We start from the raw sequence: 144,179 nt of genomic DNA, 5'->3' as shown, positions 1-144,179 counted from the left end.
AAAAGTAGTAATTGAACATTCCAGGGTAAAAAAAACAAATACAAAAAACCTTTTATTTAAAGCCCTTTGAAAGAACTTAAACATAGACTCTCCCTTCAGAGCTGAACGTCTGGGTTTTTTGGGCATTTTAGTTAAGATACAGCATTGTCATAGCAAAAAAAATACCCTCTTCTTAGGTCACCAAATATATAGTGTCCAAACACAAACACTGTAATTTTGCAATGTGTAATTAAAACATAAACTCCAACCGTGCCAAATGTGAGTGCCTCTATTTATATCAGAAATAGATAGTGAAATGTACTTAGGAGGGTTAAAGCCAAAGTAATTGAGAGATTCACCTGAATCCTACCATTGCTTATCAAATATTGTTCCCAGGTTAGCACTGAACATCCAGAGCCAACTTGCAAGATTTATTTATTTTTCCTTCTTAACTATTCCTGCTTCTATCCGTGAATACAATGATCTCCAGTGCTGGTGATGAGATCTAGCACACTGAATTCAGAGGCTTACCTGACCCACAATACTTGAGCTCTTTAGCGTCTGTAGGACAGGTTGGTATCATGTTTCTAGTATGCTAATGAGATAATGTACTGCCAGTGTGGATGAGACTATTTTAATGCATATGTAAACCTTCAAGCATGCCCACTGGAAAATAAGGGACACATTTTTACAGGTATTTAGATGTTTAAATATGCCTATAGAAATCGATGGGAATTAGGCACCTAAGTGATTTTGAAAACCCCACTATGTGCCTATTTGTATCTTTAGGTGCCTAAAAACCTTTAAAAATCTGGCCCTAGATATTAACAGAAGCTTAAGCAGCTTCCAACTGAGCTGAAAGCTCATGCAATTAATAAAAATTCGGTACCCTCTCTCCTGCCCAACCTGATCCCTAAGTGTTTATGAAACATTACAAATTCATGGCTAACTGATGCAGTGGCACTTAAGGATTTGGAGCCATCAGATTAACATGTAAATACCTGTTTGACATCAAACATTGCAAAAAGCATTTGTTGTTTGTTTTCCTCAAGCAGGAAAGTACGTTAGTGCCTAGCAATCTGCTGCACTTCAAATATTAAAAAGGCATATTCCATTATTTTAAGAAAACCCACACCCCTCAAGCCACAAATTGGAAAAGAAGCCTATAAAATAGAAGTGCATCATATCTCTGCGTATTTTCAAAATCTGGCCAAACTAAACTATGAATAACCATCTGGTTTCACAAAGTCTGCAAAGTATTCAACTACTAACACACTCTAGCAAGAATGTAGTGCCAATCAAAATACATAACGATTAGGAGTTCTCAATAAAATCTGTAAGACAAATGACCTACAGCTTGTACTTCATGATTAGAGTATTTGGTTATGTCGAGAAATACACATATTACCTTGCTTAAACAGGGAGGCCTGTCAAGTGTCACTCTGGCAAAAATATTCTAAATTCCATGTAGTGCTTATCAAATCAGTACAAAGTCAGGGACCAACCATGCAATTCTTCACTCAAGCAAGCGGTCCTGACTCATGTGATGGTCCCATAGTTATAGTGAGGCTACTTACTAGCATGAGTTGATACTACTCACATGAGTAAGAGTTTGCAGTATTGGGCCCATAATTTGTCTCCTTTGCTGATGTCACTTTCAGATTTTTCTGTAGGAGAAAAATGAGTGATTCTCTTTTTGCACAAAAATGTCTAAGAGTGTGGTGGAAAGCTACCAAGAGTCAGCCCTGAGGAAGGATCTAGGCAATTATCCTATTCTATGGCTTACAATAGAAGTGAATAGCATGCTTTTTAAAAAATCAACCATAGGAATACAAGGGAAGTGCTTTCTCACTGCATAATACAAATATGTGTGAGTTGACTTTATTTTTAAAAGTGTAAAATCAAAACAAAACAGTTAAGTCACAGAATTTCTAATGAATTAAAATTATACATTTCATTCTCATGATAAATTTAATCCAATTTCATCAGTTTTATCATTGATTGCTACTATATGAAATGCCACGTGCTTCACACAAAGGGTTCCCAGTTTTTCTTTAACACGTTCTAGTTTTTTACAACTTTACGCCCACAAAACAGTCGTATTCAAAATATTGCTTTGTAAGAATTGGACTTTATCAGTCAAGGATTTCTGTCTGTTACCTAAATTGTAATAAACAGGTGAATGTATTACATGAAGTGCTATATCTGTCTTTCCTTGACCTGATTTGGAAATGTATTAAGACAGCAAAAATGTCCTCACTGAGAAAGGAAGCATATCTCATTATTCACATCCTTGTAAAACTCCTAATCTTAGAAGTTGTATATCTGACCTTCCTACCGAGGCTAGGTGGAAAATGGTTAACTGATTGGTTGAAAGTGACTGTTAATAGAAAGCCTATGTTTAACATAATCCTCTTCAGAAAGCTGTTCACTGTTCCAGCCACAGTAATCAAGGTTGTAATGTCAGACCAGGTTCTTGACTATCTCTTCATGCCTTTATGTATCATTGAATGCCCAATAATAAATAGATGGATTATAAAATAAAATGACTGCTTTATCATACAAACTGACATTTTATGTATAAAAACCACAACTGGACTTTTTCTATCTGCCTACCTGAACATTTACAAATAACATACTTTGGGAGTGATTACACATAGTCCTGTACATTTGTTAAAGTAAAATTAATTACAGACAATATATTTATTTTCAATCTATCGGCCTGATCCTACAAGCCTACTTATTTGAGAAATTCTTACTCGCATGAGTAGTCCCATTGAAGTCAATTAGACTGCTGTCATGATTAATGGTTTGCAGAATCAGGTTTCATTAGATCCATAGTATTTGCATGTATAGTACAGACAGATTAGTAATAATACTTAGCTCTCGTTTAGTGCTTTAAATCTTTAAAACGGTGTAATAACCTTAACTAATTAATCCTTACAATCACCAATGAGGTAGCTAGTATTACCCCATTTTACAGGTGAAGAAACTGAAACATAGTGAGGTTAAAGTGCCTTGCTCAAGATAACACAGGGTTAGAACAAGGATTAAAATGTAGATGTTCCTGGCTCCTTGTACTGTATTCACTCAACCATGCTGCCCCTTATATATAGGTTTATGAAGGGAGAAGGCTGACAAAGCAACCTGGAGATGTAAGAGCTTGAAGAAAGATAATGGTCACCTTGAGGATTATTTGTCTCTAGGAAAGTGATTTAAAAGGCTTGTGGAAGAGAGAGACTGCAAACTAGAGCTGGATGGGCACCAGTTATCCTGTCTTGAAAGCATTTTTGAGATTATGAACATTATTTCCCACTCCAAATCAGGATGAAAGACAAAAATCTTGAAAATTTTTGTAAATCAAAAAAAAAAAAAATCAAACCCATGGATTGGGTTAATGAAAATGTTTTGTTTTGCTAATTTCTAAACATTTTCTTTCAATTTCATTTTTAATTTTTTGACATTTTTTATGCTCAATTAATTTACATTTTGAAGCAAAAAGTCATTTAGACATGAAAAATTGAATTTTGTCATTTAGAAAATGTCAACAATTTTATAAAAAATCTGACAGGAACACATGGAGACATTTTATGTCCCGTATTTATATTTATTGAGGAGAAAAAAGCACATTTATTTTAATTGGAAAATTGATAGCACTCAACAAATGTATGCACATTTTCCTGCAAGTTCCTATCTCTTGCTCTTGGCTGGCGCTGAGCCCTAATTCATCATGATTGTGTAGGCCCCAGTTCAGCAAAGTACTGAAGCATGTGCCAAACTTTAAGCATGTGAACAGTCACAGTTAAATCTTTGGGACTCTTCATGTGCTTGTTGGATGGGGACAATTAGCCTTCTCAGGAAGCCATGAATACTGCAATGTTTTAAAATCCAATTGTTGTCCCATTACTCTAGTGCAACAGTATCCTGCTCTTACGTTAAACACAGTAAGTCATTTCAGTTCTATTATGATTGAAAATGTGTACAATTTTGCCTGTTAATATTGCATAAAATAAGTCTAATTGAAAATGCCACCCAGTAAAGGTCTCTGTTATCATATTGATAAAAGCGGGACATTTCATACAAATATTTGAATGCATATGAGAAATTAAATAAAATATATCAGGGCATTTATAACACTTCTTTTAGATGGGCTTGAAAAGTGAATATAGACATTTTGAAGGTTAAGTAGCCAGAGGTATGCACATCATGAGACCCAGGCAGCCATGCACATCAGAACATGTACAATCACACTGCTCTTCCTCACTCTCTAAAAAACACTCTTACCTCACAACCTGTATGGTACAACAAACATTTCTTGTTAAGAAACTGTCACTTTTCAGTAGCAAAACATTTGCTACTTTTCTGTTAAAGTGCATAAAAATGTCTCTATTTCAATATATTTCAGCTGAGTTGAAAGGTACATCCCTGACTTCCTTCGGATATATATCCATATTTATAACATACCTGTTCAGGCAAAGGCTGAGTAAGGACCAGCTCAGAGATAGTGTCATCTCATAGCACATAGTTTGCATGGTTATGAAACATTTTTTGAGGCACAGGAAACACTGGACTAAACATTGCTGCCACCAGATTCTGTGAGATGGCAGACAAACAGAACCAGTAGTTCAGCAGAAGTTTTACTGTGAAAGGCAGCTGCAAAAATGGCATCATGGGTTCCATGGTATTGTGGATTTTGATACCAAATGGGCATGGTTTACAAAAGAAAAGAATTTCCCCCCCCAACTCCAAACTCAACCTGGAATCTGAAAGTCAAACTGGGTTATTTCCTTCTTGTGGGTCAACATCAACACTAGTAATAAAGGTTCTGTGGGCCAGAGTGGATCCTCAGTGACCTACACAACCCCATTAACTTTATTGGGTTTGCTCACATTTGGATAACTAGAACATAGTAAACAATTCTGTTGGTGGTTGTGACGGTTCTTGGGGTGTCTAAGACTGTGAATGACCTGTTATCCCCTGCCTCCAGCATGAGGGAGTCTTGCTTGTGATAGCTGGGTGTTAGTTTTTTAATACCACTAGCCTTTTAGCCACTCAAGCACTCTCCTTTGGATTATGCCGGCCCGGTCTTTGCTTTGTAGGTTAACAATAGGTGCTCCCGAGTACCCGTGACGCGTTCCCCTGTGATATCCCCGACACTGCCTACTCACAGAAATTCAAGATCCTCTGCCTACAAATGAGCGGTTTCACCTTAAACCACCTGTAAAACACAGAGCACTTGTAATGAAACAAAAGAAGGTTTATTTAAGAAAGAACAGAGATGTCACTGAAAACAATGGTTACATTAGAAAACAAAATAATAAAACGTGAACTAACGCCTACACTTAACAATAGTTACCTTTCCCAGATAATAAAATAGGTTTTCCCCCAAAAGTTCAGTCTGTTGCAGAGCTGGCTGGCTTCCTGGGAACCAGGATCCAATCTTTCATGAAAAATACCCTGCTCAACAAGATGTCTTCTCAGTGAATGGGTACAGTCACTGTAGCTTTGGTTGGTACCCTATAGTGGTAATTTATTTTAAGTGATTTTCTTGTATGTTTTCCTTTTTCTGAAGTAGTTTATGTAATTTCTCCAGCTAATTTGAAGTTGAAGGAAAGTTTGGCTCTGTATGAATTCTGTTTTTCCTCATGTTGTGAGGCCTATTGACTACATGTTCCCAGAGTGACACCATAAAGTGAGGAGTCATAAGAATAGGAATTATAGGGTATGACTCACTCCTTGCTACTACAAATTGCAAACTCCTGTGCTATCTTTATTTCCCCCCTCCCTGCCCCAGGAAACAGCAGGCAGAGTTTGCCGCTCTCTCCTTTTCCTGAGGGGTTGTATGGAGGAGGACATCTTGAATATGTGGTGGCTTTCCATGGGATTCCACTGACATAACTCATCCTCCTGATTGCCTTAGCCATGCCCATTCTTCCTATCCAGAGTCAACCACTTTGTGGCAGCATGGGGGGTTTTGTGCTACCTCTGTTCAGCTCTGCACCATAATCTGTATTAGCTTGTAGACAATGGAGGCAATCAGACTTACGTGCAGTATGAAATGAACTCTGATGCTAGAAATATTTTCACCAATGTCTTCACAAATTATTCTGGCTCTTCTCTTGATACATGTCTCTTTGAGATGTAAGTAATCTGCCAAATGCTGAAGACTTGGCCATGGCAATTTTGGTTAGCTAATTGGTCAGCACGTGTTTCCAACATGCATACTATCGGCTTAATTAGGTTTAATTAACAAGTGTTTATGTCTGTTGTAGGGACAGTGGATATCTACTGACGATTTATTTACTGGCACCATATGGCAATCAGGTAAATGATTGCCAAAATAACTGTAATGAAGCATATAAGAGAACTTATTCAGTCCTCAAACAGACTTCTAGAATACTAAAAATGCTTTTCAGATGGCTACATAATACAAGAGGTGCCCCTCAGCTCATTCCCTGCAAAGTCTGCCAGGGGTTCCTTTCTGCACATCCTGGCCACACAAAAAAAGAAAAAGAACATTTTATGGAAGCTAGGCAAGACTTGACAGGCACTAGAATCAAGAAGTTAATGTTATAACAATCATGTAGTCCCTTTTTTTCTGATTATAAATTGCTTGTGAACCAATCCTGATTTCTCTGAATGTATTCTTAAATTTAAGCTAAACAATCCTTAAACTGACATTTATTCATATAAAATATTTATGATTACTTATAAACCTATTCAAAGCAGGGAACAACAGTACCTGGCTTACGTGGCCAGTCAGACATCACAAGTTATGCACATGCAAATTGAAGAATTCACCAACAACCCATAATCTATTTGACGCGGGGCGCCCCTCACTGCCAACTAGCAGAGAGTTCCCCATACTGTAATTCAGATCTCAATTGACATATTTATTGCCGTAACACGCTGTTGTCATTATATATATTTTCAGGATGTCATGTAAGGTATCATATGTAAACTGGTGACATGCTGATACTGAAACTAATTGTGTGACGTATGGACATATTGCATACAAAGAGTTATAGATATGTGCTGGACGTATGTTCTTAAAATACGTTTGAGAGGCAGTGCACAAAGCTGGCCTGCCCTAGAGAAAGGAATATGCATTTACCTGTCTCATCAGCTTTTTGTAGTTATCCGACCTACCTCAGAATTAGGATGTATCAACATTTGACTGGGAGGTGTGATTTTCCAGCTCTGCTTGAGCTAGCACCTAAATATATCAGTGTGTCAGGCTGCTTGGGCTAGCCACCCCAAGTACAACTCTGCCCAACCACCCGGATACATACTTGGGTGGCTAATCTAAGTTGTCTCCAAAGCCATCATGGACATGCTGCTATTTTTGGATGCTAGCTTGAGCAGCGTTAGCATGGGTACATCTATATGAGTTGGTGATTACACTTCCCAGTTCAAAGGTAAAAGTACCCTTAGACTACACATGCAATAGTCTGTTTAATTAACTGTCCCTCTATTTTCAAACATGGACAGGAGGGGGGAAGAGTTAGGAAGAAACAAAATGTTTTCTCTTAGGTTGCTGTTGCTTAGCAATTTCAGTTTTTCAGGTTTTGAAATAGTCTTTGAAACTAACATCTCAAAGAAGGGGAAATAGTTAAATGTGTGTCCATGGGCCAAGAGGGTTATTTCGTACTTGTACTGTGTAGATAGTCTTCAAATTGCTATCTTTCCCACCAGAAAGATCAGATACTTTATTTGTAGATGAAAGCTTGTTCCTGTCATAAAACAGCAAGATTTATAGAAAAACCCTAGAATAATGAGATCTTTGCATTTTAATCTTGTAGCTGTGATTTTCCAGTGTGCCTAATTATGACTTCTTGGTTTGGGGTTGTGCTATTTCTCTACTGTGAAGATTTTCAAGGTAATTTTTTTCCTAACAAACCTTTCAATTTATTGTTGTCATAAAAGTATTGTGAAATACAAGCATTTTAAACCATTCTTTTCTAACATGGAAATTACCAATCATTACAGCTGTTATTCTTGTTTATATAACTTGTAATATTTTTGCAACAATATTAAAGAAATTGAGGGCACAATTCAATGCTTCTACTAAAAGAACTTACAACATTGCAGTCTTTTGCACATGGAAGACTGGATTGTGCCTTTGCTTTGTACAAAAAAAGAAAACAACTGTGTGCTATGTTTTGGAGTAACAGAGCTAAGTTACACGCTCAGTGACACCTGTAAATTTGCTATAACTGTATGGAGGATAATGATGTTACTCCAGATTTACACTGGCCAAGAGAGGAGAATTTCGTGCATAGTAAGTAGAACCCCCATTTTATGAACTAGCAATTACACAAACCATTTTTATTATGATACAGTTTTCTGAAAGAAAAATGGCAATTTTTCACCAGTGGTTTCAGGAACACTATAGGACCGTATAATCGTGCAGTATGACACACTGCAATCCATTTGAAAGATTGTAATAGGCACACTATATACACTTGTTACCATTCGTTATGTGCACTACTGCTGACCGATTAATGAATTAACGTATGCGCCATACTTACTATAATTTTGAGATGTTCAATTTTATGAACTCCTCAATCCCTAATTTGTTCATAAAATAGGGGTGCTATTGTATTTGTGTCTGGAGGCCAGTTGGAAAAACAACAGATTTTATTAAGAGATTTAATTCAACTTCAGAAAGAGGAAAAACAGAAGTCCAGTTCTGTCTGGGTCCACCCACTCCAGCAAGATATCAAGTGACAAACATTACAGACAAAACATCACTGGTTAATCATGCATTGAGGGCATATTACCATTTCTAGCATCTTAACTGTGTAATGGATGACATACTCCACAGTGTGTTTTTTAACGCTTCCTTTTCTTTTTGTTCCCAGTGTGGAGGAGAGTTTGGGGTTCGGGGAGTAAATACAACTTATCTGAGTCCTAATAGAGTTGCTTCTCACTTAGAAACTATAGCAATGGGCACATGAGAGATATATAGATTTCAAATTATAGTAAAATGTAGTGTTAAAACTCAAAGAATGGGAGATCGTGTCCAATAGATCAGAAGTAGAAATGTACATATGCCCCTAAGACATTAGTGGATTTTAACTCTGGTTAACAAATCTGTCACTGAAAACCTTCATTATTTAGGGAAACAAATCTAAGTGTATCTAGTGACACCCCCAAATAACTTCAGCCTAAGCAAATATAGATTTCACAATGTCATGCTTTTTAATTGGATTGGCAGGAAAACTACCAAATTCCGAACAAGGAAATACTTTCCCATTAAAGTTAATCTTCTGATCCTATATTGGTGCTGGCTGCATTTTCTGTCTGGATTTTAGCTAAGACTCTGTTGGCAGCTTTGCTGACCCAGAATAAGAATCTTTAATTTTTATGGATTATCTTGAATTTTGCTAGACACACTGGGGAAGTCTCCATCCCCTCAAAAGTCATCTTTTTTTTTTTTTTTTTTAAACAACTGTAAATTCTTGCTTCTTGGCCTATGTTTGCAGACGGGCCAAGGAAACAGAGTCACTCTGGTTCCAGGTTATATTTCCTCCAGTGCTATAAAACAAGAGGAAACCTGGCTTGTCAGGAATTCCCCCACCATAGGGAATCCACAAGCGGTGCAGAGCTTCATTCTGGCCATGTCCCCTCACCCTGGTCAGATCCCTGAGAAGACACTGCACACCCCTCCCAGGCCCCTGATATAGGTATAGCAGGGACATGACTGGAGTCAAAAGTGGTCCTTAGGTAAACCACTGCAGTCAAGCATATGAAATCAAACAAGTTATGTGCCAGTAAAGGATACAAATAGAGGTTGATGAACCATCGACAGCCTTGACTAACAGAGGCAGTTTTTACACCACAGGCATTAGAAGCTCATGCTTTCAGAACTGAGAGCATCGGTTCAATCCTCACTAATGACAACTCCCCCCAACAGACATTGGGTGTGGCTTTGCACACAAATTGGCTGATCTTGTTCATTGTGAGGACTGGGCTAGTCCCAGCCAGCTCCACAACTCGGAGCAGAGGAGGTAAGCACAAAGGTACTGTGCAGAGAGCTTTAGTTTCTCCTCCCTTTCCTGAGCTACATTGAGCTCAGCTCAGAATTGGAGCCAATATCTTTGCCCCTTAAACACAATAGCCTGTGTAGATCTTACCTCCCAAAGCCAGCATTGGCAGTTCCATTCATCTAGCAACTTTGCAATTTTCATATCTTCATTCTCTGGGCTTAAGAGTTTTAGATGAAATCTGTCTGGCCTTTATCCTTTCAATAGAAACAGATACATATGTCAAATTCACTTAGAAAAAATTAGAGTAAAACTTTTTTACAACAAAATCAGTTCAGGTACCTCATGTCCAGCTAGTAGTGCCTGGGACTCAGTGAATGTGGAAATTACTAGCTCTAATTTGGACCTCTGCGTATTAAACATGACACTGAATCTTCAAATTCTATTTTGCTAGTGCTTCTGTCTTCACTATATTTTTCAGTCTTTTCTTTTAACTTCTGTGTGTATATTTCCCAATTACCTATTTGGTGAGGGGTTTTTTGTTTTGTTTTTTTGTTCCCTTTCACTATCACATCCAAAGAGCTGCTCTTTGACTTTAAAGATGTAGAATTTTGCAGTTTATTATTCCTAAAAAGAAGTTCTTCAAGAAGTTCTCTTATAGAAAAATCCTTGCCCTTCATTGAGGCAGTAACTAGCTGTGAAGGGCTTGAAGCACAAAAAACTGTGGGATGCATGGCATTTGGTGACTTTAAAGAAATCAGTGTTCACAAGGTGGTGTTTTTTTAATTATTATTTTTTTTAATTTTTTGTCAGTGTTGGTGTCAGTTCAACTTCTCAGCTATGCTCTCTCAATGTTTCCATTCTTTTCCTGCATAACTTGCAGGGGATACCTCACACAGTATATTCATCAGTCTTTGTCAACAGAATTTAACAAAGATAAATAATACTAATGGTACTGTGGCTATAACTCCAGAGGGAACATGTGTATCCACAGAAGACAATCCAGAGGCATATAATTTGTGTAAGAACAAATTATGGGCCTTGATTTTAGACTGTAATCTCTTTTCTTCTTTCTGTTATATGTGTGTACCTAGCATAATGGGGTGCCAGGCTTCTAGGTGCTACTGCAGATACAAATAATAAATAATGACTCTTCCACCCTTACTCACATTGAGTAAGACCTTACTCCTCAAATAGTTTCACTGAAACCAGTGGAGTTACTCATGGAGTATGGTTCCATTGAATAAGAGTAAAGTTGGTAGAATCTGGTCCAATATATAAAATGGTAATCAATTAAAACGTCCAATAGCTGAATGCTCACTAATACTAGAAATTTATTCACAAGTATTTACAATTTTGAATAAATTATATTAATTCTAAGGGACTGGATGATTCACAGAATTGGTAATTGAATATATACCCATTCAATGCCTAAGTCACTGGTTTGGGATGGACAAAGACAGTTATAGGACCAAATGTCATTTCCAGCTGAGATCTCTTTGACTTCTGTGAAATTATTTTGTCACCTCAGTCTAATTCTTTGTCAAATTATGTCCCAGCTCACAAAACCCAAATAGCATGGAAAAGGCAAGACTGGTTACAGGAAAGAGAGAGAGAATCTTTTAGTTTCTTGCTTGTAAGAGACAATTAAATATACTGAAATAAAAGAATCCTTACAAAATTAATTTTTAAAATGCTGACAATACACTTTCAAGAGGAAAAGGGAGGAACTATTTTCCATTCATTGCAATGTCATTACTCATCTGCAGTATGTAGGGCACAGTAGATTAAAAAACTAGCACAGTCCTTTAGTGACATGGAGCCAATGGTTCATGTGAAGTGTTTAAATATTAAGGGCCAAGTGAAGCCCTGATACAATTGTACTGAAATCAGTGGAGTTGCACCCACATATACAAGGACTAATTTGATCCTTAAAGAATGTCTTTCTATATAGACAGATAAACTGCCTATTATTCTAATAAGTAGATTGACTGCTTGACTGATATGACAGCAATACAAAAAATTAAAAGTAAAGAAAATATTTTATAAAGTTAAATAAGAGATGAAAAGAAGATTTTTTTCCCCTTGTAGCCCTGTGTACAATTCTTCCATTTGGTCTCTACAGTCACTGTCAGTACTGAAAAACTTTAAGATTGGAGACACCATTTTCTACCCAGAAAATCTTGACAGCAGATAGCTTTTCAAACTTTTATCCACAGCTTTGTATTCAAGTGTATTTAAAATGACAGACTTTCTGGTAGTATAGTAGACAGGATCAGTTTAGCACAGCTTTCTGACAGGGATTTGTTTGGTTTTGTGTGGGGTTGGGGTTTTTTTTTTATTCTCACAGTTACATAAAGAGAAAAAGTAGTTCTCTTAGATAAAGTACTCTTGTGGTAGGATGCCAAGAAGTGTCTTCTGAGGAGGAGTGATATTATAGTTATAAAATAGCTTTTCATCAGCAGTTACAGAAATACTTTTGGAGATTGCACTGTAACTAAGAAACCTTTCAATCCATTTCAAGGCAGGTGGAATAATAATTAATACATATAATTTTGTATTTAAAACCTATATTATTTCAATATTAAAATGAAAATTATCATTGTCCAAGAAGTCAAGAAATGCATAGCCAAGTTTCTCACAGTCAGCAAAATCTGTCCCTTTGCACATATGAAATTCACTATAGATTTCATTATGTAATCACTTAACATACAGGCAGAACAAATGCTGCATACCATAGTATTCAGGGAAAAGTGTGATGTGGCTTTCCGTTATATAACTCGCTGGACAGTATCTCACCCTGCTCAGAGTTTTGTGATTGCATGCACACTGCAGGGGTTCTCAAACTGTTTCACAAGATGGGCCCCATTTTAATACAAAGATTATCTTGTAAATGATGTTTCCTGTAGTTTGCAAATGTGTGGACCATCTCCTTTCCCATTCATGATCATGAAACATCCCAATGGCAACTGCTGTAATTGCTTACATAGAAACTGGTAATAGGAAAGTATTAATGTATTTTTCATTGTCTTTGAATACAATAGGGAATGAAGATAAGGGCCAACACTGTGTTACAAGCCAGCTCTCCACAGACCATTGCAAGTGGTCCATAGACCACAGTTTGCACACTTTTGCACTGTTGCAATGGATACATGCAAGTGAACAAAGCTAAAGCTTCTCTGGGACCTGTAACTCTGAATTTCATGGTTTATGTGGTTGAAATATCCGCCTTTACATTCCATTAACATAGTTTTTCTATATAATCTTCCTGGTTTTGGTTGATAAATATGTGTTTTTAAAAGTACATCAATAAATAAAAATGTTGACAGAGAAGCGCAACCAGAACTTCATGAAATGGTTCAGGAGATGAAACAGCAACTGCATTTTGGTGCACAAAAGATGCAGGTATTCCACTGACTCTCCTTTTCCTTGAAGACTTTCATCCAAATGCTTATTAGACACATCACTGCTTAAGATGAAGTCCTGTTTCTACTGGAAGCTTCACTAAAGACAGGATTTCCCCCTATATATATGTGATCTGACAAAATCACAGTGTAGTAGCAAGCTAATGATCTTTTGTTGCATTCACTGAGGTTCTGGGGAACAAAAGAATAGGAGCATGTCTGCAACATATCATCACTGTAGATCATTACCCCTCACCATAGGTCACCAAGAGAAAACCATAAGTGTGTATAGTCACAAAAATTAATGAGTGATCAGAACCAGGCTTTAGACCTGCAGTTAGTATCACCACTCCCAACTGGCCTGCCTCTGCTCCCACTGAAGTCACTGGGAAAGAGAGTTGGATAATCAAAATGTTTTTTAAATGTACTTCATGTGGGAAATGTGTATATTTTCACATATCTCCATAACTCAGAAACAACTGAAAGGATTTTTCACACACAAAATTCTTGAAGTCCATTTTCATTCCTACATTCTTCAAAAACTTTACAATTGTTGCTTTCACCTTAACCCCAAACATAATATTCCACAAAACCCAAATTAATCCTGACTTTCATAGTGGAAAGCTACCATCTGCCAATCCTGCTGCAGTGAACAGGGGAGTACTTTAAAAAGAAAACAGTTCATTGTATTTATTAGCAATTTGTCTTGTATTTATAACTGATAGGATGTTCAAAAGAGGTCCTTAATTGTTGCAATTTCCCTGAGAGAATCACTGACAATAATACCTACGAAAGGGGGTAGTCACAAGGCCTAGAAGAGTGCAATGATCCATGAATATGCAACACAAATTTTTAAAATGTTACCTCTGTTCAAATCTCTCACAGCATGCAGATTATAAAAACATCTAATGTCTGTCAGAAATTCAGGTCCAGGTGTCAGCCTTCTGCAGTATTTCCATTTGCTACTCCTCTTCTGAACACGTCATGCAGTGAAGAAGGTCTGTTGCTGACATGATACTGATAAAACGGGGGGGGGGGAACGACAAGAGAAAAGGTTGCAGTGCTCAAATCTCCCTACCTATTGCCTGGATGATCTTATAACTATTCTGTTCCAAATGAGTGTTTATCATAAAAGACAGATGCTTCATCTGCATCTGCTGCCCAGGAATACCATCTCATTTTCTCTAATGTGCAGTGTCTTTTTAAAAGTTGTTTTAAGTCCAGGATAGGCAGAACTAAAATAGGAGCCTGTTTTCCTTTTATACTTTGATTTAAATCAAAGCTAAAAATCTCCTTAATCTTCTTAACTCTGTTATTATAGGCCTAATTATGCTAGAACAAACCTGTGCAGTTGAAAGGAGAAATGTAGCAAATAATTTAGTGTTCTCTTCATCAGAAGCTAAAGTGCATGGGCAATGAACTTCAGACACAGGGCCTGCTATGTATGGCAAAAGTGGATGTCAATGAATAACCTCCTTAAACAGAGGCAGACTCCATCCAATGGACTGACAAAACTTTGTCTGCGAATGCAGCAAAAGACAAACTCAAAAGATCATGAGAATTATTTCAAAACAATCCTACTCTTCTACTAAGCCATTCTGTGATAATCTACTAATTAGGTAATACTAAGAAATTTGAACCACTTTGCAATCCCAGGTCATCAAGGCATAATATTTCTGAATTGTTTTGCCTATCCAATTAAGGGCCTTATCCAACATTCATTCATTACATACGTTTGTGAAATGCCCATTGCTATAGGATCCAAGCACCCTTACACATAATTATCTTGTGCAATACATGGCTTCCATCTAATGGAAGCCAAACTTTTCATTTTCCTGCCTGCACAGGGCCAGATTTCCAATTAAGCACAGTAGGCATTTGCCTAGGGGCGCCAGCATTCTAGGGGCATCTAAACAGTGGCGGGTTACTGCATGGGCCAACGGGGCCTGTGCCCAGAGAACCCGGCCAATCTGGGGGCCCTGCATGATTGCTGGAACTCTGGCCTGGCTCCTCCTCCTCTCTCCTGGGGCCCCACTATCCTGCTCCTCCTCTTCCCCCTGAGGCCCTGCCTTCTGGCCAGGCTGAAAACTGGAGCCCAGGGGTGAGCATGTTAACTCACAAACTGGGATCTGCTATTAGTATGCTCAGGAATTGACATGACTCTCGTTCGATAATGACAGAAAAGCTTTAATTACTATACTTATAAACATATAAAATGAGCCCCCAAACCAAAAGTCCAGTATATTTTAGCTGCAAATGCAGTTATCCTCACCAATGCAGGCAAGAGGCAGCGATGGTTTCTTAGGAGCTTCCCCCGAGAGCCTCGGTCCGTGGTCTCAGAAGACAGCTGGGCAAAATGGCATGTCTTGTCAGTTTCTTGCCCAGAGTTACTCTTCACTCTTGAAGCTTGCTTGCCTTGCTTATTTCCATTGCTTCTCTTTTATATTCTTAAATTCAATGTTTTTCAAAGCATTTTGGTAATTTACATGAGTAAACACAGGAATTCCCGAAAACAATACAAGAGGGAGAGACCCATGTGTTTTACTTAGTTAAAAGGCGCTAGCCACCTAGATTTCTTGTTTAGTTTCAGTGTTCCACCCTTCAAACAAAGGGGTATGGGGGTTGTTGTGATTAAATTGAGCAATACCTGGGGTGGCATCCAGCTATGGGCTTTGATCATAAGGTATTTTTAGAGCTCTGGATCCATGGAGGTGTAGCATGCCCTGAATTTAACACATTGCTGTTTACTGCCTAGATGAGTTACTCCCAGAGGATAAGTTCATCAGGGAAGATGGTCCAGACAAGAGAGGCAATTAATAAACAGTTATCTTAATGAAATACCAGACATACTTTGAGAATGGAAAGACAGCATGGGTGTGTTGCAATGAGAAACAACACACCCTTTTCAAAAGGGACTCCAGCCACCATTTCACATACTCTGCAATATGCAACTTATTAATATTTGCTAGCTTAATTTTATAAGTAGGCCCAGCCTAGCTGAAATTTCATGGTCTACAGAGCATACTCTCCTCCCCAGAGCAGGTCAATACGGTCACCTCAGCCCCTTTCCCCCTGCGCGGAGCTGGTCCGACCAGCCCCTCTCTCCCCTGTCACTGTCACTCCCCAACACAGAAAACACAAAGGTCAGCTGTAGGCGCGGGGAGCACTGAAGGTGCTGTGCCTAGGGGTGCGTAAGGTGTAAATCTGGCCCTGCCTGCACAGCTTCTTATCAGAAATGTGAGACTGTAAAGTAAGGGGCGACCATCTCTTAGAAAAAGAAAAACCTTTGAAAAGAAGTGGGTCCTTTAGCATGCTTGCAAGGTGGTAGAGACGAGGCTCAGTCTAATGTCCTGTGACAGCGTGTTCCACAGACATAGGGAGCACAGGTTTTTGCCACTATGCAGGCTGGTTACCACGCATGCAAGGAAACTGCATGTTCTATGTTAATTAAGCAACATCCATTTTTAGAAAATAATAGGAAAAGTCAACAGCCCTACAAAGATACAAAACGCTTACGATATTTTCACAATCTTTTTTAACCCAATGTGAATTAAAACAGGACAGCTGCAAACTCATGGTATTTGTAATGGAAATGGGACCTGACCCTTAGTATGGCATGGCAAACATGATGCTCTAGTAATTATCTCCAAACAGAAACCAAAGAAGAATTGAAAGATTTAAAAGAATAATATTTGAAAGGGATAAATTATGGAAAGAATATTTAAGATAAATATGAGACTTGTGAGGATTTTTTTAATTATTAAAATTGTACTTTAAATTGAATCATCTCCCAGTCTTAAAGGTTTTTTTTTTTTCTGAAATAAATTGAACTCATTTTAAGGATCAATCAAAACTGAATTATAACGTAGGATAATTAAGTTCAGTGCTGTAATTTTAAAAGCAGTACTCAGCATTGGCAGATGCATGTAGGCATTTTTTGTTTGTTTCAATATAGCATGCAGTGCTTGAACCAGACAGCTGCTTTTTCTCATTCATAAATCTTTTTCATACTCATATCTTACTGTGGCAGTACCTATTCTTTTATGCATACTTATTCTTGAGAGCAGTTTTTGGGAAAACTGTTAAGTGTAGACAAGCCCTCAATAATGCTACATGGTTTATTTAGCCTTGGCGCAATCCTCCCTGCATGTGACAATACAGGCAAAGTAGATGTACGTGTGTTGATTAAACATCTCTTTTTGCAACATTGGCTTCCAGCCTGCCCAATGGTCAGACTTTAGGAAAGAAGTGCAAATATAACTTTGCAGACGTAAAAGATTACACAGAGAGCAAAAGAAATACAAATAAAGAGGTGCCATTATTGTTAGAGGACTTTGGGCTTTCTGTGCAGTAAGGAAGTATATTCTCTTTTTATAGAGCTGGGTTTTTTTAGAAGTGGATGTTTACTCATAAAAGTGGATTACTGGAAATTATAGACTGATAATTGTTTCTTTTAGTCATAAACATGAATTATTTCTTTGTTTGCGGATGAGTGTATACTTCACCAAGCTGTGAAAATTGAATGACGTGCAGGGTGAAGTCCAGTACTGGAAAGATAAAAATGTCAACTGTTGATTTTAAGACTAGAATGGAAGACTAATGGGACAGTGGAGTCATGTGTTGGCATAAGACCCATAGAACACAGTATTGTTAATCAAGTAAACAAGAGAAACTAAGAGGATTAATAGATAAGTTACATCACAGTCATCATCACATTAGAATTTGAAATAAAATATTCTGGTTAAACAAAATGCCAAAAGGAAAGCATAAAAAAGAATGATGTCTTAGTTTTTAATACATGTCCTCATATCTAAATTTATCTACCTCAGATTTAAAAAGAAGGGTGCCAATAGCCTTGCAATTATAATGACATTTGTGGGCCAAATTATCTGCTGGTGTAAATGGACACAACTCCATTGACTACGGTGGCACTTCTCCCAATTGTACCAGCAGAAAATTTGGCCCAGACAGTTCACTCAATAAATCCCCTGAAAAATCAATTTTGCAGTTTTAAGAAAAAATTTAAGAATATAAAATCATATTAAATTAGTCCTGAAGTCGGATTAAACTAAACTCATCATTTATAAAGCCAGAGGGGACCAGTGTGATCATTTAGTCTGACCTCCCGTATAACACAGGCCATATAACTTCTCCAAAATAATTCCTGTTTGAACCAGAGCTTATCTTTTAGAAAAACATCCAGTGCAATCTAACTCACTGGCTTCAAAGTCTTTATTTGCTTTCTTATCAATCAAAAATGGCATTGCCATATAATATAAAATGAGCTGACCCTTGCTCCATAATGAGGACTAATTGTCCCATTACAGTTTAATTTTTAATCTAAACAATCCGTTTGTCAATGTTTGAAAACTTTCTTATATACCTTCATGTACTATAACTTTTTAAACCCACGTGAGGCCTAATTCTGCACCACTGAAGTCAATGGGAGTTTGGCCACTGACTTTAAAGGATGCAGAATTAAGTCCTAATGTCAGGGGCACAGCTGGCTCCCAACTTGTTTGCTAGGCAACCCAACAAGGGTAGTTGGGTGTAATAAGTCCCCTCCAAATGGCACTTCCTGATTGGGCAGGGGAGCTAGCAGTCTGGTACTTGAGCCTTGCAGCAACAGCAACATAGAGGCTGCTCGATGTGTACCATTCCCATAGCTGCGCGTACCCTATTCTCATTTCTGCTTCCTGCTCCTGCCATTGCTTGTGTCTTGCTCCCAGTCGTATTTCTATTCCAGTTCCAGCTTCAGCCTGTACTTTTTCCAGCCTCAGCCCCAGAACAGAACATGAGGAACCATTAGGAAAGGGATGGATAATAAGATAGAAAATATCATAATTCCAATATGTAAATCTATGGTACCCCCACACCTGGAATAACAAATGCAGTTCTGGTCACCCCATCTCAAAAAAGATGTATTAGACTTGGAAAAGGTAAAGAGAAGGGCAACAAAAGTGATTAAGGGTATGGAACAACTTCCGTATGAGGAGACATTAAAAAGACTGGGACTTTTCAGCTTGGAAAAGAGATGACTAAGAGGGATATGATAGAGGTCTATAAAATCATGAATTGTATGGAGAAACTGAATAAGAATGTGTTATTTGCCCTTTCACATAACACAAGAACCAGGGCTTACTCAATGAAATTAATAGGCAGCAAGTTTAAAACAAACAAAAGGAAGTACTTCTTCACACAAAGCTAACCCTTGGAACTCATTGCCATTGGATGTTGTGAAGGCCAAAAGTATAAATGGGTTTAAAAAAGAACTAGATAAGTTCATGGAGGATAGGTCCATCAGTGGCTATTAGCCGAGATGGTCAGGGGTGCAACTCCATGCTCTGGGTGTCCCTAGCTTCTGACTGCCAGAAGCTGGGAGTGAAAGACAGGGAATGGATCACTCAATAATTGCCTGTTCTGTTCATTCCCTGGCATTGACCGCAGTTGGAAGACAGGATACTGGACTAGATGGACTATTGGTCTGAAGTTCTTATGTTCCCCTGTCCTTATTGGTTTGTGACTCCTGTTTCTGACCCTGGGATACATCCCTATCTATGGCTCAGCTAACCCTTCCATTTAGGCCTGGGTTTCTGATTCTAGTTATGATCTTCACCTTGGCCCCGCCATCCTGACTCCGGCTTCACTCTTATACTGGTGCCTGATCCCTGGATCTTCACTTATCATTACCTAAACTGCCACCACAACCATCAGGCAAGGTCCTGCTCCACTCACTAGGTAAGTCGCTCACACCCCAGCAGCTTACACCTAAATGAGCATGGGTGCAATCTCTCCTTCCCATGGAAATACCCAAGAGAGGGGGTCTGGGATTAGAAACTCCACAACAATCCTTTAGCAGAGATTTCCTGAGATCATATCACTGGCAGGGAGGATGGTTTGTGGCAATTAGAGCTGATCAGAAAATGGAAATTTCATCCCAGAAAAAAATGTGTATGTGTTGGGAGGGAAGAGGGGGAGATCATCCTGAATTGGGATAAAAAGTCAAATGCTCAAAATATGTCCTGGGAATTAAATTATAAAAAATTCCAGTTTAGGGGAACTGAAATAGATGTTTTTGGTGTGCTAGCTGCTGACTGGGTGCAGACAGGCAGGCTGTTTGTCTCCGAGAGACCAGTGGGTCCCAGGAGCTGGGAGCCTGGGAGCCCAGAGAATCAGGCTGGCTGGTAGGACCTAGGCAGGCAGGTTGGCAACAGAACTGACACTTTCCTGCAGAACACATTGATTCTGTTGAATCAACATTTTCCAATGGAAAACTGTTCAACTGAAAAAATGTTGACTGCTCTAGTGGCAATGTTTGCTCACAGACTCACCAAGATTCACAAGAGGCCAAGGCCACCTGCATGGAAGTGTTGTCTTTTTTGTACAATCTCTAGGCCTCCATACTCCTAAATTACTTCGACATCATTTGAAAATCCCACCCTGAAGGCCTATTTGTCTCAAAAGTGTATTGAACTTACTGTAATTATGGTATCTCAGATAAATAATATGTATATTATAATCTTCAGTGGCATGTTTTTACTCACAAGGATGAAATGCCAGTTCAGTGGAAATATTCACATAAGTACTGCCCAACATGAGTACAGATAGCAAATTTGGGCTTGCAAGGAGTAAAATGTAATCTTAGATCATTTCAGCATATCTTTAGAGACAGGCCAAGCCAAAGTCCCAGATCTGTCATTTAAAGTGACTTGGTTATGTCTATATCCTTATATCAAGTCACCATTTTGCTTAGAAGAACAAAAAATAGTTAGTTTCTGGAAGATGGGGAAAGCAAATTTAGGAATTTGTATTCAAAAACTGGATTTTGCAAATAAAATATATGGGAAAGTCCAATCAAAGTTGTTTGGCAGCTGAAAGTTGTGTCTTGTATTTGGTAATTTTCTGATTGCCTTCTTAACTCCAGCTCAGATACTGAAACACATACTGGAAAACTGCGGGTTTAATGACAGACTTGAGGAACAGAATTACCAGCCATCATTGGCAAATATGTATTGTTTCCAGTTAGAAAGAGCCAGGCTTAGAGACAGACTGGTTCTTTGCATCTTTCCTCACTAAGCCAGATTTCAAATGTAAGAAGCTAAATGAAGAGAGACACCTAGAAGAGGTTCTGAAGAGTGTCTCGCTAGACACAGAATTGTTGAATTTAAAGATAATTGAGTTTGACTTCTACCGCATAACAACAACTCACAGCCATTAGGATTCTCATTTAAGCAAAGCTCATCGAGTCTCAGTAGGTCTTATTCACAGCTTCAAGAAGCCTGATCCAATGCTAGTAAAACAGCTAATGTGAAAGAAAAACTTCTTGGAGAAAATTGGAAAGTCCCAGTGTTAAATAATCTAGGACCTGATCAACATCATAAAGAGAATCATATCCACATCAAATGAATGTTGTTACTTTATATATACATCATCTTCTGTATGTAACCCTGCTTGGAGTTTGCCAGCTCCTGGACCTCTGAACTGAGTCTCTAGGGCAGTGGTTCCCAAGCTATGCCCGGGGGCCAAGAGTGGCCAGCGACGATTTTCAAAGTGGCCCGCGGCTTCCCTTCTGCTGGCAGCGGAAGGGGAGCCGCTGCCTAAGGACACAGGCAGAGTGTGTTGCCGCAGGGCTAAAAGACTGGTGCAGTCTCCTTGCTGCAGCCAAGGGGATGGGAGATTAGCACTTCCCTCCCCCTGGCTGTAACAGGGAGCACAGCAAAGTGCTCTGCCTGGGTCCAGCGGTGCTAGGGTCCCTGCTGGATCCAGAGGGAGAAGAGCACTGATCTTCCATCCCCCTGGCTGCAGAAGGGAGCCACAGCCTAGGGACCCAGGTGGAGTGCACTGGGCTACAAGACATGCGGTTTCCCTGCTGCAGCTAGGGGGACAGGAAATCAGCGAGGAAGGAGGCAACCTCCTGGCTGAACTCCCTCCGTCTGCCTGGTGGAGAGCGGTGGCACTGCAGGGCTCTAAAAATTATATCTGTGGCCCTCCAGCTAAAAAGGTTGGGAACCACTACTCTAGGGGGCCCTAACAAAAGGACTACAACTAACTGACCTCAATTTTCAGTAAGCTTGGAGTCAGGGGTGGAGAAAGAAAGAACTAGACACTTCTGCTGAGGACAGTAGGGGAGACTTCTGCATTAGGGTGATCTGGACAAGCAGTTCACTGGACCAATGACAACAAGCCAGAGCTTCACAGCCCCCCCAGCAAGGGGACAGCCTGACTCAAAGGAGAGAGAGAGTTTTGCTTTTTCAGTTTTGATTATGGAACGGCAGCTGACAGAAAAACAACAAAGCTCAAGGAATCCCTGCTAAGCTCTCACTCTCCCCGAAGGAAGTTCTTGTTTTGCTCTGAGACTGCAGGTACATGGACCAAAGCAGTTCCAGCACTAAAGTGACCAGCATGCAGCAGAGAGAGAGCAAGATCCAACCCTGGATGGGCTACCAAGAGCCAGCTGGGACCACAGGAGGATTCCAGACCAGGGAACTAGCAAGCCTGGTTGGAGTCAAGGGGAATTCTGGTTTAAGTTGGCCAACACCACAGTGCTAAAACACTTTGCCTCTAGATACTAAAGTTTGGCCTATCATCTGCCTTGGGAAGGTGCCTGAGAGGAAGCCGGGGATTTGGAGATGTTTTTAGTGTTGAGAGGTGGCAAAATGACTTACTTGTAAATGTATTAATTTCCCTTTCCTGCCCCAGATCCTATTTTCCTGTTCCAAATAAAGTCACCCCTTTGTTATGCTGTTGTTATTGGTTAGCCATTTCTTTGTTGGGATTTGTTTTATTTACTTTATTGTCCCCCTGTGTACTGGTTTTTACACTCCCTGCCAGCTAAAAGTAGTAGTAATTTTCTCAAGGGTCACCAACCCTGTGTACAGTGAGAAGTCACCTTGGGTGGAATCACCAGGTGCCAGAAAAGAACCCGACTCACATAAGGAGAGGGAGAATCCTCTCCAAATATTGGTGATGATAAGCGCCAGGGAGAGAAGGGAGGAGGATTTTCTGCTGCCAGGATTTTCAAAGTGGCCACACCTTCAGGGAGAGGCTACATGTAAAAAGGGACTTGCATATTGGAAGAAATTTTCAAATATAGCCAATTAAAAACCTAAATCTGGTAGCTTTTCATGTTTTCCATAATTTTGAGCATACTTCTTATTAACTGCTTAGCAGGGAGCAGTTATAACGTGAGACCATATCATTCACCCTATGCAGAAATGCCTGTAACACTTCAGGAAATGCTATAGTTCCTGCCATGGACTTATACTTAAATTCTTCCATGATGGATGATAGGGGGTTGTGGCCAATAGGGACCTACAGATACAGGGGTTTGGGGTCACCATCATGAAGACACCTCCTGTGGGCCACCTAATGGTTCTGCCTCAACCCAAAGGCAGAATGGTTCCATCAGATGTCAGGAGCACCCCTCTTTATACAGCTGTGGTTGCACAGACTCCTGCACTGTGTGGAGTCCCACTGAAATCAATGGACTGTGATCTAGGTTATCACATCTTTATGCACAATATTTTCAAGATTAAAGCTTTAGACTGTAAGATTTTTCAGGACAGATCTGTTTTTCTTCATTTCTGTATACAATACCACCTATCATATTTTGTAGAGTGTAGTAATATTTTACAGATGTTGTAAACATTATATAACTAATGACCCAAGTCTGCCACCCTTCATCAGGTTGAGTCTCCATAATAACTACCCCTGCCTCCCATGCACACATGCAGAACTGGGACTGGAACCCTGCTACTCCAGCTACAAAACCACAGACCTCTACCACTTGAGCTAAAAGAAGAACTTTGTTAGTGGTCAGGTATGGATGGACCCTTATGTTCTTATTAATCTGCAATCAGCCAATAAACACACGTCCAGCCCCGGCCCTACTGAAGGCAACAGCAAAAAAAAAAGCTGCCTCTGACATCAACAGGAACAGGATTGGGCTTATACTAATGAGAGCAGGTTTGGGTCCAAATCATTAATAACTTTGCTTAACTACAACTTATTTTCTTTAAATATAGCCAGCACACAAGTATTCAAGAGATTTAACTACTGCATATGGTAAGTTTTAAAGGGCAGTAACAAACTGGTTTTGGGCTAGAGGGAGACAAAAGAAAGTTAGACAAAAGTAAATTTCAAATCAGGGTAATTTATTAATATCTGTAACTCAAAAGTAGTTTGACTAGTTTCCCACATGCTCTGCAGAAACATTCTCATTTGCCTTCAGATTAAATATGGCAGGTTTCTGGCCAAACTCATTTTTCCAAACCAAAGTTATAGCAGAGGCTAAAATATAACAAAAGCTGGTTGTAACCTTAACTGGGGGAGTTAACTAACGTTTTAAAAAAACTACCTAGTGGTATTGTTGTGATGTCAAACTTGTAATGCTGTAAAATAGGCGTCTCTGTGCTGATTGGCTCTGGTGTGTTAATTTCACGAAAACCAGAAGAATACAACCCAGTGGAAGTTGCCAGATACCTTCATCCCATCACAGACCTATTCATTAAAAAGAGAGGACACGTTTCAAAATATGTTCCAGGAGGCAAATGTCTAATCCTAACTCTTCTGCTACTCCAGCAAGTGACCTCCTTTTCCTAGCTCATCTGCAGCTAGCAGGACTTCTACACCCAGGAAATAAAGGCAAAATGAGTGAAATAGAGGTTTTAGAAAGGCATAATGTATTTTTAAAGGCCAAGTTTGAGATATTCAAAGCAATTGAGGGGATTTAGACATGTCAACATTCACAATGAGATCTCCATTATACTGTCACATTCTCAACATGCTAATGTATGCACCAGCCAACTGATACAAATGAGTCACCTGCCCAACTGTTAGACCCTATTCCGGTTATACATCCCTTCATAAGCTGGCTACACAATCTTAGCTTTTATCCTCTATATACAGACTAGAAACATCCCACCCTTCTAACTATACTCAAGGTGAATTTATTTCACATCTTACTTTCTGTCTACAAATATACTAACACCCTCCCATCCACTTTAAGCCACAAAGACCAATCCTATACATCAGCTATATACCAACCAGAAATACCCCAAATTATTTTATTCACCCACTCAATGTGAGTTGGAGACCCCACCACACACATGCAACCAGGTATTTTCCAAAACTCCTGTTCTACAGTCAGGGCTGGTTCACACTTACCGCGCGATTTGTCGGCAGTTGACGGGAGTTATGCAGACTATGCAGAGTAGTTTGTGTAACTAACGTTGACTGCTCTGCTTCCCTTCTGCACGCTGTTCTCACTGTGCTTTCCCGTCGGCTCAGCGCTATGCTACTTGAGGGGGTGGACTTACTCAGTCGATTTCCTGATCGATTGAGCAGATCTCACTGACCACTCAATCGATCAAGAAAGATTGATCTGCCGGCAGCGATTTTGCCGCCGTCAGTCTGAACATAGCCATAATGGCTACAAGCCCCAGTGGAACTAATTCTCCAAAATAAATTAGCTAGCCTTTAGCCTTATTTATTCCATATAAAAAAGAGAGTTAATATAGTGCATTACTTTTTCATTGTTAAGAATTTCAAAAATTAAGGCTGTCGAAATTTTGAAAATTAGGTGAGAGTAAATCTCTTAATGGAACAAGTCTCCTCAAGAGAAACACAGACTTTGGACTGGTTTGAACAGAAGTGCAAAATAACAATAAATTATTTCAAAATAAATAACAGGTTTACCCCTACTCAATGGCTTTGTACCCAATTTCTTTCATAATATTATTATTATTGATGTAATGCCACCCTTGATTTAGATATGTTTAGACATGCTGGGGGAAAATGAAGAATATATTGGTCATATTTACGATACAAAAGAGTTTGCAAAAAGAAATACTAGGAGACATAGTAATGCCACGAGGAGGATACATAGTCTGGTGGGCGATAGGGCAAAGTTCCTACCCTGGCTATAGGACAAGTTGTGCTACCTTGCATTTCCATTCATTCAAACTTCTTTTAAAAGTGTAACCTTAATTTCGCATTGCCTAGCTTGCTGACTTTAAAAATACAATGTCCTCTTAAGGTTTTTTCCCCCCCTTATATTGTTGATAAACATTTACAACCTTCACTCCAGTTTAATTAAATATATTGTCTAGGAACTGATTGATTTGTAAGAATTACCTTAAAGTGCCTGTTTTCATAGAAACAGAAATTTGAAAACAGATGATCTAAAGAAAGGTAGTATTCCTTTAGGCAGACTGTTTACATTCTTCAGCATTACTCTAATACTTCTCACTGTTTGGTAACACTTTTTCAGGTGCCAGTTGAAGCTTGCTGTTTCTGTTGAGGAACAGAAGGTGCAAATGGGTAAAACCAGAAAGAGAACTGCATCTCCTGGGGCCTTTTTCTGACACTGTAACACTGATATGCTTTTTAGATATGCGTAGTCATTTGCAACTTTGAGAGAGATGGGACAATGGTGGTGAGGTCACCTTAGGTTTGACTTGTTTGTGTTCTTTACGTGAATTGAAAGTTTTACTCACCTGAATCAGGTTCCGTCCTCTCACCTCTTTTGATCCATTGATTGGATCAGTTGTGAGTTGAATGTGTGGATTTAAAATATCTATAGATAATTCATTTTCTGAATTTACCTGAGAAAAAGCTTGTGCTGAGCTTTGTGAAAATAGTCAGAAGATGCAAATATTCTGTTCTATGCTATTCAGGCTCTTGTATTGTGTGCCTCATGGTGATATCTAAGAACCTTAAATGACATAACTAGCATCTCTTACATGTGATTCTTTCTTTCTATTCCTCACCTTGAGGAAAATCTGTTTTGTTATTATTTTTTTATTTATGTAGGATGCTGGAAGAATACACCCAGCATAGAAAAACTGGAGAAGTGCAATGCTTCTGCTTTTGTCATTGAAGTCATGCTTTCTCTATTAATTTAAAAGCAGCCCTAGTCAAAAGGTTCATTTATTAGCACACAACAGATAACTGTATATTCGATATTATACCTCAAATCAGAGGATCGAATGTAATACAGCCATCTTGTATGCAAGATTAATCATTCTTGCTGAAAAAAAATCTAAGTAGGCCCAAGTCTTAATTCAATGTTTTTTCTCAACTACTTTCAGTGAAAAAAGCCAGCAAAGCAAATATCTGAAGAAGCAGTTAAAAACAAACTTTATTTGCCACTGTGTTATGCTTTTCAAATACTTATTACCCAGATAAAATTTTTCTTTGCTTTCACTGGAGATTTACTGGTGAGTTTCAGCTTCATGCATAAAACAATGCACCAGGGGATTGCCAACATAATTTCGAAATCAATCAGAATATTTCCATTTTTTAAAGTTTTAGTATGTGGCCATTAAAGGCTAAAATCTCTGTGAAATTAAGTGAAAGGCTACAAAAATAGAGCAAATGATAAAAAAAAAAAAAATTTAAAACCCCAATAACTAGTACACATGTTCCAAGTAAAGTATTTTAATGTGTTTTTTGTTTGTGCGCACACCCTGGAAAGTCTTATAAATCAAACAGTAACAAGCCCCAACTCTATTATTCAAACAGCAAAATTATTAGACTGTTTCATGAGAGGCTGCTACACAAGATGGGCATACATTTTCCACTTTGTATACTGTAGCAAAAACCTTACAAACTATTCAATAAACAGTTTTACAGATGCCCAAACAATGCTGGGAAGGGAGCTAAGTTTGAAAACCAGGTTAAAACACAGTTCAAATCTGATCCTGGCAGGTGTGTAGTTCCCTGCACTTTCCTGGTACATCTTCATTGGGAGCATGCTCAGCACCTCCTAGAGCCTCGTCATTTTTCAGAAGAGGAATCAGGCACATTGGGTGAAATCCTGGATCCACTGAAATCAATCAGAGTTTTGCCATTGACGTCAATGGGGCCAAGATTTCATCCACATCCCTACTGTTTTCAAATACTGTGCCAAATTCATCCATCCTTCCTTGAGCAATTCTCCCATTGGAGTTTTGCTCAGTTAAGGATGGCAGAATTTGGCTCATGGTTTGACTGGCTGACATGAGTTGGGCCAAAACACATTAGAATCATATTCAAAAACTATTTAAAAACATGTTTTGGCTTTATCTCCAGTCATCAACCACACGGTGCCAGGAAAAGGTTCAGCAGGAGCTGTGTTTGAATCATTTTTTAAAAGCTGTTTTCAAGTATGGCCCCTTTCCCAGTGTAGCCTTGCCCTGTGACAGAACTGAAGCTAAGAATGATAATGACCATAATTTTTCTCCGAGTTTATGTTACTTCAAAATGTATGGTATTATGTTGTGAATGGAACTGTAATTTCAACAATATTCAAGAGAAAGGAAGGTACATACCATTAATTCAGACTAAAGGCCAAGACCCTTCAATCTAGAAAGCAGTCATCATATTTGCTTGCTTTACTGGTATCATTTCAAAATAAAAATATGTATTTATTTGTCTAAATGGTAATCATTAAAGCCAATTTATAAGGGATATAAGCAAAGTTCAGGCTGGTAAGAAAAGAAAGTGAATAAAAAAGCATAACGTAGATAAACTTTAAAAGATGATTTAAATGGAAAAAAAATCAATCAGTGCGTCCAAAAGAAATTGCATAGAATTAACTGGCCTTCAGTCTAGGTAGTGCATTTAATTGAAAATTACATGGTGTATTCTACAATTGTTCTGCAAGACTGCAGAGTATGCCATGTGAAATGAGTACAGAATATATCACTAAAAGCTTGACTACGTATTTCTTTTGTTAGTCAAATGCTTCCTACTCTTTGTTGACCTAAAAGCAAAAATGAAAAAAGTGCGTTGTCTATAGTATTATAAGTCATTAGAATGGATTAAAAAAGTTGTCAATTTCATAGAACCTCATTATCAATGACCTATGTAACTGGCAGCTTTCTACAAAGCCCAAAACACTGTCTTGTCCTTCAAGGACATCTTACTTGTGGATATGGACAGCACTAGTAGAAGTGCACTCAGACTGAACTAGCTCAAGAAGACTAATCATGTATCTACTCCATTTGTGTGAAAACCTTAAATTAATGGGAAAATATTAACACTTACCTACTACTAATCCATGTGCATAATATGAAAAGATTTCATTCAATATTCTGTGATGTATATTTGTACTAAAAAGATATATAGGTATGTGCACAAACATTATACTACTTTTTTCCTTGCTTTTTGTGGTTTGCGTTGGTGGGATCTGCAATCTAGCCACCTTAACTAAAAGTTAATGAAGAATTTTGTATCCATAATCTCCCATACTAAATTGTATATTATATAGAGAAGTATAATCTCCCTACAAAATCCTTCATTAACTTTTGAGTTGTAGTTCACCCCTCCCACCTGTGTAGACCCCATCTACGTAAACCACAAAAAGCAAGGATCCAACAGTTCAGTATTCAACATCCCAGCTATACTCCACTCATCAGTTCTCCTTCTCCACCCCCAACTGTTTCCCTTTCTATGACTCAAACCAGCCTTATCCTATACAACCAATATTCAACCTGTTCAATATGCCACCATGTTTATTAGTTATATATTCATGTATTTTGCTAAGTGGTACAGGATTGTTGTAACACAGAATGTGGTTTTGTATTGCAAATCGTCAGGGGAAATCTGACTGCAAATCATGGACCTGATTCTTCACTCCTTTACGCCAGTTTTACACCAACTTAACTCCACTGCTTAGTAGTATAATACCAGTGTAATGTTGTCAAGAATATGACCCAGATTGCAATAAATGTTTTTCTGTAATGTTTAAAAAAGTTGTGTTTGGTTTACTGGTGATTGTTCTAAATTTGTTATGGATAAATACAAAATTTAGATCTGCATATATAGGTGCATTGGTGTACTATCTGATTAGTCAGAGTTCAGCTGCATAGTGATTGATCAGGATGAATTATGTGGACTGTGTGTGGTGAAAAGGTGGTAGTTCTGGTTGAAAAGGGGAACAGAGAAGTGGGGTGTAAATGGGGTGTTGGATGTCTGAACTGTTTATTTCCTTGCCCTTTTATAGCATGCAATGACTAATTTGCATTTAACAGTCACCTCAAATTTAACATTTGTCTGAGGGAATTTCTCAGCTTTTTTATTCAGTATAGGTATCAGTGTTGATAGTTATTCACATGGTTAGCTCATTGATATGTTATCTACTATCCCCATGTACTCCCTTGTATAGCTCCAGTATCTTTCATGCTCCCCACTCCTAACTCCCATGCAGACCTGCACTTCTCCTACATAATCCCTCCATCTCAACTTGGCTGGCCAATGAGTTACAGTAAGGTGCAATGAGGAGTAGCCTGGGCTATGTGGGAGCTCAATGCCTTTGTATCATGGCAGGGATATGAGGCTGGTTTACGCAGAAGAGATAGAGGGCCTGGTGTCTCTGTGTCCAGGCATTGATGCTTGAAAGGTTCCCTCAAAACTTCTGCCTTGGTTCCCCAGCACATCAAAGCAGCAGCATTGTGGGGAGCCACCATTTGCAGCAGTGCAGCATGATTTGTATGAGTCTAAACTTCTTCAGTTTGAAATCTTGGGCCTAGGCTGGGGATTTGCACAGATTGTTACAAACTCATTGTAGAAAAGGCCTTGGTATGCTGGAGGGCCAGGACAGAATTGCTGGGGGGGAGAGAGAGTGAAATCCTGTTCCCATTGAAGTCAATGTTAAAATTCCCATCAACTGTGGTGAGGCCAAGATTTCTCCAGAGGGTCTTCATCAATGCTTGAAGGGCTCCTTAGTGTGTTGCTGTCACGGTGCTCAGGGTAATGAGGCAGCAGCACCAAAGGAGCCCCTCGAGTGCCTATACATCAGCACAGACATTGGGGTCTTCTCACCTCAGGTGCCCTTCACAGCCACAACCCCCTCTAGGATAATCCTTTTCCTACTCAGCCCCTTATCCTCACCAAACCGCCCACACATTCCTATTTACTTCCCCATGACCTCCCAGAGCTCTAGCTCTTTCCCCGACCCTCTCCTCACACTCTTGCTATCTGATCTCTCTCCCTGATTCACCAGAACAGGCGAATGTGCAAGGCACAACTGATCAGTCAGGGATAGAGCAGGTCAAAACATTTTGACAAAAGTAATGTTTGATAATAAATAACACAATTTTTAAAAAATTTCATTTGTTTGTCAAAATGTTACCTTTTGTCAAGGAAGCAGGGGCTGATAGTAATGGCAAAAAGAAACAGCTGATCCTTCTGTGCAATTCCATTGGCTAGTACTGGTGAAAGTCAATTAGGTTTTGATAAATAAGAGGAATAACTCCTTACGTGTTTAATTTTACAATTTGAAAATGGACCTGTGTCTGAGACATGCATGTGGTTCAGAAGTTTGGAGTTCCTGTTAGAGGTGGTTGTTCAGCAAGAGAGACCAAAGAAATGTGAGAAACAGAGCAAAATTTCAAAAATGGAGCGTTAGAAATGTTTCATTTACAAAAGTAGGTTTTTTTACTTGAAAAATTACATAGAAAATTCAGTTCTCCTATGAGGAATTGTAGTGTCAAATTCGCAGATTAAATTACATCATTCATTTTCATGGTGAAACAGAAGAATTTAAGTCCTGCTTTAGATATAATCTCAACAGAACCTCTACTGTTGAGTTTCTACCAATTCATCTATAGTATGTAATAGCTGAAAAATACCAGTTTTATCTTTACTGTAGACTGAAGACAGAAAGTTCATATCTTATAGAAATTAATATTTGTACCAATGATATATTATCCATTTATTTTTATTATTATTACCTACATTGTGGTAACAATCTTAATAGTTCTAGATGTTTTCCAACACAGAGGAAAACACAATCCCTGTATTCATACAGTCTCATTTATAAATGTGTGTATGTGTATTGTATACAATGCTGATCCTGTAATACGTGACTCACACATTTACCTTTACTCGTGATTAAAGTCATTGACACTACTGGGATTATTCACATGACTAAAGTTAAGCATGTGTGTGTTTTCATGACATGTGTGCATGTGTATGCACTTACTACATAAAATATACACATACTGTTTTTTTTGCTCTGTAGAGAGAGGCAAAAGCACGGTGACAGGTGGTCTTTATTATAAAGGTCATTGACATTGTCAAGCATCTTTTGAAAGGGGACACTGCACCTAGAAGGTTATCAGGCTGGAGCCAGGAAGTCTAAAACAATTTCTCTGACAACATTGTAAATGGGTAATATCTCTGACACCTTTTCAGCTTTAACACAGTATAAAAGTTTTAAGTTATGAAAGCAAACAGTTTTCTCAGAGTCCCTCCCTGTGGTTCTAATCACCCTTTCCTTTTCCTTCACCAAGCATGTATTCACTTCCCCTAAGCTTTGTCTTTAAGTACCCTGCAAAAGTACTGAAGTTGTAAAGGAGCTACTTTAATTATAAGTACTACAGTAATGGATTCAAGTACACTCATTTATCATAAAGGGCTTCCCCATCTGTCTCTAAAGTATGCTCAAAAATCCTGTGTATTTGATAACATTAAGGTGGAAAATGTAACACGTTTTAGTCTTAAACACTGCATATTGGTAAACTTTTTTTGTCAAATAGCATGTCTGCAGATTGACTGGTGTGTGTGTGTGTGGTCTCTTCCTAATTTATTTGCACTTCAACCCACTGGGATCAAGCTGCAATCCCTGTAGGCAAAAGAAGATTAGGGAAAGGGACTGACTGTTTTTTCCCAGACACAGAAGGGAAAGCAACTCCTCAAGTACCGCAAGTTCTTCTGGCCCCTGTACAAATTGTTCCTGAGTATGGAGAGTTTCCAGAAGACCTAATTAGCAACTCACTTGCAAACATTTCTTTGCATTAGCTAATGATCCAGCTACACTTGTAAGCAAACAGTACCAACATATCTAATCAATGCAGAAAAACCAACAGAATGCCTATTAAACATCTGGATGTAATTTTCTAGTTAGACTTAGAACAAAATGAAAACATATGCAGGTTTCTTTGATCTGTGCCTCAACAAAGAAATTGTTGATAAAAAAGCATACTGGCCAGTCAATGTGTCATTTTCATAAAGCCTGGTCATTTCTCTTCAGATGTTCCCAATTTAATTTTGTTCCTTTCCTGCAATCTCTAATTTTACCATATTGTGTGAAACCACAAGAGATTCTTTGGATCTGATTTTATTTGAGGTTTTACTGCTGCCTGATTTGCTACTGATTTTTTTTCCCTACTTAGTCTGGAGAATTTTTTAAGGACAGGAGATTGAGGGAAGGTAATATAGAAATGATGAGAAAATGTCCTGTTGGAATTTTCCAAAAATTCCTGTGCATAAGGAAAATTATTCATTTGAAAAAAAAATGGAAATCACAAACATCTAAAGAACAAATATGAACTGTCACATAGTGAATAATAAGAAATTTAACTTTTTTAGCCTGCTCACATCATTTGATTTTATAAATAAGGCAGAATCTTAAAAACAAGTACTTCTTCTGCATTTCATCATAACAATTATAATTTCCACAATATAGCACTACAGTATTACATGTATTGTATGACTCAGGCACTGTTTCATCTATTTTTGGCTCCTTCCTGTACCTGTTTGCCCAGTGCAAACTAATATTTAAACATATGCACTTTCTTTTTCAGACTGAAAATCCAATGAACTTTTAAACCCAGAATTTTAAAAGCGTAACATCTATTGAAGTTAAGTGTTCCTTTACATATTTTTTCTCACTGCGTTATGGTTGCAGAGGAGCGAAATAAATTACAAATTTGAGAAAGAGGGTTTTTTCCAGCATTAACAAAGTCCTGATAATTGACATCATCAGCATTTTATTACAGGGTTTTTGCCACTTTGTGAGAATTTTAAAAAATCTGAAAACATATATTCATATTGTTTGTAACCAATAACATCAAATTAAAGAAAAACAGAAAACCCATCTAAGGTAAACTGAATATCATTTCCCTAACAGAGCAAGATGCTACATCTGAAACCTAATATTATGCTACAGCTACATTTTTGGCCTGATCCAGATTTGTCTGAGCATCCAAAAGTCCAACTGACTTCAATATGAGTTTTGGTACATAATCAAAACAGGATTAGGCCCTTACGCTGTTTGAAGTAAGAACATTAAATTAATATGTTCACAGTGGAAAAAAATTAACAGACTTCAAACAGAAGAGTAGAAATTATGATTAATCAGAAAGATTTCTGGTATTTTAATATTGAAGACAGTCTCTGAAAACTGTATATTTATTTAAAACATAAGACTAAAGCAGTTTGATAGTTTAAACACTATTATTTTAATGCAGTTAGAGAGTTTTGTAATATAATTATTACAGCATAACAATCTGGGAGAAAATATTACCTTGGATGGGAGGCAGCTTTTTACACACACAACCCAATTTTTTTATTTGTGTAGCACTAGTTTAAATATTTAGAAACGTCATAGACTCCAGTGGAATTAACTTCAGGTTACATTTACATTGATGTCACCAAGAGAAGATTTTGATCCCCTATCATCAACTTATGATGATCTATAAGAATGGTTAAATATGTGAAAAAACTAGTAATTATTATGATTATTTTATACATATAGCAGCTTTCATTAAAAAAAAAAAATCAACCCACAAACAGTTCTACTACTGGTTTTACTGCTCTTCCATACTGATTTTGAAGGAAGAGGCTCAAAATGCCCTTAAGTCTCTGCTCCTAGCATCTCAGTAGGTCAGAAAGCACTTGTTAAAAGGAATGAGGAAAACAGAGCTCTTCTGTATTTGTTAAAACATGCGCTGAAAAATTTAAATATGATAAATAAAGATCACAAGACATTTCAACTTTCATGTAGGTGAGCAATTAAAAAAAAAACCACTTTTGTTCCTGTTCCAAAATACACTGTTCCAGAACTACCAGGTGCACCCACAACATATATAATAATAGTTTATATTTTATAGCACTTTTCATCTGGGGATCTAGAGTGCTTTATAAGCATTAATTAATTAAGCTTTTTAATGCATGTGAGGTAGCTAACTATGCTAATACCTATTTTATATGGGTAAACCAATGCTGAGAGGTGAACTGACTTGCCTAAGATAATACAGCAAATTGTTGGGCATAGAACTCTCAGAAATTCTGACTCCCAGTACTATGCACGCGCCACTAGACAAATTTACAGTCTGATGCCACAATCACTGCCCTCTGATGAAAAGCAAAACTTTGTTGACTGCCCCTAGGAAATGGTGAAAGAAGAAAATATACCTTCTTACTTATGAGATTGAATTCCATTTCAAAACACTGTGAATCCTGAGGAGTACAAAATTCATCAGGTGTTTTGCAAAATACTCACAGGTAATGAGAGTTTGTTTTGTTTTTTATTTCCTCCCCCCCCCCCCCAGCCTATCATTTTTTTAATGTAGGTAAAACTGATAATACTGCAGTAAAAAAATAACACTGATAATTGAATAAAGTCATAAATTGCTCTTGTTTAGAGATGTAACTATTTCATTCCCATTGAATTTTAACCATAATCAGTTCTTAATTGAAATTACATACTGAAATGTAATACAATTATGAATAAATCACTCAAACATTTAAAGGCAAGTTTAAATATAGGGTAAGAAAATGTTTACTATCAAATTGCTCCCTTTATGTTTCAGTGACTCCTTATAATATTTTAGGACATCTCCTTTAGGTAAAATGTGTGACCAGAATAAGTATGTTAACACATTAAAACATTGTTTTAAATATATAGCTACTAGTGCCTAATGCTTTATTATTAAATTCTGCTATGAATAAGATGGTTGTTACTACAGGGTGTGTTCTGAAGACATTTACATCCCATTGTGGGCTGTGTCAATACTTGACATGGCAGTAGTCACACATGGAGCATGTGGAATTTGTTTTACCCTAGTCTACTTCAAATAGACCTATAAGCTGTTTATAACATTGGAAGTTTCTGACTGCTTAGCTCCAGAGGAACACTCTTAGAAAGAAGTCAGTTTTACCAAATTCAGGTCTGTCTGAGGGGGACACTATAATTAAAATTGCAGTTTTTACATTGCAATGCATTAAATCAAGTTGAGACTTTCATCCTACTTTACTATATTTTCCCTCTATTCAAGTACACTATTAAGCAGGTGCCACAGTTTGTGCACCTAGGTGTACATAACCTATAAATGAAATATGCAAATGTGCCATATTTGTCTGTTGGAATTAGAAAGTAAACTCTGGGATAAAAAAATGTGCTTTCAGTTTACAGCAATGAACAGCATTGCAGTTCTTTTGGATGAAAACTGATGTAAATGAGAGCAGAATGAGGCCTATTTTTTATTTGATGTGATTTGGATATTGTTTTAGATGGGCTGCATATTTGTATTATAAAAACATAAAGTGGGTGTGCATCTAAATGATATTTCTTAAATAAGATGGAGTATGTATATACATAATAATTAAAATAGTGGGCCCCTAGTAGCTGTTATGGGTAAACTGTCTTTCCAGCAAACACCATTTTGTCATATTCATAACTTTCTGAAAAATTGTCTTTTGGGCTAAAGTTTTCCATGCTTGGTCTGAGCCCAGCAGTGAATTATTCGAAGAAAAAAGTGATACAAATAGATATGTACACACCAACCTCAATGCCTGGAGCATGACACCCTCGACCCCAGTTAGTGTGTTTAAACAGGGCAGTGAATGTCTCGCTTTAACTGCAGCTTGTCCTGCCCTATGGTAGGACACAGCATTTATCTCTCCGTGTTACTTTCACATTGAGACTAGAGAAAGGAAGGGGGGGCAAAGTGGAGGAACAAACCAGATCCCAGCAATACACTCCTCCCTCCCTTCCCTTTTCCCTCCTCCTCCTTTTTCTCTGTGTCGTCCCCCCCCCCCCCGCCCACGTTACTTTGATTGACAACTCAGCCTCTCCACTCTCCTTCCCACCGACCTTCCCATTCTCCCTGCCTCGCTCAGCGTTCCGCGGCCTCTTATTGGTCCGCTCGGAAGGGTCCTGCAGCTCCGCCAGAAAAGCTTCCCAGCGAAGAAGGAGAGCGGGAGGGACGAGAGGCTTGCCCCATTGGGCAGTCGAGCGGTGTACATCAGCACCCCACGTTGGTCTCTGAAGAGGCGATTGGCCGGGAAACCCCTCCTCCCCCTCGAGTGGGCGGGGCCGGGAGGCTGGTTAGCTAGAGGAGTGTGAAACCGCGTGTTAATGTAACCAGCGCGGGCGGGGCGGATACGTCGTGTCCCGTTTATTGAGCGCTTGCTACTGCCGCGGCGCTGCTGCGCTCCCCGGCCCGGCCCGGCCCACGCCCCGCGGAGTTTGCATACTGCGTGCGCACTATTAGCCATGGGGGGGCGGCGGCTGTAAGTGCGGGCCGTGGTCTGGATGTGTCGGCCCGGGGCGCTGGAGAGAACTTTGTCCCGACGGTGAGTGGAGCCAGGCGCCGGCCCGGGAGAGCCCAGGATGCTGCCGCGCGCGGCGCTTGCGGGGCGCTGCTGAGAGTCGCTGCTCCCCGGATGCCCGCCCGGCCGGAGGAGGCTGCAGTGGGGTTACTGCGCGGAGGAGCTGCTCGCTGATTAGCCCCGCCGGGCGCTCTCGGGGGGTGGGTGGGTGGCCTGGGAGCCGTGGGGGTGGGTGGGTGTTGGTGCCTCTCTCTCTCTGCAAGGGCCCGAGCTCTCCGCGCCCTGTGGTTCCCGCAGTGCATGTGCCGCTGGAGTCGGCCCCCTCGCCAACGCCCGGGAGCTGCGCCGGGGACTTTCTCTTGCGCCCCCATCTCCTGAGTGTCCCGCCGGTGCCAGCCCGCCCGCGCCCCGGCCTGGATTTCCCCTGCGGGCAGGAGCCGTGGGGAGAGGAGTCGCCTCCGCCCGGGGTTTCCGGTCTTACAATTGCACAAGTTATTACGAGCCTGCGAAAGGGGATTATTTACTCTGCAGCAGACAGAAGCGGCGGCCAGAGGAGGAGGACGGGCAGCGAGGGGCGCAGCCACCCCCAGCTTTGCACCGCCCCGCGGAGCCGCGCGGCCTGGGGACCGGCTGGGGCTGACGCCCCCGAGGAGCCGACACCTGCCGGTGACTTTCCAGCGAGCGGCCGGGGCGCGTTGCTGGCCGAGCCCCCCGCCCAACAACAACAACAACAAAGGAGGCGGCGGCGGGAGGAGGATGCCGCGGCCGGGGCGCTGAGCGGCGTCTCCCCCCGGGGGCTGCTCGGGGCTCGGGATCTAAAGTTGGGGGTCACTCCGTCGAGAATTGAGCTGCAGAGGAGCAGAGCGGCGGCCAGAGCCATGTTCCCCCAGAGCCGGCATCCCGTAAGTAAACCTCGGCCCGGGCTACCCGCCCGGCACTCGCCTGTCCCTGGCCGCCCTGCAGGAGCGGGATGGCACGGGGATCCCTGCTGCTGCCCTGTGCCTTGGGTGAGGGAGTGGCCACTGCATCCCTGCCTGCCAAGCCAGCCGCTCTCACGCTGCTTGATCGCTCTCTGCACTCCCCGTCTCCACCCCTAGCTCTCCTGCGGGCCCCTGGGCTTCCTGCCCCACAGCGGCAGGCATCACAACAGGGCACGGGCCAACTTCTTGGCTTTCCTGTCCCGGGGGGGTTCCCGTTTGGCTCTTCCCCGGAACGGAGAACACAGCCCCTGCTTGCCTGTGTGTGTGTGTGTGTGTGGGGGGGGGAAGAGCGGCTCCTTCGCCCTCTCTCCCCTTTGTTTAATGTGTAACTTATTTGCATATAAATGACAATGGCGGGGCCGGGACGCTTCTTCGCCTCTCCGCCAGGTTGGCTCCTTCCCCCTTCTTTAGTTGTGGCCAAAAACTCGCTGGAGCAGAGAGAGACCGAATGTGTGTCTTCTCTCAACCCCCCCCCCCACGTGATTTTACCGCAGGGAGGAGTTAGCACTGGGATGGTGGTGACAAGTGTGGGTGGGAGATTCTTCTACCTGTCCTCGGGCAGTTATATGGAGAGTGGAGTTAAAACCAACTTTTATTTGAGGGTGGTGGTGGTAGTGGTTAATAGTGACATGTGGGTCCCCAGGTCTCTTCCTCCCCTTTCCCTAGTGTTCTCCTGAATAATGGTAACCTACGGTGGATTTAAGTCCTCTCTCTTTCCTGGGGTGTGATGCCCATGTTCATGGGACCCTTAACTGTCCTGTAGCTGTTGGCCCCAGTCCTGATTTTGAAGTATGCGGTGGCAGGGGTGCTTCCTAGGGAGTTAGCTGAGCAGACAGTGGGATAAGTAGCTTAATTTTCAAACCCATCCTATGGCTTTGCTCACGGTTCTTTGTTTAAACATTTTTTTCTCTTGTGCTTTCTTTCCTCTGCTGGCCTTTCTAGACGCCACACCAGGCTGCAGGTCAGCCTTTTAAATTCACTATTCCAGAGTCTCTGGATCGGATCAAAGAGGAGTTTCAGTTCCTTCAAGCTCAGTATCACAGGTGGGTGCAGCGTACATGCTCTGTTCTTAACCCATTCTTTCTGCACCATAGGCCTCAGGCACATACTGCGTTTGAGGATTTCAGGCTGGTGCACAACGTGTTGTTCAGTGGGGTCTGTGTGTGTTTCTTTTTCTTGTCTTTACTTTTGCTGGTGGGAGAAGCTGTTTTTTATATCTGTGTCCAGATGGTGGCGTGTGGAGTCACAGTTAAGTCCTGTCATTCACTCCTCCTTTTCTTTCCTTGCCATTGTTTTCACTGCCTGTTTTGCTGCTCTTCAGATGAACTTTTTTCTGTGTGTTTTCAGAGCTTCACAATAACTGTCAATATTTGCTCTTGAGAATTTTGTAACAGGCTGAGTTCAGAACAGCAGGTCAATGGATGCCTTTGTCCTCATGTTCCCGCATTCCAGTACTAAGGCACTGTTGAAATAAGGTTTTAATAAGAGTTAGAAGTTCAGTAGGACGTGGTGTAGTCTAATGCAAACAAACAAATAAAAATGGAAGTAAGTAGTATTTAAAGAGCAAATAAGGATTTTAAAAAAGCCTACTGTGCCACATAATCTCAGATCTACCAAAACAATGAAATTCACTTATGGTTGTTATGCCATCCTTGAAGCACTGTGTTGCTAGTGCTTGTGCTTATTGCAGAAGACGTCAGGGGTGTATTTTCCCCTCATTACATGAGAATTATTTCTGGTATTAACCGGGAGCATGTCCCTGGGTGTATATCTGTATACAGTGGCTGAGAGAGATTGAATAGAGGGCTCTATGTACAAATTTCCTTCTTTTTGAAGGTTTGGGTTAGACTTTCATGATATTGTTTTACTCTATGGTCTTTATCGCTACAGATAAACACTAACTCATCCAGGCCTCTGCTTATTTTTGATAAGTCTTGTATTTAAAAATTGCAGAACTTAAACTGTAAACTGTATACTGTTACATGTAAAAAAAAGTGAGCATGCACTCCAATCACTTTTTAATAGATTGCTGTCTTTTTAAAAAAAAAAAAAAAAAAAAAATCTGACGAAGTGGGTTTCTGCCCACGAAAGCTTATGCCCAAATAAATTTGTTAGTCTTTAAGGTGCCACAGGACTCTTGCTGTTTTTTTTTTTTTTAAAAGTCAGTTACCAGTCCATATTACAAAGAAATGGTATTTAATATTTTGTTTTAATTGGTGGTGATGGAGTTGTAAGGGTACAGATTATTTGAAACTACAGTTCCTATACTTAGTTCTCATAAGTATAAGAAAAGCATATATAATTTTAAATAATACTTGAAGGCTATACATTTTCAAATTTTTGATAAGATAGCTAAGTACAAAATCAGGAGACTACTTGAAGTAAAGGTTTAGAACTGAAACATAGTTGAGTCTTCTACTGTGGTTATGTTCTTGGTCTCTGGTACACTACGTGTGAATTAAAAAGATCTTTCTAGTTCACTAGGAATTAAACTGAATTCAGGCAATACCATAGTTTGGAGGTTGACAATTTTTGGGCATCACTCTAAGCATAATGTTTTGATATTGGAGCTTTAATTAGTATGTATTTAAAATGAATTTGTTCTGATTTGATGAATGCTATGTACTCTTTATATTCATGTTGTTTTTCTATTCTGATACTAGGCTACAGTTTATGGGTATTTACATGGATAGCTTATTAGTCTTCATTTCAAAGTGCAAATAGGGCAGGTAGATGTCAAAACAATTGTCATAAAATTTACATAAGTGTCTTATTTTTGTAGTCTTAAATTGGAATGTGAGAAACTGGCAAGTGAAAAGACAGAAATGCAGAGGCACTATGTGATGGTAAGTATAAAAAAATTGTTTTTCTTTTGTTTATTACAGCAAATATTTTCTAATACTTTACTCTCTTATGCTTGTTTTAAATTGTACTTTCCTTTCTTTGCAGTATTATGAAATGTCTTATGGATTAAACATTGAAATGCACAAACAGGTAAGATATTCATCTAAGTTCATAACTAATAAATCTATAATCTAATTTATGATGTGGTTAGACGCAGCTCTTGGATTTTATATGTGAATTAGTACAGTACCTCTGAAAGATTGGATTCATTCATAGTTGTGGCTAGTAAACATTGTTCAGCTAACTAATATAAAATGATGGTATAGATAAGGGCTGCAGAATGGAATGGTTGTGTCGCTTCTGGTTCTGAAAGATGTGGAAAAATATATAGAAAAGGGCTTGTCTCTAAACAAAGACACTTAAGTTCAGTGGTTTATAAGGAAATAGATTTCTTTGAGGAAATTCCTAGTTGGTACAGCCTTGGATCTGTCTACTCACTCTCTTATGCATTTGCAACATATGTTGATAGTTGCTCAAAACCTAGCAATTTAAAAGTATGAAAAGATTAGTGACTTGGAAAATTCTAGTTATGACTGAGTTTGCAAGTTCCCATAAAACTCACACTTATGGCCACCATAATGGTGAATAAAAGGAGGTATTGAACTGGAACAAGGCACTAAGGACCTCATAAGAGAAGAAAAGCTAAATGATTGCTCAGCCCAGAGGACCCTCAATTGAGTAGTCATTGTCTGCCAAAGAAAGCATTAATGGGAGGGTGTAAGTATTCTGTAGATATGCTGACATTCACTTTTTCATCAAGATGCTGGTACAATAAGTCTTTCAGAAATCGATGGCCTCTTAAAAAAATTATCATTAGATGAAGTTGCACAGTTGGACACATTTCAAAGTGCAACAATACAATTCTTTCTTGATGTATATGTGCTATTTCATCTAAAACTCTTGTTTCATTAAATTAAAGAGCATGGCTGACCGGCTAGGGCACAGCGAAGAAATTGATTAGTTCAGGTTTCAGATCTTCAGTACATTCAAAGGCTTTCATTAAGCAAGTGTATTTCAGAACTGGATTCTGTTTTTGTAAGTTTGAACTCTTTGATATTCTTAATTTATTACACCCGGAAAAATATCAAATTTGGTAAAGTGGAGTTACATGTATTTAGCCTGAGATGTTCAATTGGAGATGCATTTGTTTAAATTCAGCGTATTGGCTAATACAGAAAAATGACAACTTTTGTTTTGAGATGACACTGAATATGGTAGGGAGAAAATTTGGGCTACCATTTGTGACTCTCAGTTTAGCTCTAGAGCTGAATTACGTTTTTCTTTTGCAAATTAAATTTTGAACAGTGTCAGTTTTGACTTCAGGCAACTGTTTTGTGCTCTCTGAAGAAATTCTTCATATATTTTTACTTCAGATAATGTAATGGTAAACTCTGATAAGTTATGATAAAACCAACATCTAAGTGCTAACTTCTTCTGATCCAACTGTAAGTTTATATAATACTTGTACCAGAAGTTCTTGTAACTGTCCCGTAGATGGATTTAAAATAATGGAACAGTTGATGAGAATATGTAATTTGTATAATGCACTAAAAATTTTAACCATTCATGTTGCTCTCAAGTGAAATCCACAAGATCAAGGTGTCTGGGAGCTCAGACTTCCACACTGACCATAACTTCTGTGTATTGCCAGGCTTTAATGATTATATATAAGTGGTGTATGATGTTTGTTTGCTGTGGTGATTCAGGGTAGAAAGTTTTTAAATAAATGAAAGAATGTATTGTATTTCTAGCCTGTGGTAGTCCAGCTGGGGAAGGCAGTATGTTTTGTGTGTGCTTAATATTGTGATTTTAATGCTATCTGTATTTTTCTTAATCATAATCTAAGGGATGAAAGAATAAATTTCTGGGGAAATGCATGGAAATCTAAAAATGAAAGTTGACAAGAAAATAAGTTGCTTTAGTGTTAGTGGGTTCTCATGTCTTCCATATACCATCTCTCTCTCGAGTGCAGAGTTAGTCTCAAATTCAGTCTCAAATTCGAAATGACAAAGGTGCAAAATAGCACTGTTATAGTTCAGTATAAATCATCTTAAATTTAAAAACATCCTTCTAAATTTCAGATGCTGTGTTCTGGGGAGGCATTTGGTAGATAATAATCCTAATTCTTATTAAAACTGGTGACGTCTAGCCTCCAGGGTATAGCCAGGCTCAAATTGATGCTTTTTGCTGGCTGATCACCAGCATGGCCTAAGTGCTCATTATGTTGTAGAGAGGGCCTTTGGAGCTTTCATTACCTTTGACAGGAATTCTCTCTGGGGGAAACTGGGCATTAGCTAGACTCCTGACAGGCTGAAATTATTCCTGCTTTATGGCTTATAACCAAATGCTAGCAAGGCATCATCAGGGGACACACAAAATTGTCATTTCTGACAACATCTTTGTTACAGAAAAATGCAGTGATGGGGAAACTTTCCATGGAACAAGCTTTAATGTTCTGAAAGCCTGTCTCCTGTGTAGATGTTACCCTTGCTCTGTGTGAAGCCCTTCAGAGTTGTTGGGCTGATGATTTTTTTAATATATACTGCTACAGTGGTACTTCACACAGTGAAGTGCTGCACCGGTGTTAAAATAAAAGTGTCACCCAAATAAAAAGTGATGTAATTATAGCTTGCATGCTCATGTAAGAGCTGGTTTGTTGCCCATATATTATATGTTAATGTTATGTCAACAGTTCCATTATCCTTTAATTCAGGAGTTTATAACAAATTGGCTGGAATAAATTCACAAAGGCTTGAATGTTGGTATAAATAGACTTTTAACAAAATAAATATTTCATTCTAAAATGCACTACATTAAAAGAATGCATAGGTTAGAAAGTGATGCACTCGGGTCAGGAAATGGCAAAGTTAAGGTTGCCTTCACAGCCTTAACTCTGCCCCTTGTATATAAGCATTACAGTAGCTTTTAATTACATGAGTGCATTCACCCCTCCCAGGACATCTGCCTCATTTAAGCCTGCAGCCTGGACAGTGCTTAGTGAGCAAAGCATCTGTGCAGTACATTTATCCTTACTGTTCTCTTTGTGGCTTCCTTTCTTGTTTTTGGCATGAACTAGCGTTGGTAGACTTAAATCAGACTCCTTATAGTGTTTAATATAGGTTTTATGCTGTTTTACAGATATCCACATTAAAAAACAAACAGAAGAAACACAACAAAACTTTAATAAAACCAAAACACCCCCCCCCCCCTCAAAAAAAAAAAAAATACAAACTATAGAATTGTTCTCAACCAATGTTTGGATGTATGTAGCAGAGACGAGTTGTTGTTCAGGACATGTAAGGTTGACTTACATGTAGGTTTTATATTCTTTAGGACATTACATTCTAATGACCTGGGAGCATTTTATAGGGTTTTTGTTTTATTTTTTAAAATTTTTTTACTTTCATACTTAATCCTTTCTAACTCAGATTTTCCTACTGTGGCATCCATGGCCAGCAATGGATGCACTGCAGCTCCTGGCGCTGAGTCACAGAGTCTGTCAAGTGTTAATAGCTGTACTGTACTGGAAGGGCTGCTGTCAGTGGCTATTAAAGCAGTGTTTCTTTATTTTCATCAGCCATGTCTGTCGTCTTCTGAAATAAGTCAGGAGATAAAGCTTCCTAGTGTGTTTAAAGTCCAAATTGTTTAGGTGAGAGATTAGCTTTTGTTCAGTGGCAGGCAGCCAAAGAGAGATCCATCACTGTTGAACCCACTGACAAAGTTACATAAACTACTACTAGTGTGTGGTGAGTTTCTGCCATCCTGAAATTGGCAGGTGGGTCTCTGAGTCTTCGGGTGGATGGTTGTGATCTTTGACCTGTCTTCAGGCAAACTTGTCATTTAGTGCCCTTCCACTTTCTTTGGCTTGTTGCCTTTCCTCTTCCAAAATAATAAAACCTTAAATATATACTAACCAATAGTACAAGAGTTAAATGTCCACTTAGTTCAGTCTGTCGTATGAAATCACTTTAAACACTCAATATTCAAGACCCAAGTCTTTTACTGATATCTCATTAGAAATCACGGTCTCCAGGAATGGGTTAAATAGAGGGGAATTAAGAGGCTTTCTTGGCTCTCCACAGCTCTTTAATCGGATGGTAGTATTGTTGAAAGGGATTTAAAGATAAATTAAATTTTTGCCTTTTTTTCTTAATTGCATTTTAATTTATTGGAGTGAATAATTTTATGAATTTTTCCTGAAGATTTTGAGGCTGTGTAATCAGAATGTTAAGTGGCTCTTAGTTAACTTTTGGGCACCTAAGATAAAGCGAATCTGTGTCTTAAAGAAAACATCAAGATAGAATCATAATGGCTTTTTTTCTCCACTCAGTCATATTTACTTTACAAATGTGATTTATATATAAAAGAACCATCAGCATTTATAAATGAGCGCAGTAATCTCAATTATATACCCTATCTGAGCTCTGGGGACTAGAAAGCTGAGAGGATTGGTAATGAGACAGAACATTTCACCTCTTGGTCATTGGCTTGCATTTACGTTGCCCATGTCAGTGATGTAGTTACTAGTTTTTGTCAGTTATTCAGTGGACTATGCGAAATGAGCTGGCTGGTAGGCTTCATCTGTTTATAGTAGGTGACTTGCCACTTTGTGACACTCCCTTACTGGAATCCTTGTTATTAGTCTCAGCAGTTGGACCAGCTTTAAACACAAGTTTAACAAAGAGTACTTTATTATTCTTTGGATTATTGTAGCACCAAGGACCAGGACCCCATTGCAGTAGAAGCTGCATAAATCACAGTTTTACCTGTACCTTGATTCATCAGTTACCTTGCAACCTTAAGTAAATTGGTGCTAATAATTAAATTGTAAAACAAAAATCTTATGAAGGTTATGCGTGTGTTATAACCTGTAATGTGCCCTGTAATTTTCTGGGTAGGTGTTTAAAAACAAAACATCTTCAGCAAAGTAGTAATTAAGCTGCTAAAGATATTGGACAGCAAACTGAGTTTCTTCCCGAATGATGGTTTTTGTTTCTCTTGTAGCTTTTTCTTGTCTTGGATAAACAGTCGGTCAAAGTAACTTACAAGTAAGGTGACCAGTCAGTGTATTGACAAGAACAGACACAATAGAAAACTGCATTAGGAGCAAGCCATTGGGATTTGCAGTAAATATATTACAGAACACAAGTGAATTGCCGATACTGCTTGTTTAGCAGTTTGCAAGGGCAATGGCAGTATGGATTTTTGAATTAGAAGGGAAGGACTGTTCTTTCTCTGTGCCGGAACATCTAGTTGATGGCTGAGGAGAAAATTGATTTAGAGAACAAAATGCTGCTGCCTCTCTTTGTGCCTTTTGAAAGGCTTCAATGGATTAGTGAGTGAAAACAAAAAGGTAGCTTTCAGTTTAGGAGAAGGGGAGCAGAATGGTCTGTTTGTTTAGCTGCATCTTGATCAGGTATTAAGCACATGAGATGGAAAAAACTGCTATTGTGAGGTCAAGATAAGGAAAGGGCATCTAAAACTGAAGCTTTGGGTTTTACACAATCTCCTTAAGTCTGCCTGGTTCTAAAATTGTTTTAGAAGTGCTTATCTTCTAATAAATCCAATAGTTGTACTCTACCCTGTAGTCGATCCAGTTAAGGTTTTATTTTTAGCTTAATTAAAAGAAACGATGGATACAGGTTAGCTTGGGCAGTTTTGTAAAATGGAATATGGAAGTTATCAGGTATTCTTACTGTAGTAAACTGTTTGCAGTACTGCAACTCTTGCTCATGGAGTTGTATGTCTGCAGTATCTTGGGTCATGCATGTGAATGTTGTCTTATCGGTATTGAAATCCACTGGACATGTTTCTATATCAAATAGCTTCAAAATCAATGCCAAAACCTCTTTCAGTTTAACTCTTGTTAAAGGAACGTGGTCAGTGTAAATATTTCACTTAAATTCTTTCTGTATTAATCATTATTAATGCTCTAAAATCTTTATTTTGAAATGTAATTGGTCGTCAGATTTGCAACACTATTTGATGTATTGTCATTCTTGGGTGTAAATGTATAAAAGCTGTGTAATCAGTGTACATAACTTTCAGTAAAGACTTTCTGTGTATTATTTTTATACTTAGTCAACACCTAGTAAATCAATGTCAGTTACTGTGGTATGAATGTGAACTTTTCCATATGTTACACTAAACTCCAAGGAGCTCCTTCTCTTGATCCTCAAATCCCGGGACTTTGTCGGAGTCATTCCACTAAAGTCCAAATTTCACCAACGTTCTAATATTTTATTTGAATTTTGGTAGCACTTAAATGGCCTCGGTCAGGATCCAAAACCTATTGTTCTTGGTACTATTAAAAGTGAATGTTTGGCCTGAAGAGCTCACTGTCTGACTTAAAAACTCTCTGGGGCCTCCGCAGCTTTGCAACATTTCTGGGTTTTTAGTTGCCACTGCCTGATACAGGAAAGTTCTGTATGTTAAAAACTTCAGAGGGTGTTCTTGTCCATCGATGCATGTGTGTGGGTATATGGGAACATAGAGGAAAACTAAGAGTTTTGAACTGGATCTTGAAATGAATAGGATCCAGTGGATTTCCAGGGGGGGAGGCAATAGGGAGCGGAGCATTTCTTTGTACTAGTGAGAAGTCTAGTCAACTTGGGAATGTACCTGCTGCTGGTCTTTGTAGCAATTGTCCCTAAACTGTGTGGGGAGCACCTCCGGGGTGGGGAGGGGGGAATGCAGAGGAATGTTCGGGGCGGGGTGCGACAGGGTTTGGGCCAGCCCCCATGGGCCACCCAGCTCCAATCTGTCTCCGGCCCCAACCCCACTCCCAGCCTTAGCTTCTGCCCTGGGCTCCACTCCTGGCCGTGACTCCCACTGCAGCCTCTGCGGTCCCAGCTCTGACCGCGGCCACATCTCCTGGCCGGAGCCCCGCCTGCAGCTCCAACCCTGTCTCCCAGCCCACGGCTGCAGCTTCAGCCTGGCTTGCAGCCATTGGCAATGGCCTTCTGGCTCCTGACTGTGGCTTTAGGCCTGGCTGCCCTCCTGGCCTCAGCTCCCGACTGCGATTCTGGCCCAGTTCCCAACCATGGCTTCCGGAGGTGTGAACTGGGTAAGGGGGGCGTGACCGGAAAAGATTGGGGACCACAGCTTTATAGGTGAACTCTCACTGATCATCCAGTACCAGCACTTGAAAGATGCTCTGGAAACAACTGATGGTGAGCTCCCTAAAGTGTGCTGGCATAGGCCATAATTTAGTCTATGCATATGACTATAGATTGGTATAAAGGGCCAAGTCTGCTTGTTAAGATAAGCATAGGGTAGACATGAAAGAGTTACTAAAGATAGCAGGGTATTTAAAATTGGCTACAATCAATGTAAAACTGGGTAAGATTTAAAGGAGTTACAAGATGACCATAGGGAGAAGGTAGATGGGAAATAAAGGGCAGTTCTGAGTGTTGCTGTAAAGAAAGAGCCTTAATGTAGAGGCCTAATATAAACAGGAATCGAATGCTGAATAGAAACTAGAGATTTTACCTGTAGCACCAGCTGGAGGAGATACTGTATCCTCAGGATTTGTCCTGGGGGAACCATTTATGTGGCTGAGGTTTTTCATGCTTTTAAGCGATGACAGTGTTTAGCATGTTGGATGGCTTGGGAGCTGGTGTTGCAAATAGGTGAAATAGGGGCTTCAAGGAGAGAATTGAGTGGGAAACAATTGACCAGAAGTAAACCTTAGTTTTACATTTATTCAGTTCTGAGGCCTAACACAACTTCAGTGTGTATTTGAGGCTACATATTGAAACAAAACAGTGGAACTGAGAGGCTAATTATGGGGCTATGTGAATGTATGTAAGTGCTGAGTGGCATAAATCAGAATTTGTGAAGTGGGACATGCTGAAAGTTTGGATTAGAAGAGAGATGTGATAAAAGTGTCCTTCTGTTTAGCTTAATTTGAAAAGAAGCCTGACATGCTAAAGATGTGTGAAAGGCTGTTGTCAAGATGCTGAAGTGTTCCTCATTCCTGCCAGTTGGCCTGGATTCAATAGCATTTACAGCTGCAAGTGGGATGGGCAGTTGTTTACAGTGCTTGGTCAATAGCTGCTGCAGAGCAGCTCACTGTGCTATTACAGAGAAAATTGGAATTGGAAAAGTGAAATGTATCCAGTGACTGCACTTTATAGTTGAATGAAGTCCAAACCCACATCTGATAAATGTAACAGTTGACTTGTGCATCATATATACTTATGTGGGAATATTTTGACCTTTTTATAGCTTAAACTGACATCTGAGAGGCTTCAGAAAAATGTAGACTAGGGTCTGGAATCAAAAATGTAAATTTCAGCATTGTGAAACTTACTTAGTATGCTTTGAGACTTGAAAAGAGATCCTAATATTTTTATTTCCAAAATAAACATGCACCCTAATTTTTCAGTGGGGAAACGCTAAAACAAATGTAAATATGTCATCTTTCTGTTTTTAGTCTCATAATCTTGTGGCTCCCTTACCTTGTGATTTAAAGCAAGTACAAATACAAACACGGGCTGAGGGAGGGCTGCATTTCCTAACTGTCATGTTAAGCTGTTGGCTTTATTCCAAAATACAGGAATTGTTCCTTTTTATTTATACCCATGTTGCTTATTAGATTGAGTTCAAACTGTTTATGAAAGGGAAACTGTCTGTTCAGAGTAAACCTTCTCACCTCTCCTGTTGGTGAGAATATTAATAATGACTGTTTATAATTTTAAAATATAGTTTAAAAGCCAGCTTCTACAGTTTGTCTTATACTGGTTGATATGGCTGCAAAGAGGAGATGAATGTGGCTACTTTTCTGAGTCTATTACTCAGGAGGCCTGTAAATTTGATTGGCTGTTACAATTCTAGCAGAATCATTCGATTTGAGAGCAATAGAAAGATAAGATATCCAATTACCCAAATGATTTGCAGGGTTAGCCAACGTTGTCATGGAGACGCGAGTTGGAACAAATTAAATTTTAAGCAATAAAATAATCTTAAAGCACGTCTGGGAACAAGAAAATTTGGCAGTGGCACTTACCTGAATTGAATCTTAGCTTGACACGCTGTTGTTTGACATTGATATACTGTGGGGGCCTCAACTTTTAAATGGCATGTTGTCTTCATTTTTTTTCTTTTTGCAGCCATTGCCAAAACAAGAGACAGTAGTGTATTAGTTGTGAATAAAGGGGTATTAATATATGCTTATATCAATACTCAACCTGGATTCAATAATGCTCATGAACAGCAGAGTTCATAGACTGTTGGACTTAAATATTCAAAAGCCTCAAGTGATTAAGTTTTCAGGTGGTTAAATTAAAAAAAAAAAAAAAAAAAATTATTTGCAACTAACATTTTTTAGAAATGTTCATGTCTTTATATAACAAATTTTTAGCAGGCATACTAGAAACTAAGAAGTTTGGAAATGCCTCTTCGTGTGTTCTGGGGTGTAGTTTTATGATGAGTTAAGAACACACTTGTTTTTGAGAATCTTGATTTTTGAAAAGCATAAAAGCTTCACTGTTATACTGTGTTGCTTTTTCAGCAATGCTGCTGGAATGTGAGGAAAATACATCTCTAAACTTCAGCTGATGAAGAACAAAATTTGTAAACAGAATAGTGATGTGTGAAAGGGTATTTTTTCCTTATTAATGCAACATTTAACTGATTCCTGGCTTGCAATATGGATTTAAAAGAATCAAGCGAGTCCCATAAAGAGAGCTTTTATCCACGTCTGTTAGACAGATGGAGATGAAAATTGGTCTGAGGTCAAGCCATTTGCAACATTCTTGCATCCTTCGATTTTCATCTCATCCTCACTAGGGATCATCGCAAATATTCAGTAATGACCACAAGTGCAACATTGACCTTTGTTCCCTGGTGGATTACTGTGTTACTCAGTATGAATGGCTGGAAGTACTTTCCTTCCTCCAGAAGGAGTTGGTGCTGTGATGGGCCTTCCATGTGGGGAAATGCAAATGAAGGCAGAGTACTTAAATTTAATTTCTAATGCTGTTGTAAACCTGAATTGACAGTCTTTAATTCTCGATCTTGTGTATTTTTATTCATTTATTTATTTATTTTTAGATACTTGTTCTAACCTTTTCAAACTCTAGGCTGTCTTTTATAAACAGGATGAATTTGGATAACTTGATTTAGTCACTAAATTTTTTTTTTTTTTTTTTTTTTTTATGGCCACTTCTAAATGTAATCTGTGTGCTTTGGTAATGAATTAGTTTTGGTCTAACTGGCAAAGACTAAAAACAACAAGAAAACTTCTTCTTTTACATTTTATTGCTTGTATGCCTGCATTTTACATGTTCCGATATCCTGGTGTCTTCATTTTTTACTTCTATAAAGCTGCTTTTGTCTTATAATAAAAGGAATTTTGGTGTAACAATTTAAATTATTTGACTACTGAACGTGGGTTTAATCTAGTCATAAATTATTTTTGCTATTTCATGATTTACAAAGACTACATGGGAGAATGATCTTGATAAACCAGTTTGGTTATCACTGTGAATCAAGTCCTGGTTCCATTGAAGTCAATGAGAGTCTTGCAAAAGGCATTTTGCTACACTTTTTATCAACAACTTTCTCTATTATTTAACTAGACTAGAATGTACTTCTTTTATATCTGCTATCTGCATAACTTGGTTTAGAGAGACACTGTAGAAAGGTTCTGCAGTCTAAGGCCTTGTCTACACTACAGAGATGTGCTAGGTTGACTTGCATTAATGACTGCAGTGGCTAATGTCCACATGACCCTCCTCGGGTTGGTGGAGCCATGTCCTCAGCAGGAGCATTTCCACCGAGTAAGAAGGGCAGTGTGGGTAGCTGAGAGCTCTGCTGGCAGCTCCCTGCAGGGAGCCTGGCTGTCCTACTAGCTCCTGAGCTTCCCGCAGGCTTCACCCTATCCTCCCCTCCACATACTCCCCATTCCCTGCCAGGAGCTGGGGGAAGCCGCCTGGGGCGACTTGCCCCGCAGCTGCTGAGCTCTCCAGGGGGAGCAGCTGGGTTCTCTGCCTGGCTTTCTTGTCAATTTTACGGCTCTAGCGGAATGACAGACAACAGTAGATGTAAGGAGCGCAAGGTCTGTGCTGGCACTGCGTCACCCTAACTACACCAGCATAAGTCTCTCGTTGACATGGTTTTATTATGTCTGCATAGTTACATTGGTGGGAGGAGCATTTCAGTGTGTGCACCTCCACTGTTTTGTTGACAGAAGCTGACTTTTGTCGACAACCCTGTAGTGTAAAACAGCCCTAAGACACGCTTTTTGAATATCAGGTTTTTATGTATTACACTCTAGTAGCATCACTGGCAAAAGATTTACTTTCTAAATTATAAGACGACTAGATAACTGAAATTTGGATTTTTAGTCCTTGTTCCTTAAACTGTTCTTCATATTGTCCTAGCATTCTTGTAAAGTGGATATCAAATGTGGCATACAATACTGAATAATAAGTAAATCAAAAGGCAACAAATGTAGCATGCAAAGTCTTGCTCTCACAAGCTTAACGTACACCAGGATCAGACTGAATGCTTTCATATCTTGATCTAGTTTTATGACCTACAAAGTGCTATTTGCAGATCTGAGAGCAATCTTCTTTTAACAGTCTGCACTACCTGCACCATTTCTACATATTATGCTGCTAATTTTTTTAGTTTTAAATTTGGGCTCTGAAGTTTTGAGGTGCCTTTTGAGAACAGATAAGGGTATTGAACACCAGTATTTTCACATTCTTATTAAATATTCCAAATATGTGATTTAAGATGAAGTTGGTTGATACCGTTTATAGGAGTAGTGATGGTTTTCATGAATCCGTGTTGTGAAGGACACTTATGCCCTATCTCCACTAGTAGAATGTTCTAATAAATACAATTACTGCACTATTAACATATGGTTAGCTCTTAGTGTTACTTAGATTGGGAGCCGTGTGTAAAAAGGCCATGTGCCTTTATGCTATGTTGACTAGCCTCATTCAGAGGAGACTTGTGAAAGTCTGTGTCAAAATACTTGATGTGCCCTCTATGCTACAGCTTTCTTCCAACATTGCTAGCAAAGATGAACTAGTGATAATAATGATGAAAACTTTTTAAAGTCTTTCCTGTGTGTCGCTAAGTCTAAGATGGGGGTGGTGTATTTTAAGATTGTATTGCACACTTTCCTTTCTCACTTTCAAAGCAAAAACTAGCAGCTTTGTAAAGAAACGGTTTTCAGCATGGGTTTCTATATGATGAGTTTTACAAACAAGCAAGTTGTTTGCAGGCTGTATTTTAGAATACAGAATCAACTGGATCAGGCGTTTTGTGAAAATTTGTAATAGTATCAATCTTTTATAGTATGGAATAAATACTGTTTGGGTACTAGTGCTACTTAAAGATCTCTGACAGAATCTTACTTAGTAATAAGAATAGCTGCCTTGTTTTTTGTCATTTATGTCAAGAATGCAACTATAGCAAAATGACATTAAAATACAAATACTTATACTTAGCAACAGTTTAGGTCAAAACATTTGTCATTATTTAGAAGGAACCAAGGCAAAAAATTACACAAATAAAGATAAACAACATTGCAGGCTCAGCTTCACTTTGCAAAATGCATCTGAATTCCTTCATGTTAATTTTAATGATGCTTCAAAAAGGAGGGCAGCACTTGAGTCGGGCCTGACAAGCTTGTCATTTGCAAATCAATCAAAAGACCATCACTGCAACAGCAAGAACCAATGAATGGAGTTGCTTTGTCATTCTTTGATAGGTCCCACACTCAAGCCTGCTATTAAAAATGAATGTATTCAAGAGGCCCTGCATTAAGAACATAAACAATTAAGGGCACTTGAGATGTTCTGCTAAGAGCTGCCATACATATACAAGAGCTTTCACATGCAGTACAGGCCTCTGCAGTCTGCTTTGCCAGTGAGCCAAAGAGAACATAGGCAATTAGTGTTTGTCTCTGCACAAGCAGCTTTCTGCATGAATTATTTTTTACCCCTTTTTGCTGATCTTGAGGCCTACATAGGGCAGTTAAAATAATCTGAGGATAGCTGCATCTAATTGGAGACTGCTCCTAAGTAACAGTTACTAGAAGAACACTTTTAGCAACTGCAAGATGACTGTTAAATATTTATCTTTATAAGCCTTAGAAATTGGTGATTTAAGTCATAATTAGCTGAACCGTTCAGACTCTTTTAAAGGATTTCAGTTTTGGCTTTCAAGCATATTTCTTTCTAGGAGAGTTGTGATGGGAGTTAGTAAGGGGTGGGGGTTGATCTTGCAATGATGGATTTAAATGATAGTCCTCTTTGGATTCTGCATTTGAAATTTTCACAATTGCCAATTGTATAGGAACGCAGAATACACTCGTTGTGATGTTCTTTTCCTGGATTGTTAGATGAGCAACTAATATTCTTCACAAGGTATATAGCATGGTGGAGGTGGATATGTAGGAACTGAGCTACCTCATTACTGTGTACTTCTAGGTAGTCTAGAAACCCTTAGGGGCTTCAGGAACGGGGGGCTTCAGGAGAGCGGGGGAGAAGTCAAGTGTTCTGTAGTCACTAGTCATGCTTCCAGTGTTTGAGAGAGGAGACTGACATAGCTTGACTATTCAAGAATCCCTTTAATAGATAAATTTTAGCAGATGATGGATTTTGGTGGAACAATGTCTTTCTCTGAACTGAAATTTCTAGCTTTTTGTATTTTAAAAGGTTCCTAAAGGCAGGTGCAGTGGAAAATTGCTAATTAGGTACACGAATCTGAATAGTAAGCTCATTGTTACAACAATATTGTCAAAGCAGAAAAATGTGTATGTAACTGTTAAATATTGTGGTATTATCTATGGGATTTGTAGGAACTGCGAATGTTGTAGCTAGATGTATTGATGAGGAACATGGTACAAGATTTATTCATAATGTTCATCTTTCAAGCTTAAACTTTCCAAGCTTTATCTGTTCCTGAAAACTTTTTTTTAAAAATGTAGTTGTTGGATTGAGGGGATGGTGAGATCTTGGATGTGTGACACTTGTTTTCCTTTGTTAAATATCTCTCTTGAAACTTGGCGTATTCTGGTGAAAATCTGTTTTGATCAGTTCTTGAGAATTTCACTCTAGATATGAAGTCAGCATTTTCAAACACCTTGTTGCAAAGGTGGTACAAGAGGCAGTGAAGGCCAGCTGCATTGTGCATGAGTACATAGCTAGATTAGTTATTCATCCTTTAGTTCCCTGATGTAAAACAATTTCCAAGCATTTTGGTGAAATGTCTCTATAGATGGGTTCATCAGCCTACTGCTCCATTTTCCCCACCAAAATACTTGCTTAGTTTAAGGCAGTATTTCCCAGTATTTGGGACATGACCCTGGGATTGAGGAAAGCGGGGGTGAAGGTCTCAAAAGATTAGGGGTTGCAGGAGACTCATAAATCATGAGATTGCTAGGTCTTTAATAACAAAGGATGGAATTGAAGGGGTGTGTGCGCGTACATGATTGACATTACTATCCTAAAGAGGGGCCTCGGCCCTCTCAAAAGTTTGGGAAATGATAATCTGGGGGACAGGCAGTTGATACGGTGTTCTGTTTAATGACACTTCACTTTGATCTCATAAGAAAGGGGTAAAAACTCATTTATCAAATTTTACAAATAGTAAAATAAGTCAAGACTTGGCATGATCCTGTAGGAATTTTGTAGCAGAACTTAGCTCTCTGGTATGACCCATATTCTGTCCATTAGAACATAGTCTCATAGTATCCATTTTTGTCAAAGGAAGGGTTTAGGCCTATAGAGATGTATAGTGGGAGGATCAATTTTCTAAAAGATTTCCCTTTAAATAGTACAACCTGAACATAGAAACAAAACAAAAACAAAAAAACACTCCCAGAAAATTTTAACTTCACCAGTGCTTAAGTTCAGAAGGGACTTTTTGGTGGGACCAAAAGCAATATCTTTTCAGTCTCTTGCCCATTTGCTGACTCTTTGGTTTCAGGTTTGCTGTTGCGGTTATTCTAGTAAACACCTTTTACGGGGCCTTGGGAAATATATATGTGTGATTCATCAGAACACTCTTCTTATTTTAAGCATGTGATAGGCGGTGATACTCCACGGTGATACTCCACGGTGTGGTGATACAAACAAAGTAAAGTTGAAAATTAGACATTTCTTTGTCATCTCTAGTAATAAATGTTAGTTGTTACAATACTAGGGCCACTGTAATGAAAATAAAACATTTTAAAATTGATGGTGCCCATTTGAAGTAGAAAGTTCCCATTTTTAACAACGTGGAGAGCTCTGTGTAAGCTCAAAAGCATCTCAACAGAAGTTGGTCCAATAAAAGATATTACCTCACCGACCTTGCCTCTTATTTTAACGACTAAGACCTTTCAATGTACAGCGAAAGGTGATCTTTATCAATTATTAGAGTTGAGGGGAGCTGTGGAGGCAGTGCATTTAAAAAACAAGTTTTTTATTGACATTTTTTCCCCTTGTAACTTTTTTCATGACACACGTCTCTGGTAACTTACTTGATAGAACTCTGTAAATTCTTTAATGATTATCCAAAAATTCTGAAATACAGATTAGATACAAACTAATCCTCAAGTACTTCAGAAAGTGGAAACACCTCAGTGATGTAGGGTCAAAAGGCTGATTATTTTCCCCCAGTATCAAAAGATACACATTTGGCTGACCCATTTAGTAACTTTTTAGGGAAAGGAATCTGAAAATTCCATAGGTATATTAAACTTCATGGGAAACTACTTGGAACCAAAAAGTTATCAGTGATGCTGTTGCTTGCTTTATCAACTCTGAATAATTTTTCATTCTGTTTCTGTAATCTCTACATATGAACAGAGGGCCTGTGCCTTCAAGTGCGAGACTTTCATGAAAGACCAAAAATTTGTAGAAAACTGGTTTTAAAAAACATGTAACTGACTAAAAAAACTCAGTCTGTAATCAGTTACAGTAATGGATTACAGGCAGAGAACCTTATTTTAGACTCTTCTGTCCAAAACTGCTTTCCACCTTAAACTGGAGCTCATCTCCTCCCATCCTGAAAACAAAGGACTCGTGACCTAATTTTAATTAGGGCATTCAGTCTATCAGGAACTATATATTACCATTCTCTCTCTCATGGGGGGGATGCAAGACCATTACACAGCAGTCTACTGGCTTCCTAATTGCTGGCAGATCTCCAGCTCTGGAGGCACTAGGTTGTGGGGAACATCCTGCTAAGAATGAATTTGGTAACTATGTAGGTATTAGTTGCATGTGTGAAACTTAGGAAAAATGCATAAACTGGCCAGCAATCGCTTGGTCATTTTTAAAACTGCTATAAATACATAAGAGCTTTCCCGTATTATGTTGCTATTCGTTTCTTCATTTCGATTGCACTAGCACTGAAGGCCCCAGTCAGACTCTGCCCCACTGCACTAAGAGTATTAACAAAATTATCTCCACTCCCCCTGCCAACCTTTATTTAAAAGTAAAAGCTGGTTTCTGGATATTTGCTTTTCTGTGGAAGGGGAAGGAAAGGTAAAAGAAAGAAGCAACCACTGTTTCCTCCTTCGAGAAAAAGGAATCCCTTCCTTCCCCTCCTGTCCCCCAAATCACACGCTGTGCCAGTCTTCAGTGGAACAGATATCAAGTAACTGGCTGCAGGTCTCTGGTTCTCTGTCCCAGCTCTGATGCAGGCTGCAGGGCCCTGGGACTACTTAACTTGCATCAACTGGCAAGTTAGTTCCTTAGGATGCAAAGCTCAGTTCATTCCCCTTCTCCAGCCTCCCTGACCAGGGCTGTGGAGAGAGAAATGTTCAGACAATTCTACCAGTTGTGCACCTGCCAAGGACTACCCTACACCTGGGGAATCACCAGCAGGGAACTTGCAGGCAGCTTCTGCTTTTCTTTGCTTCCTGGATGGTGCAAAAGGGAGCAGAATGGGGCAGAAAATCTGCTCCAAGGATTGTTAGGATGATGAGGGTGGGGATGGAGAGAAGGTTCAGTGGGTGACTTCACAGCAGTACCTTTGAGTAGGAGTTCCTCTATTTACCATAATGTTGGAATTTCACTTCAGGTTGATTGATGGGGAATCCTTGCTGTCAAAAGACAGTTATCTTCTATTAACTCTAGCTCTTATTTTATAGATGGGGAAACAAGAAAAGTAGGATTTAGTCTTTATCAGGGGGATGAAGAGGTCTCTGATGTAGAGTGCATTAGATACAGTCTTTGGAGTCTGGAGATCTGGGTTCTTCTAATCCTGGTTCTGATTCTAATTCCTGACTTGCTGCTTGACTTTGGGCAAATCATTTAGGGAGAGATTTTGGAAAAGAGATAGCTGGGAGTTAGGCATCCAGCTCCCATTATCTTTTAATGAGGGTGGCACTTCATTGGCCTTTGTGCCTTTCAGAAGGTTAAGGGGGGAGATTTTCAGTCTAAATTTCTTCGTTGGACACTTATTATGTAACTGATAAGTGTGTAGTGAGGTATAACTGTCTGAAATTCTGTAAATATAAAGTTAGTTGAATGCCAGTTAATGATGGTTGGGACTAGAACTTGGGAATACGGTGACAAAATAGCAACTGTGGAAAAATCGGGACAAGGGGTGGAGGGTAATAGGCGCCTATATAAGACACAGCCCTGAATATCGGGACATCTAGTCACCCTATTTGGGAAATCCTGCCGCCGCCCCCCCCCCCCCCCCCCAAAAGCAGGCATGTGCTCAACTTCTAGACTATCTCTGAGAGGAAAAGGGGGAAGGTAGGAACACCCTGTTCATTTTCCATTTTAATGGAAGTCTTGCAATATTTGGGATTTGCCTGGTAAGCTCCGTTCTCTACTGTATTCTGTGAAGCTGATCATTTCTCCTCTGTGGTTTTTCCTTGGGTTTCTACAGTTCTGTAGTCTTGTTCTGATAAGTTACCCACTGCTTCAGTGATTCCTTATCCTTGCCATGCTCCCTGTATGTTTGCCCTCTGGGTTCTGTTCCCGCCTCATGTGCTCCATTATTTCAGCTATCTCTAAATGGATGTTTTTCCAAATCTTTCTTTCTGCCAGGTCTCTAACCTGTCTTGCAGATCTCTCTTGGATATCTCATGTACACTCCTGATTCCATCTTGGTATCTCAAAAATTCCTAATCTGTCTTCACCATCCCTTCTCTGTTAAATCAGTATTTTCGTTGGCTTCTTCTGTTACCACCTTCCCAGTCTTCACTTTCAAGGTCCTGCAACATTTTTTCCCACCTCCATGTATGTTGTCATTTCTTTCTGCTCAGTCCTCTGCTTTCTGCTCCTTTAGTCCATGTCACATTCTTCATGCCCTTCTGTCATGCTGCTCACCTATAGGTACTTGCTAAGCATCCTCTCCTCTTTCATATGCACCTCTTCAATAATCCTGTCAGGTATACCTTGTGCATCCTCTCCATTATGTGAACTGTTGTGTTTTTTTTCTCTTGACTCTTCGTGGCAGGCAATACATCTTCCTCTCTAAAAGTGTTGACTAGTAGGGTTACAGCACTAGGTAAAAATCACATGAAGGGGTCTTCACTTCACACGCCATTTTCATATAACAATGTACTGTGCAATTTGGTAATTTGCATAATAAATCTGCCTTTTAAAAGGCTTTAAATTGTTTTGGATTTGAACAAATTCTTCACTTGCTAATGAGGTACTTATAAAGACCAGATTTTTGCTTAAATGTATACAGAGATTAGATATTTGAGACACAGCAGATGTCCTAGAGTAAGTAAATAGGCCAATGTCCTGCTTAGGGGCTTATATAGTAATCATTTATACTTTCACTAGACATCTTTATTAATTTTTACAATGCTTATACTTAATATATAACCCTGTAAAGTAGCTGATATATGACAACATACCCAATGCATGTTTTAACCAAAATATTTACTTTTTTTCTGTAGACAGAAATCGCCAAGAGATTGAATACGATTTGTGCACAAGTCATCCCATTTTTGTCTCAGGAAGTAAGTAAAACTGTTCAGCTGTTAAAGTGCAATTATGTTGCTTCTCTATTTGCAAATTAGCTAGTTTTAAGATGTTAATTTTATCACAATGCACAAGTGTGAGGAACATCTGTTATAGCTGAAGTGTGCAACCCCCCTGCTAATTTGGTCTAACATCTGAGTTTAAACTGAAGAACTGGTGACAATAGCTCAACCTCAAATTAATTCTCTTCAGGAAAAAAATGTAAAAGGACTATAAAAACAATTTTTTGTTTTCATTTTTAATGATACTAACTTGACTGCTACTTAGTAGTGAAGTGTTCAATTCTATGTAAATAAGAATGTTGGCCCTCAACATTAAAATATTCAGCTATTACTTTTGGGTAGGTAACACAGAGTTAGTAGCTCAAATACAAGATGTTGTGTAAGGGTATAAAAACACTGCCTGACTACAACTGTAGCATATTAAAGACTATTTCTGTTCATTTTTGGAACCTGCTTTGGATTAGACTTTCAAACACTTTACAATTCTTAAAGACTATTTGTAGCTCTTGTTAGATTAAATGTAGGAAACTGCCTAGCCTTTTTGTTGATACTTCACTACATTCATTATACTGGACACAGGAGCTATAAATAACTTATAAAATGGACATAGTTTAAAGTTGTGGGTACCTTCTGATCTCAGCTGGAAACTAATGATTTAGTTACTGGAAGATAATCGTTCTAAAATTTTCCAACGTTTGTTACCTTTAGGACTTTTGCTTCACTCTTAAACAAGAAGTAACAAATCAAATACTGTTACACCTTAACTGGCCTAAGATGTCCTGTAATAGACAACCTGGGCTGCTGCTTGTACAGTTTCTATACAGAAACTATTTCTGTGCATTCTGCAAATGTTTTTGTCTCAGTTTTAAGGTAATGGTGTTCTTATGAGGTGGAAGAGAAAGAGAAGCCGGTATCGTTCAAGAGCTTAATAACACAAATTTTTAATTTTTTTTTAAATAGCATCAGCAGCAAGTGGCCCAAGCAGTAGAACGTGCCAAACAAGTGACCATGGCTGAACTAAATGCCATCATCGGGGTACGTGGCCTTCCAGGTCTACCTCCTACAGTGTGTATAACCAGCTTTCATTTCTTATTGCTTTGGTAGTTTTAAAATAAACTTGAAACTTTTTTTATATCTAATTCTGTTTTGATACCTAATATTGTTGCTAAAACTTACTTGACTTGGTTCACTCAGATTTTAGAGGGGGTAGAATTAACAGCAGTTTATTTTGTAACAGAATGTCTTTTCATTCCATGCACCCATATATTATATCAAAATCTTTGCTTCAAGAAAGATCAGTGAGTTTGGGAAAGATTTATTATCTATTGATCATGGGTGTTGTATGCTACTTGATCTAAGTTACCTTTGTTTTGCCTCCTGCTTTTTGTGACATTTGAGTTTTTGGAACCTGTACAACTATTCAGTCTTCTTCCTTTTCCTTTCTTCTGCTACTTTCATGAATTTTAAAGTAGCAGGCTAATGAAAAGACACTTCTCTTGCTTTTGAAGTAGTATTAATTGTCTGACATAATGTTCTAATAGCCTTTCACCAAGTTTCAGCTTCTAACTATGCTGAAATAAGTTAATACTATTTGCTTGTGACTGGTTGTCAATCACAAGTCATTTGTTGTGCATTAATGAACTCTGTGAACCATGCATTCCTTCCACTGCATGAGTTCATTTCCCCCGCCACTAAGTCTAGAATATTTCTCATGTTTTCTGCCCTTCCAGACTAAGTGAAAGAAGTAGCCGAAACAAGAAGCCGTCCTTTCTGATTTTATTCATATGTGAGCGCCTTGAGCGGATTCAAATTACTCATTTATCAATTTATGTTAATTGCTTGTGAGAAGATGCCCTGCCGGTCTTTATAGTTCTCTCAGACACTTTGTAATGATAATTAGACATGCTGCTGTACGGATTAACAGTGCCATAGTCCAATGACGTCTACAGACAATGGAACCAGTTAATCCATCTGTGCTTAAAATTACATCCCAACTGGAGATGGAAAAAAAAACATAAGAGCGAGGGAGGATTAAAAGAATGAGCCTCAGCTTGAAAACTCTCCTTTCATCAGTTTCTCAATTGCAGATCTGCAGTCGGTTTGCCTGTGGTAAGCTATTGGCAGTCAATTAGGTGAAATAAACTGGGAGGGTGACCTTCATTTCCTTTTAATAGCTTTTTTCCTCCCTCAAATGGGGAGGTTCAGTGGATTTTCAGATTAAATTTTATTCAAGCTGCTTTATTACATTTGACAGATTAGCTTTGCATAAATATACCCCCTTCAAATCTGAGCCCTGTTTTCCCATATTTTCAAATTTTTGACTGTTTCTGAGTTGATTCACTAATCATGTTTAATAAAAGTTACATCTGCATTTGTCTGCAGTCTTCTCTATGCTTTGCTTGTGTAATGGGTTGCTTTATTTTGAAGATCAAATCAAATATTCATACAGTATGCTTGTATGTATGATATTTGATTAGCAAAGATTAATAGAGCTGTGTTTTCTTGCTGTTTAAAAGTGTACAATTTTTCTGAGGGCAGATCCCGAATAAGAAGGCCTTTCGTAGTGGACTAAGCTTGTAGAACATTTTCGCACAGTTTATTTTTTTAAAAAAAAGGGGAAAAAAAAGGGGGGGGGGGGAGTGTATTTTAAAACATCTTTGTCACTGGACCAAGAGATTGTCCTGACTATCAAGACTTACTGTATAGCAAAGCTTGTCTTACCAAACTTGTTAGGATAGTGTTGTGCCAAGTGGCATAGAGGCATTTGCTGAATGCATACTTTTCAGTTCTGTGCTCTTAGGTCTACAACTACAGTACACAATTAAGACTTTATAGGCAGGACTTTTTGGAGGAGGTAGGAAGAAGTATGTTAATCTTATGAATAGAAACCTCAGAATTTTTTAATTTTAAACTACAAGTGATCCTTCAGTAGAAGCATTTCCATGTGCTTTCTGAAAGATTACTCAGCAATGCTGTTATAGTTCAAATGTTGTGAATGAGGGAATAAACACAGTTACCACAAATGTACTTTAATTTTCAATGGAGATCTGTGCATTATGCATACCAGAAATCAGATGTATGTCAGAGTGATTTTACAGTTTTAGGGGATCAATAATTATCCTATACTGCACAATAAGTTTCATGCTCTGACATATGCTTGATTTTGTTTGAAAGGGATTGTGTGCATCCTGGAAAGTCGGAGTAGCATAAAATTGGGTTGACAATTCAGTGGACCTTTGCTCCCCTTCATTGAACATGCAGTGTGTCAACCTGTCTCCCCAGAGGGGAGGAGGCATCAGGAAGCTGGCTGTTCCTACAAGCAGCAGCTGCACTGAAAGTAAACGCAGCCCAGTTTGATAGCAGCTGTCAGTATTGTTCAGGGACCCGACTTAGTGTAAAGAACAATAGAGGGGCCATGCTCTTAAACTGCAGTGTCTTTCAGGCTAAGAAAAGAAATAGTAATTTAATGGTTTAGACATATATTATGAGTGTGAAAGATCATGAAAAGCTTCTTTAAAATGCAAATAGGCTGAAGCATTCTCCAGCAGTATAAGGTACAGTCAAGTAGCCTGTGGCATCATGGTGCTAAAGATACTTCTGTACCGTAAATTCGGGGATTGGAGGGGGAGTTAAACATTTTCTTAGCAGATGTTCATTTAGGTGTTCTCCCTGACTAGGTAAAATCTGCATTCTTGACGTTTTTGTCTGAGCACTGACTTTCCTTTTTTAAAAAAGGAAAGGATTGTGATTCCCTGACGTGGTATAATGACTCAGAATAACTGTTTCCAAATTCAGTCTTCCCTCTTTAATTGAGTTATTAAAGAGTCAAGACTGAGTTTGTGTTTCCATTGGGCATACAAATTGGGGGTGTGGTGGAGAAGCAAAACCAAACCTTGTAATTAGTGAAAATGGAGGGCTGATGGCCAGTAAAAAAACTAGATCTCCTCAGGGGTATGAAAAATACACCCCCCCCCTCCCCCCCCCCGTCAGAAACATAGTTAAGCCGACCTAAGTCCCTGTGTAGACAGTGTTTGGTCCACAGAAGAATTCTTCTATTAACGTAGTTCTTGGGGAGGTGGATTACCTCCACTGATGGCAGAACCCTTCCCGTCAGTGTAGGTTGTTGCTACACTGAGCACTACAGTGGCGCAGCTGTGTCTCTGTAGCATTTTAAGTGTTGACTAGTCTTAAGATTTGTTTCATGATAGGCTATTTTTAAAACACAAACACTACTTCTCTAGTTACTTTGAGGAAAGGTGAGCAAATTGAATTTAGAGCAGGATTGTAAGATATTGCGGAGTAGTGGAAAGGGGGAATTCTCTACCAAAACCTAAAGGCAATTTTTAGTCATTGTATATAGAGGGGAAGAATGATGAGTGTTTTCTTGCATTCAGAAACTTCATTAAGGATTAAAAATAAAATAGGTTTGAATTAATATCAAATAGTGTTTTATATAATTTGGTGATAACTTCTTTAATTAGATGATGGAACAGTGTGTGTATCTGTATATTCCCAGCCCCTTACTAATGGTTACTTAAATAAGTGTTGTTGGGGTTGTCTAATTACCATGTCAAACCAGGCATACATATGTTGTTTTGGCTGAGCTGAGTGTTTTACTTTTTAGCCATTGGGTAGCAATGTGACTAAACTAATATTGTACAAGTCTGTTAAACCAGTCAGCGTTCATTGTACTGCTTTTTTCCACTAAAGTTGATTGAATGAAGTAATAGATTTGTTAGATACCTAAATGAAAAGTTTTGATTGTGAAGGATTTGTGCACCTGTTAACTCTTTGACACCACTGATTTCAGTGCTTAGACTTCAGATAATGTCGATGTTTGGAGGTTGGGAGAATCCAGATCATGGCATGAAAGGATTAAGTGGATTATCATGGTAGAACTTGAAGGGATTTTTTTTTTTTTTTTTTTTTTTGAGATATAATTAAGCAGCAGGCTGGAAAGTCAAAGATGCCCATCAGCTCACACCAGGAAAAGCTAAGGGTCAGTTATAATTAGTCTATCCCATCTCAGCAATAATGTAATTTTGAAAGACTTGTATACTGGCAACATGAATAAACTCTAGACATTTATGTAAGTGTACATTCTTAATTTAGAACCACAAATCTGTAAATTCGAAAGGTATTTTAGTATAGAGAACGTAGCATACAGACCTGAATACTTGGTGTCTTGCTTTCACTATTTGATGTTAGTTGCTAATGGTTCTGTGAAATGTATCTTTTTGGATTGACAATACTTTTCAAGACAGATTGAGTTGTAGACCTCCAAAAGAGCTCTTCACTGTTGCATGAGGTGATTGGCTAAAGGATTAGCAAACTGCTGAATTATTTTTCTCTCCTTGGCTGTGGTTGCCAGCTATCTCTGGGATGGTAGTGTGTGAAGCTTAAGAGGATGAAGTAACCTCTTGAGGGTTTATTCTTATGAGTGTGTAGTTAATCCTTGGGAAGCCTATAAATAACTAGGCTGTATGTTTCATTATAAAATACAGACTAGAACAGAAATGAATGCAAAATTCTATGCAAGGGAAGAGCTGAGCAGCTGTAGCATTAGGTCCTCCTCAGCAGTGATCTGTATTTCATGCCAAGTGATATCTGGGGGGGATTTTTGGGGCAATGACTTATTAGTTTTCTATAAAAAGAAATCTGAGTGCAAGCCACTTACACATCTTCATTTTAATGTAGAATCCAGTTAACTAGGACTATGTCTACACTACAGTTTGTCTGCATAATTTGTCGCTGAGGGGTGTGAGTAAATCACCCTCCTGAGCGACATAAGTTACAGTGACATAAGCTTTCATGTGCTATGTTGGTGGGAGAGCTTTTCCTGCCGACAGCTTCTGCCATTCATGGAGGTGGTTTTATTATGCTGACGGGAGAGCTCTCTCCTGTCAGCATAGAGCGTCTTCACAGAAGCGCTGCAGTGCTGTGGATGTAGATATGTCCTAAGACTCTAGGCCATCATTTTATAGTCCTCACAACGAGTGAAGATTGACTGTCATGTGCAGAGGCTTCCTTCCTCATTTTTCTATTTTATTCAAGGATATCTTAGTCTAAATATTAACGTGCATTTATAAACTTCTTGGCACACTTCATAGTATTGTATACCAGCCTATAAGAAACAAGATAAAACTTTGCTGTTCAGATATTTATAGCTTTTAAGTATATACCTGAAATTATTTGGGATTTTTTACTGTGTATTTGCATTAAATATGAGACAAGTAGTCTGTCTCCTTTTAGTCAATACTGTTGAGGCAAGAGTCATCTCATTTTGAGAGCAAATAAGTTGTTTAATGTTGAGGATAAAGTAGATACCTTGACTTTCAGCTGCTTTCCCTCCTCCCTTCTTCCCCCCCAAATGCTAAACACACACACTTCTGGAAAAATCAGGCCACAAAGCTAATTGCAGTTCTCCAAATACACATTCTTGTAAGATGGCAACAATTACATATACTTTCTGTGCTACTTATTATGATAGCCCACGCAACAAAGAACATATACAACTCTTTTTCAGTGAATATCTAAAGGTGACTTGTTTAATTGTGCATATGCTTTTTACTCTGTAAAGATGACGTGAAAGGGGGCTTAAACTTGCCTGTGTGGATTTGGAAAATCACGAATTTCATAAATGGTTTTCCATGATTTTGCTGGAGGATCTGAAGATATGAGTATTGTGCTTCAATGTTAGGGGTGACCAAACGGAATTCCACACCGATGGACGGTATCCAAAATATTAGTCAGTGAAGTTGAAGTGTTAAAACAGTTTGGTTTTAAACTTACTAAAAATCCCTTCCCCTCTCCATTGCACAACTTTTATTCTGGCTTTTGTGATGTCACAACAGTTAAGTGGTGTTGATCTGACTTCATCGTAGATAAGACTTGCATAAAGCAAGTGGGTACAGAGAGAATACTTTCAAGTATCTCTACATCAATCCTAAAAAAGCAAAAAAAAAGACACAGTATTCGTATCACTTTTAGGCTGGTGCATAATTGAGCTGATTATCTCTGCATCTCGAAACAACATGGACATGCTTGCATTGGTTACATTGTAGAAGCATGATGACTGCACCTGAAAATGTAGATGGAGGGGGGGAAGCATTACCAGGAATGTGTGGTTGACCCCATGAAGACTTATTCTTTGCCTTTGGTTGAAGAACTTGACAGCAATACACATTTGCTGCAGATTTATTCTAGTAACATTCATTAGACTTGTCAGAATTTCCAGAACAAGTTGCACGTATTTGTCTAAAATGGAAAAGCTTGCTTTAAACGGTGCTCCTCTATCCTCAAAACCACTCTCAAAGTGGCTTAGGTAACTGGTTTCATATGCCCAGCTTGTAGGTCCTCTCCAGATGTAACAATCTAGTCCCAAAATGGAGTAAGATAGTACAGAATATATGCACTTGTTTAGTTTCTAGACCTGTATGGTTAGGAACACTCTGTGGACACATTTGGCAAATGAGATGTAAGTTTTCTCTACTGGAGCCTAGAGCATGGCACTCTACTGGTTCTGCTTCCCTTTATTGTACTTCACCCTCCTCCCTTTTCCGTTGCCTTCTTTGTTTGTAATGCCTCCCCTGTCCAATAGTCCAAGCGCTATCCCTCCTTGGTTTTTTGTTCCACCAATGCTGACCACAGCCCCATTCTTTCTGCCACTTAAATACTCTCTAATGTGCTCCAACTTCCTTTATTTTATTTGCTTTTGTTTTCTATTGTTGTAAGGACTCTGAGCCAGGGATCATGTGTCAGTCACACATGTAATGCTATATAACTATTCTCTCCATGTCAATAACTATTAAAAATGTAATTAAAATTATAATTACTCAATGAAAGTTTAACTGCTCATCATATTAAGCAGAAAAATCCACCCAATGTCCTTATTCACAGTTGGGTGGAGTGACAGATAGCGATGGGTGTGGCTGTTCACACCCATTGTTTCAAAGAGTGCACTGTTATAGACTGTACTGTGGAGCCCCACAGTAAAATCTTTCATCTCCCTGATATTGTGCCTGGACTTGTCCTTTGAGTGCCGGAAGGGAGGGAGGAAAGAAACTAGGTGTTGCTGGATCTGGGCATCCTTCCCAGGGGTTCAGAAGGAGGAAGAGCTATATATAGCCTGTTGTACTTTCTTCCACTCAGTACTCAGAGTTTGAGGAAAAAGCAATTTTCCCTGCACTTGTATCCACCTCATGTTAGGGTCTGCTGTTGTGGGGAAAAAAGCATTGGGAAGTAGGTGTCTCTTACAGTTGTTCATACGCTTGCTGATGTATCATGCTGGGGTTCCAGAAGATCTAATTCTCTTCTTGGTTATGTGGCATAAATAAGATTGACCACATAGTTAAAATAAAAAACTGGGATCTCATGACGCTGTTAAGTACTTTGTGTGCATACATGGGCTGGTGCTGCCACTGTCAGCTTCTGATTCAACACCAATGCAAGTCTGAATAGAAGATTCTCTCCCCCCCTCCCCCCTCCTGTAACTTAGTGGTCTGAATGATTCATCATGAAACATGGAATGTGTGTTGTGAACTTTCTGCAAAACAGCAGCTTTAGTAGGCACAAACATTGTGTAGTTCTGGTGTACTGAAAAAACAACCCGTTCCAGGCTATCTGAAAAGTTCTGTAAAATTGGCACCTATCTCTTAGAATAAAACGAAGAGTATATTAAAATGAGTGGTTACCATAGTACCGTGTAATGCTAGTATGAGCGTGAAGAGAATAAGGTCCAGAGACTCCTGAGCAAGAGATACCAAAGCATTCAGAAAGGAGCAGACTGAGCAGTCCATTCTGATACCAGACCTAGGGAGAAAGCAGCAAATTTTCTCTCCCACAGGATGAGTTTTCACTAGATTTCCATTACCTGGCGTTAACTGCCAGTTAACTGAGATAATTAACACGTTTGCAGATGCTGGCTTGGACACTCCCTGCATGTTGGTTCTTTACCCAAAGGGGTTTACCCATGGGAACTGGAGGGAAGAACAAATGTGTGCCTAATGGACCAAATGTGTGAGGAGTGTCCACACTTTTGCCAGTTAACGTGAGATTAATGAACAAATTTGTAACCAATTGACTCAAGGTAAAATCTGTTGAAGACTACCAGGATCATATTTCTTGTGGCTTATGACTTCACTGACAAAACAGGGTGTTTTATACAGATAGGTACCTTTGTGTAAAATTCTAGTTAAGACCAGGCACAGGCAGACTTTACCTCAGTGTAGCTAGTCGAGGTCAACCTTAAATCCAGTCCACTCACCTTCACTAGGGACTTCTTCTTTTTAAAAAAACAAACAAACAAACTTTTTTTTCCAGCCAACATACAGCCTTTTTGGGGCCTTGATGAGGATAAGAATGGGCAAAGTTGTGGGAATAGTTTGAGATTCTCCCTCACCCCACATTTCAGGAGAATGCAAAGAAGGTAATGGAAGAAAACATGTGGACATAAGGAAAGGTACAATAGACAAAGGGAGATGGAAAAGGAAGAGAAATGGCACTAGTCATGAATCTTCTGCTTCCTGTCCTCTCATGCAGTAAAAGATTCCTATTATGTGGATGTTGTGTTGAGGGTTTCATGTCCCTAAGATGAGGAGCGGGGTTACTAATTCATTAATATATGTATATATGCCTCTGTAGAGTGAATTTGACATCCAGTTCACCCTTAATTGAACTAGTTTAAGAATTGAAATTAATTTTAAAGGGTGGGGGGGAGGGGGGAGAGCAGTTGCTTTTAATTAGTGTTTCATTTTCCTACCTAACTTCCCACATTGCAGTCAAACAACTTTGAGGTAATTAAGGAAACTAACAAAGTTTTTGAGATGAGCAATTAAGATTATTTAGCATGGTTTAAGATGTGGGTTGACTGAGGAACAAGGCACGAGCTCTGAAAAGTTAGCTGATTTCAGGTGGAAAATGTGAAAAATAGTCTAAGAAGCCATTCTGCTAATATAAGGTTAGCTTCCTTACGAAGGGCATTTGCTTTAAAACAAAGTAAAGTTTTGTTTTTGTAATTTGAAGTCATTATGATTTGACATCAATCATCTCCACAGCAACAAATGGTGCCAACCAGGATTATAATTTTGTGGGAAGGCAAAATAAATGGCAGGAGCAATAAAGATTTTCATGCATTTGTGGCTGTAAGAAAGCAGGAAAGAGAAATAGGATTTTTTTCTCCCGAGATAGGCCTTTAAATAATAGCTGAGTCCTGTTATCACCCATGAGCTATATATATGAAATTTGGAGGCTTCAAATCAGAGTTTGTCAATCCTGCCCTTCTCTAGATTTAAACCTCTTTGCAGGGTGACATTTTTACATAGTTTATAAATAGAACAGGTTTGTTGAATACACTATTGGTGCCCTTATTTCGAAGAGATGTTCTCTTCCCTCACCCAGGGCACTATAACTTGTACACATAATGGAGATCTTTCAAATAACTTGTGCAGAGCTACAAAGCTTTCATTCTCTGCTGTCTAGTTGTAGATGGAGCAATGTGCACTTTCCTATTTGTTTTCTGTGGCATACTATAGCTTCAAATCCCTACAAATTGAGTCTAGAAAGAAAGAGGATGTAAAGGAACTGAAATAAGCACAGACAGTTCTAAATGGTGGATTGAGTTAAATCTGTTTTAAGTCATCGATTTTTCATCATTATTTAAATCAGCAGTCAAGAAATCTTGATTTTAAATCATTGATAACTAAAAAGCACAAACGCAAAAGATCATTTTCTAAAAGATTGATTTGCATTAGTTGGTAACTTAAAACATGTTGATGTGCTACTAGATACAAACTTTACACTAAATTTATAAAGTTTTACCGCTTACTTTACATTTATTTAGATTCTTTACATTTGTGTTTATATTAAAAAAAGGTGAATGACACTTGTTTCTTACTAGATGAATTTTTTATTTGTGATTTGTTAGTCTATTTGGGTAGGAATTCAATTAAATGGAAAAAAAAAATAGCATTTCAATTTTTTTATTCAATAAAGCTACCTTAAAAGTGCCTTGATTATTTTTTGTTTTGTTTTTTTGTTTTTCAAAACATGTCTTGCATTTAGAACTATGGTCTGTAGTCAATAAATGGAACTGGTTTTCTGGTCTCCATGTCCTTCAGGATTTTAGAACTAGTAGATCTCACCCTCTCCCACCTAGTTTTTATTCAGAGATTGAAAGAGGAAAACCAAGATTTTTTTTTTCCTTTTTTCCCCCACCCAGTTGGTTTCTTGACTTTGAATGAACTAGTCATCGAACTGAACTAGTTGAATAAACTGACATTAAGAAAACATTCTCTCTCCACTTTCAGGAAAGGCTGCTGCTGTCCAAAACAGGTTTTGCACATCAACACACTCTTTGGTTCCAGGTGCTTTGCCAGTGACTTCTATCAGTTCAGTGGTTTGACTACTTTAAAGCTTAGCGGCAGACATGTACTGCTTATATTTTTTTATTTCAATGAAATTATTTTAAGAAGGTTGGGCCTTAACATAAGTTGTCAATTTCAAAGTTAATTGAAAGTACATTTTTTAAAAAAGTATTTAAATAAAAAAAAAAATCAGATTTAAGTTAAATAAGATGGGGGGGGGGGGGCAGGCGGGGTGTTTTTTTTGTTTTTTTTTTTTTTTAAATCACCCTAGTTCAAAAGGAATTAGATGAAAAATTAAGCAGTGAAAGTAGTAGTTAACTTTTCACTTTTTAAAAATGAACTCAGAGAAACTAACTGGCAATTGAGTTATGAAATTATTGAACTTAGAGCTATAACTAGTTTGACACTTCATGGACAAGTACCCAGGCCTCATGGATGCCATGGTTAGAAAGTTTAAAAAAAAAACCAAACACGTCATGTGTTTGGGAAAATGTACTCTTCTCTGCTGACTCTCTCTGTGGAATAACCGGGATGGAAGTGGATGGTGTTTAAAAGAGAAAGTTGAGGGAAATTCAGCATCTGCTGCTGTTGGAAAGCCTGGGATAACATTGTCTTTAATGCGGGGCTTTTTACACACTTACCCTAGTATTGGGCTTTGTTTTGGTACACAAAGTATTTGGCAAAGTTCTTTATGCTAATCAAGACTGTACTCTTGAAGATACTCTTTCCCCAGACTACCTTAAGCACTCTGCGGGCTTGTGTGCACTGAGCAACTGTCAGCACAGCAGCATCAATTGAGCGGGTCTGGTGAGGACACGCTCAATCAATTGCCAAGCACTTCTCCCAGTGGAACGAGAAGTGTAAGCTATGTCGATGGGAGAGTATCTCCTATTGACATAGCATTGTGAAGACAGTGCAGCTATGCGATGAAAGGTACATCGACTTCAGTTATGTTACTTGTGTAATATAACTTGCGTAGCTTGCATCAATGGAGCCATGCAGTGTAGACAAGCCCTAGGTCTCTCTAAGTGTGGCAGTCGAAGTATAGATAAGGGGCAATAGTTAGGGCTTAGGCTCTCTATCTTATGAGGTGGGTAGTGACTTTAACTTTCCTGACTGCTAATATGATTTTGAGTAAGAAACTAGAGCAGGAGTATGATTTCTTTTATCTGTGTTTCCTAAAGGATAAACAGCCATATACTGTACCAGTGGTCTTCAAGGTTAGCCCCAAAATCAATGGATTTAACCTTGAGGCGACAAAGGTATAAGTTAGTGTGACTAGCTATGTATCCTTGAAGAGTGGTGACAATTTTTGAGCTAGCTGGACCTGAAAAGGTATTCCTGGCCGTGGCAACAAAAGCAGCAATTCAGGAATATTGAGGAGTCCAATAAAACCTGAGATTTTCTTAGCTGTCCTGAGTTTCCAAAGCTGTCTGTTTTTTTGTTTTTTTTTAATTAGGTGCTTAATTTGAACAAGACAACACTAGAACACGTAGGGATGAAGAGGTGAGGAAGCTGAATGTAGCAATAAATGTTTCCCTTCTGTCTTTCTGCCTGCCCCCTCAAAACACACACACACAGACACACAAAGTTCTATTTTGGCTGACTACACTGAGTTGGAAAAGCCTCTTTCTAACAAGAGCATTATTTCAAGGCTTTAAACAGTGTCTGTGCTTACCCAAACATTCTTCAGGAAATCTCCTATCCTTTCAATACCCCTGGGAGAGCTCCATTGTTAGTAACAATGGAATTAATGCTAATGTGGAAAGGGCATAGGTGCCTTTACCACTGTGTTGCATGGACATGCTTAAAGCTAGTGTCTGTGACATGGTGGTAGAAATACTAGTCTTTTCTGTGCTAACGCTGCATCTTGCTACCACCAGTGGAGCTGCGCTAGTAGTGGTAGTGTGGGATGACACTTCTTGAAAAATGCTTGTGTAGACAAGCAAGTAATCACAGGTATTACAACACTTTCAGAACCTTCCCCGTGATTCTCCATAGGTTGCAGAACCTTGGAGGGCCAAAAGTCCTTTGAACTCCATGCTCAGCAGGATTGATGTGGAGTGGGAAGCATGACTGCAAAGATGTGGATGTTTTCACTTCTTTATCTATCTCAGTGTAGATTTGAAGTATGGGAACCCTCTTCTTCCTTCCCTTTTAAATTAAACATCAATTGCTAGCAGGAGAGGGTGCGGAAGAGTCCAGCCTTCTTTGCTAGGAGCTTGTTTATTCTGGGACATGTTCAGTATGTCACAAGTGGTGACAGCTGAGCCTTTTTTCTTGGCCTTCTGTACAGTAAGAGACAGTATTGGCTGCTGGAAAAAACATGTCTGAGACAGTGGACGTTTTGCAAAGTATACTCTGTCCCTGTGACCAGAGAGGTTATGAATTACAGGAATTAGGGTGGGAATTGGGGGCTAAATTTAGGTAAAACTTGTATACCCACTCAGAAACTAAGATGGGTTTGTTCTCTAGAAAAGTGCTATCATTTTCTCCAAACTCAGTGAAGATGTAACTGTTTTAATTTGCAATATACAAATCTCTTCACAAACAGTATGACCTTCTTCTCAGAGTGCATGTTGCACATCTTTGACCTTCCAGTCTCTAATAGAAACACAGCATGTATATAAAACATAAAAACCAAATACAACATTACAATACACACGCACTTCCTCCTCTAGGGAAAGGATGTGAGAATGAATCCCATGTAGCAGATATTAGTTACTTCACCTAAAGCACCACTGGAAGGTGCTCAGACACTATACTAATGAGGATAGTATAAGAACTCGTATAGAATAAATACTTAATATTCTCATATATATAGTCCCACCAGATTTGGTTAGATCTACTTATTCTTTGGGAAAATCTTTTGGATAAAATATTTTTACTTGTAGTCCAGGTCTGTGGGGTTACAGTAGTGGGATAGGACTTCAATTAGCACAAAAAAATGGCAGAAAAACTTGTGACTGTGGGGGAGTGGGCTTTAGTTTTTTAGGTTAAAGTAGCAATACTAAATCTGGCAATAGCACTGTTTGTCTCTTGTCTATTCATCTTGAGTTTCACCAGAGTAGCACAGAGTGGTAACCTCAAATAGCTTAAATAATAGGCATTAAGAACATAGTTCATGCTTCTGTTTGGGTGGCAAAACTGCCGGCACCTGCATTGCTCTTTGGTAGGGACTGTGCTGATCTTTGGCTTGGCTTGACCTGCAAATTCTGCTTGCACCATGGCCTGACTGCAGTAGGACAAATCCAAAAGTCTTCATCTGCCTTAAGTCCAGGCTCCTGAGTAGACTTAGCTTCTATGAGTCCGTAACCTGGTCTCAGTCCAGTAAGGTAAACTGAGACTGCCTGTTCATTTCTAAGGCCTTGTCTACACTTAAAAAAATAAGCAGACCTAATATAGGTTGATTTACAGCCCCTGCTGTAATTACAGTGGTGGCTGATGTCCACACTGCCCTCCTTGGATCAGTGGAGTGCGTCCTTACCAGGAGCACTTCCACCGACCTAAAGGGCAACGTGGGGAGCGGAGAGCTCCACCTCTCAGCTCCCGGGCTCCCTGTGGGCTTTCCCCCCCCAGTCAGGAGCTGGGCTCTAGTCGCCCGCATTCCGGCTTGCAGCTGGGAGCCAGGCTTCAGGTGCCCGCAGCTTGCCTGGTCCCAGTCTCAGCAGCCCGCAGCTTTCCCCGAGAGTCAGGATGCATGAGCTGGGTGCTGGCCAGGTTTTTGGTGAAATTGACAAGAATAGCAGCCCCTCTACCAATGTAGGGGTATGCAGTGTCTACATTGACACTACGTCTCCCTAACTATGCTGACAAAAGCCCTACACTTCTTGTCAAAGTGGTTTTATTTGGTCAAAAAACGGCACTTTTGTTGCCGGGGGGCGGGGGTGATTGCAGAATGTACAACAGCATTGTTTTGTTGACAAATCTCTGTAGTGTAGACCGGTCCAACATTGCTGGCTGCTGTTTTTTTTCCTTCGCCACCTGACTGTAGACTGCTGCTCAAAGCAGGGACACACAAGCTGCATCTGTCTATAATGAGACTAGCAGGATCTGCAGCCTAGGGTGTCTTTGGTGGTGGGCTGTGTGGCTCATCCTACAGGAAGAGATGAGTATGCACTACTTATAACCATTTTCAGAGCCGAGTGCACAATGTAGCTTTTGAAAAAGCCTAATCACAATCATAGGAACTACGAAGAGTATGTAAAGGTATAGGAGTTGCATGTATACACCATATTGTACTGTCTTTATATAATGTGTGACTATGTTCATATATTGTGCATTTGTGTCAAGGTGGATCTCTCTCAAGGTGGTAGTCTCTCCTCACTTGCTCTACCTCAGCTCCTTTAATCAGTATACATAAAGAATGTATACAGCATCAATCACCGTAATATCTAGGCAGTGGACATGATAAATAAGGGGTGCAAGTCAGACTTTCTGGGGTTGAGCCACTCTACTCGAAACTAAATGCCCCAGAAAGCAGGTGAAAGCAAAGACTGCTTTTTCTACCTCTCATGCCCTTTATTTTTGTTGTTGTTCAATGACAAGATATTAAGTGATTGTTGCTTTGTACATACCTTATATCAAATTGCACAGAGGAGCTGAGGAAGAGACCACTGCTGTGGGATATCTCCACCTTGTTACGTATGCACAAGTGAGAGAGACTGCCAGTTCGGGAAAGCTTCTCTTAGAAATTGAGTAGAAATAGAGGAGGGGTGGAACTGCTACTTTTGCTTGTCAAGGAGGCAGAACAAAGAACTCCTAGCAAATGGCATGGATACCTCAGATGTTTTCCATTGTCAGGAGCTGGGAAAAGAGGGAATGGAAGAAGCCAGGAAGAAAATAGAGGTGAGGATGGGGGAAAGAACATGACAGAGGAAGGTGGGATCAGGACAGGAAGGGGGTGGCTGATAGTTTAAGGCTTGTCTAAGTGAACACTTAGTTCACAGAAAGATGGGGTATAAATCTACCGCTCACTAGTGTGCTGTGCAGTAAGTGTTCGCTTGGGCAAGTCATTTGAAACTTAATTTCTGCCTGTGGTGGGAAAAGGGTGAAAAGTTAGCTCCCTAATGTCTCCATTTTTAACTGTGTGCAGACCTTACATGCACTGTGTATGTAATAATCACTGTGTAGAGAGGAGGATGAGCTTGTGGCAAGGATTGCTAGCCTGGGCCTTAGGAGACCTGGATTAAATTCCCTTCTCCACTACAGGCTTTCTGTATGACTTGGGCAAGTCACTTTAGGCCAAGATCCATAAAGTTACTTGGGTGTTTCTACACTCAACATCTAACCCATAAGTGCCCACACTCCCTCTATGTAGCATTAGGGGGGAGAGGTGCCTACGAAAGGAATCCTCAGAAGCCATCAAGTTGATGGGAAGCCACCTAAGCTTGTCAGCAGTGAAATGCCATGGTGGGAGGGAGAGGAGGCTTATGTGCCTGGCTGATGGGTCAGATAAATGCTTCCCTCTGCTTTGGGATCAGTCATGAACCCTCTCCAGCTGACCCAGGTTAGGCACCTCACTGCTGTTTAGGTAGCCTGTGAGCTAAGAGCCAAAACCATTTGGACAAAACTGACACCTTTTAACAGTTTTTACAAAAAAAAAGGGGGCGGGGGGGAAGTCCCCACAATAGCTAGTAGGCCAAGGGTTATGACAGTTATCAGGCATGTGGGAGATCTAGGCCTGATCTAGAACAGGGAATTGAACGCAGGTCTCCCACATCCTGGGTGAGTGCCAGGATACCCAAGAGACAGATGGGAGGACACGCAGGCATGCTTCCACCTTGTCCCCAGATGTCTTGTGTGGATGCTCTTCTGTCCCCCTTCACTAACAGTGGCCTGCATCTGGCCCTACATCTTCGGGGTCTGACAGGTCCTAGCCATGCTCAGGGCATGCTAACCATACTGGGCCATGCTAGAGAGAGAGGTGTTTCCCCTACTTAGTTTCAGAATCCTGCTCCAGGGCCTCAGGCTTTGACTTGAAGTATTGATCAAAGCAGCTTGTTAGCTGTGGGACTGTGACGGGGCTTAGGTGGCTTTGCAAATGCCAACTGGTGGAAAGTTTGGGGACTTGGATGCCTACAGGTTAGGTGGCAGTTCAGTGGTGGCTTTGAAAATGTCGGTGCCTAAGGACCTTTGTGAATCTTGGCCCAGATCTTGCTGTTCCTCAGCTTCCTATTTGTATAATAGGAGTAACAGTACTTTCCTACCTCACAGTGTAGGGTGAACAGATAGCAAGTGTGAAAAATGGGGACGGGGTTGGGGGGGTAATAGGTGCCTATATAAGAGAGCCCCAAATATCGGGAGTGTCCCTATAAAATCTGGACACCTGGTCACCCAACCTCAGAGTGTAGTGAGGATAAATATATTCGAGCATAAGGTGCTGAGATACGACGTAGTGGGAGCCAAATAAGTACCTAAGATATAGACATAGGAGCCCCATGCGACATCAATCTGTGTGGGTAAGTACAATCGTATGCTAATGTGACACACCTCTGTAGACTTATAAAGGAGTTTGACATGGTAACCACAAGAGAAATGTTAATGGTTTGAATGATTAGAACCTCTGTGTTTAATAGATAGCACCTTTCAAAGCAAAGGATTCTAAATCTTATTACAAACTTGGAGTCCTACTCTGTAACCCTTAGTAAGCCCATTGAAGTTACTCTTACACTTATGTAAATTTTGTGGAATGTGGCCCTTGGTTATATATATTGCATACAGGGATCACTTTATCCCCCACAGAAATACAATTGCCTCAGAATTTGAAACATAGCATCTGTTTTGGTAGCACACAACATACTACACAGCAGTTTAAGAAATGAAGAATACTAGAAATTTAAAACTACAGGAGAATTTAAGTAGGCCGTGGGTATTCAGACACTTCAGAAATTGCCCTATAAAGGTGTATAGTAAGAGCTTACAATCTAAATAGAGTATATGAGGAGTTAAAGGAAAAAGTATCACCATTTTGCAGACGGGGAACTGATGCACACAGATTAAACTTGCCCAGAGAACCACAGGATACTGTAACAGAGCTAGGAATTGGACCTAGATTTACTGGGTCCCAGTCCTATGCTTTAAACAAAACTATCTTCCCTAATGACTAGAGTTGAAATTTGGCCAGGATGCTGAAGACAACACCCTTACTCCAGACAAGGGAGCCAAGATATTTTAAGTACACGTGAAATATTGCCCTCTGATAGCATAAATGAGTTTTTCACTACTTGGTCTTTTGGACTGTTTTTGAAGGTCAGGGGAAAATGGGACAAATTTTGAGGAAATATATACAGCTTGATACTGCTTTCAAATGATAAACTGAATTGTTCTTTTGCCAATATTAAAAGGATTTGGAGGGGAGGGTGAGAAGGTGTTGTAACAAAGCAGTTCTGGTTGAATTGGAGATTATTTTAAAATCAATACTGTGGTTAATTACCACAGTACAATTACTTGTGCATGCATCATTGCAATTTTTCCCCCCAGAAGTCGGACACAGCTCTTGCTCTGCAAGTAATGATAGTAATTGGTGGTAAGACAGACCTGTTACTCATCCTTCTCTGAGCACATTTCTTATGGCAGGTGTCTAGATTTTAATTAAGTGCTAATGAGCATGTCTAGCGGACAGTGATACTGCTACTAACTTCAGTTTTAAGGCTCACTATTGCTGAGCTCTTAAAAAGAGACAGAACAGGCATTTGTGTCTTTGAAGTGACAGGAAGGTGATTATATGCATAGTATAATTGTTACTATGATCTAAAGAGGTGAATGCCTGCTTTGTAAATATGTCCTCTGACTGTTGCTGTTATCCACCTCCCCCACTCCCTCTTTTCATTTTCCCCATTTGCGGACACCGTAGGCTGTCTGTTTGGAGTGGGTGCTGGAGAAGAGGACTAAGGTATCTTAGTAACTGAATTTTTGTAAAGCACACTGAGCATGAGCTTTTGGGGGCTGGGATTGTCTTCATCAGTGTTTTCATATAGCACTCAGTGCTATGCCTAGATGGAATAAAAATAAAGTTTTAAATTGTAGCAAGTTTCAAATTATACACACGCAAGTGCAACCGCTCCGGTGGTGCAAGAGATCAAATTTGATTTTTCTTTTGAATTTTATAGTAGTTTTCAATTACTAACCATGCTGCAGATAGTTATATAACTGAGAGTCCTTACAAATAGGCCACGGTCTGTCCCTCCCCTTGTTGCTGACACAGCACTGACCAAGAGCAGTTCTGTAAAGGATCGTGTAGGATTCTTCCCAAGTTGTACTGGAGAAAGTGTTTTCCTCACTGTTGCTGCATTACAGTTGTTAAGAGACCTAGGATAGAATATGAACGATCTTTCCACTTCCAAGGACCCAACTGTACCTTCTTTGCATTCAGTCTTATCAGGGAAATCAGATACAGCTCTTTTCGTGATACACCTTCCGCAGCAAGGGATGGAGAAGAACTTGACGCTTCCAGGAAAACATCTTGTTTTTTAGATGGCTGTGAAGATTTGATGAAAGCACTTAGAGTACAGCACGTGAAATGAGTGATTGCGGTCTAAGGAGGAATGCTCCACTCGTATATTTTCCACCAAAATGCATGCCTTGCACCATTATGAATGGATGCAGGAAGTAATTAATGGCTGACACCAAACAAATTAAATTTTGTTAATATTGCTGTATGCTGAACTACTTTCACCAAAATTTTATAGCCACCAAACTTTAGTTCAAAGGAGAGTGGGGTATAATAGCTACCCAAAGGGAAAAAAAAAAAAAGGCATTTGTAGAAGCTAGGTTTAACCCAAGCACTTTAGGTGGCCTACACTAGGGAATACAGGTGTCTACAGTAACAGATCTGGAATGCTGATAATATTCATAAGCATTCCAAGTATGCTACAGTTTCAGCAGCTCTGCATAAAAGTCCAGTAACAGCATTGCTTATGTCAGTTCAGTCTGATTACTTGCAGTACTTGTGTGGGCTGGAAGCTGCACCATTTCAGTCAAATAATGTTCCTGGTGTAGTTCTGCAATGCTCTGCTCAGTGATGGTGCTGATCAGTCAGAGCATTGGATTAGGCTGCTTGTTGAAGGTTATCTAGCTACTGGCTGTGCGTGAGCACAAGAGCTGCTGAGCTGATACTTGTTTGGTCTTGGCTCTGCTTCCCTTCCCACACGCTCGACACCCCAACCCTAGGACATTAAAGAAGGAAACAAATGGATTCTTTAAAACATACCTTTAATGCAACTTTTCTTCTTTCCACATCAGACGTACAAGCCCAATGACAGGCAGTAGGGGCTGGTGATCCTCTACCATCTGTATGGATTGTGTGGGGATGTAGTAAGGCTTACCTTTCCCCTAACACCACATGTGCAATCCTTGTGCAAGACTGTTCTTTTTGAAACAATAATTGGACCAAATAATGCGAACAAGATGAAAATATCTCTCACGAACATTAGATATGTAATATTGCATAACTGAGAAATGTAATTGATGCTTTACATGTTAACAAAAATATCAAGAGGAAAGAACTTTAAGGTTGCGAAGTTAAGTATTAAAAAGTTACAAAGGTAGTCTGCAACATTAATTTGGCCTCCTTGTGCATGTGCATTATGATGCAATCTTTAATTACATGATCACATGCTGTTTTTCTACAGGACCCCTCCCTCAGAGTGCACAGAAAGAACAGTGATCACTTAATGAGCAACTATTCAGTATTTTGTTTTGTTGTCATTGATCATGCCTCATTTACTGCATGCTATTCCAACCCTGTTCTGAAAACAGAATTATTAAATTTACTCTTGGGCTTTTCCGTCATGTTCAGCACTGTAATATTCACGTGCATCACAAACATTAAGTAAGTTAATTTCACAATATCCTATGAGGCTGTTCAGGTGGGGAACTGAGGCATGGAGACATTAAGGTCAAAAGTGTCCACTAATTATGGGTGCCTAATTTAGGATGCATAGGACCTGATTTTTCAGTGTATACACTGTTACATGGCACTTTATATGTTCAAAGCACAGTTCCACTTAATTTCAGTTGCAGTTATGAGTGCTCTGCACTTGTGCAAATCAGACTCCAGGGTCTCAAACTCTAGAGGGGAATGAAACACACACTTTGCCAGTGAGATCTCACAGGTATCTGTAGACAGCAGAGGACCGATGAGATTCTGGAAGCTTGGGTTCCATTCCAGGCTCTCGAGAGGAGTGTCTGTAGTAGTCACCGTTATTTCTGTCACCGTTCCTGTCAAGCCTGACCTCTTTGGCTCCTGTCTCCTCCAAACTTTCTCAGTTCCAGTCTTGTCGCTCCCCTCCTCTCCACCTCCGCATCCAGGTCTTTCTCCCTCTTCCCCCCCCCCATGGCTTCTTGCCCCAGTCCCAGTCTCCACCCATTGCACACCATTGAGCCCACTTAGTCTCCTTGACTAATCAATCCTAGTTCATCCCTAACCGAATGACTGTCTTAGTGTACACTCTCTGCTATGTCCACCTCCCCTATGATCTGGTTTTCCTGTTTCCTCTGCACTTAGATAAAGCTACTCTCTTTTCCACACTGCCTTGGTCCTAGCACAGGGAGAACAAAGAGCACAGGAAAGAACGAGTCACCCTGCTCTGGGTTCCATGTGCCCAGGGCTACAGCTGTGTGCAGCAGTCAGGAGCACCAACTGCTGAAAATCCCTTCTCATGGACTGCATTCCTGTAGTGGAGCATGCCCTTTGCAAGTGAAATGGTTGTGGAGATTAGCTGCCAAATTATAACAACTGCACATTTGGAAACATTGGAAACATTTACATGGGGGCAGCAAAAGGCACATCCCTGATACGAAGGAGACCCTGTCTGCCCAATTTCAAATCCCTACTTCAAAACAGGAGGTGCTGGAGCTTCTCAATGAACCAATTGAAGGAATTTTTTAACATGGGCAAGACAATTGACTCTTCCCTAATCTTGTTCTTGGAAACAGCAGAACTGTTTTTGCAGAAACTTGCCCAAGAAATTTCAGCTCGAGGCACGCACCCAGCATGGGAGAATTCATCCTGAACCGTTAAAGTTTGGTAAAATTATAAGCAATTTAAAACAGAATCTTATAATAGGAAATGTTAGGAAAACTTAAATATAGGCAGTGGTATCAGCTCCAATATACCCCTTTATTATGCAACTGATCAAGGAAGCTGCTCCTGAAATTGGGAGAGATGTCATAATCTGTAAGCATCACAGTGCTTGTAGATAGTTCATATGTTCAAATACAGCACTGGTTTATGCTAGGTAAGATTTTTAGAGTGTACACACTGAACTGTTTTATGAGCAAAGGTTCTATAAAAACTCAGTTGGACGGTTTAGGATGAAATAATGCAGTCTTTTAGGCCGTCTTTTTGATAGACTTTTTTTCTTAAAAATGACGCACTATTTCACTGCTGATGGGAGTGCTGTTGTAGACAGGACTAATGTGTTTTTAACCACATTGTTTAGCTTTACTCAGATCAGGAGTAAGTGACACAGTATGGTGGGGTGGAGAGGAGAGGAAGATAGGGTGAAAATGGGAAGTCTTATTGATTACAAATAGCTAACCAAGGTTTTTCTTCTCTTTTCTTCCTCAACTGTGTGGTTTGCATACCTTCTCCTGTGAATAACAATACCATCCATAACAGCAGCAGCAGTTGCAGGCTCAGCATCTCTCCCATGGCCATGGACCTCCAGTGCCTCTTACACCACACCCATCAGGACTTCAGCCTCCTGGAATTCCTCCGCTTGGAAGCAGTGCTGGCCTTCTTGCCCTCTCTAGTGCTTTGGGTGGGCAGTCTCACTTGGCAATAAAAGATGACAAGAAGCATCATGATGCAGAACACCACAGAGGTGAGAGGCATGGCAAGCCTGATTAGGACGTTGTCAAATTCGCACATTTCTACAAATTGTGTGCATCTCTAAAGAAATCGAATTATATAGAATGAAAATGAGAACAAACTGTTGTAAAAAAAAAAAATTAAAAAAAAAAAAAAAAAAAGCGTGTCTGCATTTCTACCAGTGAAGCAAAATTAAGCTTGGAAGTTTTCAGTATTTGAAATAGGAGATCCATTAGGTGTCTCCTGCTTTATAAATTGCAGGGCATTTTGACATCCTGGGGAATGCTTAGTGTAACACCAGTGCCTGCACAATATTGTGGAAAATTGTTAAACTGCATAATTGGGTAACTTTTTCAAAGAAACTAATGTTGTTAAATGGGTGGGGAGAAGGGAATAGGGGAATGAGAAGTTAAATTTTGAAGTGAATGTGTTAAATGAAAGATTTAGATAACTGTATCTGTTACTTTAGTTTCATAGGCTTAAGTTCTAGTACACATTTAAATATTGGGCAAAATTGCACTTGACTAATTTTTGAAAAAAAAAATAATTTATTCTGTCATGAAATAAAAACTAGGCTTTGTGTATGTTTAAACTGTAAATCTATCATGTTTACAAAATACTGTAATTTTCAGGAAATCACTGTATTAGGAATGTGCAATGACTTATATAAATAAAAGCCATTTTAAAACTGTTCGGGGCTTGTGTTCTAATTTTTCCCCCCTTTTTTTATTTCTGTTCTTGCCTCTGTGTCTGAACGGGCATGTCTGTGCATTTCTTGGTTACTACGGGAGCAGACAGAGAGCCGGGCACAGTAAGTACCAATACTTCTGTTAACATTAAAATGTTTCCGCTTCTACAGTACTTGATAAACAAAAATATACTCACGTGTTTTTTTTCTCTGTAGGTTTCCTTGTTCTCCTTCTATTTAGTCATAATTGTGATGTGATAGATGTATGTGTTTCCTATTCAGATAATGCAGTACTTTGATTAAATAGGAACAATTAAAAGAAACAGTTTAAATACAAAATTTCTCTGGTCATGATAAAGGAGGAATTTCAAATTTTAATCAGTCTTGATTTGTTTGGCTCATGGAGTTACCTTTTTTTTTTTTTTAAAGTCATGTTTATTGCTGCTTGCATTTTGAGTGGAAGTTAAATGGGTGTTTTTTGTTTGTTTTTTAAAAGATCTTTTTAAAAGAACTTTAAGTTGCAGGTGAAAAATTCACACATTACTACTGTTATCAGTTTCTTGGGCTTCGCAATTTCTCTAACTGAATTTCTCTACCCATTCAAATTTCATCACTATTTGATTTGCACATCAGCTGCAATTTCCCTTGAATAATTTTCTTTCAGGCATAAACTGTAATAAAATTTCATTACAAAATAAAGATCTGGCTTAGCCCCTCCCTTCTGTCCTCATCCCTTGAAAAATCAGTCAAAGGATGCTATTTTGTTTTTTCTTCACACTTTTATGTCTGAGTGATATTGTCAAATTCAGGTTTCTGCAGGTATTTATTTTGATTTTATAAAATGAAAGTGTATTCACTAATGCCATGGGTGAATTTGGTCCTCTCTGCAGCGGAATGAGTTGTGACTACTCTCTTCTTACTCTCAATTAGAGAACAATATAAGGTACAGTTTTACTAGGAAGGGTTATTAATTGTCTGATAGCCTTAAGACACTAACCTCTTTTTGTTTATATTGCTTGTAAATGTCATTTGTTTGAATGGCAGGGCTTGGAAATACTTTAATTAAAAATTTCCTGCATGCTTTTTATATGATAAACTGATCTTTCTTTCTTGTGTCCATGTTGGAATTAACAGTTCTTGTTTGTTTCCTTGCTTAATGCAGTGGTATCATTAGTGTCAGTACAGCTGCGGAAATGGTTTAAAGGTAGGATTCTCAAAAGCACTGAAGGGATTGAGGAGCACAAGTCCCATTATATTACAATGGGATTTGTGTTCCCAAATCTTTTGGTGCTCTTGAGAATCCCATCCTTAGTTAAGTACTTTCTCAGTCACTTTTTCACTTTTTTCTTGGTCCTGTATAAAATATTTTGCTAAAAATATTCTACAAATAATTTTAAGAAAAATGTGACCATTTGAAAAATATGCAGTATGCTAAAACAGCGAATGTGCAAAGGACACTCGAGATATGTTGATTTAAGTTTAGGTGCCCGGAATGACAAAGCAATGTTATCGAATGCAGACTACACTCTCTGTGCAGTACTTCATTATGCACAACAAGGAAAGTAGATACAGTATAAATCTGATCTGCTATGTGGGGCTGCCAGAAAATCCTTTTTAGTATATTATGTGGGTTTTCAATGCCATTTTCTTAGTTATTAAACTCGTACAGTAAACCTAAACAGTTCCTCCACAACCATATGTCAAATCTGTTTGCTCGAGTGTTACTCTGCTGAGAGTGTGATGTAACCAGTATAGTGCATTCTGGTGATCATATAGGATCATGCAAGTGATGTGGGACTTCAGGGCTCTGAAGAATGCACAATAAATGCAAAAAAAAATTGTGGTGATTTGTCTTTGCCCTTGCTGTTTGGCTATGCCACCTGGAATTGAAAGCAAGATGGTACTCTAAAGTGTATGTGCCACTCTTTAGATCGAAGTTCAGCAAAGCACTTAAATGGGTTTACATGTTTTGTGAATAGAGATTCACTTAAGCATGTAACTAAACACATATAAAGCATTTTGCTATTTTGGGGTATCCATTTCATGGCAAACAGAAGTTTGTATTAATTTGTTTGTTTTTTAAAAGATATTTAGAATCCATAGGATATTAACCAAATTCAGATTCTAAATTTGTGGCTAAAATTTATTTGCTAGTGAATTTTGTTTGGTTTGAATTTTCTATCTCAGTCAAATCTTACATTTCAAAATGACATTAATTTTAAATTTAAATATCTTTTAAGGCTGGTCGTAGTTCCATAAGTTATATCTACATGACTATACATCTTATACAGTGTTTCCTAACCTGGTAATATATTCTTATCATGCAGATTACTATTTAAATCAATCATTTTGGTGACCTACATATTTATTCCAATGAGGCTTTGCATATTAAATGCATATGGTGATGCTGCCAAAACTGCTGACAGAAATATGCTCTGATCACCCAAGACACTAGAAACCTTGTTATTAATCTAAAGTAGCTGTAATGTTGTTCAATATTGGTTTGCAGTCCTTCTCTATAATTTCCAGTAAAGATAACTGGTGTGAGCTTCCAGTGCAATCAATGGGTGTCGATTACTTTAAGTTACAAGATAAAAAGTATTTAAATACATCGCAAGTTTATAATGCTCATCTGTGAGGTATTAATATAACTTAATGAATTAAAGCTGTTCAGGCTTTTTTTTTTTTTTTTTTTTTTTTTTTTTTTTTTTGGTGAGGCTCTTTCTGAAAAAACAAAGTGCGCCCAGGCTAATACATGCAGTCAGAGTTTATAACTGTGTGGTTTGAAACAGATACATGAGACAGTGAAAGCCAGGAGTAAAATACTCCACATGTGAAGGTATATTAAGCAAATGTATTATAATTCTGGATGATCATGTGTGAGCAGAGTTTATAGAAGTTGATACTGCATACACTCACTGCACTTGGGTGGCTGGAATACAACACCCTTTTTCCCCTCCGTTACCTTCTCTTTTTTATCCTAAAGATCCTAAAATTGGTATAAGTGCAATTTGTCTGCAAGGTTTTACTTTTCAAAAAGTTTTTTGTGCACAGTTTCCAATAACATTAATATTTTTTTTAAAATTAAATCTTTAAAATTCAGGTTGGCCAGTATTGAAAGCAGAGGTGTGCACTTTTAACCTCATCCAAGTTTTCACTCATGATCTCAGCTGTTTTAAATAGAGCCATCTTAACAGAGTTTAGACGTGGCGTGGGAATGCAAGCATTTTAACTATTGTTCTGGCTCTTTTGGGCTACAGCTAATAAAGCCAATGTCAGTTATGCTAACTAAATTCTGTAACTGAAGTTTAATAAGGGTTTTAGGAGACTCCAGTGCAAGCAAGCAAGCTTTGATGTCCAGATTTTTCTCCAAAGGATATAATGGCAACATCTGTCAAGCTCATCTCAGGTATTCATTTATCATTTGTGCTCCCACTGTTCGAGTAGCCTGTTTGGACAACATAGAAATGCAAATTTTTCAAGTGCTGTATTGTATCAACAGTAATTCATAGATAGTGGCATTTTAGTCTTTTTTTTATGCACTTGAGATTCATATTGTCCAAAGACAAGAATTATGTCAGTATATTTTTTAAAAGACTTATAAAGTACCTTTAGGTTTGAAAGTAGTTAATTCTTGCCTTGATGACTATTTGTGAAAACAGCAATATTTGTTTATAAAGCAATCATTTTCTTTGTACAATGAATAGAAAACCCCCTCTTCACTCCCCCCCCACCCCCCCGCACACCCACACAAAACCCAAAGACAGAAACCTTAACATATATCTTTGGATGCCTCTCTTTCTTGGGGGAGGTGGTGGTGGACATAATGTTTTATATAAACTATTTAAAATGAAATTTTAAATAAATAATAATTTGAAAAGCTTAGAATGCATGTATGTGTTAGTTAAAGAAACAATATATTTTTCATATATGCACCAAGAAGATAAGTACCTTTCCTAGAGCTTGTAAGAGGGAAGCTTCCATGCTTCTTTTAACGGTTGGCCCTGTCTTATTTATTCAGTTTAAGGGCCATGTCAAGTTAAAACAAGGCCCAATCCTGTGGTCCTACTGCATGCAAAACACCAGTTAACTCTAAGGGGAATTATGTGTATGCAAGAGCTGCAGAATACTATGTTGCAGTCTTGTGTGAAACTAACTAGAAGCAGCATGTTGTTGTGATGGCTGGCAACAAAAGTTAAAAAACAAAGGAGGAGAGGAACAAGGATGGTCAAACATAAATGTGTGGATAATTCCTGACCCCCAGTTTGACAGACATTAGCTAAAAAATATTGAGTTCAACAGAAGCCTTATTTAATCTATTTTTAACCTCTTCTGATGATTAAAATACGGAGGAAAGCAATTTAGAATTTCTCACTGTGCTCCTACATTAATGTGAAGATACTCGGGTTTTAGTATGGTGGTTGCTGCCAGTATTAGACTTAAATTCCAGTTGTAATTAGACTTTTTCAAATACACTTTAGTTTCTGCATATCAAGCCCTCTTCATGCTGTGCAGGTCATTCCTATTGTAATTGGTGAACAGCAGTGATTTTTCTCTTATGATTGGTGTTGACAATTGTGGTATTTATATATGAAAATTAAAAATAATTATTAAATTAGTGTGCACGCCCATTTCAGTTACCCCCTTCTCCACCCAAAATCCAACCTCTGTACTCTTCAATCTGTTTCCCAGTGTTTGAAACTTCTGACCCATTCCCTAGTAATTTTTGTTGGTTACAGCCCCTGTTTTCAGGTAGCTAGTCCCACTGAGCACGTAAATAACTGGCAGCTTTTTAATAGTGTCTGAGTGTCTGTAAAAAATGAAATTAATTATAAATATTTTATAAGTCGAGGAAGAAATCAGGGACGAAGGGGGAAATAAAAAGAAGAGCAATGAGGGAAGATGGAGAAAGATCAATAGGCTTAATATTTAAAATAAATTCCACTTATTTTAACATGAATTTCTTACTGCTTATTTTTCTGAAAGAAGGTTCTCGTATCTCAGTGTTGTGGGAGTTGGGTAAAGAACACTGGTAGGGTTATTATTATTTGTAAGTTGTTAGGACTTGAGTCAAATAAGTCTTTACTCTTGGGCAGATATTTTAAAAATTTACACCCCACGGGAACTGTTATAAATGATCTTCCCTCCTAATCAACTCAGGCTGTTTGTTCTTGTTTACTAGTGGAGCATGACAGTCCTCTTTCTCTCAGTAGTGAGCCCCCGGTATTACTTTGGCCCTCTGATATTTTGGTTGTAGATGTTAGATTTGCTCCTGCTTTTTGTTTCTGATGAAGGATAAACATTTGTTTTCCTGGTACATAGGGAATGTTGGCAGATAATGCTGGTATGTGGTGCAGCAGATCAGGTCTAATGTGGTAGCTAAATGAACATACCAGCCTTTTTTTGTCTGCTGACAGTACAGACAAGCGTGAGTTCAATCTGCTATAATGGTTGAGGTCAGTCGTTGCAGTTGGTTAGATGTACAGAAGAATCTGTAAAATGACCAAGCACAATGGAAAAAATACAGCTCTAGAGAATGTCTTAATTGGTCCCAGGTGTAGTTAAAGCATGCACGCAGATGAGATGGGAGCTCTGCTATCTAATCGTTATAATGTTCAATGTAAAGCTAATTGTCAATGTGGTGTGTGCTAGCAAATTAACTTCGCTATGCCATAGACAGAAGATAAATGAGGTGTTTGGGGCTCCCAGTCTGTACTGCTGACACAAATACTTTTCTTGTGGTTTGGAAAGAGTTCCTAAGAGGAATCAGCATGGCAGCTAAGGAAATTCATTTGAATAATGAGCATTATATTCACATTAGGGAATCTGCCTTCTCTCTCTGCACTCATGAGTGGGGTTTCCTTTCACGTTTGTTGCTAATGGTTTCACTGTTTGAATTTTGTTGACAGCAAAGTCGCTTTGAGATCCAAGATTGCCTTTATGCAGTCTGGTAACAGTGACAGGAAGTAATGCCACATTAAGCTTTTTTTCTTCTTCTTCTTCTTTCAAAAGTTACTTGAAGAAGGGAATCTATGCAAATAAATAATGTTGAGCCATTGGAGAAAAATAAAATATTAGTTTAGAAAATTGATTTAATCATTTATGCGAATCTGGATACAACGAATGTAGACTGCATCTTAATCCCTGATAAACTGGGTTCTTAGCATGAAAGCAAGGATTATCCTCAATTAAGTGTCTAGTCTACTGAAATTAAGACAAAACAGAAATTGGTGTCATGCTGTTTTTTCTTCTTAGTAAGTCAACCAGATACTTTTGACATCACACAATCAAATCAGTTTACACTGTAGATTTCAATTAGAAATGAAAAGTCTGCATTTTTATTATCTATAAAATCTGTATTATTTCTATATGGAAAATAGTTCTAACATTTCAAATTTAGTCATTTGTAGAACAGTAAAGCTACCTTTTTTTTATTCCTAGTAATCACTTGCATTAAATTCACCATAAAAGATTAGATATCTATAGAAATATCAGCTGCAGTAAGGTGTTGTGAAACTGCTGCTCTTTCACGCCATTCGTCTTGTATTATGCCATTTAAGGCATTAATCATGTGAGGAACATAGACAGTACTTGACCTGACATGATGGAAGAATCTTCTCAGTTTGCTGTTTTAATTGGTAACTGTTCCCTGAACCCTCAAGTCACTTCTGCTGGCAGGAGACACACTGAGCCCCTGGGTAAAAAAAGTTTGATATTGTCATCTGTGTCCCAGTTCTTTGTTTACTGTCATTTGTGTCACTTTTATATTACTTCAATATTTCATAAAGTGCTAGTAACATGAGTGGAAAGTTCATACAACTGACACAGAGCTAAAGGAGCAGTCTGCAACAGCACGTCTTTTTTTTTTTTTTTTTTTTTTTTTTTTTAAAAAAAAAATGTACTTTCATCAATTGTGGTGGAAGTTTTGAAGCTTGCTCTTAATCCTTTAAAATATTTATGTACTATTTGCATTTCTTGCCCAGAATAATCACTGAATTTACCCAATATAAAAGGATTTTTTCCAGGGCTGCTTTTAATGTAACTCTTTTTTCCCCCAATAGTTAGTAAAATCTAATTTTTAAAATAAATTTCTTTGTTGTCTACTGGGATGTTATACAACCCAGAACTGTTGACATAAACTGTGAAGGAACACCCAAACCATCCCAGGTCTCAAACTCCAGAATGCTGGGCATACCAGGTAGGAATGTGAGCAGGATCAATTAACATGGTAGGCCTCAGGGACATCGAGGAAATTGACTGGAATAGCTATTTCAGTAGCTTCCCGTGTGGACACTTTTATTCTAGAATAAGGGCAGGTCTGCAGCTAAACAGTACAGCAATATGAAGTGAAGACTCTGCCTATTCCGACGGGAGGGCTTCTTCCATTGGTGTAGGTACTTCACATCCGTGAGAGGTGGTAACTATATTGACAGGAGAAGCCCTCCTATCGACATAGGGCTGCTGTCTACCCAGGGAGTTAGGTTGGTATGTTGCTCAGGGGGGTTGATTTTTTCACCCCCTGAGTGGTGGTGGTAACTGATGTAAGTTTATAGTGTAGACCTGGCCTTAAGAGAATCTTGTTCTGGGTTAAGAGTGTCTATGTGGAGAGCTACTGAGGAATAACTATTCCAGTCAATTTCCTCATGTAGCCAAATCCTCTATCTGGAAAACTGGAGGGGGATAGAAGGGACTGAAAAATCACGTGTAGATTTCCCAATGCGGCAAATCTGTGTGCCAAAATATTTTTTTTTTTATTTAAGAATAACATTTTAAAAAGATTGCCAATAGTTTCAGTCTCACAGCTCTTTGCTATCCATTATCCATCCCCCCATATGACCGTTTAGGGTAGTGAAACTATTGGGGGTAGCTCTAACATCCTTTTTCCCTTCTCCAGTTGCATACACAGGAAAATTTCAAATTATCCTCTTCCTTTTCCCCCCATTCCTTTGTCCCTAATAGAAATTTTGGTAAAAACAGTTTCTGCATTTAAGGCCTGACCCAAAGTCATTGGGAATGTTTGCATTGTATCAAGACTGTATTTAGTAACCAATAAGATAAGTTAATTTTTCCAAGACCTGTAAAATAATTGTCCTGTCTGCTACACCTCAAACTCTACCCAGTCAAAATGGCTGGCTTTTAAAAATATGTTTCAAGTCTGGTGTAGTTGACATAAGGAAAGCAAGGTAGCAGTTGAAGTGACAGTTAAAAATAGTGAGATTAATACTTTATAAATGGGGTACACTTTACTGCATTGTTAATGCCCCAGAGCACTGAGGGGAGGGGAACTAAGAAGTGGTGCTATATAGGAAGTTGGCAGATGCTCTTATCTATTTGACTAGATGTTTTCAAGATCTATAATCTCTCTCCTCTTAGAAATTCCAGCTTGTAACAAAAAATAATGGATAAGTACTAGTTGTTATTGGGATGGGAAGTTATATCCCAAATACTGCGTGGACACTTGCCCCTTAATTATTATTTTGTAAACTAGTAATTAAATGCATATCATAGGAACTGCTTGTGTGTGCGCGCATGAGCGTGCTTTTTGTATTTATATAGCGCCATGTATGCTTTTTGGATTTATAAAATAAGTTTTTGTTTTTTTTTTTGTTTTTTTTTTAGGAATACTAAATTGCACAGAAGTGTCAGCATTATTTTGTATATACACATGCATGTAAACATAGGGTACTATCGTGTTCAGGAACTATGCATTAAAGGGATACTAAATTTAAAAATAAAATCTATTTCTTATCTCTATTAATACCTGAAATTATTCTCTATGTATTTTAGGCACAGATCTTGCAAGTTGCTCGCATGTGTGGACATCTACACCCATGTGGAATAACTTGCAGGATCCAGGTCTTAAAAATACAAATTACTCTTCACTTTTTTGCAGTTACTTCTGATGAGTTTGGACAATGAAAACTAATGGAAGTCAGTTTCACATTTTATTGTTAGTTTCACTTTCAACTTCTCAGTACAGCAGTATTTGGGTTGCTTTAAAAATCATTTCTCTTAGAATATTTTTTTAAAGAAGAAATATGGCTGTTGGTCTTGGGTTTAGCAGAAGCAGGCTTTTTTTCCCACAACTTCTTAATTTGTGGTCAAATTTGAGTTGACAGTGTCTCTTTAAGCTGTTTTTTCTACTGTAGACATTGGGTGTTCATTTTAAAATACAAATCCATATTTCATCTGAATTGGCTTTTAGTATGAATTGCTTCCAAAACATCGGCTTCCCTATCTTCTTGTGTGTGTGTTTGGAAGGAGAAGATGGGTTAAATTCAGCCTGTACTTATCAAGATAATTAGTTCAGTCATCCAAGGAGCCCACCTTTTAGCCACAAAACATTGTGGTAAAGACATTACTGTGAGCTTCTTTATACTGAATTTCATTGGACCCTCCCATACGCTTTATGTAAGCCCTTTGGCATTTGTTTAGCTTGAATAGTCATGAATAAAAGAGCTTAGAGCTAGCTTTAAAGTACAGCCTCTGAAGTAGGCAAAAGAGGATTCAAATTGCCTTGTATACCCTGTTTTGTTTTCCTCCTCCATGTAGTTGAGCATTAATGTTTGGTACTGCAAAGCTTTGGCTTAAAATGGGGAGTCATTCAATAAGTAGCAACTGATTATTAGCTTATGTTTTTATATTTTAAGAATAAATATCTATGGCTTTTAATATACACAACTATGTCCTTTTTAGACTTACCATTGTATCTGATTTGGCATAAAGTAAGTTTTCTTTTAAGTATGTAAATGTTTGTTGGCACTATGCTTTCCTCTTGTGATAATTTTTTTAGATGGCTTTTAGAAGCCAGGCTTATCAGGTCTTTTTGATAGGAGTTTTGTGCACAACTCATTCAGCATTGTTCATGGCATTAACACATCACTGAACAAATTGCCCTCTTGCATATGCTAATCCTGTACTTAAAAGAACTCATTGTAACATGTTTTAATGCTTTAGCTGGAGGGGAGATGGGAATCAGAGGCATGTCAAATTGTGTCATGTGACCCAAAAATATTTAAAATGCCTTTTTTTCTTTGGGTCAACAGTTTGTACTTAGCATATCTGAATGAAAGTACCCTGGGTCATTTGTAGAAAAGATTAGTCTTTGCTCTTGTCTTTTGTGTGTGTATTGGCCTCAGTTTTGAAGTCCAAGACTGATTAAACAATGTGTTAGCTTTAATTTCACACTAATGGTGAATTTTATGTTGGCAGTGAAAATATTTGCTCTTTCAGCTTGCAGTAAATTCATTGAGGGCGTCCTGTTGACTAGGTTATTTACTCTGTAGCAAATTGTTATTGTTTTAAGATGTGGTGTTCATAAAGGTACATGCAATGGGTAGATCCTCCAAGCTTCATTTTGCTTTTGATATTTTAAAAATGAGATCCATCATTAGGTAATATTTTCAAATTTATAATTATGGTGTATAAATGCCATTGTGTGTTTGTGCGTGTATGTGAATAAATATAAAATACTATATGTTCATGAATAAACAATGTTTCTCCGAAAGTAAAACAATAAGGTCAGTTAAATTAAGTAGCCTAACAAATAGTTACTGACAACTGAAATAAACTTCTGATAGGTTGATCTATGCAAAAATTAAGCAAAGCATAAGCAAAATGTAAAACCCATGAATCTCTATAATTATAATTTACCTTAGAAGACTTTGATGAGTTGAATTAAATGGAATGAGAGTTTGGGAAGGTATTACATATCTAAAATGTCTATCACATCCAGTTTTGGTTGTCAGGAGTATATAAAGGAATTCAGAAAGGAATTTTTTGATTGACCTTGTTTTTTGTCTTCACAGAGTAATTCTCTGTTGGTACCGGACAGCCTGCGAAACACAGATAAACGCAGGAATGGTCCTGAATATTCCAATGACATCAAAAAAAGAAAGGTGGAGGATAAGGATTCCAGCCACTATGTAAGCAAATCTGTGTCAAATAAGTGATGAATTTATTTGCAGATATTTTGTGTGTGAGAAGTGAAATAATTGTAAAAAGCAGGGCAGATGGATTGATTTAAATTCAAGTGATTTAAATTACCTATTTTAATCATGATATAAATTGGTAAGCGGGCAACCTCATTTAAATAACAATTATGATCTGGTTTTGTGTTTATACTTTTCAGTTATTTTCCTAAAGAAGGTTAATTCTCATTGGTTAAAACATGTTAATTTGCAACTAAATATAGCATTATGCTAAATTTGGTGTTTGTTTTTGTTAAACAGGAGGATACACCACTTTTATTTAAACAATTATATAGATTAATTTACCTTTATTTGGATTCTTAATTTTTCTTAATTGTTCATTTTTGATTTATTGTGTTAGAAAATGTGAATAATGAATTCTTATTTACTAGGTGGTGGTTAATTTTTACTTATGATTTATGTCAAGCTCTATTTGGATGGAAATTCAATTAAAAGAGCACAAAAACGGCATACTAATTTTTAATTGGTTAAATTATCTTAAATGTGCTGCATACATAATATGAAAGTTTATCAAAACATTTTGCATTTAAAACTAATTTATTAAACAAACAAAGGGAGTATTATCTGTAGTTGCTGAATTGAACTGTTTGTTTCTGATCACCATGTTCTTAAGATTTAGAGCTAGTAGATCTCAGTCTCAACCCTAGTTTTCATTCATAGATTGGAAGAGGAAAGCAAGCTTTCCTGCATTTTCAACTGCCATTAGTTACTTAACTTTGAATGAACTAGTCACTGAACTGAAATAGTTGAATAAACTGAAATGAAGAAAATATTCTCTTTGCACTAGCAAATATGTACTGCTTAATATTATTTTTGTATTTAAATTACATGATTTTAATAAATTATAGTAAGTTTAGGCCTTACCACAGGTTGTCAGAAATTTAAAAAATCAGTCGTTTTTTATTTTAATTAAATATTTGTTTTTTATTTTTGTTTTTAATAAAACTATTCAAAATTAAATTTTAATCAGATTTTTTTTTAAATCCACCTTAGTTAATTGCTATATTTAAGGTTTTGTGTGGTTGTTGGCATAGCATGCTATATATAAGATGTAATGACTCAATAAGTTTAGCCTACTCCCAAGATTATTACTGTCATTGGATTTTAGGGAGCTGGTAGTGACTACTTCCAGGAGTCAGAAGCCTTCTAGGATTCAGAAGCAAGTTGTTTACTTCAGTTTCTTCCCCTTACGTGGCTTGCACGTGCCTGTGAGGGTACATCTACAAGGCAAGCAGAAACCTGTGGTGAAATCCATTCTCCTCCCTAACTTGAGATCCCTGAGCTCCAGCCTGAGCCCAAATGTCTACATGGCTATTTCTTAGCACTGTGGTGTGAGCCCCACAAGTCTGAGTCTGTAGAGTCTCTGAGACACACTGCCCTGGGTTTCTGCTTGTCGTGTACCCTAACAAGGTTATGTACTACTTACGCTGGATGAAATTACAAAATTTCTATGGAAAGCAGTGAAGAAATAAAATGTTTGCACAACTTGTGTGTTGTCTTTTGACCAGCTTTACTTACCCCACTGAGTTCCAAAGAACCAGCTGCAGATAAGGTCCTTGATCACATGAACTTCGACGGCAGGCACTGTCTGCAATGGCTTAGCCTTTCTCCATCTAACCTTCTTCCAAGGCTATGTATTAAAGATACGATTTAGGCCTTGTCTACACTAGGAAAATAAATCAATATAAAATACGTTGAGTTTCAGCCATTGCTATAATTACAACAGTGGCTGATGTGCACACTATTTTCCTTAGGTTGATGGAATGTGTCCTCACTAGAAGCACTTCCACCGACCTAAGGGATAGTGTGGGGAGCTGAGACCCATTGCCCAGCTCCTTGCGGGAGCCAACAGGCTCCAGGGCTGCCCCCACCCACACACTTCTTGGTCCCACCAGTCCCAGTCCCAGCTGGGAACTGCCAACATCTTGGGAAACCGGACAGCAGCTGCCCGCATCCCACCAGTTCCCAGCTGGTGGCTGGGCTCACAGCCTCCGGAGTCCCGGGGAGCCGGGCTCGCAGCCTCCTCTGCCTCTTCTATCAGAGCAGTGAAATTGACAAGTATGACAGCCCCTGCACCACTTTAAGGGAACATGTTGCCTTAGCCCTGCTGACAAAAGCCCGATGTCCCTCGTAGAGGTGGTTTTGTTTCCTCGGCGGGGAGGTGACTGTTGTGTACACCAGCAGTGTTCTCGACAAAGCTTTCTAGTGTAGACCGGGGCCTGGTCATGGAGGTCAGGGAAGTCAGCTGTCAGTGGCTAGAGCCAGGGCTGTGTGCACCCCCACCCCTGTGGTTGCTGCTGCAGCTGGGGCTAGGACTGGAGACGGCTGCACACTCCCCCTTGCCTGTGGCTTTGGCCGGGGGTGGGGCTGTGAGCCCCCTTTGTGGCTGCGGAAGCTGTGCACCCATCCCCCCTGCTGCTTCAGCCAGGGCTGGAGCCCGAGCTGTGTCCCCCTCCATAGTTATGATAGATAAGTCTGGCGGGAGCAGAATTAATGTAAATTTAATAGAAATAACAGTAATTTGAGAGGGAATGGAGATGTTTGTGACACAGAAGAACGGGGAGGACTGATCTGAACACTTTGTTAAAAGTGCAATGTGACACAATTGTATGGTGGCAAGACTATCCCGGATCTGTGGCTTCAGGCGTTAACTGCATTGCTGGTCACTCAAACCCAAGAAAATTAGATTCCACTGTAATTCTCAACATGTGTGGGTCTGGTTGGTCTCCTTCACTTGATCCCAAGGTTTCACCAGATGCCTGTGTTGATCAAAATGGGTGCAGTTTCATTCTCAGTGACACCTTTTTGACATTGAGGCTGCATCGGGGCAAATGTAGGCATATTGAGGTACCTTCCCTCTCCTGCTTAGCGTAGCCCTGTATTTCCAAAGTCTGTGATTTTCACCATCTTCTATCTTGTTTTGGTCCTGGGAACTTTTGACAAACTTTCCTACGTACTGAAATCTTTCAACTTACTTGTGTCCAGATGCTTGGCGTTTTGGGGGTATTAATCACCTCATTTATTCAATGGAGAACATGCTTAAACCATTGTCTGTTTCCTTGGGATATGCAATGCGAAACTGCTGATTTTGGGGAAAACAGGACAACTTATCTTTCCAGTAGTAGCAGGTGCAAGCATTAAGAAGGGAACTGGATTATAAGTAGACAAGCTAAATAATTTATTTTAAACCCCTTCTTTTAAAACAAGTTATTCCATTCTGGAACAGGCTCCATTTTTCAAAGATTTACTAGATTTCCAATTGCACACACATGGTTGCTGCTTTCCTGGAAGCAGCACTTTTAATGACAAGAAGGAGACATTTGTGTCTAGAAGGCAGAAATAAGTTGGTTATGGATATTGTGGGGTTGGAAATAGGACAGTAAATTCAAAATCTTTTCATTTAATTTCTGCTTTAAGCTGATATTATAAAGCTTTAAAATAGAAATTGGAATGGTCTCAAACTGGACTCTGGATTTATCCAGGAGACTTATCTTGGACTTAATCAGGAGAATCTTCTGAAACAAGTAGTACATATAGGAAAATTCTTTGAAAATCCTAGCCATTGTGCTTTACATCTTCAAAGCACTGTGCAAATATTAACTAATCCTACAACTCTCCTTTTACAGCTGGTAGGATTGAAACACGCAGGTGTTAAGCGTCACATGGGCCACACAGTGAATCGGTGGCAGACATGTTAGATACCCCGGTGATGGGTGATGTTAAAAGAATCTAAATAAAGCAAGGATTAGAATTTGAGATTTCAGTCTTCTAGCACTGCATGTAATCTATTAGATCCCATGGCCTCTCAAAGGATTCAGATCACTGAAATCTCAAGATAAAATTACCTGAGTATAGTGAACCATTTCTGATTTAGCCATTTTTCATCTTCATTTGTTCTCAAAAGACAATATTTACTATTAATGGTTGTTGCATCTAGTGTATTGGAGCAGCCCGCCCACAACACTCAGGAATGTCCTTAACCCACTCCTGCCCTCAGTATGCTTTTCACTGTCCTTGTGGTGACAGTTGCCTTCTTCCATCTACCCTGGTGACAGCAATTGGGTGAAGGGCATTGTAGCTTTTGAGTGACAGCAGACTCTCCATTCTAAGGGCCACTTTTGGGTCCTAAATGTATTTGAACTTCTGAAACTCTGCTCAGCTGCTGCCAGCAGAAGGGATGAGGAAGACTTGGTTGCTGTTGAACATTTTTTTTGCACCAGAGAGAGGAATGAGGAGGGGGCTCTTTTTTCCATGCAGTGGTTAGTGTGTGTGCGTGTGTGCGTGTGCACGTGCATAGCCCTAGTGACAGCTAATTGGGAATATTAGCTGATTTTTTTTTTTTTACAAAAGATGCAGCTTTCACAAATTCAAAATCTTGCACAGGAAAATTTTGATTGTGTCAAAGATTTCTGAGTTTCCATCAGGTGTCCCCTCTGCTGAAACCACCATGGTTCTTCTTTGAGTGCTTGCTCATGTCCATTCCCAATTAGGTGTGTGTGCACCATGTGCACCAGTGCCAGAAATTTTTACCCTAGTGGTATTCATAGGGCCGGCTCTAGTGCCCTCTGCAGTGGCCCTCATATGCACCAATATATAGGTGGGCCTCTTCCTCTCAGTTCCTTCTTACTGCCTGAGATGGTGCTGGAACGTTCTCTTGCTGCAGCAAGCTCTTCTTCCTAGTGGTTTTCTCATAGTTGCATAGGGTACATAGTTTGTTTGTGAATTTGTAAGTGTTAGTTTCTTAGAGAGAGTAGTTTGACGAATACAGCCCAGGGATGGGGCATGTCCAGATCTCCGAACTTCAAGCTATGCAAGAAACCTATGCCAAACAACGACCTTCACCAGAGCTGCCTGAAGTGCTTGGGGGAAACTCACATGCATGATAAGTGCAGAATCTGCAGAGGGTTCCGGCTTTGCTTGAAGAAAGGTGGGGATATTAGGCTGAGAGCACCCCTAATGGAGTTCACGCTTAGACTGGTCTCAGAGTCGAGCTGGTCGAAATCAGCACTGAGTATGTTGGCTTCAGTGCAAAGCGCCCACGGCACCGATCATCTCCGGTGCTGAAGAAGAAACCCAAGAAGGCACATGCCAAAAGAGGGCACTCACCAGCCCCAAGGAAGTACAAGAAGAGTGGGGGTGATCAGGCGAGACCCCTGTTGGGCCACTTGTCCCCACTGGGCCGTGAGGTGATCTCACCCATTTGGGCTCTGAGCCCTACCTGGACCCACCACCAATGGTCACCGGACCCACAATACTGGTCCCCAGAGGTGCACCATAGCCTCTCGGGCTCTCACCACCAGTCTCCGGACCTGCGGTATTGGTCTGCAGAGTTGCAGCACCGGTCCTCTGGTTTCCGGCGCAGATCCTCGAAGTCCCACCACTGGTCAGCGAGCCAATATAAGAAATTGAGGGATAAGAACCATCTGCTAGACATGTGGTCCCCCAGCTCCCTGCACCACTCTCTGGTACCGGAACATTTCCATTCCTGACACAGTGGGGAGAGGCAATCGACATTGGCACCACCATGGTCCCCAGGAGCAGGAACACCCAGAAAAAGCAGGCAAAGAAACTACACCTTTTTGGAAGAAAGGTGTATTCAACAGCAAGCTTGCAACTGCTCATATCAAACCAACAAGCTCTGTTGGGAAGATATGATTTTAATATCTGGCAGTCTTTGGCTAAGTTCACGGACTCCCTGCCTCAGGCCTCCCAGCAGCAATTCGAGGCTGTACTGGAGGAAGGGAAATTGGTGGCCAGGGCCTCCCTCCAAGCAGCCTCGGACACAGCAGACATGGCAGTCAAGACAATGGCGTCGGCAGTGTCTAGGAGATGGACATTGTGGCTTCAGTCATCCAATCTGTCATAAGAGGTCCAGCAGTCCATCCAGGAGCTCCCCTTTGATGGTGCAGCCCTATTTGCAGACCAGACAGATTTGAGACTGCATGGGCTAAAGGACTCCAAAGCCACTGTAGACTCTTTAGGTCTATACACCCCATCATATTCCAGGAGACACTTCAAACCCCAGCAGCTGCAGAGGTTCAGGGGCAAATCCCGAGGTGAACCCTACAAAAAGAAAAATGGGTTATTCTTTGGCCGTCTGTCATACTCAGTGATGACTGTGGGAGGAGGGAAATTTAGCACTTGTTAGCTAGGCGATGAGCAGTGAGTCCAGCATTTGAAATAAAGCCTCGGTGACAGTTTGGGCAGGAGAAATTGGAGAGCTGCTTGATATTATGTCATTGAAGATGGTGCAGCTGATACACTGCCTCTCTGTGCGCGTCAGCTGGTTGGATAGAATCCTACACTACAGAATTCCATTTACATTGGTCTCTGGCAACTTCTTTCCAGTTCTCTGCATTTAATATTTGCTTTTTTCAAGTTTCTTTTCAAAACATCCTTGTAGTGCAGCTTTTGCCCTCTATCATGTTTTCCTTCCTTGAGTTCACCACAGAGGAGAATCTTTGGGAGCTGATGATCCGGCATGCGGACAACATGACCTGTCCATCTCAGCTGCGCATCTATTATATAAGTGCCTCAACAGTACGATAGTTCTTCATCTTAGTTGCTGTAGTGCTGCTGTGCTGATACCGGAGACGTTTCAATAGTCTGTCAAACGCTTTGGATGCTGATTGAATGTGATATGCACCTTCTGAATTGGAGGTGTTATTGTTAGCAACTGTGCTTCCTAGATATATGAAGGTGTTGACACATTTAAGGGTTTCCCAATTGACAAGAACTTCAGGTATGTCATCACTGCGTACATTTTGTCTATTGGATGGTTGGTAAGAAGTTTAGTTTTACTGGTATTTATCTTTAATTCAAATTGTTTTGCTACTGACACAAAGCGAGTAGTTATCTCTTGGATGTTTCTGAGCGAATGAGCAACTAGTGCTGAATCATCTGCAAAGAGAAGTTCTCTAATGCATTCTTCACACGCCTTGGAACTGACACATAATCTACTCAAGCTGAATAGCTTCCCATCAGTTTTAGTGCAAATATAGATTTCTAAACTGAGGTTTTCTGACGTTGTGGTGAGGACGCCAGCTAAGAACATAAGTAAAAAGTATGTGAGCAGGGACCCAGCCATGTCTCACCAAGGTATATATCAAATGTCAGTAACATTTCCTGCCACAGAGACTCTACCAGTTATTCCATCATGAAATTCTTGTATTATTTGTATATTATTATAAACTAGGGGTTATAAAACATGCTACGGTCAACCCCCGGAACCACCCCCCCCCTCCCCCACGTAGGGCTTAAGCATTACCCTGTGGGAGGAAAACAGACCTTTTGAAAGTGTGCTTGGGGGCGACCTACCAGTCCTTACCCAGGATCCAGCCTCCCTGTTGTTTTCACACCACCTTGCACCCTTCCTCCCAGCCTGGACTACTGTAATATCAGACCAATGGGCACCAAATGCAGTAGCGGCTGGATACACCCTTCAGTTTATCTCACCTTCCCACCTCCCTACCCCATTCATCTTCAGGGACCCTTCTCATGAGCAACTTCTTACTCAGGAGGAGCAAGCCGTCCTACAGGTGGGCACTGTGGAGGAAGTTCCCCAAGAGTGGAGAAGGGAAGAGTTCTAATCCCATTATTTTCTGATCCCAAAGGCAAAAGGAAGCTTGCGGACCATCCTTGAACCTACGGGGCCTTAACAGGTATCTCAAGAAGTTGAAATTCCGTATGGTTTCTCTGCCTCCATCATTCCCTCCCTGGATCCGGGTGACTAGTATACTGCCCTCGATTTGAAAGACACATACTTCCATATCTCTATCTATTCGGGCCACAGAAGATTCCTACGGTTCATGGTCAGAAAGCAGTACTATCAGTTCACGGTGCTTCCCTTTGGTCTGTCAGTTGCACCGCGCATATTCACCAAGTGCATGGTGGTAGTTGTGCCTTACCTCAGACATCAGGGTATTCAGTTCTTCTTATTACCTGAACAACTGGCTCATCAAGGGATGATCAAAGATGTAAGTCCAACACAGCATTAGGGTCGTCCGAGCCACCTGTCAAGTGCTAGGCCTGTTAATAAATGAACAAAAATCAACACTGGTACCAGTGCAGAAAATAGAATTCATTGGAGCAGTCCTACCGGAGGTGAAGTTCTTGGCCATATTTGAACTCATAACTCACATTTCAACAGACCTACTCACCACAGCGAGGATGTGCCTCAAGTTACTGGGTCATATGGCGGCCTGCACCTATGTGGTCCAGCACACTGTTACACCTCAGGCTTCTACAAATGTGGCTGGCAATGGTATATTAACTAATCAGACAGCACTTAGACGTGGTTTTCATGATCCCTCCACCGATACTTATCTCACTATCATGGTGGACAAAACTGTATCACATATCAAAGGGAGTCCCCTTCGCAGCCCCGCAGCTGACATTCTCTGGTATCAGATCTAGGGTGGGGAGTCCACCTTGGCACCCTCAGGACCCAGGGCCTCTGGGCCAAGGAGGAGCTGGCATTGCACATAAATGTCAGGGAGCTCAGAGCAATCCAATTGACCTGCGAGGTGTTCCTTCTCCAGTTGTCTGGCAAGGTGGTTCAGATATTGACGGACAATACGGCATTGATGTACTATATCAACAGACAGGGAGGAGCTAGGTCCACAGGCTTTTTTCAAGAGGACCTCTGTCTATGGGGCTTCTGCATCGATCACAACATCCACTTAGAGGCTGTGTACCTCCCATGGGTCAGGAACACATTGGCAGATCACCTCAGAAGATCCTTTTCATCTTGCCATGAGTGGCCCTTGCACCTGGGAGTTGCCAAATCCATCTTCCAGAGGTGGGGTACTCCCCAAGTAGACCTCTTTGCCACCAGGCAGAACAGGAAGTGTCATTGTTTCTGTTCCCTACAAGGTCTCAACAGTGGCTCACTTTCAGATGCCTTTCTTCTACCATGGTCAACGACCGCATGTATGCCTTCCCACCAATACCCCTCATACACATATGATCATAAAGATCAAGAGGGACAAGTCATGAGTCATCCTGATAGCCCCAGCATGGCCGCACCATCATTGGTATGGGTTGCTACTAGATATACCAGTGGTCCTCCAACCCCCAGGCACTCCCGTCTTAACCAGCCGTGATCTCACAAGACCATGGTTGACTGCTGCACCCAAACCTAACCTCACTGCACCTGATGATGTAGATGCTCATGGCTAAGCCTGGAAGAATAGGTGTGCTTCACATAGGTCCCACAGGCCCTGTTGGGAAGCAGGAAACCTTCAACCAGAGCCTCATACCTAGCCAAGTGGAAATGCTTCACCTTCTGGGCATCTCATCGGAATATCTTCCCGACAAAATAGTCTATCCAAGCCATTTTAAAGTACCTGCTCCACTTAAACCAGGAAGGTTTGGCCTTTTCATCGATTAAGGTACATCTGGTGGCCATATCAGCCTTTCACCCTTCTATCCAAGACAGAAGAATCTTCTTGCATGAGATGACAGTCAGATTCTCCGAAGGCCTGGAGAGGCTCTCTCCACTTATTCCTCAGTGGGACCTCAAGACTCACTGGATATCCCCTTTTGAGCCTTTAGCATCTTGCTCTCTCCTTCATCTATCTTGTAAGGTCACGTTCTTAGTGGCAGTTACTTCAGCAAGGCGAGTCGTGGAGATCAAGGCCCTGACTGCTGAACCTCCTTACACAGTGTTCTACAAGGACAGGGTCCAACTACATCCTAACCCGGCTTTCTTGCCAAAGGTGATATCACAATTTCGTGTCAACCAGGTGATCTTTCCGCTGGTTTTCTTCCCAGCGCCCCACAACTCCCACAAAGAAAGGTGTCCTCATACTCTGTCAGGAGAGCTCTCGCATTCTACATCAATAGGATTAAGCTTTTCCGCAGAACCATAGAACTCTTCATCATGGTTGCCGAACGGATGAAAGGGCTGCTGGTGTCATTCCAGAGGATCGTCCTGGATCACTGCCTGCATCCGAACCTGCTATGAGCAGGTGGGGGGCTCATGTCTCTGGCTTTACTGACTGCCCACTCTACAAGGGCCCAGGCATCATTAGCGGCCTTCCTAGCTCAGGTCCCAATACAGGATATATATATATGGAGAGAGCCGCAACCTGGTCTTCAGTTCATGCCTTTGCGACCCATTACGCCATCACTCAACAGGCCTGAGACGATGCGGGCTTTGGCAGAGCGGTGTTGCAGACAGCACACCCACGAACACCTGCCCATCTCCAGAGGTACTGCTGGTGAGTGGAATAGACATGAGCAAGCACTTGAAGAAGAAAGAATGGTTACTTATCTTTGTAACTGTTCTTCGAGATGTATTGCTCGTGTCCATTCCACATCCCACCCTCCTTTCCCTCAGTCAGAGTTTTGGCAATAAGGAACTGAGAGAGGGGGGGCCGGCAGTGCCCTGTATACTGGCGCATATGCGCACCACTGCTGAGGGCACTAGAGCTGGTCCTATAGACACCCACTAGGGGAAAAATTTCTGGCTCTGGTGCCTGTGGTGCGCACAAACCTAATTGAGAATGGACATGAGCAGCACATCTCGTAGAACAACAGTTATGGAAGTAAGTAACCATTTTTGCTTCATGGGAGTCGTGACCACAGTGCATCAGTGGGTGTCTGCCCATAAAGGAGATTGGGGATGTGAGGTATCTGGCAGCTCCCAGGTGGTACTGTGGCATATTGGGCAAAAACAGATTAATGTTGAACTGAGCAGAAATGTAACACTTTTGTTTGGGAATATCAGATTGTTTTGATCAGAAATGTTGAAATGAAATGTTTGAATATTTCTATATCAAATTTTTCAGAATTTTCTGGTCCATAAAAAAAAAAAAGTGTCATATTTTGGCTTGATTTGAAATGAAAACAAATTTCAAAAGATTTGAATTTCCCATAGGACAGAAATTCCGATTTTCAGCCAGCTCTAGTAACAGACACTGTACAAGATTAACACACAGATCATCAAAAGGGATACACTTTGCCAGAGGGGCATTGGTATCTTTGGTATTGAGAATATTAATTAGCATATAATGGTAACAATGAGAGCAGTTAAGGATGTCCTTTTTTCTTGGAGTGTAAACAGTCGCCAGACTGGCCATACCTCATTTGTATTTTATAGTTAAATAAAAATATTCTTTCAAATTTCAAAAATATAATTTGAAGCTAAAAGGCAAAAAGGCTGTGCTCCTATTTTCATCAAACTTGTATATTTGCCCTATCATTTATAAAAGTGGCAAAGGGCTGTAATGATGTGGCTCTCCTCTTTCTGTCTCTGTCTAATTTGGGTAAGACAGCAATAAGTTTAATATTCACATTGTGAATACAACAGGTGCTTTTGTTTTTTCCCATGTTCTTCAAGTGTATTAAATGGAATTAACAATTTTTTTTCTAGGACAGTGATGGGGACAAAAGTGACGATAACTTGGTTGTAGATGTATCCAATGAGGTAACTTAGTTTTCATTTTTGCATTTTTAACATTTGTCCAAGTGCTAAAGGAAAAATTCACTATCATCTAAATGTATGTAAAAAAAAATGCTTGACTTTTTTTAAACGAATATTGTAATTAACCTGAAAAACTTTAAAATTTAATTCTTGTTGGCTGTGATATTACAGGACAGAGCAAACTGGGCTGTCTCATCTACTCCCCCTTACACTGGTTCACACACATCTCAGCTCGCTCAGTTGCATTCCAACATTTCACAGCTGCTTTCATCATGACTGCCTCTGTGTGGTGGGGGAGAGTTAAGAAGGGAATGTATGTACAGGACAGGGGTTGATGGGGCAATGTTTTTAAATCAAAATGTCTTTGGTGGGGATGGAGGTGGAACATAACACAAAATGATCACTGTGAAGGTAGCATTTGATGCAGTGCAGGGTTGAAGCAAGCTGAGAATTGAGAAGCAGCCAGAGATGTTCACAGAATTTCCTAGGGAGAATAACCCTTTAAGAAGACCCTACCATTCTTCAGGAAAGAGAATCTTGGCAGCAGCAGTTCCTGCCAGCAGCACCACGGTGGAGGGGGCTAGTCAACTCTCTTCTCCCCCTCTTTTATCTTCTGCAGAGACAAGACTTGAGGCACATGGGGTGCCATCAGTCCTCTTCTCTTACTCCTATCTGCCTTCTAACAGCACTGGGAGGCAGGGCCTTTACCATTCCATGGTCCCAGCCGATAACAGCTCTGTCAGCTCTTTGATTGGGTTGCGTGGTGGAAAGTGGGTATCCAAGTAGGGATGCTAGGGAAGTGTCCTTAGAAGCCCAGACCACAGCAGCATCTGAGCTTATGGTACAGAATTAATCAATGGACTTTCTGCTCTCTTGCACCTGATACCAGCTGCAATGACCCTACCCCACAGGAGAGCAGCAGCAGAGTGTGGGAGAACCACTGGAGCCCTGATAGCTGGAGCCCTGCATGGATAAAAATAGGTGGATCTACATCTGATTCACATCCGCTGGAATAAACTTTTACCTGACCCGCAGTGCTCTCTCCTTCTTTTAGATTTAACCGCATCTGCTCAGCTGCTCTTTTGGAGCCAGGAGCCCTCCATCAACTGTTGAGCCTCTGTCACCCCAAACAGCAGATAAGCCCTGCCTGCCTAACAGCTGCTCAGATGTTAAGCCCTGCCAGCAGCCTAAGAGCTGATCAACTGTTTGCTGCACCCCTGGCTGGCAGTTGCTCCAGCCCTGCCCCAGAAGTCACAGAGGTCCCAACCTCCGTGACCCTCCGATCTGTGATCCACAAGAAATGGTCCGCAAATATCTGCATCCGTGGATACAAAGTGGATATCTGTGGATTTGCAGGTGTCTACTGATGGCTTTGCGGCCTTTGCATAGGGCAGGCAGGAGGGGGAAGGGTTTGCTACATAGAGTGGCGATATGGACAGTCTGTATAGAAGGGGGAAAACAATAGCTAATACATACTCTGTGTGCCATGAGCTCAGGGTCATCTCCTCTGAGGATGAGGATAAGCAAAGTAGGTTATGGTAGGACAAGAAGTTTTTTAAAATGTTTACATTATTCAGAACTATCAAGCTGCGGACACTATGAAACTGCATAATTTTATTACTGTTACTCTTGTCCTCCCTTCCCTCTCACTGTTTGTCACACACTTGTCAAATCTTATCTGTAATTAGATTGTAAGCTCCTCTTTATATATTAAAGAAAAAATTTCCATGTTATTATTTAAAACTCACATGGAAAACTAATTGGATTTATTTTAATCAGTGGGCTAAATGCCCCTGTTTGCCAGACGAAGAGGAGACATTGTCACAGAGAAATAAATAAAAACTAATATTTAAAAAAAAAATTTATACGTATCTATTTAAAACCTTCAAGTTTTTTGGTGTTGATAATTCTTTGGCAGTGCTTTGTACAAGCCCATAGCCATAATAGATTTTTCTGCTTTCCCTCTCCTACCCTCCCATTTAAATTTTTGTTTTGTTTTGTTTTTTATTACTATTATTATTATAGGATCCTTCATCGCCACGGGCAAGTCCTGCACACTCGCCACGTGAGAATGGCATAGATAAAAACCGTCTGCTGAAAAAAGATGCTTCTAGCAGTCCAGCATCCACAGCCTCCTCAGGAAGTTCCACTTCCTTGAAATCCAAAGAAATGAGTTTGGTGAGTATTAAAAGCAGTCTGTAGCCCAGAGGAAATACCTATCTATTTCTCACATGCATGATCTAACTACAAATTACTGTGCATAGTAGCTTGCTTATTGGCAGTGGTTGTCTGATTTTATGCACTTGAGGTTGAAGCACATTCTTGTTCCCCTAGACCTTATAGTACTATGCAACCCTCTTCTTTGCTGAGAAAAACTTCTACTTCACACTGATCTTTCCTATTCACTTATAGCTAATGGTTTTCAAATTTACTATATGATGTAAACGGTTCACCTTAAACAGCATTTTCTTTTTGGAGCTGAATAACTTACATTTATTTTCCACTACAGACGAAACATACGCACTCAGATCTTTAAAAAGTTCTGCAGAATCAGGGTTGCATTCTTCTAAATAGGCTATTTTACTTTTTTTTTTTAAATTTCCATTCTGTCCATGTCCATTCTGTCCATTCTGATTCAGGTGTGTGTGCATGTCACATGCACTGGTGTCTGAAGTTTTTCCCTTAGTGGTACCCATAGGGCTGGCTCTAGCGCAGTCTGCAGCGGCACGCATATACACTCGTATATAGGGTGCTGCTGGCCCCCTTCCCTTCCAGTTCCTTCTTATTTCCTGCCTGTGATGTGCTGAAACAACTCTCTTGCTCTCGCAAGTCTGTTTTCCTAGTGGTTTCTAGCTTTCCTAGTATATATAGTTTAAAGTAGGTTGTTTAGTAGTTACTCCGTTAGTTAATAAGTAAGGTCCCAGGGTCAGGGCATATCCCGTTCACTGGGGTTTAAGCCCTACTCATCTTCCAAAAAGCCTATGCCACTGAGCGACCTGCATCAGAGCTGTTTAAGGTGCTTGGGAGAAGCTCACATCTCCATGAAGTGTAAGATCTGTAGGAGCTTTTGCCTGAGAACTAAGGAGGACCGGGACATAAGACTTAAAGCCCTTCTGATGGAGGTGGTGCTCAGACCGGTGTCGGAGCCAAGATTGGACTCTGGACCGAGTACCAAGGCATCGTTAAAAAGCACTCATCTGGTGTTGGAGTCTACCAGCGTTGCTCGACATCCCCGGTGCCGAAGAAATGCCAAAAGAAGGTACACTTAGAGAGGGAGCGCTCATCGGCACCAAAGCCAGCTAAGAAAACTTCAGGAAAGCCGGAGTCAGCTTGGAAAGGGTCTCTGCACGGATGGGCATCGAGCCCAGCACCTGTATCACTGCTGACTCCAGGGAATGGTAGAGGCCCGCACCACCTATTGGTCCCTTCCATGCCTGAGGCATTCCACGTGATGAAGGAACTGTTGGCCATGACGATGCTGCCTATGCATGGACGACACCCCAGCCAGGGACTTATTGAAAGGGACACCAACATCAGCACAACAGCCTCGTCCCCCATCAGCTGGTTGCTGTTTGTCAACCTCGAGACACTCTTTGGGTTCTCTGCACTGGTCGCTGGTGAAGTCTCCTATACAGGTTATCCTGGACTATTTCCTGCATTTAAAGCAGGAAGGCTTACTCTTGTCCGTAAAAGTTCGTCTGGCAGCAATATCGACGTTTCACCCACCGATACAGGGAAAATCAGTTTTCTCCCATGAGATGACGACTAGAGTCCTCGAAGGACTGGAAAAGCTCTTCCCTGAGATTAGAGAGCCAGTTCCCCAGTGGGACTTGAACCTTGTCCTGTCGCGGTTCACTGCTCCACCTTTCGAACCGTTGGCCTCCTGCTCGCTCACACATTTGTCCTGGAAGGTGGCTTTTCTAGTAGCAATCCCTTCCGCACACAGAGTCTCAGAGCCGTCTTATACGGTGTTCTTCAAGGACAAGGTCCAGCTCCGCCCTCATCCTGCGTTTCTCCCGAAGGTCATTTCCCACTTTCATGTTAAGCAGGACATCTTCCTGCTTGTATTCTGCCTGAAGTTTTGCCGCTCTAGTGAAGAGAAGTGCCTCGCTCGATGTAAGCAGGGCTCTAGCCTTCTACGTCGATAGGACCAGACCATTCTGCCGCTCCATGCAACTCTTCATAGCGGTTGCTGACAGGATGAAGGGCAAACTGGTCTCCTCACAGTAAATCTTGTCCTGGATTACAGCCTGCATTCGCACCTGTTATGAACAAGCCCGAGTTGTGCCTCCAGCATCCCTGTCCGTCCATTCCACAACAGCCCAGGTGTCTTCGGCGGCTTTCCTGGCATGTGTCTATTCAGGATATTTGTCGGGCTGCTACGTGTCCATACACACCACCATGTCCCACTATGCCATCATGCAGCAAGCTCGGGAGGATGAGGGATTCGGCAGAGCGGTACTGTAATCTTCATGGCCATGAACTCCTGCCCACCTCTAGAGACACAGCTGGTGAGTCACCTAAATCAGAATGGACATGAGCAAGCACTCGAAGAAGAAAGAACGGTTACTTACCTCGTAACTGTTGTTGTTCGAGTTACTAACCTCATAACTGTGGTTGCTGTTATTCGAGATGTTGCTCATGTCCATTCCACAACCCACCCTCCATCCCCTCTGTCAGAGTTCTGGCAAGAAGGAACTGGAAGGAGGGGGGCTGGCATTGCTCTATATACGAGCGCATACGTGTGCTGCTACAGAGGATGCTAGAACCGCCCCATGGTACCACTAGGAGAAAAACTTCTAGCACCGGTGCATGTGGTGCGCGCGCACACCTAAATCAGAATGGACATGAACAACACATCTCGAAGAAACAGTTACAAGGTAAGTAACCATTCTTTATAGTGGTACATCTTATTAAATTGCTTTATTTTAGGAGATTATGAATTAAGTGTCATTTCTTCTTTTGGATTTAACCATTTGTCTAATGTCCCAGATTTATCTAATCTTTGAGATACTGATTTTAGACTGAAAGAATTTGGTGATATGTAGAATTTTATCCTGAAAGAAAAATTATATCAGACATTTTTAGTGCCTATGGATTAAGGAAAAAATGACCTTCTGCATTTTTTGCTTGTTTAATTTTGGCAGGAATAGGAAAGGTCAACATTTCTCGCTCACAAGTTAATGCTGTCAACATTGTGTGGATTTATGAAAATTGGCTGAGGGAATAGGTATTGGGTGCCCAATGGCCCAGCTGCTGTTGTGATAAATTGTGTAATATGGCCTGGATTAAAAATAATACTCATTTAATTTGTTTAATGATACCAGCATGAAAAAGCCAGCACGCCTGTTCTGAAATCCAGCACGCCGACTCCTCGAAGTGATGTGCCAACTCCGGGCACTAGTGGTACTCCAGGACTTCGTCCAGGCCTTGGCAAACCTCCAACAATGGACCCTCTGGTTAACCAAGCTGGTAATGCATTGCTTTTCATGTGCTTTTCTTAGTCTTTCATTAATCTTTTATTTATGTAATTATCTGTGAATACTAAATAAATGTATTACTTCATTCTTTATGCTGTTGAAGAGGTTTGATAAGAAACAGATGTTCAGACTTAGCTTTCAGCAATCTGCAGTACAGTCTTTCTGAATGACTGTTTACATTTGTTTTTATCTTCTTTCCAAATCTAAACTACAGAATGACTTCTCTAAAGTTTCTGATAATTATTCTGAATGCAAGCTCCTTCCTAGCCCATTATCCTGTGTTTGAGGTAACTAATATTTGCTGAAATGTAAACCCTGACAAATTGAGAGCAATACTTATCTTTTGCTGTTCAGTCTTCAGATGTCAGTGTTCTAAACAATACCCCACATCCTTATTGCAGGAATTAGAGAAAGGCCAACTAACATGAACAGGGAATGAACAAATGTGGAGGAGTAAAATTTGAAGGAAGGAATGGGTAATGATGTTTAGGAATTATTAAAAGTAATTAGAAAAGGTATGCATATATGAGCTCTCATTTACACAAAGCTAGGATGAACGGTGACGAAGAGCCTAGTTCAGAATACCTGGCAACATTAAAAAGGACTGTGGATAGAGGGGAAGACTAGGCATTGCGGAAGAAATATCCATCTGGAATGACAGTGTTTTCTTCCCTGTGTGCAGAAAAATAGAAAGAAAGTTACTTGAATTCAAAATAAATACATTATTTCATTGGACTGCAGCTGCTGGCTTGAGGACACCCTTGGCGGTATCGGGGCCATACCCTGGTCCATTTGGAATGGTACCTCATGCTGGTATGAATGGAGAGTTGACCAGTCCAGGGGCAGCTTATGCCAGTCTGCACAACATGTCCCCGCAGATGAGTGCTGCTGCTGCTGCTGCTGCCGTGGTTGCCTATGGACGATCTCCTATGGTAGGCCACACACTGCTCGCTGTCTCAGTAGGATGGGGTTCGCTTCCCTGCGAGAAGCTACATGCTTCATTTAGCATTGTCAAACTCCCAGGCCATAACTACGCCAGAGGCTTGACTGCTTCACTGTACGTTTCACTTTGCGACATGGCTAGAGAAACAAACTCGTGCCTTGAAAACAAAGCATCTCAGTGTATTTATGTATGTTTCGGTTTTTGTTAGCCTTCATCAATGCTTTGGTTCATTAAGAAATACCAAACTGTTTTTTATTTATTTTTTGAATAAAAAGGTAGTGTTGGAAGCTACAAAGCACTTCATTGGTTCTCTGTACATCTGTTTTTCTCCTACTGGAGCAGATTTGTACACTTTACAGACATCCTAAATTAATCTTGCTGCACATAGAAGGCTTTTTCTCCACTTTTCTGTGCTTGTAGTTTTATTTTTTATGAAAATAAAAATTTGAAGTTGGTTGGTGTCTTTTTTTCTTTTTTTTTTTTTTAAATGGCTCTGTGGCATGAAAAGTTAGACTATTCCCTATACCTAGCAACCGTACAAATAAAGTGCTCTTTAGTCACCACTATCATAAGTAGGGGCCCAGTTCTGCAAACATTTAAGCATATGGGTAGCTTTAAGCACACAAGTAGTCCCAGTGAATTAATTGGGATTATTCATAACTAAAGGTATGTGTGTAAGTATTTGCAAGATATGTGAGACTTGGTGCTATATGCTCAAAAGTCTAGAATGAGGCTAATCTTTTTGACTGGAAAACAGGTCAGTTTTCTTGAACAGGAAGGATGGAAATCATAAACGGCACATACATGTCTTTAAAACTACATGCATGATGGTTTTAAGTTATGGATATCATTTCAGAGGATGAACTTGAATGCACTTTGGTCCATATTTGTTGTACGGATTGCTTGATGAATGTGTTTATGCTAAATGAATTAATATAATAAGATTTAAAATGCTAGGAAATCCTAAAGCAGCACGTAATGTATTAAGCATATCATTATTGTCACATTTAAGCTCTTACTATCATGTACATCTACTAGTTCAATATTTGAATGTGAACAGTGGAAAATGTAAAAATAAATCTCTTGGGGGTGTCTCTAATGCATTCCTTTAAGAAACATTTGCATTTCTGAAATGCTCTACACTATATTTTTTTTAATACGTAAAATGAGTTGGGGATGAAGGAGGAGAGTTTTGTTTTCTCATTCAACAGGCTTGAGATTTACTCATTTTTCATTATCAGGTTGGATTTGATCCTCCTCCTCACATGAGAGTACCTGGAATACCTCCAAATCTAGCTGGAATCCCGGGGGGGAAACCGTAAGTAACTTTTAACGCCTTAGTAAAGTCTGAAACAGCAAGAGCACTTAGTTATCTTATGTCAGCAAACAAGACTTCCAAATAGAATGATATCTTGGGTGTTTCGAAAGATATTGCTGTTGTCCTTTCCTAATAAAGAGTATTTCTTATAAATCTCATCTGGCAGCTGTCTTCTTAATCACATATGTGAACATTTAGTTATTTCTGGAGAGAAGCTGTTGGTTGGATACATCCCTGAGTTTCCTTTCTCAAGCTTTGCCATTGAACTAGAGGTAGCTAGGGGAGTTGGAAATTAGTAGCGCTCACCAGAAAAAATAAGTTGTTTTGACCTTTTATATTTAAAACACATGAAGCTGTCTTTCAGCCAATACAAATAGTGGGTGCATATCACTTCCTCTTATTTTGGTAGATATTTTTGCAGGAGTTAAGATCTGATGAAATCACTGCATCTCAAGCTTCAGAAATTTAGGTGGCACTTAATGGGGCTGATAAGTACTTACTTCAGCAAATGGTACATAACTTGCATAATGAAGCAGGTGCTTCTGAAGACTACCTCAGAGATATATGCAGCTGTAGAGCAGCAGGATACACGGCAAAGATGTACAGTGGACAAATAAATGTAGGAGGGATTATTTTCACAGCAGTGCTTGAAATTAGATGCTTGCATTAATACTGAACAATAAAGAAAAGGAGCACTTAGAATAAAATACTTTTGTTAATTGTGACCATGCTGTTTAGCATTCAAAGATAAGTGTATTTTGGATTTTTTTAGAGTAATTTCATTTTTTACAGAGGAAGTAAAGGTAATAAAATTAAATCAGTCAGTCAGATAGTTAACTAATATTGTGGTCTATCAGATGAAATTTGAGATCCTCTTAAGGATGTCTGGCTTTCTATATTTTCACAATGTAGTGTTTTGTTGGCATACTAAGCAATGTTGTAAATTATGCCACTAAAATATACATGTGCTTCAGTTTGGTGATTGAGCATTTTGTTGAACCTTCAACATTTGCAACAGTTAGATTTAAGTAGGTTGTAAAGGTTTAAGTAGCCTGAATTAAACTTGGATAGGTTCCCCATTTATGGTAGAATCATGAACACACACAACCTCCTTTTTTTTTTTTTTTTTTTAACCTCTTAAATATTTGTAGAAAACAATTTTACACTGTTTTAAACAGAGCATCATTTCCAAAGAATACAGTATTGATAAAACTCCATTTTTCTGGTGGTATTTCCTTTATAACAGTTACATGCTTTCCCTCTTATCCTGCTCTGTCTCCTAGAGGTGTTATCTACAATGCCTGCCTAATTTGCATGTGGGAAATCCTTCCTGCTGATTAAAAATATTCTGCATCATGAGTCCAGTTTCCATTTAACTATCTGCCTGATTTAGTAGTGAAATTGGTTTAATTTCCCCCCGCTTCATTCACGTCTTCCTCTCACAGGTGCATCATATACCTCCCGATTGCCGCATGACTTTATTATGAAACTTTCTGCTTGTGTGGTTTCACTTGTCCTGCACAGCTTTCAAAAGAATGCAGTCACTTTTCATTTTTAATATGAATTGTAAGTTATAAGAAACCTTTACTGTGTTGAACCTTAAAAGTATGTTACAAACAAACATTGATTTGTTTCCACCATACTTTTCAGCCTCATGTGCCACTGTGCCAGTCATCCTGACAATGCTTAAATTGTGCAGTGAATAAGGCGCCTCGAGTAGCGCATGTTTCTTCTCCCACTTTTTCCTGTTTCATAGGAATTAATGCAAACCACTCCTCCTACATATTTTCTTTGCTACTTACTTCACTTTTACATGCAGGCTCCATGGATAGGTTGGCGTTCTGAAGCTCATGTTTGGACCAAATTTCATGTCTGAAATCCCTATCCAAGGGAAATATGAGAGAAAAGATACTCACTGTATGGAGTCTAAAGATTGTATTATGCATCAAACATTGGATGTCAAATTAAATATTGATGAGCATACCAGTTTTTAAAATAGATTTTTCTGTTTAAGGAGCCATTTCATTCCTGGTGACTTGAGTGAAATGTGGCCCACAGTCTTATAAATAAAATATTTTTGGATCATTCATGATCAGTAGATATGGGTAGTTTTAATTCGTGGCCTTCATTCATTAAACCATTTCACTATTTCCATTTCATGACTTTCAGCAATATTTAATCAAAAGTATACTGGAGAAGGGGGCTCAATTCTAGAAGTCATTGTTGCAGTGTGCAAGGCACAACAGCCATGTCGATTTTCTGTTGCTTAAAATATGTTTGAATGAAAAGTATTGTTCTTTATAGTGTTTTCCTTCTGGTCCCTGAGGTTTTGACTGAGAGTTCAAAGGTTACTCATTGAAATGGCTTTTGAGAACCCTCATTTGCAGTTAAAAGTTACATACTCAGACTACTATTTGGTGGGTGATCTCCTAGTCATACATCTTGGAGATTGTCTTGCCTCCTTTGCTGATAGTTGCTGCCTCCTTTGCCCTCTCTTACTATAAATAAACATGGTAAACTTATCTCAGGAGCTGAGGTAGTCTTCATTAGGCTGCATTTGGATCTAAACTTATTTTAGCCCTGTTCATCCACAACTAGCAGAGTGCCTTCCATTATCCAGAGTAACTTTATGTGTTAGATAAGTCTGCTGAACATTTCTGATACAAAGTATGGGTAACGTGGCATCTGTCACAGAATGGTACAGACTGCAGGGAATTCTCAGTTTATATTTGAAACCTTCTTTCTCCCAGACACACAAATGGAGATGCCACATTGTGTTTGTGTAGTAAATGAGATGTGGCATTTTAGTTGTGTATCCTGTTGTGGGTGGAATGCAGGAGGAAGTTTTTCTGATAGAAATACTGACTCCCCTGCCATCTGTGTCTGCTGGCAACTGTAGTTATTTGTAGCTACTCTTGGGGCCCTTGTTTTTTGTTGTTGTTCTAAGTACTATTGACTCAGTTTTCTCTTTCCAAAGGACCAGCATTTCTGTGAGCACCTGTTCTCCTTTGACCACTGTATACACTGAGATCTTATTAATAGAATAGATTGCTGCAAGGAAAATAAGCTGCCTCTTAGGAACCTGTTCTTGTTTTCCAGTTGGCTGCTGTTGCAAGAATTCCCTCTGGAAAACACCTTATTTTCTGTTGCTTCACCTTCTGCTGTGTCACTAAGTTTTAAGTCCCCGACTCCCAACCTTTTCTGGTTTTGTTTTTTAAAATCTGCCACTGGCAAGTTTGTTCTCTTCAGAGCCTAATCCTGTTACCAGTGATGCTATTGACTATGGGCCATTGCATACTGACCTGGAAAGCTGCAGGGTGTTTCAACACTCTCCCATTGCCACAAATTAGCTGGTCTTGGCAGTTGATAGCAAGTGCCCCTTAGACACTCATTTATTTTATTTTCCTGTGTTTCTCCCTCAGCAACTTATTCCTTCCTTTTTTTTCTTCATTCTGGTGTTTAGCTGTACTTAGTGTTTATTCTTCAGTTGTCCTGCACTCTTAGTGGTTTTGTTGAGTTTTCCGTCTCCTGTATCATCTTGCTATATTCCCTTCATTGCTGAAGCCCACTGCTAATTTTTGTCATTACTATGGCACTAATTTTTCTCTCTTTTTACAGACCTTTTTTTTCACCTGTCTGCCTTTAACTGATGTTGTGATTCACCACTTTTTACTTACTATCCAGTCCCATGCTTCCATCTTCATAACAAATGATTCAACCTTATATTTTAACATCTCAGAAGTTAGTAGTGTTTGGAAGAGATCACAGAATCTAAAACTATGTCAGTTTCTTTAGCTATTGGCCAATTGTTAATTTATCTTGTGGTATATTCATCAGTTTGCCCAAGAGTGACCTCCTTTAGATTTTCCTGGAAGCTCTTGTTCTGTTGTTTTCCTTTTTCTTCTGGTGTGGTCTCCAAATCAGTATTTATTTTCCCCCTGAAATCTATATTATATTCAGAGACTGTCTGGTATCTGACAAATCTTGCACCTTGCCTTCTCTCTCCCTACTATATTGTAAGCAACAAGCAGCATTTTATACTTCGTTTTGTCTTAGTGCCGTATCCATATTTGCTCATTTGATTAGTCGTTCCAATGGAACAAATAGTTTTTAGCATTCTTTACAGTCCCCTATGGCTGTTGTATTAACATTCTTATGGGTTTTCCCATGGAGTGAGGAGCTCTGACTTCTAGCACTAGATTGCTGCATTCAGCATTGATATTAGAGTTCAATGGTAGTAATATTGTAGTCACAAATCTGACAATTAAAGAATATGCTGTCTTAAAACAGAATTGAAATGATTATTGTATTGAGGGTGTATGTTTTCATCAGTGTTCTATTTGTACTTTTCAAATCTAGTTCAGAGCTAGATTTTATATTTAATTTTTATAGATTTTATATTTAAATGTTATAGGTATGGTGGAGATGGAGGCAAAATGTAACTTCGTTTTAAAATGTGAGACGTGGGATTCTATTTGTTTCAGTGTTTACCATGCAAGTCTTAGTTATAAGCTGATTGGGACACTTTCTGCACAGCCCAAAACTTCTGCATTTTAGCAATTATGTTTAACACCCGGAGCAAGATAAGCTGGTCAAATCAGTTTCTTGACTTTGAGGAAGAATTAACATGATAAATGTGATTAAAGTTCAACAGTTTAATTTAATAATGAAAATACTAGCTTTTCTCTGAAATGGAAAGAACAATTCTTGACTTGTCCTGGGTGGGTCACAATCAAAAAACAAAATTATCCCATTATTAGGAAAATGGAGGGCTAAAAGTGCCAAATTTAATTAAGTGGTACCAAATTAATCTTACACAAATTAACACATTACTATTATCTGTGTTGTGGTAGCATGTGGGAGCCTCGGTTTATTCCTGGTACCAACCCAAAGTCCTGGGTATAAATGGGAAAGCAATATACTGACTCAGTAAATCAGGATCAGAGAGACTGCTTCAGGGTGGATTGATTTAAATTAAAATAAATTAAAATTTATTCATGATTTAAACCAGCAAGTAGGAAACCTTGATTTAAATAATTGATTTTAATCTTATTTTGCATTTGTACTTTTTAGTTATTTTCCTAAAGAAAGGTTGATTCTCCATTGGTTGGTAACCATTAAAACATGTTAATTTGCAGCTAATTATAGCCTTTATACTTAATTTGGTGCTTCTTTTTGCTAATCTGGAGGATACAGTATACAAATACACATTTATTTCAACATTTGTGTGCTTAACAAACATTTATTCAGATCCATAATTTTTATATTTTACTGAGTTAGAAGATGACGAATGATGCATTTCTAATTTACTAGTTGGTGTGCAATTTTTTATTTGTGATTGTGTCAAACTCTATTCGGAAAGAAATTAAAATTCAGTTAAGAAAAATTGTGGTTTGTGCATTTTATTACTTAAGTAAAACTACCTTATGTGCAGGATATATAGACAAAAAGTTGGTCAAAACATGTTTTGCATTTAAAATGAACTGATTTATTAAACAAAGGAAATATTGTTTGTAGTTAGTGAATTGAACTTGTTTCTGGTCACCATGTTCTTCAAGATTTTAGAACTAGCTGATCTCATCCTCTCATCTGTTTTTTATTCAGAGATTGGAAGAAGAAAAATAAGCTTTCCTGCTTTTTTCAGCTCCCAATTGGTTTTCTTAACTTTGAATGAACTAGTCATTGAATTGAACTAGTTGAATAAACTGAAATAAAGAAAATGTTCTCTCTGCACCTGCAGAAAAGATTACTGGTGTCAAAAGCTGGTTTAGTACTTCAACAAACCCAAGTTCCAGGTGCTTAGCCAGTGACTTCCACCATTTTCAATGGTTGACTTTCTTTAGAGGTTGGTAGCAAATGTACTGCTTAATATTACTTTTTAAAATGAATTTGAATTATTTTTAATAACTTATAGTAAGTATAGGCCTGATAAATTGCCATAATTTCAAATAATTATAATTAGGTTGGCTTGTAGAAAAGAAACCTGCATTTGATTTAAATAAAAATATCTAATGTTTTTGTTTTGTTTTTTGTTTTAATTATCAATCTCTTTATCTACCCTGGGCTGCTTTGAAGGAAATATGGTATCCTTCTACCTTATTCAGGCAGATAGAGCACACTTATAAGTGACAAAGTGCCTGGTTTATTTAGTAAAGATGTTTTGGGAAGATGAGCAGAAACTTCTAATGCTGTATGTTGTGTGTTTTTGTTTCCATTTCATCTTTGTTTTGTGTGCACTTTTATTTTTCTTCAGAGTTTGTGTATATATGTACATGTGTTTCTGCTGGAAATACAGTACTTCTCTAGAAGCAGCCGAGGAGGCTGTCTTTATTTATACAAAGACTAAGGGAGAGGTAGTCTGGAAATCTGCAAGAAAAGTGTGAGGAATAAATAGTCTTTTGCCCTGCCATTGGCAGTGCTCTAATCGTTCTGAGAAGGATCATTTCATTTTCACAAGCATTAAAGATTTTTCAAAGAAAGAGGAACAAGCAATAAGATGTTATGCCATGTTGTTGGCTTAGAGAGACAAGGTGAGTGAGGTATATCTTTTATTGGTCCAGTTTCTGTTGGTGAGAGAGTTAAGCAGTAACCTGCAAAAGTCAAGTTTCGTATGCTGAAAAAAATTAATATGCACAAACATGATGATTATTACTCTGAAAGGTGACTGAAAAAAAATGGCTTGGGTGGAGGCTTCATGTTTCTGGTCTGTCACTTCCAGAACAAATCTGATCAATTTGCAAGTTTAAAAAAAAAAAAAAAAAAAAAAACTTCATAACTGCCATTTTTGCAAAACCAGCATGAGATCTAAAAGTCAAGTTGTATTTTACGTGTGTATCTTTCTGCCCTGTATATCTCCACCAATAATAAAAATTCTGCAACTGGAATTTAAAATTCTGCTTTTTGCGTGTGTTAGCCAGAATAAACACTATTGCAACCTCTCAGACCTGTCATGATTCTATACCTGGATTCTTATTCCTGGATCTGACCTGTTGTGTGACCTTGGGCAAGTCACTTCACTGCTCTATGCCTTTGTTTCTCTCCCACCCTTTGTCTGCCTTGTCTATGTGGATTATAAATTCTTTGAGACAGGCTTTGTCTTTACTATGTGATTTTTACCTTGCACAATGAGGCCTTGATATCTGTTGGAGCCTCTAACCATTACTGTAATACAAATAATCCTGTGTACTTAATGAGGCAGGACAGAATAATATGTGAGCATGAAATTAAAGACTATCATAGTGCATAGGCAACCTCAGTTTTAGCATTTCCTAACTTTAAAGTGCTTGATTTTGTAGCCTAAATAATGGGGGGGAGGGGTAGAGCGGTGTTGTGTGTGTTTTTTTCTTTTTTTAATGTAATTACTTACCAACTGTCTGCTAATTTGTCCATTGTACACAACTAGAAGTCTTCAGCATCTGTGTGGGTTAATCTTTTAGCTTTTGTGAATGAGGGGAGTGCAGGAGGAAGAGTAAAAATTAACCCAAAAAGGAAGGGGCTGGGGAAATGCATGTCGTCTTAGAGAATGTAAGAAATGCCTGTTTCAATGGTGGTCTTTTAGCTTGTTGGTGCTTTTATTATAACCAGAACTGGTAGCAATGTCTATTATTAAGTTTGCCTGACATGTCTGCTTATAAGACCTGTTTTCAGTTGTTTCTAACTTTGCCAAACTTCAGACATTTGGGCTGAAGTTTGCTGTGTCTGATGTCTGCCTCAGGCTGAATTTTAAAAAATAAATTTCTGCTAGAACAGTTCAGTCATTTCAGAGAATGAGATTAGGGGAAAATATATTGTTTTCCCATGTTAAAAAAATTGTGGCAACCTTTTCTTTGAAAAACTCTAGGACCTGCAAGAAATTTGGCAGGGAGGTGACATTTGTGTCAGGAATATGCCTTTTGTCTTCCTTGGAAAAAATGGAATTACAAGCCTTTGAAAAAATCACACATGCTCAGTAAAGACTTCTTAGATATTAGCCTCTAAATTGCTGGGACTAGCTGGCCAAAGAGACTGGGACAAGAAGGCAGGGGGACACTGAGATTGGATGAGGAGGCTGAGGAGCAGCCTCAAACTGGAGCCAACTGGGGAAGGGAACATGGGTGTGTGTGAGCGCATGAAAGCCAGGGAGGGGAGACAGATCAGATGAGGAGCCAGCAGGTGAGGAGGGCTTGCACTGGCTGGTTAAGCAGACTGGGCCTGGAAATGAGGAAGAGATTGAGGCTAGAACAAGGAGTCTGAAGGAGTTGAGACTTGCTGGGCAAAGGCACTGGGGTTGGGATGAGAAGCAGAGACTGGGACTGGCAAGGTGAGGATGGGACTGAAATGAGGATCTGGGGTGGGGAAGAGAGGACGGGGACAGATTGGAGGGAACAGAGCAGAAGGGGGTCAGTCTTGGGGGGAACAGACAGAAAGGTTGGGGGCCACTAGATCATACTCCCCTCAAGAGCCTGGAATGGAACCCAAGATTCCTGTGTCTCACCATTCCTCTGCTGTCAGCAAATGTCTGTGAAGCTCACTCTAGTGCTGGTCCACATAGCGGATGAAGCTTTCTATCCGTTTCTTTCTTAGCTCAAGTGGCACGACAGTGTTGAGTGTGGTGCATATAAAGGTCCTAAACCTACTTCCAGCATTTTCAGTTTATTATTTAAAAAAATCTAGGAAATGACACACACAAAAAAGCGATGTCTAAAAGAACATTATTAGGCTTGCAAAGTCAAGTACTCAAAAGGTAGGAAATGCAAAAATTATGATTGCTTAATTTTGCTCACATGCATTATGGGACAGTCTTTAATTACATCATCATCATACTATTTTATTCATCATTTTGTTTTTTTAAATTTTTTTGTTAAGAGTAACAACGTTGGCAGTAATTATGGTATTTAGAACAGTGGGCTTTTTTAGTGAGTAAAAGAACTGCCCTCTGAATCAAATACTAGTGGTATTCATAAATAGAAACTACTCATTGGATGAAAGGAAAACTGGTGAAGTCACTCACAAGATATTAACAGTTGAAAACTAATGTTCACTTTGTTCCTGTGCTCTGGAAAAAGAAATGAACCAAAAGAAAGTGCTACAAGCCTCAGAGAGCCAGTAAAACAGAGAGAGGGCAATATGAGTCTGGCTAAGTGATACATTTATGTACCAGGACAAAACTAGGGCAGTCATGAACATTTTATATTCAAATTATTATACTAGGGTCTTCAGAAGTTTTCCCAACATCTACTAGTAGCCCATTGACAAACACTTGTGCCATCACAGCCCCGAAAGCCAGGTCCCATACAATTTAAAATAATATTGTGTTTATATTTTGCATTATCAATCTACTTCCCATTTAACAAGTTTTGAAACAATGTAACTTTCTCTATCTTCTGTGCTTTTCTTGTATCCTGTTTCCCCTTTCTGGCTTTACTCAACTTTTCCATCCTATTATATACATTGTATTATTTGGAGTGTGTCCTTCCATTCTTTTTCTCTCCATGCTCTTGTATCCTTTCCTCTTTCTTTCCCAGTGTTGTCTTCTGTTCTGTAACTCCAGTCCAGTATTTTCTCTTGCCCACATCTCCCTGAAGATCTGCCTCTTCTTCACTTCTTAGGTAGTATATCCCTCTCCTCCTGTTTCTTGCTCTCACTCTCATCTGTACCCATTCACCTGTGTGCAGTCATTCAAGTATGAACTTAACTAGATGTGGCCAGCTATAAGAAACAGACATGCCTGTACAGAAATGCACCTTGGTCCTGCTCCTGTGCCTTCCATATCCTCTTTTGAGAAAAAATAGCACCTGGGATGCTTGTCTTCTGCTCCTTCCCCCCATATTGAAAGATCATTAGTGATATCTGGACTGCTCTGCTCCCAGGCTTACTCCCTTCCTTCAAGGGAAGGAACCAGCTGTTCTAACTATTCTCTCCACATCCCTAGTCAACATACTCGTCCCATTTGAGTGGATTTTTCAATCCCTGGGTATAGTGCATGATACTACAGAAAACACCAAGCAGAAAAGTCTGAGAGCAATAGTTTTAGGCTGGAATGCCAATTAAATAGTGCAATATGTAAAAGAGGTGTTATGTAAGACTGAATTTCATCTCCGTTACACTGATTGAGAGGCTCAAAGAAGGCCGTATTTGAAGTAGGGTAGGCACTTATGATCACCCTTTTATGAAAAAGGCTATTTTAGGAAAAAAATTAAAGGGGTAAGCAGGAAGAGCACCAAACAATGTAATTCAAGCCAGCCCAATTTGTATTAGTGAGTGGGTAATTCATTCTCCCCTCCATGTTCATTCAATTTTTGGCCTTTTTGAGACCCTCGTAAACGAGGCGACAGCATTGGTGGTCCTTGTGATATGAATCAGACGTATTAAAAACATTAGGACAAAATTAGGGATCTCACCAAGGCGATAAAAAGTGTTAAGTTAGTGAAAAGGTTTTGTCCTATGATGGTATTTGAGCTATAAAAGAAACTCAAAACCCTGGGCCCTAACTACTATTAGTGGATTATTCTTAGGCAAATGCTCCACATGTATTATTCTATCTACTCCTCCCCCTCCCCCCCCCTTGGAAAAATGTATCTTTATTCAGCTACTGGTCTCCACATTCTCAACCATCCGTTTCAGTTCACTTGCATTCAGACACAGGCAAGTAATGCAAATAAATAATCGAAAATCCCTGGGAAATTGGGCTTGTCAGCTTCTTTGCAGAGAAGAGACCCCACAAATACCCATTTAGAGGCACAGCAATTAAGAAAAGGTATCAGTCAGCCTTTTGATTAAAGGCGTGTCCCCTCCGTTTGTTCATATTCAGTCTAGATGTTTGGTTAAATTCCCCAAGGCTAAAAGGTGATTAGGTAGTTGCTATGACCTCATAGATGTAGACATTTTTAAAAGAGGACTTGTTAATCGTAACACTTAATACTTTTATTTTTCCTCTAATTACTTGTGCAAGAGGAGATGGAACTATCTGCTGTGAGTGTTCTCCTTCCATCCCAAATTTCCTGCTCCTATAGCATTTGCCACTGCAACTTAGATTGATATAATGTGAAAAATAAAATCAGCCAAGCAAAAGGAACTGCTGAAGGTTGCTCTTATTTCTCACAACTCAGCAGTGTGACTGGATGACCTAATTCTCTTTCTTTATCTTTTTCTGTCTTCTTCCCACCCCCCAAAAAGAGCATACTCCTTTCACGTTACTGCAGATGGTCAAATGCAGCCTGTACCTTTCCCTCCTGATGCCCTCATTGGACCAGGAATCCCTCGCCATGCTCGTCAGATCAATACACTGAATCACGGGGAAGTAGTGTGTGCAGTTACCATCAGCAACCCCACAAGACACGTGTACACTGGTGGAAAAGGATGTGTCAAAGTCTGGGATATCAGCCAACCTGGCAACAAGAGCCCTGTCTCTCAGCTGGACTGCCTGGTAAGCAAACAGGAACTTGAGCACAAAGGTAACTTTTCCTTGGAGACCCAATAAGGAAATAGCTCTCCATGTCTAGATTTTATTCATATTATAAGGAAATATCAGTTAGTTCTGTTTCCTGCTTTAGGCACTTAACTATTTTTTAAAATAAAGTGGTGGTGGTGGTAGTGATAGAAGAATCCTAGTTTATTCATCACAACTATGATTAAAAATAGTCAGATACTGCACTAGACAGATGACTGTTAAATGGAAATTTTCCCCAGTTCTTTCTCTTACAAATAATGGGGGTTTTCCCAGTAGATGAGATGAAAGTTACAGACAGTGAATGCAACCAGATGTGCTCTGTGATGTCTGAACATTCCATAAGTATTCCTCTTTTGCTACAGTTCATATAAATAGAAGGTAGTTACAATGTGCCTGATTAAACGGTGTGGGAAGTGGTCTCAAACTTAATATGGCACTTATATGTATTTGCTCTTGTTCTGAACATAAACGTACATTTGCTCAGAGCTGACAATGAGCTCAGTGCTGTATACAACGTGGAGTAGAGCTCAAGTAGCTCAGGAAGATTCATACATCATACTCTACTCCAGAACCAATAAAACCAGCTGAAAATGTTTGGAAAGAAAGGCAACCAGTAAAATGTGAAGGCAACTGCTCTACTAAGGGTGTAAGCTATAAATCCCTATAGTACCTATTTAAACCACCGAAAGTTTGCTTTCTATATTCAACAGTTGGTACAAGCCAGGGTATCCAATAAGGTTTTGCTGTGCCCTTCCTTATTGCTATCCAAATGTTAGCCATCAAATATCATTTCTGAATATATATATGTGATGTGCTCTGTGGAGGATAAAGTCCTGGATGCAGTGTTCCTAGCTATCTAAGTTTAGGTTATGTAGTCTTATAAATGTATACAATAAAGCCAACAAGATCTTCTACCACAAAAAATGGTTGCTCTGCTGTAGTAAGGAACGTGTAACTCAAAACAAATAGTAATATTCCTTTCTTAAAAGTTTTGAGTTATAAACTTTTATCCTTTTGGTAGCTACAGAAATCTCACCACAAAAATTTTGCTATTAAAATGAGGAAATCTTGGCAGCCAATAATTTATGCAGTAAAACTTGTAATGGCCAAAGCCTGGAATGTTTCCCTTTAGTTCTTGTTAGTCAGCAACATTATCACAAATGTGAAAATACTTATATGGTAAAAGCCCTGCTGACCAATGAAGGCCCAGTGTAAGTCCCAAGAAACAGGTTAAAAGCAGTCAGGACATAAAATGTGCAGCATTTGTAGTTATAAATGGTAAGCACAAAATAGTGTTTAAGGAGAAAACTCCAGGGCGGCATTGGCCTCACTAACTCCATTTTCATAGATGGTTTCTCTACACTGCCAAAGAGGTCATTTGCTCTTTCGGAAATATTCCTGTGGTGTTGGCAGCTGTAGCAGAAGGAGTCCACTTGTACAGCAAAGCAAGCTCTTGGCTCTGTCAGTTTGTAATGAGATGTAAGATTTGTCATCTGTCAGATTCAAAACAAAGTAGGCTTCCGTACTTGCAGTATGAAAACTAGCTTAATTTCTACAGCTGCAGTCTCTACTCAGTGGTGAGAGGTAGGAGATTGAAGCCATTTAGAATCTGCTGGTGAGTTTTGTGTGCTTTGGCACCAGGAAAATACAACCTAGTGTTTAAAACTTGGATGCAGCATGGATCATGTCATTGGTTATTATCAGAAGGTATTTATTAATGTAACTGAGGTTGCTTGTATTATACAGAACAGAGATAACTACATCCGCTCCTGTAAATTGCTGCCTGATGGATGCACCCTCATAGTTGGTGGGGAAGCCAGCACGTTATCCATATGGGACCTGGCAGCACCAACTCCTCGTATAAAAGCAGAGCTGACATCTTCTGCTCCAGCCTGCTATGCTCTGGCTATCAGCCCCGATTCCAAGGTCTGTTTCTCCTGCTGTAGCGATGGGAACATTGCAGTGTGGGATCTGCACAATCAGACGTTGGTCAGGTGAGTTATTCTTACTTTACAGAAGGATTTTTCCTAAAGTTACTCTTTAGATAATTAGCTAAATATTTATTGTTCCTGCATAGTGTATTTCATGACAAGTGTTAAGTTAGATAGTCCTTATTGTCTAGAGAACAGAGTTTGAATCCTACTTACGCAGATGCTAGTTTAGTGATGATCTCGGCTTAGTCCTGGAAGACACTCTTCCAGTTCATTAGGGACCTGATCCAAAATCCCCTGAAGTCAATATAAAAACTCCAGTGTACTTGAGTGAATTGTGGATCAGCCCCAAATCACTGCAAACCTTGGCATATATATCCCTTTCATCTCTCTGATTGACGAAGGGTGAATGCAAACTTTGGGGTAGTATTGAGGTGTTTTTCTTTGTCTTGAGCCTTGTTACATAAGCATTGAAAATCACCTGATTATAAATGGACTATCCAAAAGTGATTTAGAAGAGTGTGGCATCTGTGAACTCTATCAATAAGGCATGAAATGTCAATAGGCCATTGTGCATGAGAAAAGAGTGTTGATGAGGCACACTTTTTTTACTCTGTTCTTTGGGAAGTTTCCTGTGCGGTAACTCCTTGGCCTTTGCTGTTGAGATTTTTTTTAGCATACAGTTTATTATACTGGCATTTGGATGCACCAAAGGCAGCTCTTAAATTTTGTTTTGTTTTAATCATAGTTTAAATAATGTTAAATCAAACTTGAAATGAATTCATGCATTCCTCCCCAGTTTTCTCCTCTCACAGTTTTAAGATACTCTCTTGGCAGTTGGTCAGTCCTTTCGCAGGCTAATAAATGATACTCTTTACAGTCAATCTCTAATCCTTTTTAGGATTGGTTGGCAAGGAGTACAATTAACTTAATGCCCATATAACTCACTTCTTTAACTGACTTCCCTTTAAGCCTTCAAGACAAAAACAGTGAATGTGCTAGAAGCAGAGAATCCATTTCTAAATGTGAGTGCCTAGCATGGTAATGTGTTATCCCTTTCTGCCATTGCGCAGAGGCTGGATCTGGAATTGCTTGGGATAGCTTATAATATAATAATGCCGTGGTCTACTAAAGCTGACTTTTGGTACATCGCTACTAAATTTGTAGAGATCCATAGTATTATAAGGAAACGGAGCCTGAATTAGGAATGGGCCTGATTCTCAGAAAGTGTTGAGTATGCACGCTGTAAAATCAGGCCTATTTTAAAATGTCTCTGAGTGGGCACCAAAAAAACCTGAGGCATCCCAAATCCTAGTCACTCTTTAGAATGGAGGCCAAGATATGTGCACAAAGTGTAAATGAAAAGCTCTTTGACTTTCTATCTATGAATTAGATTTTGGCATGTCCTACGATATGAATGTAAGAGCGTCTGTGTACCCTCTGGCTGTGTATTTAAATTATGTCTGTGTACAAAAAAAAGCTTTCTAAATTTTATGACACTGTCGTGAACGCCAAGGCTAGCTCCCATAGTGCTGTATGTTTGCTTCAACTCTTCCATTGCCTTCTACATTTACTAACTGATCATTCCTTGTGTTTTCAGACAAGTGATTTGTAACAAAACATGCCACATGATCTTTTTTGTGGTAGCTGTAAATAATTTATAGTTGTGAGTCCCAAAAGAGTCCTTTTTCCCCATCCACCTTTGACTGTAAGGCATAGGACTTCCCCAAAGCTAATTGACAGTGAAAATTGCAGGAGTCTCAGAAGATGTCTGCCTAAGGATTAAGGAAAACTTGAGTTGACCCTTTGTTGCTGAGAGCTGGGAGTTCCTAATGTAAAGCTTTAAAACAAAACATAATGTTTAGTGACTATGGGATCTCATGATCTACTGCCACTGAGGACATAATTTTGCTGATTCAGTCATGGTGACGGTGTGGTTTTTAAATTTTCTGGATTCCTTCCTACTAATATTTATGTAGCCAAATCTTCTAGGTATTTATCTTCTTGATCCATAGATAAACAAAAACTGAGGAATAAATAGTTTGTCCCCTGGATAATCTGTTTTTAATCTTGATTATCCATTCATTTTTTCCAGGTGTGATGGCTACTGTACTTCTGGTTTTAAATAGCTTTCTTTCTTCCCAAAATCTGATAGGAAATATTTGATTGTTTTTGTTTAGCTAGCTGTACTCCAGATTATTTCCCTAGCACCTGCAAAATGTTTTTTGTAATCTGTGCATTTCATTATCCAGTCGAGAGGGGCTGGCTCTTGCACATCAGCAGACACACAAGAGATGACACACACATACAGAGTCCAAAACTAACAACACGACAGTGTTTACCATGAGCTCTGGCAGGAAATCGTTATTCAATCTGGTTTGTTTTATCAGGCAATTCCAGGGCCACACAGATGGAGCCAGCTGTATTGACATTTCTAATGATGGTACCAAGCTCTGGACAGGAGGTTTGGACAACACTGTCAGATCCTGGGACCTCAGAGAAGGGAGACAGCTACAACAGCATGACTTCACATCACAGGTGACTAGTTTTTCCTACAATTTTTTTTTTTTAATTTGCCAGTTGATTTAGGATGATACTCCATGCATTATGTTTTGAAATTCCTATAGGTTATTGGCTCACAAAATGTAACAATAGCCTAAATGATAGCTCACTTCCCCCCTCCCCCCTCCAAAACATAGTTTGAATTACATGAATAATTAACTAAATATTCCCCTATTCTCTTATCAGAATTGGAATTATATTCCTGCTCATGAACAGTTTGGATTTTAGTTTAAGCTCTGTCCTCCACTGAGCTATTTCATTAACATTGCAAAAAGTATAAATCATTTTCTTTAATTTCCCCAGATCTTTTCCCTTGGATATTGCCCTACTGGCGAATGGCTAGCTGTGGGGATGGAGAGCAGCAATGTGGAAGTACTACATGTAAATAAACCAGACAAGTATCAACTACATCTTCATGAGAGCTGTGTGTTGTCACTCAAGTTTGCTTACTGTGGTAAGTTGGCCTGAGCATGGAACAGGGAGCCAGGAAATCCTGTGTTCTAATCCCTGCTCTGCAACTTACTTATTTGTGTGATTTGGGCAAGTCACTTCACCTTTCTGCCTCTTATTCACCATCTGTAAAATGAAGATAATATCCATTTACTTCCTCCAGTGGCTGTTGTGAGAATTAGTTCATGTTTGTAAAGCACTTTCTACTTGACAAGTGGTTAATTTTTTTAAAAGTATTATTATTATATGCAGCAACAGCATTCCGATGTGGTGGGTTTCATATTCTCCCCATTGTCCCCCACAGATGTAAGCAAAAACCATGTTGATTAGTACCAAGAGCTTTGAATAGTGTTAATCAGCCAACTAATAACCCCTGAGATTAATATGCCTGTTGAATTAAACCTCATAAATGTGAGTTGAAAATGTAAAATCTGTCAGTTGTTGGATGTTTTATTATACGTTCTCATTGCTTTTCTGGTACATTTCTAGGTAAATGGTTTGTGAGTACTGGAAAAGATAACCTTCTTAATGCCTGGAGGACCCCCTATGGAGCCAGTATATTCCAGGTAAGAGTAATAGCCTTTTTTTTTTTTTTTTAAAGAAAAAGATGGAATAGTGACAGTACAAAGATTGGACTTATGTGCTCCACGTTCTTTGAAACCAAAATTCAGTGTTGGAGGGAGGGTGAAAAAAGGATTTTTAAAAATGATATATTTTTCTTTGAGTGATTGCACATGTCTGTTCCACTTCAGGTATGCACACACCCAATATACCAGAGTTGGAGATTTTTCCCTTAGCAGTGCCCGTTGGGGTGGCATATGTGCCCTCAACCACCTCGTGCTGCTGCCCCAGCTCCCCCTCAGTTCTGTCTGACTGCCTGTGATCAGAGCACATGGGCATACTGCTGCAAGTTTCTCTTTACACACAAATTTTCTTCCTTTCTGTAAATAGTTAGGTTAATGGTATTCATTGGTATTCAATTAGTGTAGGTTTTCTTTGTTGTTTTTCTTGGAGCATTGGTTCCTTCTTACTCATGGGGTACTGATACCCAGTGCTGGCGTATGCGAAGGTCTCCGGGTTTTAAGTCTTGTCCTGGCTGAAAGAAATCTATGCCAGTGAGTGGTCCTCATTTCACCTCAAAGTGCCTTATTGTGAGTCGCATTCAAGACCTCTGCCCAATTTGCAGGGAATTGCAGGGAATCCCAGACAAAAATAACAGATAGATGAGACTGCATCACATCCTCTTGGAGGCCACCCTGCATTCACCTTCTGAACCTTCCTGTCAAGGAGGGCATCAAGTCTTCTAGCATTGGTGATGAGTGCCCCTCTGGATACTGCTTCTGAATGTTGGCACCAATCCCCTTCTCTTGTGTCAAGACAGAAGCATAGAAGATCAGACCATTCATCAAAGGAGCTGAGTCTTGAATCCACTTGAAGATTGAGGTCTCTGAGACCTCCATCAGTAAATAATAAGGAGAACAGGTTAGGATGTCCTCTGGAAAGAGATGGTTCCTGTTACCACCTCTTCTCATCAAGGGTTGTCAAATCCAGCACCCATGCCTAGGCCATTGAGAAGGACCTCTGCTACAGTGCCGATTCCTTCGGCACAACAATAATAGCACCAGGAAAATCTCTTGGTACTGATGATGCTGGAGACCTATGTGGCAGCACAGGACCTACTCTGCCTTTTGGTGCCAGAATCGCTGATGGTCCATGAGGCAAGCAGGCTGGTACCAATTAATCCTCAGGGCCTGGCTACAGACCTAGCCCAGAGACAAGTTCAGCCCTCAATACTGTTGGGGGCTAGCTCTTTGGAGCATCTAGCACTTTCTTGCCCAGTGCCATCCAGAGGTACATCAGGATACTGTCCCCAGTGCTGATATCTTTGCAGACACACACCTTGGACTTTGGCACTGCTTGGCAATCACCACCCTGGTCAGGCGACACAGGGTCCTCCTCGGAGTGTGGGGTAGGCTCCTATGCCCCTGGCTCCTGGGTTAGATGACAACACACACCCTTTTGCTTTCATCGCAGGAATTCTCTTCCTGTTACCTATCAGCTGTCGGGTGACTTGGATCATGGGAGCAGTCGTGGCTGGGGCCCTGTGCTAGATCTATGCCTTACTAGAACCAGTGGGGCATGTCTCCCACTTCCTGAACCTCCTTGGTTCCATAGTCTTATAGATCTCCTAGCAGATGGAAGGTTTGCTCACAAGGTCCATGCTAAGCAAAACCCTTAAGAACAGACTCGGCTTCCAAACCTTGAGCTACTGCACCACAGGAAGATCAGCCTCCTCTGCATTTTTAACAGAGAGTAGCTACCTCTTTTGATATCCCTGTTGAAGTGGTTCAGGAGAGTTCCCACAGGCTTTTGGACATGATGGGTTCTGCAGGGCCTTCTAAAGTGACTCTGGCCATCAACAACACGGTACTAGCTACCTACAAAATCTTGTGGCAAATACTATCTTCTCTGCCTTTGACAGCTGAGAAAAGGTGCCATGTCCCTTCTCAGGGTTATGCATGTTTATACCCATCCTTCACCAGGTTCCTTAGTTGTCTCGGTAGTGAAGGAGAGTATGACAGGGTTGACCCTCTTCTACCCTCTCCTACTCCAAAGGACAAAGACAAGAAGATTCCTTTTTGATAGGAAAATTTATTCCACATCTGGTCTTCAATTTCATATCTTTAATCAACAAGCCTTATTGGCCAGATACAACTTCTGTGACAATATTCTGTAGTTCTCAGACAAGTTGCGAGACCATGCTCGACAGGAATTCCAGGGCCTATTTGATGAGGGCGAGATGGTGGCTTGGATCTCTCTGCAAGCATCCTTAGATGGGGTAGATTCAGCAGCCAGTGTCATGGGATCTGCAATGTCTGTACACAGATGTTCGTGGCTTCAGTCTTCAGGTCCACTGCAAAAGATCCAGCAAATAATCCAGGGTCTCCCCTTCGAAGTTCCTCTCCTCTTCTTTCAGAAGATGGATGACACTCTCCACAGTCTCGAGGGTCACGTTGACATTGTTAGGCATGTATATGCCTTCCCCAAAAAGAAAGGAGAGGATGGAGGCTAGGGTGACAATGTAAAAGAAGTTACTCACCTTGTGTGGTAGCAGTGGTTCTTTCTGATGTGTCCCCCTCTGGGTGGTACACAACCTACCCTCCTCCCCTCTACTTCGGAGTTCTCTATATTGGCTCTGCGGTAGAAAAGGAACGGAGGGTGGTTCGCCTGTGCAGCGTTAATTAGCCTCAAGGCAGAGCACGAGGGAAGGAGAGTGCATGTGTAGGTCGAATGGACACTGCTACCAAAGATCTCCAATCAGAGGCACAGGGTGCAGACACACCTACAGTGGAGCACCCATAGCGGGACACATCATGAAGCACCATTGTTATTGCACAAGGTAAGTAACTTTTTTTGCATGGTAACCCTAGCCTCCATCATCCCCTTCCTGGTGACTGGTATGCTGCCCTCAACTTGAAGAATGCACATTTTCACAGGGCTGTCCCTCAAAACCACAGGAGATGCCAAAGATTTTTGGAAAAGAACATCCATTAACAGTTTTCAGTCCTATCCTGCTGTCAATTGCCCTGAGTCTGTGTATTTATAAAATGTGTGGCTGGGGTAGCTGCATTCTTAAGGAAAACTGGAATCCAAATCTTTCCTTACCTGAATGACTGGCTGGTATGAGGTCGATCCAAGCTCCAGGTGGAAGTCCAGGATCCTATCCTCTTTGTGTTCTGGGTATGTTGAACAACAAGGACAAGTCAATCTTCTCTGAACTGAGGAGAATAGAATGTATTGAACAATCCTGGATTCTCCAGTAGCCAGGGCATTCCTACCTCAAATCTGATTTCAGATAGTGTTAAATATTTCCATAGATCTCAAACTATCCTCCTACAAAAGTAAGTTACTGCCTCAGACTACTGGGGCACTTGGCCTCCTTCACATATGTCCACATGAGGCCATGTGCACATATGTGGGCTGGCATGCCAAAAGTCATCTTAAAAAAGTTACAAAGTTGGTTAAGGTCAGTGTACTCCATGGCTCATCACCCAGTGGACATATTGTTTTGAGTACTTGGGCAGGAGTGATAGCCTCCTTTGTCTGGTGGACGGATCCAGCCAATGTGTGTATGGGAGTTTCGTTTGCCCCTCCCTCACCCACACTGACTTAGGTTACAGGCACTTCTTCAGGCTATGTGATCTCATCGAGATTTATCTTTCCACATAAACCTGTGGGAGTTTAAGGCAATTCATCTGGCCTGTTAGACTTTTCTTCCTCACATCAGGGGAGATACTCTACAAGTTCTCATGCACAACATTGCAGCAATGTTCTTCGTGAACAGACAGAGAGGAGCCAGGTCAGACAGTCTTTGTCAAGAGGCAATACATCTTTGGGAATTTTGCAGTTCATCTCAAAGCTTTCCATCTTCCTCGTGTTCAGGACAGCTTGGAATATCACCTGAGCAGTTTGTTCAGCAGAGATCATGAGTGGTCTGTCAGGCCAGAACTTGTTGGATTAATTTTTCAAACCAGTTCCCTACTAACTACTCCAAAAAGTGGCAGCTCTTTTTTGTTCCAGGGCAGGTCACGGTCAGGGATTGCTGACAGATGCTTTCCTACACTCTTGGAAAGACAAACTGCTGGATGCCTTCTCTCCTATTCCATTTCTTCCCAAGCCCAAGAAGGGTCTTGTTTGTATGGTCCTCATAGCACCAGGTTGGACTTGCCAGCATTGGTTCTCCAGTTTGCTGAGCGTCTCTGCCAGGTCTCCTTTGACACTACCTACAGAACCCAGTTTGATTTCTCAGGACCATGATTACCTGCTACATCTGAACCTGGTCTCTCTCCATCTTACAGCCTGGATGCTCCGTGGTTTATATCTCAAGAGGCTGAGTGTTTGGAGAGTATGCAAAGGTTCTCCTGAATAGCGGGAAGCCATCTACTAGATACACTTACCTGTTGAAGTGGAAATAGTTCTCCTTATGATCAAAGCAGAAGGGTGTTTTTCCAGTCATGTCTCTTATCCAACATGTTTTGGACTATTAGTTCCATCTGAACAAGGCCTATTGATTTACTTACATCAGAGTTCACCTGGCAGCTACCTCCGCTCTCCACCCACCAATTGCAGACTACTCAGCGTTTTCTAATCTTATAACAGTCAGATTCTTAAATGTTCTGGACAGGCTATATCCCCACGTTCTGGATCCCGTTCCTCCCTGGGACTTAAATCTGGTGCTAATAAGGTTGATGGGTCTGTCCTTTGAACCAAGTGGCTACCTGTTCTTTACCACATTATCTATGAAAGCAGCATTTTGATAGCTATTACCTCTGTGAGAAGTGTGGTGGAGTTACGATGTTTGGTAGCTGACCCTCCTTACATAGTTTTTTATAAGGACAAGGTATACTTGCGTCCTCATCTGAAATTCCTGACTACAGTATTGGAATTCTACCTCAATCAAGCCATATACTTGCTGACTTTCTTTTCTGAGCCCCATTCTTATAAAGATGAGGAGGGGTTCCATACCTAGAATGTTAGAAGAGTACTTGGACAGAATTAGGTTTTGTAGGTCACTGTCCCAGCTATGAAAGGCCTTCCAGTCTCAACTCCGAGGATTTCATCCTCCATACATCTATGCTATGATGTTGCTTATCTACCCCCTCCAAACAAGGTAGTAGCACACTCTACAAGATCTCAGGCAGCTTCAGCAGCTTTTTTGGCTCATGTACCTATAATAGAGCAACTTACTCGGTACATACCTTTATTACTCATTATTCTATATCTCATCATTCAAGAGATGATGCCACTTTTGAACAAGTAGTTCTTCAATTGGTTTTCAGGTAGACTCCAAAACCCACCTTTGGATTGAACTGCTTGTGAGTCACTTCAAGTGGAATGAACATGTGCAATCGCTTGAATAATTAAAAACAGTTACTAATTTGTTCTGTAACTGTTGTTCTTTGAGATGCATTGCACATTTACATTCCATTTCCTCTATATTGGAGTGTGTCTGGTAAGAAGGTCTGTCTGGGGTACCTCTATGGGATAAATCTCTGACTCTGGTTCACTGGGCGCACACACACCTGAATTAGATGGACATGTGCAACACATCTAAAGAATAGCAGTTACTGAACAAATTAGTAACCATTTTTATGGGTTTTTTTCCCCTTCTAGTCCAAAGAGTCCTCATCTGTTCTTAGTTGTGACATCTCTGTGGATGATAAATACATAGTCACTGGCTCGGGAGACAAGAAAGCTACAGTCTATGAAGTCATCTACTGAAAAATGTGATGGGGACATAACCTATCGAGTTGAACTGGGCCAAAATGTTCTCAATTGGTAGAAGTAGAAAGGTTTTACCTTTTTTAAAAAAGGAACAAAATATCAGTTTCCAGACCTTGACCATGAAACTACTCGAAGTACACAAAATAGAAGGTAACATCCAGCAACTAGGTATCAGCTACCTGGACCAAAATGAAACACGGAAACAAGATGGACAGATGTAGCCTAGGTTTTTGGGATTTTAAAAAACTGAGTCTGCTGAAGAATGTTGAAGCCTTTTATTTTTCTTTCTTTCTTTGTGATCTCATGCAGATCGTTCTCATTGCCTGAATATGTGGGATTACCTTTCTCTTCCTTGCAGTTCAACTTGCATTCTGTCCTGTGTAGAGCAGTGGTGTCTCAGATGAACTTGTTTCCTGGTTTTGCATCTTGTGATATGTTTTTGTATTTTTGTTGAAGGTCAAACATTTGTATAAATTGTAAATATATTTGGTTTATTACAGTAAAGGCTTTAGTACCAACAGTCTTCCTTGTTCTCATTTATTAAATGATCTATTTAAAAACTTTTTGGGATATAAGAACCTTTTATAAGAAAATGCAAAAACTGTCCTATACTTTTATTTACCAACCATCTCTAAAGTTCATTATCATACCTGAAAATAGTAGTTTCATATGTTAGTATATAAAATTCAATAGGTGCTGTCTTATGCTACAGAAAACTGAAAAGACAAAATTTTGTAATTGATCAGTTAGTGCCAATATAAAAATCAAAGAATAATTCGTAAAGATGTGCATTTAATTGTAAATTTTCTCAGTTGTCCAATATATATTTGATTTGGCAGATGTAATATACATACTTGTGCCTAACTATAACACATTTTGCTCTCTCCAAAACACCTGCAGTAAGAGGTGACTTTTCTCACACAGCTAATTAATAAAGTTCACTCAAACTAATACATCCGTGGTGTATTAATGGGAGATGAAAGTGGATAAACATTATTGGACAAGTTGTACCCCTTCAGATTCTAGTTTCTCTTTGTGGAAATGATGTGGCTTGGCAGCTTATGGTCATTCTGTATATCTAAGGCTCTATGAAATCTTATTGAGGGCTTCTTGTGTTAAATTGGGTCATATCCCTGCCATTATGGTTATGGTAGTTTTGAAGAACCATGCTTTGTTGCCAGTTAACAAAACTAGAAGCCCCAAATATATCATTGTACACTTTAAAGATAGAGGTGGCAAGAAAGTGTCTGAAAACTACTACTTCTCATGCACTTAAATTGTGTATATGTTGGAAAATTACATCTGCTATTCAGTTATAATATTCCTAATTAATAAGGTTTTGTTCAGTGTTTGCACGATAGTCAGATACTGTGCTAAGGGAGTCCATATATATACCTAGATGATAAGCTTAATAACAGCGTGTTCTAGATGGAGAATATAGAGACACAGGACAGAAGTCTTTGAACTGAGGCTACTGAGGAACAGACAAACTAATTGCCGCCTTTGATTTTCTTCTTGATGTTTCTTGAAGTGGGCCACATCTCTGCTCTTACCAGGAAGACAAGGCTGTGGTTGAGGGATTCATTGGCTGGCTGCAGGGTGTCCTATGTAGGAGTGAATTTCCTCTCTGGTTCCCAGTGCCTGAAGAGACATTAGCTTTCTTTTCAATTTCTGTGACCATTCTACTGAAACCATTTTATAGCACTATGGAATTATAACAGCCTATATATATAACTTTGCATTTCAAATGTAAAAATTCTTGATGGTCTAGTTTCATAGACTTTTAAAATTAGTGCTTTATCTATGTGTCCACACGTGTGCCTGGTGCTGTGCATTTGTGTGAAAATGACATAGATCAGGTCTGGTTAGGAGTTTATATGCTGCTTTGGTGCAGTGTGAGGCTGAAAGCACTCTGGTTTTGACCATCCAGAAGCATGGTGTCTGGTATAACTGCACAATTGATTTTAGAAAATGTTAAACGGTTTTTAAAAAAGAATAGTTTTTAAAAAATAAATAAATGTAGAAGCTTACTAAACATTACTTTTAAAAAAAATGTCCCTACTATATTAAAATTCAAAAATATTACAGGTGTCTGTATCTGACTTTGCTAACAAGCATTTGCAGATCCCAAAACACAGCTCGTGGCTGATGTTTTGCCCATGAGCGTTCTTGATGTGAGCTGATAGGTGGTCTTTTTATTGTTTCCAGGAGAGTAATGCTAGATGGACAAATAGGTCTAATGTTTGTATTCTGTTTACTTTATAAAAAAGACTTCCTTTTATATTTTTTTATTTCATGCTTATTTTCCAGGAAATGGGACAGGAATGCTTGCTTTTGTTAGTCTGGCCGTGGTCATCTTTGCAAATGCCAGTCTGCATAAAAAAAGCAACAATGATAGAAAAACATGAGCACATCTAAGAAGTCATCCCCCTCCCCCCCCACACACCTTTTATGTATAATGTTTAATCTGAGGGCAATTCACTAACAACCCTTGATTTGTGTGCTTAGGCTGTACGCCCACAGAGTTGGAATGTTATTTGTGAATGTAAGCTGCTGCTATCTATATAGATGATTTGGGGAATTTTTAAATTCAGTTTCTGGGTGAGAACAACTAGATCCCTGATGACATCTGTTTTAGCTCCTGATCCAGCAGTCTTTTGGTGCACTTGGGGAGTCTACTGTGTCCACGACTGTCCTTACTGAAGTCCAGTGGGGTTCATTGTGGGTGTAAGAATCCTCTCTCACAAAAATTGACGGATTGGGGCCTTAACATGGAATCTGTATTCTTGCCTTTTGGCCTCAGTCATTTCACTTTTCTGGACATTTTTGTAAGTTTTGCAACTATATTTCAGCATGACTATCAAGCTGTCTAACTTATCCCACCAAGCACTGCAAAGGTCGCATCAACCTTCTAAATATGTTCCTATTTTTTTTCATAAAGAGATGCTCCCTCACTAAGTTAAAAACTTGGATTACGTCTGCAAACTTCTCAACAAGAGCCAGGAGCTGTAGAACCTGTAACTTCTTGTAAAATAATGGGTGGAGTTGGGGGGGGGGGTGTTGGAGAGAGAAACAGGCCAAAATTCTTCCTCCGTTGTGTGCTCCTGCAATAGGAGAAATGGCACTGAAAGAAGCACACAAGACATGAGCATTTGAGACGTTCAAGCAGTAACAGCAAGATGGTTCAAAATAACTATTTTTATTCCTGTTTTGCCATGTTACTGTAGCTATGTTGGTCCCAGGATATGAGAGACAAGGTGGGTTCGGTAATATCTTTATTGGACAAATTTCTGTTGGTGAAAGAGACAGAGAAAGTAATCAGAGTGTCACAGCTAGGCTTTCTTGAAACGTGTTAACTCCTTATGTTACAGCAATCTGTTCCTCCTTATATTTAGCCATGGCACTCTGATTACCTTTTCCAGACCTAAAGAAGAGCTCTGTGGAGCTCGAAAGCTTGTCTTTTTCACCAACAGATAATTTACCTTACTCACCTTGTCTCCTTATTTTTGTATTTATTTTTTTTTTTTGGCCCACTCAGTTGTTATCATAAGGGATTCTCCTTCTTAGTCCCTTTCTGGAACTGTCTGCCTTGACTTTGCTGTGTGGCCTTTAGTACTTTGTATCTCCTAAAAGCACACGAGCACTTTCAGACAGAAGCAGGGAATTCTTACAAATTATATATTGATTGTCAGTGCAAACAGACTGATGGAGAAAAGATTTGTGGAAATATCAAGTCATCTGAACAAAGTCATTGTATTATTCTGTCTGTGTGTATTATGAATTACAATACATCATTATGATATATTTCCCAATAATGTATCACCCAGTGTTGCTCCATAGTAACATCCTATTTATATAACTGAAAGCAAAGAACTTTCCCCACATCAGCCCAAAAGCCCCCAGCCCTTAATAAAAGACCCTGAATATATCTGAATGTATGTGATGGATTCTTTTAAGAGCCTTTAATATTTGAAGCGCTCTTATTTTAAAAAAGTGTGTGTAGCAAATAGAATATGAAGTGCATAGATTTTTTTTTAAATGGTAAAATTTGGTTAAATAGTATAAATGTCCAAACTGATTCTGTGTCTATCATGCAATCTAACACACAGATTTATTTACAAAATACGGGCCGTCATTGAAATCACTGCAGTAAATTCGCAATAGCATTTGTGTGAGTGGGTAACATTTTTTCAATGGTTCTATTGAACTCCATGAGACAACTTACTTATGTGAGTAAAGTTACTCAAATGTCTAAATATCTTCAAGATCCAGCCCAGTAATAGGACTAGAAAAATATTTAATACAATATTTTGTTCCATGTTTTGCTCTTTTTTTATTGTGCTGGCAAATTTGGTTCTGCAGATGTATAACCTAATACATATGTAAAATAATAATGCTTTTAAAAAACCCACTTTATAAATTATAAACATAACGAAGGATATGAGAAAAATGAATAGGAAGCAGTTTGTATTCAGAGGACTCAGTATTAAAGATGCTTTCCTTGGGACAATGTTTGCATGACTGTAGTTCTTCACAGGCTGGATTTATATTTCCTTGGGTTGGAGATGAAGTGCAATTCGGCTCTGAAAAGTGACTGTAAAATTGACATTGTGGGGTTCCATGTTTGTTATCTCAGTGTCATCCTTATCAAATCTGCACATTTTACAAATAAAAAAAGCCTTTCTTATATTCCTAATTGCCAGCACCACAGGCTCCTCCTCGAATTTGAAAAACAAGCTGTGTCCTTTCTGGTTCACGGATCAGCAGCAATAAAGATTCTGCAATTGCAACTTAGTTAGCAGGTCTGTTGGTGATGCGTGGGCTAGGAAAGGATTGTGTCTTGGCTCTGCAGCACTAACAGGAGTAAACTACAGTAACTTACTTTTTCTCATTGAAGTAAGCAGAAAGGACTTGAAAACTGCTTAGGGAAAAACCTGGAGTAAGAAGGTGCCACTGTTTTATACTTGTAAGAACATCCACACTTTCAAAATGTGTTCTTCAAATGCCAGATCATCAACATAGTCAAATCATGCCTTGTAAAACTGTTTGGCGGTTTCTGGGGGATAACTGTAAAATAATAATCTGAGATGAACTCTTCCAACCAGAAATTATGGGACACAAGTTTGATGGTCTGTAATAGTAACTTTTGTTTTGGGAAAAAAAGCAGTTCTCTATACTCTACAGAATATTATAAACACTATAGGTGTGGTGCATCTCCCATCTTTTCTGAAAGCAAGGGGCACAAATGCAGGTGCAATAATCTCTTGAACTTGGTGCATTCTGGTGATCTGTTTCATTTTGGGCTATTTACCAAGTTTGTGGGCGATAGTGTCTGCTTCCTGTATTTACCCCTTATAAGATTTGGATAGAGGGACTAATCCTTCTTTGTAATTATCTATGTGAATTTTGCCCATGTAAAGGCCACACTAATTCATATAAAGATACTGGGATAAGTACTATGAAATTCTGATACTGTACATAGTTTGCCAAGGGCTGCCTTTTTGCTGTGTCCACAGAACAAAGATGTAATATCTCCTGAACATCTTTTAAATCTGAGTTCTGCCAGGAATGAGTAGGAGATTAAGATAACAAATAGTTTGGAGATTAAATAATCAAACATACTGTGCTATATGCTTAGCCTTTTGATGCACTCTGTTATCAGCATAGAAAATGGAGATGGAAGCTTGCAATTTGAAATAATAAACGTTGGTGTTTCTTCAAGGACTACATTTAATGCCACAAAAAATTAGCAAGCAGACTGAAAAGGTCACGAAGAGAAGTGAACCTATATCATGAAAAAACTAAGAAATCACTTGTTACAGCCCTGGTACTGAGCCTAATTTGTTTAAAATAAAATCCATCTGTTCGTTTCACACTCTTTGTTCCACTTCCTTGCAGCAATCCACAGTGGATTACTTCATTACTTTAAAAATTGGATGCAATTATGATAAGCTAATTCTTATTTTGTGGTTAAGTGCATCAAGATATTTTGGAAAATGCCCAAGCTACCCTTTATTCTTCTAAATGTTCCCAATAATGTTTTTACAGTCCAACCCAAGTAATTTTTAATGGGTTTAAAGTAAATGCCCCATTTTATTGTTTACAAATTCTGAAAGAACACTGGCATTTAGCAAAATGTTTTCAATGCTGATGATTCAGCCATGTACTTCTGCTCACAATCTTAGTAACCTTTAATGTCAAATTGGCATTTGCCTAGCACATAGCATACATTTATAAGACTTTGAGGTCAAATGATTCAAATTCCTTATTTCAAGCTCATTTGAAATTAAAATGACACTTGTTTCTTCCTGGAACAGTGTTACCACTTTCCATTCAGTGACCCAGTGCAGTACCATGTGCATCCTTTTGAGTGCTTATCAATTCCCGAGATGTTCTAACCTGTTATACAAAGTGCTTCCAGTTAAGTAACCTAATCAAAGAAGAGTGTAATAATTTAACACTGTGTGACGTGTGTGTGTTGCTGACATCAGTTGGGTGAACATTTGCTGATCTGGAAGATGATTGAGTTTTGGGATATGTACTTCACTCTATAAGTCCATATATATTTCTCCATAATTATTTTTGATCTGTTATACTCAACTCTCAAGTCATGATAGGTACAATACATGTTTATGTTACCAGGCCAATGATCAGCTTGCTTTTTAAATAGTTTTGATTAGCACTGTAATCTGTTTATCTAACCACTGTTTTTTTGCTAAGTACAAGTCATCTTGATATTGTATTTGTAATTTCCTTATTTCTGCAGTATTTTTAAATAGCTCATTAAAAACTCAACTATGAAATGGTAAGTGGTTTAAAATTGAGGATTTCAGAATGGATGTTAGAATATTTCAACATTTGTTCACAGTAATTTTATATTTTTTCATTACTGCAGTACTTCAAAAAAAAAAAAAAAAAAATCCTTAGGGCTGAATTATAAAAAAAGTTTATAAATC

The 144,179-nt window shown here is 39.6% G+C and overlaps 1 protein-coding gene across 3 annotated transcripts; it reads left to right on the top strand.

Annotated features, from left to right (window-relative positions):
- Window positions 1-37,906: 37,906 nt before the first annotated feature.
- Window positions 37,907-137,743, top strand: LOC137166881 (transducin-like enhancer protein 1). 3 transcript variants are annotated; one of them, XM_067568776.1, is made up of 21 exons: window positions 37,907-38,595; window positions 39,616-39,716; window positions 41,456-41,519; window positions 41,623-41,667; window positions 60,455-60,517; window positions 61,502-61,576; window positions 79,760-79,798; window positions 83,528-83,732; window positions 84,514-84,530; window positions 95,216-95,332; window positions 106,776-106,829; window positions 108,852-109,004; window positions 112,154-112,298; window positions 113,048-113,238; window positions 114,491-114,567; window positions 125,722-125,971; window positions 127,742-127,989; window positions 130,317-130,464; window positions 130,792-130,942; window positions 131,428-131,504; window positions 137,113-137,743. In XM_067568776.1, exons 1-21 carry the CDS (start codon window positions 38,572-38,574, stop codon window positions 137,218-137,220), a joined length of 2,352 nt encoding a protein of 783 aa, XP_067424877.1. In that variant the 5' UTR covers window positions 37,907-38,571; the 3' UTR covers window positions 137,221-137,743. The 3 variants fall into 3 exon arrangements, with proteins under 3 accessions (XP_067424877.1, XP_067424880.1, XP_067424878.1); XM_067568779.1 differs by lacking the exon at window positions 79,760-79,798; XM_067568777.1 differs by lacking the exon at window positions 79,760-79,798 and having other exon boundaries at window positions 61,502-61,606.
- The last annotated feature ends 6,436 nt before the right edge of the window (window positions 137,744-144,179 follow it).

Source organism: Emydura macquarii, unplaced genomic scaffold (assembly GCF_026122565.2).
Source record: "Emydura macquarii macquarii isolate MOO-44397 ecotype Brisbane River unplaced genomic scaffold, CSIRO-AGI_Emac_v2 contig_2897, whole genome shotgun sequence".
Lineage (NCBI taxonomy): Eukaryota > Metazoa > Chordata > Testudines > Chelidae > Emydura > Emydura macquarii.
Note: the sequence above shows the minus strand (reverse complement) of the source record. Positions and strands in the feature narration are given on the sequence as shown.

What these genes read in the sequence shown, in the direction of transcription:
- LOC137166881 (XM_067568776.1), top strand. Translation starts at nt 38,572, where the DNA reads ATGTTCCCCCAGAGCCGGCATCCC. An exon ending in ACATTGAAATGCACAAACAG is followed by an intron (nt 41,668 to 60,454) that starts GTAAGATATTCA and finishes TTTTTTCTGTAG; the next exon opens with ACAGAAATCGCCAAGAGATT. An exon ending in ATGGAGCCAGTATATTCCAG is followed by an intron (nt 131,505 to 137,112) that starts GTAAGAGTAATA and finishes TTCCCCTTCTAG; the next exon opens with TCCAAAGAGTCCTCATCTGT.